We start from the raw sequence: 124421 nt of genomic DNA, 5'->3' as shown, positions 1-124421 counted from the left end.
TAGATACTGAGCCGGCCTTGAAACGAGCCGTCTCGGCGAGGTATCAATTGGAATACTGACCCAGTTGCAGGTATTGTTGCATTGGTTCGGTCCCTGAAGCATGACGCCTGACAGCAAAGAGATGCTTTTACATTCAGCGTCACTTTGAACGTGATCGTGTGGCGCTGGTTTTATGTAACGGCACACCACCACCTGAATCACATCTGCAGCAGCTGTACACACCACCACCTGATCCACATCTGCAGCAGCTGTACACACCACCACTTGATCCACATCTGCAGCAGCTGTGCACACCACCACCTGATCCACATCTGCAGCAGCTGTACACACCACCACCTGATCCACATCTGCAGCAGCTGTACAAACCACCACTTGATCCACATCTGCAGCAGCTATACACACCACCACCTGATCCACATCTGCAGCAGCTGTACAAACCACCACTTGATCCACATCTGCAGCAGCTATACACACCACCACTTGATCCACATCTGCAGCAGCTGTACACACCACCACTTGATCCACGTCTGCAGCAGCTGTACACACCACCACCTGATCCACGTCTGCAGCAGCTGTACACACCACCACTTGATCCACGTCTGCAGCAGCTGTACACACCACCACCTGATCCACATCTGCAGCAGCTGTACACACCACCACCTGATCCACATCTGCAGCAGCTGTACACACCACCACCTGATCCACATCTGCAGCAGCTATACAGAGCAGTGGGTCTGTTTTCGTCCACTAACCCAGATAGGCAATTCTCTATTTAGGACACTCTTAATTTTTACTATCACGGGATAAAAGTAGTTTTCACAGGGCAGAATGGGACTGACAAAGGCCACACCCAGAATAGAAAAGGTAGGGCGCTAGAAAAGAAGGGCGTTGGACTCCCTGATGTACTTCCACCCAAATGCGAACTCAAGGAAGGTCGGAGAGCTTTTTCTCTGCACTTTGGCACATTCCTACGACGTCCATTAAACAGCGTTACCCGTTCAGCTTGTGTTCAAGAGGCTGAATCGACGCAATCAACACATCCAGGGCCTCGACAGTCAAGCTTGACTGAGGTTGACCAAAGAGCGGCTGCCAAAGTGGAGATAAGCAAACAGACAGCGCTGTTTTGAAGGCCTCAGGGCCCCTTGTCCCCACAGAAGAGGTCCTTAGTTTTGGCGGTGTGTGTTTAATGACTGATCGGAGCCAGCACGTATACAATGCTGAGATGCGGCATGAACATCCTTCCTCTAGTCAAGTCAAGTCAGTTTTATTTGTGTAGCCCAATATCCCAAATGTGTCTCAGGAGGCTTTACAGCAACACAACATGCTGTCCTTAGACCCTCTCATCGGGCGAGGAAGAACTCCCCTAAAACCCCTTCAACAGGGAGGATAAACAGGAAGAAAGCTCGGGGAGAGCGACAGAGGAGGCTCTCTCTCCCAAGACGCACAACGTGACATGATGTTGTGTTTACGCAATACAACACTGAAAGAGGATAACACAATTATGAGATATACGTACACATGCACACACACGAATACATACATGCATGCACACGTCACACCATAGTGTGAAGGGTAAATGAATTACTTTGTGCAAAAAACTTAAAGAGTTCTTGCACAATAAGAGGCAGCAGATGTGGGGTCTCCCCTCAGGACCCCCCTCACAGTCCTCATTTCCCTTGTTTTTGTTTACACTCAGCGAGCGGCCCACCAAGTCATGTTCTGTGTACACGCAAATGCACTTGGCCAATAAACGGATTCCCATTCGCTCATTATTCATGTAGCGCTGATGTCAGGTGCTCATGGACCACCTAATACAAACCAGGAGGTAGACCCAGACTCGGCTGTCCACGTCCAGCTGGGACACACTGCTTTTCATTGTGGATTTCGATGAGTTTGGTAAACAGAAAGCTTCCTGCATTCAGGCAAATGTGATACGCAGCCCAACAAAAGCGCGCTTCATAAAACACGAGTGCCTCCTCTCACACACTCCCTCACAAGCTCCTGAATGTTTGACCCAGAGAGAGAGAGAGAGTGAGATGCTGTTTGTTGTTTGTTTCTCAGCCCATTCCACGACCCAAAGGAGGTACGGGTCAACTTTGGACCTCCAAGCCTGAAGCAATAAGCAGAAGGCAACATGTATGAACTCACGCCACGGCAGGGCCAACCTGAGACGGAAACAGCCCCACTGTGGGAGAGAGGGGGGAGGAGATGGAGAGGATGTCACCGCGACGAGAATCAGGGAACTGTCTGGATCAGCCATCTCTGCCGTCGCATTCACGGAAATGTAGGATGTGCACGCACACTAGGGGCTCTTAGAGAAACACCTGGTGACGGGGAAGACAGACGGCTGTTTCAGACGGGGACATGCTGGGAACACCAACGCAGGGCTTCTGGGAACGAGCTCACGGCAGTTGTAGAGCATCTCTGTTATCCGCGGCTGCACTCGTCGCTGCTGCTGATCCCCATAAAGAGCCAGGCGGCAGGTCTCGTCCCCGCACCCCTCACACGGCTCAGCACGCCCACCTTTCCATTCTGCCTCACCCCACCCCCCACACACACACTCTCCCATCTCTCCCGCTCTCTCTTTCCGTCTCCCTCCCCTCCCTCTCCTCTTCTCCCTCCTGGCCTTCGTGGAAATGGCTGCTGCTGCTGAACCGAATGATAACCGAGAGGCCGGGGCATCACAGCGGATCTGTTTTACATTCAGTCTCCAGGTTCTGTCCTCTTCTGGGCTGCGTGAACTCACACCAGCACTCCAGTGCAGCATACTAAATGGTGTGTGTGTGTGTGTGTGTGTGTGTGTGTGTACATAGTATACGCACTGTATGTGTGTATGCACAAGTTAACTTATATTGCTCTGCACTGCCATCGTTTGGTATATTGGTGTATTGCAGCCATAAACACACGAAAGGTGGCCCTATGGACCACTTTATTCGTACAAATCAAAGAAGTGGATATATGTGTGTGTGTGTGTGTGTGTGTGCGTGCGTGCGTGTATAAACAATACAGAACACTGCAAAGCACTGTTCTGTAGTGGCTCTTGACTTGAGCCGGCCTTAAGTGTCTCTGGTAAAATACATATTCTGAAGACTTTTTGGGAGTAGATACCAAAAGCATCACATGGTGCTGGTACAAAGGGTTATTGTCGAGGCAGCGTTATTACAAAACACGGACTGCAATGGTTACATGATTTGACTTTAGTTGCCAAAATAGCAACATCACAAGAGGAAATCCATGCAAGGATTTGTTTTTCTTTTTCTTTGGCAACCAGGATTTTGCCTAAATCTCGACCCTGTTTCACCAGGACGTGGCTGTATGTCAGAAAGGACAACTGTCCTCCAGTTGGAGCTGTGTGGTTTTGACCTCTCACCTCCTCCTTCAGAAAACAAAAGTAAAGCCCCATTGCTGTGACCTTCACGACGGAGACGGCGGCGCTAAACGGGGCCGTCAAAACAAAGCCACCGTTCAAAATAAGGAGATCACAGTGCAGACCTTATCAGAAAACCGGGGGCCGAGAATAAAACAAAGGACCGGCACTGTCACAGGGTTAATGCCCTGGAATAGTAGAGGCTCCCAGAATACAAATAGTAGGCAACCTCATGACCCGAGAGATAAGCTAATTACAAGCATGTCTCTTTCCCTTTAATCAGTCATGAGTCAGTCGAGCTTTGCATTAGTTCCACTGTGAGCCATCAGATAAGCTGTTCTGGCAGTGATGCAGATCTTTGTTTGGGTGGGGGTGGGGGTGGGGGTGGGGGGTCCAACGCTTCTGTAGCAAAGGAAGATGCGATAATTCAATGAGCGATATTCACGAGAATGCATCACGTGGAGTTGATATATAGTACTTGGAGCTGCAGACTGCACACTCCTCATCCATCCAGCCTGTCGCTGCAAAGCTTCCAGTTGCAACAGCAGAGTGTTGCACCAAGCTGCTGGTTTCTATGGAAACACCACCTACACAGCCAGCGGTGGAGGCAATGGAGCCGTGATGATCGCTGCCAGTCTTTCCTCTCTCTTTCTCCCCTTGTCTTTAACTCCTTGTGTTTTAAATGCCGTTGCTGACCAGCTGTCCTCTTGTTCGCTAGCCTGCACCCCGTCCGTCAGTCAGTCAGTCAGTCAGTCAGTCAGTCAGCCAGCGGATGGTTATCACTTGTGCATGACACACCGCTGTGGTTCCGGTCCGACATATTCACAGTAGTCGGCAGTGTGTTAGATGTGTGTGTACCTGTGTGATGAGGGCTTTCAGGTTTGCTTGCACAGCCCCATTTACAGGCTGGCGGGGCCGTACATTACCAACACTGTGAGCGTAAAGCCAACAGATGACATCCGCCATCCTTACACGCTCGACTCAGGACGAGGAAAAAGTCCACAGAAAAAACTTTCAGGAAAAAAAGGAGGAAGCTGGGAACAGCATCAGTCTCGTCCGTCGGTCAGTGCCGTGGCCTGAGGTTGTGACTGGTGACAATCATTACCCCGCCTTTCATTACTTAACACCGTCAGGGGTGGGGTTATGTAAGAAACCTTATTTTAACAAGCCTAAGAGTTCCTGGAATATCCTCCTCCTCCTCCTCCAAAACGAGAAACTTTCCTCTGGGTTAGTCGAAAGTGAGCGAGAGCGCAGGTCGACTGAGGTCAGGCAGCCAGTCGGACGTATAGCTTATTTCGTTCTGACTGTATGTGTTCTTACCCTTTGACCCCTGCTCAAGGCGAGGTGGGACCCCGAGGCTCAGCTGACAGACTGAGGAGGCCGTTAACTGTCGTTCACACGCTCACGTGTCGGAGGAATGTATTTCTGTTAGCCTCCGGCATTCTTACTCTGCGTAGCCTCGAGTATTTGTACCGTGTAAAGGCTCGAGTATTTGTACCGTGTAAAGGCTCGAGTATCTGTACCGTGTAAAGGCTCAAGTATTTGTACCGTGTAAAGGCTCGGGCATTTGTACCGTGTAAAGGCTCGAGTATTTGTACCGTGTAAAGGCTCGAGTATTTGTACCGTGTAAAGGCCCGGGTATTTGTACGGTGTAAAGGCTCGGGTATTTGTACCGTGTAAAGGCTCGGGTATTTGTACCGTGTAAAGGCTCGAGTATTTGTACGGTGTAAAGGCTCGAGTATTTGTACCGTGTAAAGGCTCGGGCATTTGTACCGTGTAAAGGCTCGAGTATTTGTACGGTGTAAAGGCTCGAGTATTTGTACGGTGTAAAGGCTCGAGTATTTGTACGGTGTAAAGGCTCGAGTATTTGTACGGTGTAAAGGCTCGAGTATTTGTACCGTGTAAAGGCTCGAGTATTTGTACCGTGTAAAGGCTCGGGCATTTGTACCGTGTAAAGGCTCGAGTATTTGTACGGTGTAAAGGCTCGAGTATTTGTACGGTGTAAAGGCTCGAGTATTTGTACCGTGTAAAGGCTCGGGTATTTGTACGGTGTAAAGGCTCGAGTATTTGTACGGTGTAAAGGCTCGAGTATTTGTACCGTGTAAAGGCTCGAGTATTTGTACGGTGTAAAGGCTCGAGTATTTGTACCGTGTAAAGGCTCGAGTATTTGTACCGTGTAAAGGCTCGAGTATTTGTACGGTGTAAAGGCTCGAGTATTTGTACCGTGTAAAGGCTCGGGCATTTGTACCGTGTAAAGGCTCGAGTATTTGTACGGTGTAAAGGCTCGAGTATTTGTACCGTGTAAAGGCTCGAGTATTTGTACCGTGTAAAGGCTCGGGTATTTGTACGGTGTAAAGGCTCGAGTATTTGTACCGTGTAAAGGCTCGGGTATTTGTACCGTGTAAAGGCTGGAGTATTTGTACCGTGTAAAGGCTGGAGTATTTGTACCGTGTAAAGGCTCGAGTATTTGTACCGTGTAAAGGCTCGGGTATTTGTACGTTGTAAAGGCTCGAGTATTTGTACGGTGTAAAGGCTCGAGTATTTGTACGGTGTAAAGGCTCGAGTATTTGTACGGTGTAAAGGCTCGAGTATTTTTACCGTGTAAAGGCTCGAGTATTTGTACCGTGTAAAGGCTCGAGTATTTGTACCGTGTAAAGGCTCGAGTATTTGTACCGTGTAAAGGCTCGAGTATTTGTACGGTGTAAAGGCTCGAGTATTTGTACGGTGTAAAGGCTCGAGTATTTGTACTGTGTAAAGGCTCGAGTATTTGTACGGTGTAAAGGCTCGAGTATTTGTACGGTGTAAAGGCTCGAGTATTTGTACTGCGTAAAGGCTCGAGTATTTGTACGGTGTAAAGGCTCGAGTATTTGTACTGTGTAAAGGCTCGAGTATTTGTACGGTGTAAAGACTCGAGTATTTGTACCGTGTAAAGGCTCGAGTATTTGTACTGTGTAAAGGCTCGAGTATTTGTACCGTGTAAAGGCTCGAGTATTTGTACCGTGTAAAGACTCGAGTATTTGTACGGTGTTAAGACTCGTCTCGTCTTACTTTGAGGATAGCAAAACAAAGCAGTACAGGGAAACGTCACAAATGCCGTGTGTACGTAGAGCAAACCAGTGGCTAAAACAGCAGCATGGAGAAGCAGGTAAGGGTCTGAAAATACCCAACGTTAAACATGTAGTCTTAATTAATACACAGTAAATACTTCAAACTATATCTTTAAGCTTCATTAACTGCTGTGCTGATTACGGTGAAAAAGTGTGTGAGGAAATTAATATTAAAAATGACATAATCTGGTCACAGTAATGTGTTTGAGAAAGTTAATTAATCTTGTTTCCCTAAACAAATCACAGCATTAACGTTCCTCTTCTGCCCCCTAGTGGACAACCGTGTAACTACACATTACAGTATTCCATACACTGCATAGACAGGCTGACAGAAAGAAAGGTTTTAAATTAATTTATTAAAAAAAGCATTTCTCCACTTAAGCAGAACAAACATCAATCAGTATTTTTCTTTTCTATCCGATGGAAGGTGTACAATCTGAAAACAGACTTGTCAGGTCGCCGGCACAAGAGTAAAATAGTCAAGCAAAGAAAGGTCTGCCAACACCACTAGCTTAACACAGCCGAGGGAAACAAGGAAAAAGGGGAGGGGGGGGGGAACGAAAACAAACAAAACAACAACAACAGTAAATAAAGGAGGATGAGAAACACAAACATTGAAACAAGTGCAGGTCTTGTTTGGATAAAGCAGGTCTTTTCCTCAATTTACAGTTAACTCAGGTTCTGCTCTCTCGTCTGGTACATGCAAGGTTCAAAGAGACGCCTGGAACTACCACATGGAAATTCATATGTTTATATCATCGGTTATCTGTGCAAGTAGTAAAATATGTAGGTATAACTAAGTGATTCCATACAGTTATGACAGAACACGGATTGGACAGGGAAAATATAAAGTACTCCGTTTTAAGAGTATCGTTAAGAGACTACATTGTGTCAGGAAGGAAGTCCACATAAAAAGAAAATGAGATTTCTAAATTTATCTCGCATCATCTGAAATATCACTGACCTCACCGTTGTGTAGTCTTCCTCTGAATTAAATTATCATCTAGATAAGTGAAAATACGTCAGAAAAACAAATCCTATGCTCCGTGTTATTAACAACAAAATACTGCATGTCTATGTAGAGCTGCAATAAAAGGGAAGGTCAGTTATTATGAAAGGCTAGCTGCCAAAGGTTTCAGGAATATTGGCTCCGAGTGTTTTGATCCCTTTCTGAATGGACTCGACATTGACCGCGTCGTGCTCCCGCGCCCGAAATGCGTGTCGCACAGCTAGTTGGTCGCTTCCTCCAGAGCTGAGCACCCCCTGCGAGGGGTCCGGTGTGAGCCGGTCCAGTGGCTGCCCCAGCCCCCGATCTGCACTGAGGTAGATGAGACAGAAAGGTGGCGTCCAGCCCGGGCTGACGTGCCCCCCCCCTCCCTTCTAGGGTTAACTGCTGTTAAGGCTTCCTGTGGTCTTGGGTTTCGTCACGCTCTCATTTCAGTGGCATTGTCACACAGGGGGACACCTTTCAATTATTCCAAGTTTTTTTTTTCCTTGTCCCATTTCTACTTTATTTCCTTTTATTTCTTTAAATTAAATTCCACTTTCAGCCCACTTCCTTTTTCAGTCTTTTAAAGGGGTGGTCTTATTTTTTATTCTTCCAATGCTTAAGAGAACCCAAACTGGGAAAGGGAAAAAAAATCTTTCCATTTGGCACCTTGGGAGGTTGATGGAAGTAGAGGACAAAAAAAAAAAAAAAAAAAAATGAAATGATGTAGAAGAATGAGGAAAAACAACGTAAAAATTAGAGAACAACCTATAGAGGTGTATGTGAGGACGTGTAAGACTAGTTGGTTTGGCTGACTTGGTCTTGAGCTGCTGACGGGTCAGAGTTTGCGGTGGTTGGGGTCGGGACGGGTACCTCCTCGTCCTCCAACTTCAGGCGCTTGGTTTCGGGCTGATCGGCCACCGTCTGGTCCCCGTTCTGCCGTTTGGTGGGGAGGGAGGCGGAGGCGGAGGCATGGGCCGCCAACAGGTGGAGCGGGCTTGCAACAGCCGTTACTGAACAGGTGAGAGAACAGAATACAGGGAGATTCATAGTTTCAAACCACAAGAATGTTCATGAACAAAGAACTTGGGAAATTATTTATATATCTTATTTTCTATCCTAACACGTTATTTGAACAAACCTAACTCAAACAAGAAATGCAGGTTGGTACGGTCTTAAAGCGATACCACAACATATATGTGCATCGGCTAAAGATCCCCAAGGCTGAAATAAATCCCGTATGTTGGTCTATTCATCACAACATTAAACATCCTGAAACAGGTAAGAACTCGAGAGGAACAATGTCCAGAGAAATGGATGATGTTTACATGACGACGACTGAATATGTCACAGAAATATATAGGCTTCGTGGAAACAGTGCAATCCAGATGTTTTTATGTTTTCTTTGGTGTCTTTATATAATGGGAAAAAAAAAATTGTATAGAAGAAAAAAGCGCCTTGAATAAAAAATTTTTTTTTAGAAATAGAAAAAGTTCTAGGAATCGTCGTCTCACCTGAGTTGACCTGCCCCTGGACGGCAGTGGTGATGCTGTGGGTACCATTCTGTGTGATGGTCTTAATGGGCAGCTGGTGGTGGCCCAGAGGGGCCTGCTGCACTATAGTAACAGTCTGCAGGGGTTGGACTGATTGGGTGGTCTGGATGATGCGATTGGGGCCACCTATAGAGGCGTGGGTGATGGTTGGAACAGGCTCAACTTTCACTGAATCAACAGAAATAGAGAAAACACCAAGAGAATGAGAATGGACAAAAAGATGGAGAGAGCAGAACAATGATGTTATCATAATGCTGGTAAATGCCTATGACCGGTAAGCTTGTCTAGTCAACCACCTGGAAACGGATGAGCCGCTGTGGCGACCCTAACAGAAGCAGCCGAAGGTAGTAGTAGATTGGTAGGTAAAACAACTCAATAGAAGCCAATGAATTTGGGATATATCACGGATTGTATCCAACAGACAAAAAGAGGGTTTCAAGATGCGCACTATGCTACATAGCAAAGCAGCTTTTGGCACCTTTGATTTGCCCCCACCCCCTTTCCTCACCTTTGACCTCTGTGTGCTCTCCATTCTCCTGCAGCTCACTCTTTGGGGCGATGGGGGCTGGCTGGGTGATGACCGCAGTGCCCAGGGAAGCTGCAGGTATCTGCTGCAGCACGTGGAGTGCCTGGACGGCTGTCTGAGAGGTGCTGGTGGTTACTGGTGAGGCCATGGTGTAGGTCACGGGCTTAATGGTTTGAGGTAACTGCCGCTGGACTGCTATGAGTACAGGCTGGTTGTTGACAGGCGTGTCTGGAAGAGATTTACACATTTGCTGGCGTTGTAACAAGACTTAATGATTATTTGTGGGGTTCTCATCTTTAAAAAAGCAACTGAAGAACACCCAACAATCAAACAGGGAGACAACAGTGAAAAAGTGCAGGGATAAAATTCTGAAAATAAAACTGAAATTCATCAATATATATTCATATCACTGCAATTTTGGCAAACTGGTGATATTCAACCATGTGGCATGTAGGTTTACTTTCCAACCCAACACCACACCAGCTAATTTTACCCTGTAGTCCTCCCTTATCTGGTTTAATGTGTTTTAGTCAGTGAAGTCCACCTCAGCCTGGTGTAGTTCTTGGTGGGAAAGAAACCCCACATACACGCAGCCCTCCATGGCACACGACTGAGCATCACTTGCTGTAGACTGTGCTGCGCATTGCCTCTCACCTGGTGTATTCTGTGCAAAACGTGCTTCCTGGATCACGGCCAGTTTGGGCTGGACCACCGTGGCAGAGGGCGGTGCTGGGGCAGGGGCCACCTCTAGCTCCAAGGGAACAGGGGAGCCTTCTCGTGATAGACTGTCAGGGGTCTGTACACCACTGGAGTGGGCCGAGAGCACCCCAGAATGATTGGGAGACGCTGGTGCACTCCTACGTATGGAGAAATACAACATGTTAAAAGGTCTAAGATCAAATGGATACAGCTTCTGGAAAAAAAAGAATCCTAGACAGTATCATCATATAAGCGTCGGACTATGGTGTCCATCTGATTTATGATACGGTTATGTATACTGCTGATACAGTTCACGGAAACCCAACTTAGTTCACATTTCAATTGTGGAAAAATTAAACGTAAACCCCTTTCTTTGTACTCTTGTACAATTTACGGTCAGGCAAAAGAACAATCTGTTCAGACATGGCAAATACCATTAAGAATACAATAATATTTATGCCAATTGACATTTTTTTCATTCATTCATTCATCCATTATCCAAACCGCTTATCCTGCTCTCAGGGTCATGGGGATGCTGGAGCCTATCCCAGCAGTCATTGGGCAGAAGGCGCGGACGACCCGGGATGACCCCCAAGGTTGGACTACCCCGGGGACCTTCTCGCTGTGAGGTGATCGCGCTAACCACTGCGCCACCCAAATTTATAAAGTTGCTTATTTCACTATAGACAAATCCTGGCCAGATGACTTTTCATTCAGCTTCTAAATCTCACAAGAGTGAGCATGAGCGTGAACTATGATGTTATCTTTCAGACAAACATGTACTTCTGAAAAGAAAAACTGTTAATGCTAGGCCAACAAGTAATGAATATTAATAATCAGTTTCAGAGAAGGTGCATTTAATCTTTTTTGGAAGGAGCTGCCAGTGATCCTGGTAGACATCCAGTAACTAAGCCAATCCAGGCCAAACCCAGCACTCAACGCATCCTGAAACTGCAGACACAACAGGGGTCAAACCTGGAGTCAGACCGCAAACTAGCCTTAAAACTGAGATGTTGATCGTGACAAGCTGTTTAACAGGGAGGCACTGCCATCTAACGTCTTCTTTCATTTTCAAACTGTTTTGGGTGCTGAATTGAAGAACTTCAGATGACATTTAATTATCTTGTCCTATCTGCTCCTGGTACTGACACCTACACAGGAATCATTCTTGATAAGAGAAGGGAAAAAAAAGGCTTTCAAATTTCTTTTGCTCAGTCCTCTGCAGTAGAGTACCAGTTAGTTCAAAACACACAACAGATAAAAACCAAACAAACAGACCTGGAGGAGAGGGGTCCGTGGGGGGTCCTGAAGCAGGGCACACCCCGGGGCCTTCGTTTCCTGAAGGCCTGCTCAATGAGCTTGCTTTCTGAGGAGGGGTCTATCCTCCAGAAGGAACCTTTTCCGGGTTCCTCCTGCGACCTGGCCACTTTGATGAAGTAGCGGTTTAAAGACAGATTGTGACGGATTGAGTTCTGCAAAAAACGAAATGGGTTTCATTTTGTGGCCAGTCTTGCAGCAAAATACTGACAACTGAAATATCAATAGAATGAAATATATACATGTATAGTTGATGTGTTTTGCAAATAGGAATCAGAATCGGAAACATTTTCCTTTCACTCCATGCTCCTGCACACATGAAATGAAATGAAACATGGTTCCCCAGCCCACCGCAGTGCAATAAAGACAAAAACACATATCCGAACTACAAAAACACATACATCCAACATATATAAAAAAAAAAAAAAAAAGTCACTGTCCAAGAGAGCAAACGCCAGGATGACAGTCAGAACTGCCGTTCTGCATGGGCTAGCAGTTAGCTTAGCCTGTCCTGCTTCCGTGTCGTGTCAGACCACCCTCGGTGTTTCCTCCTCGGGCACAGCTCCAGGCAGGGCCATGGTCCCTGGGCCCACTGGACACAGCGGACCAGGCTCCTCCAGCTGATCCAACGCCAGCTCTCCCAGCCCGACCCCTTCGACACACCTCACTGCACTCCACACGACAACACCAAAAACACAGTCAACGCTAGGTGAGGCCGCCGCCAGACCGCCCTCGGTGTTATCGGAATTGCAGGTCTGCATGGGCTAGCAGTTAGCTTAGCCCACCCCGCTTCCTGTCAGACTGCCCTCAGTGTTTCCTCTTCAGGCGCAGCTCCAAGCAGGGCCGTAGTCCCGAGGCCCACACGACGCAGCAGACCAAGCTCTCCCAGCCGATCCAGGGCCAGCTCTCCCAGCCATCAAACAAAGACACCAAACTTAGATGCAGACGTGGACAAAGACACTGCATGGACGGTACTGGGTGAGGCCGCCACAAACATAAGTTTGCGCCGCCATCTTCCCACACCGGTACTGGGTGAGGCCGCTGCGAACGTGAATTCACGCCACCATCTTCCCACACCGGAAGTGAAAGAGGTTATTCATCTTCAAAAAAAGAGTTAAAAAAAATCATTCTATCCCTCGTATTACTTTTCCCATTTCTTTGCTGAGTGTTTTCCTGTCACATGAAAATTCTAGGGTCACAGGATTAAGCGATGGTTGAGGGCACGACCCTAATCACTGAACTCCTACAGTCCTGTCACTGGCAGTTTAAAAAATTAATCTTATTCTACTGATGCACTTACTGCAAGTTGCTTTGGAAAAAGCATCAGATTTAAAACTAGAGAATGAATGTAAGTATCAAATGAGGGGGGGGGGAAATCATGTGACCCAAGTTTCTAGTTAACTGCTCTTGCGATTATTTGCAGTTTTTAGGCATTTCCGCAAACAGCTATGCTACCTAGACTACTTGGCAACAGCCGGCCATGTGTTTTGCTGAAAGGGGTGCTCTTAACTGGAGGCCCCAGGGCCCAACTTACCTGCCAGCCCTTGTCTGCAGTCCTGTAGTAGGGGTAGTTCTTTGTTATGTGTGTGTATATTCCGTTTAAGGTGAGTTGCTTGTCTGGAGCCAGGGTGATGGCTTGGACTATCAGCTGTGCATAGGAGTATGGAGGCTTGGAGTCATCCTACCAGGCAGAAAAAAAACGTCAGCTTTCAAATCATGTCTTCATCTCAAAGTAATTACATAGATGAGCCAGACATACGTAGGATGAGTCCCACGTCATTTTGTTGATATTTCTTGTGTGAGCGTAAAATGCTTGTCAGTAAGCGGCACATTACTTGCCGTGACGCATTATGGTGTAAATAAAATCATGCTGCCGGTAAATTATTGATTAATGATCTACCAATTTCTTTCTTTCTTTCTTTTGGATCCCCCCCCCCTTTTTCCTCCCCATTTGTACCCAGCCATTTACCCCACTCTTCCGAGCCGTCCTGGTTGCTGCTCCACCCCCTCTGCCAATCCGGGGAGGGCTGCAGACCACCACATGCCTCCTCCCATACATGTGGAGTCCCCAGCCGCTTCTTTTCACCTGACAGTGAGGAGTTTCACCAGGGGGACGTAGCGCGTGGGAGGATCATGCTATTCCCCCAGTCCCCCCCCTGAACAGGCGCCCCGACGGACCGACCAGAGGAGGCGCTAGTGCAGTGACCAGGACACATACCCACATCCAGCTTCTCACCCGCAGACATGGCCAATTGCGTCTGTAGGGATGCCCAACCAAGCTGGAGGTAACACAGGGATTCAAACTGGTGATCCCCATGTTGGTAGGCAACGGAATAGACTGCTACGCTACCCGGACGCCCCATGATCTGCCCATTTCTATACATGCATTTCTTTATTGTGAATGTGTTTAGGTCTAGATAACAATCAAGTCTTGACTGAAACAAGTATGTCCAGTTAAAGTAGAGCCAAATTAACAGGGCTCTCATGAGACTGACCGATCGACTGGTCGCTCAGACAACGTTCCAATGAGTTGACTTGGAAAAAAACTGACTTTGGCACATCCCTACATTGATTACAAGTTAAAACAGCTTTTATTGTCCATCCATTATCCAAACCGCTTATCCTGCTGTCAGCATAGTGGGGATGCTGGAGCCTATCCCGGCAGTCATTGGGTAGCAGGCGGGGAGACACCCTGGACAGGCCGCCAGGCCATCACAGGGCCGACATATACACACACACACACACACACACACACCCAGTCACACCTAGGGACAATGTAGTACGGCCGATTCACCTGACCTACATGTCTTTGGACTGTGGGAGGAAACCGAAGCACCCGGAGGAAACCCACACAGACACGGGGAGAACATGCAAACTCCACACAGAGGCCGACCCGGGACCACCCCCAAGGTTGGACCACCCCGGGGTTCGAACCCAGGACCTTCTTGCTGTGAGGCGACTGCGCTAACCACTGTGCCACCGTGCCGTTCCTTTTCCAACAGGTAACAGATAATGTGACGTATACGGAGATTTGTTCACTGAGTTTGATGTGTGGATTTGTTGATCACTTCAGATTATTGGCAGTGGCTTATCTGTATGTTTTATCCTGCTTGTAACATGTTGGAAATAAATCATTCATTCATTCATTCATAGATACAGGCTAATCTGTCCAGCTGGCCCTCACCTTGGGACTGTCCCCTTCGGAGGCTTCTTTGTCGTTCTCAGACTGGGAGTTGTCGTTTATCAGCTGCAGCTCTGCTGAGCTGACCATGCGACCGCCCATCCTGTAACCTGAAGAGCCGGCGCCCCTCGGACTGGAAGGGCACGAGTTAGCAGCGCTGCAAGAGACACAACCAAGACTTGTTAGTCACTCAAGTTCGGCTGATATGCAACCAGTATGAAATGCTGCAGCAAATCAAAACAAACATGCAGTCAGTATACGGTGGATTTGTAATAAAAGCTTCAACTGGACAGCTTTCAAAACTAGCTTGGCTCTTCAAGGACGGGACAACATAATACCCTGGATCAGCTCATCTGTAGTCTTTACTGCAGTCACCTAGATCAATGCAAAGAGCCCGGCCCCTGAAATCTTCCAGAAAATACCACCGTCATTTAATGACCCACAATTAGGCCTGAAGCACGAACGCATGAGAACTTGCACTATTTCTAATGAGACAACGGCTGGAATGAACACGTGGTTAAATATCTGAGGGGAAGAGGACTTGCACAAACGCTTCTTTCCCATTCACGGGGGACTCAGGAGACGTTACTTAAACAAATACAGTCATTAGTTTTAAGAGTGCTACAGATTCCACCACACAATGCACTGGCTTGACACACAGTCACATACAATCTACTCGGGTTGCATTCAGTAGGTCTGTCACTTACAAAAAAAGATCCTGTCACTGTTCAGAACACAGATGGAGGCAAGTTCATATTCATGTTTGATTTATGTGTCAAAAATATCTCCAGTTTCAACACTACATACAAAGCCTATCCGGTGGTTGGTAATGAGTGTCTAACAGGTTTTTCATGTTTGCAGAGAATTGTAATTGAGCCATAAGCAGAAAAGCTCCCATCTGAGTTTCAAACTCCGTTGCCAGCCGGGGCCAGTGCACCCCTCCTTAGATGACCTGACGGTCCCGGGCTCCCCCCAGAGCACCATATCGATACCGACACCCAATCGGCACAGTCCACTGCAGCCCAGAGCCCCTGAGCTCAAATGATCCGCCAGCCTCAGTGTCCCGGTGACTTGGATTACAGACGCACACCACCATGCCCGGCTAAGAGACTGGATCCCACTGTATTGCTCAGGCTGCACTACAGCGTCTATTCACAGGCGCGATCCCACTACTGAGCGGCACAGGGACTTTGACCTGCTCCATTGCCGGCCTGTGATGGCCTGGTGGCCTGTCCAGGGTGTCTCCCCGCCTGCCTCCCAGTGACTGCCCGCGACCCTGAGAGCAGGATAACCGGTTTGGATAATGGATGGATGGATGGAGTTTCAAACTTTATTTCCAGTTGCTGACTTAAAAGGCCCAATCTGTGATTTATTTGACCATATAAATTGAGATATGAAATACTATATTAGGTATGACACCCCCCCCCCACTCAGCTTTCACATTAGTAATGTTGTAATGTTGTTCTGGACCCGAGTACACTTGCGTATCTACACACGAGATCGGCATGTGCTGTACGCATACACAGATTTGGGAGGAGATGGGCAGCGTTGAGAAATGCCTTTGTAGGATAGCAATCCACTTCCATGTTTTGGTGCAGTTGTTTTCACACCTGACGCGAACCGTACCCGAGTACATGTGAACCGTACTCCAGACCACCTTTTCAAGTGGATGTTATGCAGTGTTCACACTACTCAAACAACCACACTTTGGGGTCAAGTGTACTGGGATCCGGGCCCAGGTTCCTAGTGTGAAAGCACCCTGAAAATAAACATTTTGCATCTTTCTCAACTGATGGGAATTGAAATATAGACTTGTTTTACAGACATCATCGATGTGAACAAACCTTTTGTAGCATCAGAATACATTACAAACCCAGACTTTATTTCCATTTGGTGTTCGTCCTCACATTAACAGACCTTACAATACACGTGGGAGCGATGGCAGATTCCAGTCCTGGGCTCTGTATTTTGGCAGCAGGGCGACTCATTTGTTTACATTTGAATTACAGATTGTACCTTTAATTGGGCGATTTGGTTCTTTGTAATTCTTTTCACACTTCCAGCTTTACCCCATTATTCATTTATATAATTATGCGTTTATTTTACCTATCAAATTCCTCCATTCATTTTCAAAACACGGGTTGGTATGCAAACTCTAATTATATTAAAGTTTAAAGTATACAGTACTTTAAATTGGTACACATATACCGCCGTCCAACCCGCAAGCCAGACTCTAGCCATGAGTGACATCAACCTGGTTTAACTGTGGCTACACTGGGTCGTTTCTTAGCCATCTGGCCAGGTTAGAAGGTTGAGAGGATCTTAGACAGAGCTCCGCGTTGCACCCAGTCCCCTCTCCCAGTCCTTCATACAGTGCACTAAGCTTAAGCCTTGGGGCCGGGCTGATCCCCAGATATGGTACATGTCAAGGTTAGCTGACGACTCAAGGGCAACTATGGGCTGTTGGAGAGGCACTTGTCTCCTCTCTGCTCATGGTTAACCCAACATATGAACCTCATTTGCAATGCTGAATGGTGACGTGCTGCAGTACTCAATCACTTTGCCCCGTAACGAGTGGTGGAACAAATTAGGGCTGCACAATATATAGTTTCAGCATCGTCATTTCGATGTGCGCGTGCGCAGTAGCCACATCGCAGTATATGCAATGTGAAGGTAAATTAACTCAAAACACCTCATGCTACAACTTTTTGCTGCTTGATACAAAAAGGAAAACTCGCAGTTCTCATTTTCCATGAGTAATCTACAAGTGAAGTCTGTCTGATATAACGAAATTAACTCCAATTTAATACTCATTTTTCGCTTGGTTTGGACAAATTATGTGTACATCTGCATCTGCTGCGGTTAATCCGTGGATCGGGCAGGCCAAATCGCCCCCCCCCCCTTTTCTCCCCAATTGTATCCGGCCAAATACCCCACTCTTCCAAGCCGTCCCAGTCGCTGCTCCACCCCCTCTGTCGATCCGGAGAGGGCTGCAGACTACCACATGCTTCCTCTGATACATGTGGAGTCGCCAGCCGCTTCTTTTCACCTGACAGTGAGGAGTTTCACCAGGGGGATGCCTTTCTTGTTTGCAATGGTGATGGACAGCTTGATGAACGAGATCAAGCAGGAGGCTCCGTCGCCTATGATGTTTGTGGATGACATTGTGATCTATAGCGAGAGTAGGGTGCAGGTGTAAGAGAGCCTGGAGAGGTGGAGGTATGCACTGGAGAGAAGAGGAATGAAAGTCAGTAGGAGCAAGACGGAATACCTATGCGTGAATGAGGGAGGACAGCTGAATGGTGAGGATGCAAGTAGAGGTGATGAAGGCGTATGAGTTTAAATACTTGGGGTCAACTGTCAAAAGTAACAGGGCATGCAGAAGAGAGGTGAAGAAGAGGGTGCAGGTAGGGTGGAGTGGGTGAAGAAGAGTGTCAGGAGTGATTTGTGACAGAAGGGGACCAGCAAGAGTTAAAGGGAAGGTTTACAAGATGGTTGTGAGACCAGCTATGTTATATGATTTGGAGATGGTGGCACTGACAAAAAGACAGGAGGTGGAGCTGGAGGTGGCAGAATTTTAGATGCGAAGATTTTCATTGGGAGTGATGAAGAAGGACAGGATTAGGAATGATTATATTAGATGGACAGCTCAGGTTGGACAGTTTGGAGACAAAGCAAGAGAGGCAAGACTGAGATGGTTTGGACATGTGTGGAGGAGAGATGCTGGGTATATTGGGAGAAGGATGCTGAATATGGAGCTGCCAGGGAAGAGAAGAGGAAGGCCAAAGAGGAGGTGTATGGATGTGGTGAGGGAGGACATGCAGGAATCAAGAACATTTATTTGTCATGTCATTCCATGCACCTGCGCACATGAAATGAAAGGAAACATCGTTTCCCCCAGCCCACAGCAGTGCAACACAGACAAAAACACATATCCAAACTACAAGAACACATATTACCAAACTACTACAAAAACACATATAGCCAGACCCCTTTGATACACCTCCCCACACTCCACACAATGACACCAAAAACACAGTCAACAGTAGCAGAGGCTGCCGCCAGACCGCCCTCGGTGTTATCGGAATGGCCGATGTGCATGGGCTAGCAATTAGCTTAGCCTGCCCCACATCCGTGCCCTGTCAGACCGCCCTTGGTGTTTCTTCTTTGGGCGCAGCTCCAGGCAGGGCCGTGGTGCCTGGGCCCACAGGATGCAGCAGACCAAGCTCTCCCAACCCATCCAGCGCCAGCTCTCCCAGCCATCAAACAAAGAGACAAACTTAGACGCAGATGTGGACAAAGACACTGCATGAACATTACTGGGTGAGGCCGCCGCAAATGTAAGTTCGCGCCACCATCTTCCCAAACCGGTACTGGGTGAAGCCGCCACAACTGTGAATTCGCGCTGCCACCTTCCTACACCGGGAATATATGTAGGTGGTTGGCATGACAGAGGAAGATGCAGAGGGCAGGAAGAAACTGAAACGGATGATCTGCTGTGGCGACCCATAACAGGAGCAGCCAAAAGTAGTAGTAGATATACAATACCCTATGATTAATGGGATAATATTTTCCTTATCGCCCAGCACTACCACCGGTCTACTGCTGGCAAAAAAATTAATAAAAATAAAGCAAATTTCCTGCCCCATCCAAAGATCAGAAAATACGAAGTTTAGATGAGGATTACCTGATGGTGCCAGTGGGTGACGGAAGGGGGCTCATGAGGTGAGCGATGTTGTCTGGAATGTTGATGGTCAGAGGAGAAATCTGAGGCTGAACGGGCTTCACCGGCGACTCTGGAGCTTCACGCTTCACCTTCTTCCCATTGGACAAGGCTGTGAATGTAATCTTGATGTTTGTGCTGGGGAATCTGAAAGTGCACCTGAAAAAAGAAAAAAGGAGAAATGGCAATCAACAACAAGCCAAAGAACTGGCTCTTGGCCAGAAAAACTGGTTCCAGAGTGGCAGCAACGCTTTGCTGTGTTAGAAGAAAGAACCGCTTACATCAGGGGCTGGGGGCGGGATATCATGACCAACAAGACCAATAGGGGGTACACAGACCCATTACGGCAGCAAAAATCAGTTCTGTCGAACAATGCCCGCACATGACACTTCAGAGTTGATAGGAATCAAACAGCTTTATCAGCACACACGTTATGTGATCCACAGAGTGAATTTAAAACCCCACCTTCATTTTTTTCGCATTTAAACATCTAATTTTAGTCTGAAACTCTGTGCTTAAAAACACGTCGGCAAAGAACACTGAAGAGTTCGCCCTAAGAGGTACTGAGAGATTAATCAAGGAAATGTCAGACCGGTCGCCCCAGAACAACAGCCTCTGTTCATTTTATGATGGACATTTGAGTTATGATATTGAACACCAGAACGACCGGGATGTCACTCCTACCTACAACCACCATGGGCGGTCAAAATGACTGCCGGTTTTTAAAATCTATATTCTGTCAAGATAAATACCCAGGTGAGATATTAATGCATTACATATGTTAGTATGTCTGTTAGGAAACGACCGACACCAAAATTAACATTTTAACAACTTTAATACTGTTTTTCAAACAATTTAAAATGGCCGCGCTGTCCAACGGCTGTAAATACTGCAAGGACTCGGTGGTAGTCATGGTGCGTCTGTAACCAGACATGGTGGACATAATCACACATCAAGTTTAGACTATTCCTCCGCACTGGAGGACGCGAGTGTGCTTCTAGGACACAGCAACGAACTTCACCAAGGAAATGATGCGACAACACACACCATAAATAGTCACACGATGACGCGCAAATTACGTGTCGTTTTAGGTAGATCTTTTTATTTTTTGTGCTAATGATCCAAAACTCATTTTAATGCAAATATACGCAATTTTAGGAGTGTTCAGGGAGCGGCAGGCAGGTCTGTACCCCCCCCCCCCACAAAGTTATTAAACTTTGAAAATCCAAAACCACCAAATTGATGGCCTTGGTCATTCTAGTGTTAAACAAATCATCTGTCAACGGGGAAATAAAAGCCTGTTGTCAGTGAGGCAGGTCTCTTGAGAGCTGCAGACAGCTCACAGCGGGGTCTGCGAGAGCGACTGGCCGCCGCTTTGTGGAGCTTCTCTACTCCGGAAATGTTGGAGCAAATTTTCGATTCGCAATCAATTTGGGTAAAGCTGCCATTATTCAGACTGCATACAGTTGATTTCTCAGAGGCGAATGTAATGATGAAGTGGCATATAAAATACTACTACTGCTTTCGGCTGCCCCCGTCAGGGGTCGCCCCAGCGGATCATCCGTTTCCATTTCTTCCTGTAGCATAGAAGTAGCATATAAAATGGTATACGAAAATCGTAAACGTCTCCAAATGTACATTGGGTTTCTCGCCTCGTACAGACGTAGGCCGTGACATCACGGCGTGGCTCTCAGGCCAGGCCTCGCCGGTGCAAAAGAAAACCAGTTCTTCGAAGGTTCACAAGTTGAACCAACTGTGAACTGGCACCAGCACCAGCCCAGAGCTCGAACTAGGTTCACGTTGGTGTAAAGAGGGTAACAGTGAGCTGATGAATGTGTGTGTGTGTGTGTCTGATTCGCTGAGAGAAACTATTTTTTCACCCTTTTGGATTTTCTCCCCATTTGTACTTGGCCAATTACCCCACACCTCCGAGCTGTCCCGGTCTCTGCTCCACCCCCTCTGCTGATCCGGGGAGGGCTGCAGACTACCACATGCCTCCTCCCATACATGTGGAGTCACCAGCCGCTTCTTTACACCTGACAGTGAGGAGTTTCACCAGGGGGACGTAGCGCGTGGGAGGATCACGCTATTCCCCCCAGTTCCCCCTCCCCCCCAAACAGGCACCCTGATCGACCAGAGGAGGCGCTACTGCAGCAACCAAGACACATACCCACATCCAATTTCCCACCCGCAGACACGGCTAATTGTGTCTGTAAGGACGCCTGACCAAGCCAGCGGTAACACAGGGATTCAAACCAGCGATCCCTGTGTTGCTATGCAACAGAATAGACTGCCACACTACCCGGATGCCTGAGAGAAACTGTTATTAACTAACTTTATTCAACACCTCACTCAAGCTACCGTCACAGCACACCCGTGTGTCTCACCAACATGCCGGTAGAATAAGCGGACGAACACAAACGTCACAACAACGCCGGTTGTATTCCTGACACCATTTACATCACTCTCAATAGTGTCAAGGGTTTACTTGCTAGAGCTGTCAACTACTGCACACAAAGAGTCGGTGCACTTTGCTGGAGGCGTTTTCCCGTCATTCTCAAATACAACAACATATGAGCAAATACACACGTCAGGTGTGTTTGTTGTCGCTGGTCTTCAGAGGGGAGCGAGTGCTCCGTGACACATTTTCTCATACTGGGAGAGTGGAGCACGGCCGCCCCTATGGGGACAAAGAGCCTCACTAGGTGACGGGGCTAAATTTAGGCTCAGTGGTAAACACAAACAAATGCTTAGTTGGAGTAAGCTGCCCTCAGCACCATGTGGACAACAGCTCGTACGCCCTGGATGGAAACGCACCCACCTTTCTACACAGTCACCTCAGAGACGTTTCAGTTTTGTCCATAAAAAGGAGGCATAAAATTTGGAAGGAGCAACAGTTGAGGATAATCTAAAAAAAAAAAAAAAAAATCAACATTTCTGAATTACTGTTGCGATCCGACTGCCAAACAGCCCAGAGACACAGAGAGGTGATGGGTTTTCCCAGGGACCGGTCTCTCATCTGGTTAAAAGTGCCAGGCACAGCACTTGGCTGCCGAGCCCTCAAGAGTTGGCATCTGCTGAGAGAACAACGTTCCAGACAACCGCGGCTTAAATCAGCTTTGCCACTGACAGGAAGAGAGAAAACCCTCCATGGAGCCAGGCTGGTAAAGGGGGACCCCTCCATTATGCGGGTGACATCCAGGCCCCCTTTCAGGAAGAGGACAGGCTTCTGTCTCCGCCAACAAAGACCACACACTGTGGACCTGTTAATACAGTGGACATCAGACCAGAAAATACCATCGCTGCATTTCTCAAAGGGACATTTCAACACCCATAACATGCACATGCAGGAAGTACTGGTGGCCTATACTGTCTTTTAAAGCTTGAACCGCTGTGGTGTAACTCACACGTACAGACAAAACAGAGCCGGCCGGTCCTGCACCTACTACATGTACCAGCAAGCACTGCGCGAGGACGCAGGCGCCTCAACACGCCGCCGCGACAGCCGTAATGCTTCTAATACACCTGCACTCTCTCTTTCTTTGAAATGTCTTAGTTGTTTTACTTCCCAAGTATGTGATGTCATGTGATGTGTTATCCCTAGGCGGCGCTAAAAGAGAAAAATGTAGTCAATGTAATAAGAGTAACATTTTTTTCTTTCTTTGGATTTTTCCCTTTTTCTCCCCAATTGTGCCCGGCCAATTACCCCACTCTTCCGAGCCGTCCTGGCTGCTGCTCCACCCCCTCTGCCGATCCGGGGAGGGCTGCAGACTACCACATGCTTCCTCTGATACATGAGGAGTCGCCAGCCGCTTCTTTTCACCTGACAGTGAGGAGTTTCACCAGGGGTACGTAGCGCGTGGGAGGATCACGCTATTCCCCCCAGTCCCCCCCAAACAGGTGCCTCGACTGACCAGAGGAGGTGCTAGTGCAGCGACCAGGACACGGCCAATTGTACAGACACGGCCAATTGTGTCTGTAGGGATGCACCATCAAGGCGGAGGCAACATGGATTCGATCCGGCGATCCCTGTGTTGGTAGGCAACGGAATAGACCGCTACGCTACGCTACCCGATACCCGGACGCTCCTTAATGGAGTAATTTCCGTCAAAAAAAATCACCATTGTGTATTTGATTGTATGGCACTGGTTACTGAGCCTTGTTGTTGGAGTGTAGCAGCTAGTCTCATGCAAAGCGATACCAATGGCTACACCTTCACAGTAAGAATAATTATTACAAGTATTGTAGCCTAATTACTTCCTGTTTCACCATTGTCCCACCGTTGTTGATTGTAGATTTAAGTTTACCCATAATCACTCATTCCAGACATTTTAAAACCCAAGAGCCATTTAAATTTAAAAAAAAAAAAAGTGCCTTCAACTTTGACCTCCTTGCCTTTGATGCAGGATTGCAGTGTTGCCGAGATGTCACATTCCATATGAAGCCCAGCAAGCGTACACTTGCGAAGGGTCCGCACGTTGGTTTTGCGACCCCAAAAATTCAGGCTGTGAGTGTGCAGTCACACACTTGTCATGAGACGCTGTGTGTATTGTTGCTGTGTGTGTGTGTGTGTGTGTGTGGGGGGGGGGGCTCAACCAGATGGTGACATACAAACAGTGATAAATTCCTCCTGAGGAGGAAGCTACGCTTGTTCTGACTGACATGACGAGGCCACAACAAACCAGTCTCACCCACAGAAAGAGCCCACCTACCACAACATCCCCTACAACCACAAAAAACCATCACACTTACATGTTCACTTATGAGAAGCAAAGAGCTCGGGGTAAAACGACGCATTCATCACCAGCGCAATCAATCAGTAGAGAAACGTCCGTGTTGAGCAAACAGAATGACCCCACCACCACCAACACCATGCATTCATACTGAGACTTCTTGAAACACCAAAGGTCATTGGAAATTTGCAATTCGACAAGGACCAAGATATTTCGTTGTTGTCCCATGCCGAATACTTTGAGATTACACTCCCTTATTGCTTACTGGACTCCTACCCCCCCCCCCCCACAAACATCTTGAAGAATGTAAACAGGAGGACGGCAAGATTTACAACTTGGGAGAGATTCTGAGGGTGTAGACGAGGGGGTGGATGGCTTTCTCACTCTGTTCAGTCTGTTTACATCACCATGGAGAAATCCCTGGAATACAACCAACCTGTCCCCTGGGCCAGGACTCACTCAGCTCTCCCATGCCGTCACTCTGTTTACCTTACTTGCACCCATTCTGATGGTGGGCTGGGCTAGAGAGGATAAAATCACGGTGTTATTTATCGTTTAGATTTTGGTTTAAATAGGTGAAAGTAACTACAACCATTCTGCCATTCTGGGCACCGTCTTCTTAATAGCAGGAAATTTAAGTGTTTTAGGACACTTGCTGATTAAATGCTCTGAAGCCAAAGTCAGCTTAATCAATATGGAGACGGGGAAACAGTTTGCTGTACTCTGAATGGTAGTTGAGATCTTATGGATGACAGCCAGCATGTACAGGTGGTAGAATGGAGTTTCAATTTAAATTAGGTCCAAATATATTCACTTTCTCTGGGTGCTCCGGTTTCCTCCCACAGTCCAAAGACACGCAGGTCAGGTGAATCGGCCGTACTAAATTGTCCCTAGGTGTGTGTGTGTGTGTGTGTGTGTGTGTGTGTGTGTGTGTGTGTGGGCCTTGTGATGGCCTGGCGGCCTGTCCAGGGTGTCTCCTCACCTGCCGCCCAATGACTGCTGGGATAGGCTCCAGCATCCCCGCGACCCTGAGAGCAGGATAAGTGGTTTGGATAAGGGATGGATGGATGGGTTATCTACAATTAAAATAAGGTTAAGTGCTACAGGAAAAACAACAATTTTATCAGTCACTTAAAGCTAGAACCCCCTGTGTTACCTCCGGCTTGGTCGGGCGTCCCTACAGACACAATTGGCCGTGTCTGTGGGTGGGAAGCCGGATGTGGGTATGTGTCCTGGTCGCTGCACTGGCGCCTCCTCTGATTGGTCGGGGCGCCTGTTCAGGGGGGAGGGGGAACTGGGGGAATAGCGTGATCCTCCCACGCGCTACGTCCCCCTGGTGAAACTCCTCACTGTCAGGTGAAAAGAAGCGGCTGGTGACTCCACATGTATGGGGGGAGGCATGTGGTAGTCTGCAGCCCTCCCCGGATCAGCAGAGGGGGTGGAGCAGAGACCGGGACGGCTCAGAGAGCAGGGTGATTGGCCAGGTACAATTGGGGAGAAAGCGGGGGGGCTAGAATGCAGGACCTTTATATATAAATGGATGTCCATGACATTCAAGGTCTTGCCGAATGAGTCCACACAATGCTGACTAGCCCATCACCGCCAGCCAGGCAGCGCTCTGTATTCCACAGTATACCCAAGTTTTACATCTGGTGTCTGTGGCGACAGTCCCACACGGGCACACCGCAAGTGATGCGTAGTGATTAGGGCTGCACAATATTGGAAAAAACTCACATTGCAATATCTATAATTCTCTACGATATATATTGCGATATGAAAAAATACACGAATTTTCCCCAGCTGACTTGAATAGCTCGGTTTGGAAAGAATGAATCATTCAAGAATGATTGGGGTGATCTTGTAGGGGAGATGTGAAAAGTGAGCGGTGCCTTTTTTCTCCATTAGTTCGGGAAGAGGAGACGGAGTCAAGACAGATGATGGCTGAGATTAGTGATGCGTAGACCAGCTCTGACGTCATCCGAATCCACATGTACACATAAATCATCCACCCGCTGCCCACCCGAACGAATTCTTTCCTCCGATTTAGAGACCCACACCCAATCACACATTGCCATTTTCTCTCAGTGGGATATAAGCAAGCGTGATGATGAGGTAACATATGACACCATGTTTGAGGTATCAGTTTTGTAGTTATCATATACACACAGCACTTTGCAGCTGTTGGATAGAAATGTTCTGTCCTTACTTCCCCCCCCCCCCCCTCGGCTCTCCTTTGCCTCCATCGCCGCCTAAGACAAATGGACGCTGCAGCTGGCGCAATGGGAGTCTAATCTGCTAATTCGTGTCTGACGAAAAATGAAGCTTAAAATATATTCAAGTAATATTTTCCTCATTGACTGTACTATTTCACCCGCCCGCAACCCATCCACTATTAATCAGAATGATAAGTCTTATGACTCGGCCCGCCCGTTGCATGGTGTAACCGTGGTGCCCGTGGGTATAACTGCGATCCGTGCATCGAGCAGACGGACACCTCGATGTGTCGTTCGTCCAAACGGAGCGAGAAATGACGACGTTGCGAGCATTCTGCCACAGAGCTTCTGGGCTTGGAAGCTATGGCGCAAAACCTAAATAGCGCCCATGAAAAGTCTCAGAGGCTTCAGAGATGAACGTCAGTGCTCAGAGGAAAGATTAAAGTAGAAAAATCAATAAATAAAATAAAGCGATTGACAGCAAGAACACGGATAACCGGCGTAGCTTTTCCTCAGAGTGCAGAAAGAAGAGAAGTCATTACGCTCACTGTCAGAAGGGAGACAAAACGTCTTTACTGCGGGTGTAAATGCTACAACAACTACACGTTAGAACTACAGTTTTTAATACTGCGATGCCAAAACTTCCTAATCTGTCCATTCAGCCATGATCCGAACCGCTTATCCTGCTCTCAGGGTCGTGGGGATGCTGGAGCCTATCCCAGCAGTCATTGGGTGGCAGGCAGGGAGACACCCTGGACAGGCCGCCAGGCTATCACACAGGGCCGACATACATACACACACACACACACACACACACACACACACACACACACACCTAGGGGTAATTTAGTACGGCCGATTCACCTGACCTACATGTCTTTGGACTGTGGGAGAAAACCGGAGCCCCCGGAGGAAACCCACGGTATCACGCATTGACTACTGCAACTCCCGTTGCAGTAGTCAATGCGTGATATGACAAGAGCCTGTACCAGGAGTTGTGCTGTGCGCTCAGACAGGTAGGTCTAATTTTCCTGATGTTGTACAGGGTAAATCGGCATGACCGAGCAGTTGAGGCCACATGAACCTTAAAAGTTAGTTGGTCATCAATCATGACACCCAGGTTTTGGGCAGACTTTGTTGGCATGAGTTGGGTGGATCTGAGCTGGACATTGATCCGTTGTTGTAAGGATGGACTGGCTGGGATGACCAGAAGCTCAGTCTTAGGTTAAGCTAAAGGGGGCTGTCTTTCATCCACGCAGAGATACCAGCAAGGCATGACGATATCTGTGCCGAGACTGTGAGGTCATCTGGTGGGAATGATAGGAAGAGCTGGGTATTGTCAGAATAGCAATGGTATGAGAAATCATGGCAACTTCCTAATCCGATTACACATAATGTAACACTAAACATACCATTACAACTGTTGCATAGTTGTACTGTGTTAACATTTATTTCTAATTTGGCATATGCTTTTATCCGAAGTGACGAACAAGAGTCAGAAATTAGCAGATACATTTTAATGTTAATCATTTAGTAGTAGTAGTAGTAGTATATTTGCTACATAGTATTTACACCATAGCCAGTACTGCATGTCATATTGATTGCAATTAGTGTAGGTGTACATCTTCAGCTAAGTTTTTAACCAAATGGGAAGTGTAATTTAGGAGCGGTGCAAACTCATGAAATGTCAATGATAGGAGGCGAACAGGCGACGGAGAAACTGCGAGCGAGCCTTGTGAAATGGGGGAAATGAGCGTTTACTTGAGTTAAAAAATGTTCAATTTAAGCAAACACTTCAGCTGGCGGAAAGCCAGTCACCTTCAAGAAGGGCGAGAAGCCATGCCCCATTTACAGAAATCTTTTCAGTCAAGACGGAGAGCAAGCGGATCACATCTCCAGTTGATACTATGCACCCACACTGACCGCTGACGCCGGGTCCAATTGGACCTCCAAGCACAGGCTCTCTGACTGACTCTGACACTCCGTCGCTGATCTATGATCACGAGATAAGATCGCAAGATTACTAGTAGTGATGTGTTGGTCGCGAACGAGTCGGCTCTATTTAAGTGAACAAATGAGATCCGCCTCCCACTGGGCCAAATTGTTTTCTTTTTTTGCAAGTTAATACAAGACGTAATAACAGAATGATCCTATGACATACTTGTCAAATACAGTCCAGAACCTCACTTTGGTAATAACATTAGCGGCCAAGCATGGTGAGACTTGTATGTTGCGCCAGTCGCCAACATACAAAACATAGTTTAATATAAATAAAACGTTCAATGAACATGCGGAATAGGATTTAATGTTTTTACATTATTTATCACACATCATTTGGCTTTTATTGCTGAGCCAAATGATGTGGCTCACTAAAAGGAGCCGGAATTCCCATCTCTAAAACCTGGCAGTCTTCTGTTGGGTCCAACAAACGCTGGCAGCGTTGCTGTAGTCAAAAAAAAAGTGATTGCTGTGACGTGCACAAAATTCACTTGCTCATTTTTCAGGTAAGCAATCAAACCCACGTGAAGAAAACAAAGCTGGGTGTTGCTTCGCGTTGGGTTCAAATGCACAGTAGGATCATCAAGCGGCGGCGAGCAAGGGAACCAAAGCACACAGTAGATGCACACTGTCTCATCAGTATAACATCTATATTATCATCATCATCACCCACCCATCCATCCATCCATCCTGCAAACCGCTTATCCTGCTCTCAGGGTGGCTGGTGGGGATGCTGCAGCCCATCCCAGCAGTCACTGGGCGGCAGGCGGGGAGACACCCTGGACAGGCTGCCAGGCCATCACAGGATTGAGACACACACACACACCTAGGGACAATTTAGCACGGCCGGTTCACCTGACCTACATGTGTCTTTGGACTGTGGGAGGAGGCCGGCGTGTGCTGGAGGGAGGTTCCACCAGTCGCCCTAAGCTCACCCACTACAGCATGGAACTATCAAACCGATGATAACAGAAGTTGGGTATGGACCGAGTTCACAGACGTGTTTTTAAAAAGAAAAAGACTTTCTTGTCCGGGATACAAAATGGTACTCAGCGGGGGGGGGGGGGGTGATGGCAGCAAGCCATCAGCACCAGTAGTAAACAATGGGCTGATGCAAGGCGAGCACCGAGCCTTCCATAAGGACCCCGTTAACTTGTGACGCGCCCTCGGCTCGTCCGGGTAGTCCTCTGTAACGCAGCATGTGTGTCAACAGCAATACATATTTCTGGAGCTCATAGCCGCGGCAGCCTCGTGGGTGTCTGAAGGTGTAGCAGGGCCCACGTGTCATGTTTCTGTGACCGGGCGGGGCGGGGGAGGGGAGGCGGTCGGTTTGTTTACGTTTAGAGGTCGCTGTGTACGAGGAAGACGCTTATAGCAAGTTAGCTTGGCAGTGGACTCGAACACACGCTTTTTAACGAGGTGTCCTCGTTATGACGTCAGGTTTGGCTAGGACGGGGTATGTAAGATGTCCATCACTGTGAACGGGGGGGGGGGGTTGTGGGGGGCCCTGCGATGGACCGACGACCTGTGCAGGGTGGTGTCTCCCTGCTCCCCTCTGTTCTACCGGCTTCTGGAATGGACTCCTTTGAATTTGATTACACGGGTGTAGATAATGGATGGGTGGGTGGATGCATCGACCCCGGCGTCGCACTTGGGCGTCCTCACGCCGGCCAGCTAACCGTGACGATGCACGACACTGACATTGGCGAGTGCGGCTACGTTAGCGGCTAACACAACAAGCCAGGCTGCTCCTCCGGAGCCACGCCGTTAACACACACACACACACGCATACTCACGCACACGCCGACAGTAAAACGCTCGTCTGAGCAGGACCGCGCTGTGCCCGCAGAGCCACGAAACACGTGTTCCGTTCGCCCCGGCCGCAGCTAGCTTGGTAGGGACGGCTAGCATTAGCGCCCACATGGTACACCTGGGGGGGGGGGGGGACTCACATTCGCGGGAGCTGCAGAGGAGGGGCGCCCCGTCTGAGGAACACTCCGTCCACAAACACGCCGTTTTTACCCAGACACCTCAGGTAGAAGTCCCCGCTGCCGGCGCCGTCGTCGCTGGCGGTGAAGATCTCCAGATGCCTCCGCGAAATGAAGCTGGAGTGGCCCATGCTGACGTCCACGGAGCCCTGAGACGAGTTCCGGCCAACGGTCACCGAGCGTTTCTTCATCACGTATTCGAACTCGCGGCCCTCCAGCCGGGCCACCGGCCCAGACGATGCGCTCACCACGGCCATTTATTTCGCGGGGCTAAAAGGCTTTAAATGGAAAATGCGATGAAAACTAAAACGTTCACAGGGGGGACAACTAAATTGGCCCTTGAAGAGGCGTCGTGAAAAAGGAACCAGCCTATAACGGGGGGCATTAAATTCAAAACGGGGCTTTTTCAGAGGGGGAACGTGCGAGGACAGGGACAGCGGCTCCGACCCACCGCCGAGAGAAAGGGTAGCACGGAGAGCCAACCAAACCAAGAAAAGGGGCGGCGGCGGAATAAATGACAGCGCCTACACGCCAATGAAAAACGAGCAGGCGGGTGACGTCAGGTCATCCCGACGAATCAAACGCCAGCCCTAAAGTTGAGGGCAGAATCAAGGTCGGTTGGTCGGTAGCATACGCGCATATGCTCGGCGAGCTGCAAAACGCGGCATGCTTTTGTTTTCCCGCACGGGAACGGGCTCGTCGGTTTACACGTGCAAGCGCGAACGCCTCATGATAATACGCTAATACCGCACATCGATAACGCTTGATCGACGGATCAATCACCAAGCCGGGCCAGTGAAACGATCGCAGGGACGTATTTAAGAGGCAATATGTCGTCCACACAAAGCGACCCGGTCACCGCCGCTGTACCGGCAGAACCACAGCGCAACAGCCACACGCCTCGTCCACTACGAAGTCCATGTCTGGCTTCCAAGAGCCCCTCCTTTGCAGCAGCTTTATACCTTACGGTTAAAAGTATGGGAGTCGTGTTTGCTTCGCTTTTACACACAACCCTTGACGCTTTCCACATTCCAAATAAATTAATAATAAAAACAAAACAAATGTCTCGTCTCCTTCGTTTGCTACGCCTGGTTCTGGCAAGCGAACTGTTACGCCGAGCCCAGATATGCATACCTGCCGCTGGCGATGACGTCATCCAGATGGGTGACCCTGCGCTCCACAGGACGCTTGTTTACAAACAGCTGCGAGTTGAGGGAGAGGCCTCCAACACATGACCACGTTTCTTCATATTTACTCGCCAAACCAGTTTAGAGAGTCAGAAAGGAGCAGATAGACTGAGTGTTACCCCCTGGCATCACAGAACATTACACGGTAATCGTGTCGTGGTAGAACTGCATGAAGCAGTACTAGTATGTTCTCTATATAGTGATTGTATCATAGCAGTATTACACGAAATAGTAGTGGCACGTTTGCTACATAGAGATCCTATCACAGTAGCACTATGTGGAACAGCAGTAGTGCATCTACTACATGTGGATCATCATAGTAGTACCATATGATGGTGCATTTGCTCCGCAGTAATCACATCACAGCCATGATGAGTGCATGTCATGTCAGGTGCTTTCCGTGTGTGTCTTAGTGGAGGGCCAGTGAATATGGGAATCAAAGTACCAAGTAGATTCACACAGTCTCGTGCCAGTATGACAGATGTCTCATCGTCAGAAGAAGGTGAAATGTCAAGCACAGGAGGGGTACAGTAGCAGACACTAATAATAGTGGTGCGTACGTACGTGGGGGCACAACAGCGATAGCCGACACCGAGAGTTGCATTAGAGGATTCACATTAGCTGCAAAGAGGCCATTAAATTATTAAGAGTCACACGGAACAGCCAAGAGTCCTTCCCTGTAGTGGAGGATGGCAGCTTGTTCGTATAATAAAACCAGTTGCACCGAACGCAGTTTGAGACTAAAGCTTACGAGCATGCAGCCCACTTCCTTCCATGGGACCCGTTTCATGTTCCAACCAAGTATCCTGGAAAAATGCTGGTGTTGACCACAGAGAATGTCCACAGACCTCAAACTTCACTCGGAGGTATGCAGTGCAAGCAGCAGCACATCCGAGCTTACGTTTCCAACTGTTGCACATCGTAAAGAAAGCTGTTGGCGGGGCATGGGAAGTAAAGACAACTTCTTTTTTCTTCTGTTATTCAGTCATAATACTCAACTACTGGACAGCTTCTTCCACCTACTGACTTACTGGAACTAATTTACAGTGTGACTGAATAATTCCCTTTATTTCCTTTTCCGTTTTTCACCTCTTTTACCCTTTTTCATGATCATTTCTAAACTGAAGCAGACATGAGGTTAACGGACATGACAATAAGTAATGCTGGAAACCAACTTGGGACTCCAGCAGCCACTGGAGGGAGACATGTACCTCCACAAGCTTCTCGAGATGGCATCAGCGGAGGTACACCAGCCATTTTAAGCTTTCACACCCAGCAGTGCTCAACATAGAGTGGCATGGCTCACATACTGGTCTGAAAGAAATAACAGATCACGTTAGCCACAGCCAGCACTGACCAACAACCGACTAGCCGGTAATATTGTGCTTACGGAGAGCAATTCTGGTCGGTGTCGGCTGACTTCCTTAGAATGCCCGGCTCCCTTAAATCACACTGTAAATTGGACTATTAAGCACTTTGATTCAATGGTTTGAATTCTTAGCAATAGCACAAGAAGTCAGATATTAATAATTCAATGATTGATTCAACTGACAATGGGCCTTTTCAGAAATCCATCTCGTGAAACCTAAGGGCTGTTGAAATGCAAGGCCAAACAACATTTAAGGTCTTTGAAGGCAACCCAACTCCTCACTATTGGTGCTTAATTTGATGAACTCCTTCATACCTCTGACTCAGCGTCTATCTGTCTGCATGTACCTTTTTTATTTTTAATTCTCCAAAAGGAAAAAAGCAACACCATGCACACCAGTTTCCATCCTTTCAGATTATTTATTACAACTGCGACACACCTGTCACAGAGACACACACCAGGCATGTGCAGCATCTCGTATTTTCTTCATTTCCCAACTTTGAATTCAGCTTGTAGAAAACAATTCTCAAGTGGTGTCAGTCTTGTAGACTTTCATAAACATGGCTGTTTGTTCCTTGTTTTTGATTATTACCACCGTGTGGTCCGCAGGAAGTCTAGCAAACCACTGTGGCGTAGTTAATGGGTATCCTAGGTAGGATGTTTAAATGAAGCTCTTTCAGACCATGAAGAAAACCCTAAATTGCTCTGGATTCACGACTCAATAGCAGCGTAACATCAGCGAGGCATCGTCTACATAGTGACGGGACGTGCAAGCATTGTATGCAAGATGTGCCATAGACTCTATGGCACAGATGAGCTGTGTGAATATATATGCAGATGGATATTTGTGCCTCTTCTATTCATTGCCCCTAAGGGAAGGCCTGAGATAATCTCCATCTCTCAACAGGAGGTGATAATGTCCAGAGATAAGTACAGTCATGATATTGCAGCATCTCACAATGACACATACCTTTATGGACACTTGGGACTTACTGAATAACAGGGAAGTCAGTGTCTCGCAGGGAGGGTGGGGAGGGACGGCTGAGCTGCAGGGTTTTCAGCTCCATCTTCCTTGCAAAGAGAGCCCCATTACGCCTCCCCTCCATTTCCTCTCTCCAGGGCCATGAACTAAATGGACACATTAATAACATTCTTCATGTCTGAGGGAGCTAATGGTGCCCTGAGTGCTGATTAAGGCAGGGGGAGAAATGGGTGTGGAGGAGCAAGTCTTGGCTTTCACTCTCTCCACCGGCTTTGCTGCATTGAACACACCGAGGTACACAGCGGCGGTGTTTTGGCATTCTCAGAATTACAGCTACTAATGGGCCAAAAGTGAGGTGTTGTGTCTGGTCATGGCGTTGATGCCGGAAACGTTGTCTCGCTCGTCTGGTTTTCAGTGTAGAACAAGTTGGCTGTGTCTGGCTGAATTCCCTGGGTAATTTTCTTTGTGTGGGACTTGATGGGAGGGAGGGATGTTTGCTCTTTCTGTTCTCATTACTGGGTGGATCTCGCTGAAATATCCCCGAGCAAAACCTACACTGCCTGTTTGGCTAGTTTCCAAATGCCACAAAGACTACACACATTCATTTTAAGTGAGTCCTAAAGCTTTAGTTGCTGACAATTCTCACGGCAAGTTGCATTGACACACGTTTGATAAATATTGGCTGACATTTTACAGAGACTGTAATGATATTTAGATAAATTAAGCAAATGATCATTGTTAAAAAAAAAAGGCTTCATCCCACTGAAAGTGCTTAAAAACACAGACACAGTTGCTACTCCACTACAGCCCCACAAAATCACTGCAACACACAAATGAAAAAAGGAATTATTTTGACATAAAAAAGAGACTAAATAAAGTCACTTTTCATCCCCAGAGTCTTCACAGTGGTTTCAGTCCAATGCTTTTCTGCTTATGTGGGCCTGAAGTTTCAGCAAGGCAAAGTCACAAAACAAATCCTTCATTCAGGCAAAAGACGTCAAGGAGTTGGAAGGTCCTTGACTCCACAGTCTGATAAGACGCACATTAAAAGTGCAGTCTACTCCATGTTAAGCCACACATTTCCTCTGTGATGTCTAATAGGCCGGAGGAGTCCAGAGGCCCGGCCAGCGTTTACTCGGTCCAACAACAGCCATCGTCCGGTTTTCACTTTTGGAGGCTCAGCTCCTCGTAGGGCACGGTTAGGCCTCCCATGTACCAGAATATCCAGAAGACCAAGCTGAGGAAAATAAGCAGAGGTCCAGACAGCACGAAAAAGTCCCAGAAACCCAGTGGTGCCAAGATCCCCAGGAAGAAGAGGACCAGGCCAGCGACGTCAAAAATCACAGCCAGCGCCAGGAAGAAGGCACAGCGGCCTTGCGCGGCATCGCTACCATGATCCATCGCCAGGGCCAGATGGACAGTGAGGACTGATGCTGTCTGAGGATCCAAAGCAAGTGACAGCACACCTCTCTGGAGGAAGGCTTTTCAACCCTTGCATGAATTCTTTTGAAGTTTCAGCACGCCTCACATATCTTTCATAGCAAGAAGCAGTGGCATGACTGGTACCTCAAGAACGGGCTGAGCGGCTCCCCTTAGCATTTCATTAACCGCCGCGCGAAGCCTTGCAGTCAGTTCTCATTCCTCTGCAGCGCTGCCTTGTTGAACACATTTCAAGCTAACTTGATGTGATTGATCAATCTGGTGTTTGTATTCTGCGTTACGCAACGATGCACATACCGCATGCTGGTTATGAGCTGCCTCTTAGCCTCTGTTTACACAATGGCAGGCTTGACATGATGAACAGAGATTCCCTGATGCTATTCTGAGGGTGAAAAAACTAGTTTTCAGTTATTTCATCTTCAGTCATAGGGGCACACGTGATTCTTTCTTTTTTTTTATTACCCGAGGCACCCTCTTAATTTTATCACGATTAAAGGCTTTTGCACACCAAGTCTGAAAAAACCTAAACTGTTCTGAAAACGTTTATGATGGATGACTTTTTCAGCGTTCTTGTTTGAATCTTGTTTGAATTTAATGGACAAAATGTGAGGTCGTTTTTTTTTTTTTTAGTAAAAATTTGCAACAGCCTTAAAATGTGCAACGGCTTTAAAGTGAGATATTTCCCATATATCCACCCAATTTGTTTGATTACGAAGCAAGGCCCCCCGAGCGCATACATCGTATTCATACACTTCACGGGTTTCTCAAGGCGGGGTCCTGCATCGCCGTGCTGATGACGCCTGTGTTGTCAAGTGATTGACGTAAAGAGGAAATGCATGCCATGGAAACCTCTCCCCGTGTACCCTGTCTGACCAGACAAGCTGTCACCGCTGAAGCGCTTGGAGTAACCACAGCGCAGCCTGCCACTACAATGGCAGCGGATGGGGCCTGCATTATCGCCTGTGTCAATATGTGGAGTGAAATGCAAGGTTATCGTTTTATCAGTCATGCTCAGTCTTGTGCCTGGGCTGATTGTAACCCCTCCTTTTTTATTACTTTTAATTTAAACGAGTCTACAAAGCTAATGTGTTAAAAAAATGTACACTTAACCAACCTGTGATGTTTACATAAGGTGTGCTGTCGTTGTTATTCTCCCATATCTACAGAGCAGCCTGTTTTGGCTGCTGTACGTTTTCCTGCAGAAGTGCTAAATGTAGTGCAATAGCTGAATTAAAGTGTGAAATGTGTGTAGTTCCCAAATGTCCCATGTTAAAAAGCCACGTGAAGGGCCACACGACATCTTGTTGATGCTTCGGAGCTTGTCTGACCTGCATCACTGCAGATGAACCAGTTTGACCAGCGTCGTTTTTCAGTTTGGCAACAAATAACAGAACAAACAAGTTCCCGTATTACGTTGTCTGGTTCAAGAGCAGAGGAAGGACACGGCTGCGCCCATACAAAATTGGTACACATGTATACCAAGCGTGTACGCGAGGCTATATTCTAACCTTGTGACACGTGACAAGATCTTTCTCTGGAGAATAATAATGAATAATAAATAAGTTGCCATGAAACAGTGGCATACCATGGGAGCAGGGTCCTTTGACCGCATATTTGCCAACAAAACGATCTCTTTCAACAGCCTTGTTGTGATGACATTAACATCCCAAGTGTTCGGAGATCCAGGTGGATCAGGTGGATTTGGGCTGTGGCTGGTGTGGCATCACAGAACTAGGAGCGATCTGGAAAAAAAAAACAAGGAGAGAAAGAAATAATCACAATTTATTCAAAAGGTTGCTAGGGCTGGCTGATAAAGCCGGAGAGAAATATTTGCTGTGAGCAAACAGTGGCTCTCTGTTTGACATACGCAATTCACCAAAAGCAGTGGGGAGTAGTAACAAAGTAAAAGTACTTCGCTGTTGTACTTAAAGGTACTATCGGGTCAACACTGTGGATTTGTTTGGGAAATGGAGACAAGTGAAAGCCTCAAAAGAAACTGGAAGCGATGCGGCGGAGGCTGATTTTGTCATTCACAAGTAATAAAGCAAACGGCGTTCACCAAGTCTGACCAGAACGACGGCGGGAGTGGCGCGGGTTGAGGATTGCACCTTTCAGTACATTTTTAGGCATCTCCCAGACAGCATCCGGATGTGGGCCACTTCAGGCAGCGATGCAGCACTGATGGTCTTCTTCTGGCCCTGACAAAACGGATGTGAGGCTGAAGTGGCCCACATGTATATTTTATTTAAAAAAGAAAAGAAAAGTGGATTTAATCGGTGGGTGGGGCATGTTATAGCAAATATGGTCCAAATATGCCAAATCACATGGGGGCCTTTTTTTAGCAAAGATGCGTTGCTCTGGGCAACATGTGATCCGGATGTGACCCTGAAGTGGCCCGTGTGGTAAATGGTGAATATGGCCCAAATATCACAAGACAAATATGGGCCACCTTTGGCAAACATGTGGCACATGCGGCATTGCTATGGCTTGGTTCTGGCCCAGATCTGGCAAACAGGAGCGGACCGCCCAAGTGCCATCATGTTAAGTGTAAATACCACTTAACATTTTCATGTCAAGGACCCCAAATTGATGCGTATTAGGCCGCAGAGCCCATTTGAAAAGATTGAGTGCCAGGGACCCCCATAAGAGAAGAGGGTCCATTTGTACACTCGCGGAGTTAAATGAACACTCAGGATTTTACTGTGTACATTCTCTTATTGGGCTGTAACTTCTAGCCGGTGAAAATAAACTCATTCCTCATTTTGCTGGAACCCCCTCAAGGACCCCTGGAGGACCCCGGACCCCACTTTGAGAACCACCAGTTTAGAGAAATACCTTCGTTTGTATGATTTGCAGGCATGAGGAGAGTCGCGCCAGCAGCAGGACGAGGAATACGCCCGTTCTCTAGAAATTGATGGAGCAAGGGTAAGAACATGAAGTTACTTGTCAGGAATCATAGTAAACATTTACATTTTTAGTTACTAACAAATGTAATGAAACTTAATATTTTTCAATTACAAGAGGAGACTGAGACAAACTGGGGATCGGGCACGGCGCTGGAGAAGGGTACAAACTGTGCATGATGAGTTACAAACATGTAGTAGTTTATGTTGAAAGTCATTCATTACATTGTAATTTTAACATTTCATCACCATGTTAAGGCGATACTAGAGAGAGAAAGTCATCAGTGGTGTGGAGGAGCCTGATGAAGGTGTCGCCATTCAACCTAAGTACCCAGATGGGAGAACAACTCGGAGGAGATTTAATGTGTCTCAGTCATTCCTGGTCTTTTTTATTTGTCGTCATCCTATAATCATTAACTTTTCTTTCATTGTGAAGGAAAAATGATCATATTTTCCTGCAGCATCTTGTTGCTTTCGCTGGGCCAGATGAGATGGCAGCCGAGGTCTTGTCTGTGCAGCCGGCGATGGCACCTAATGCCCTCTACAGCAGCTGCACAGGCGCTACAAAAGAGCATGGCATTGATGGGCCCTGTACATGGTATGTGCTGTGGCTGTCAAGGGACCAGGTCCAGGAAAGGCAACGCCCTGACGTTTAAGTGTTCATAATCAGTATACAGCTACATGTGTGTGATGAATATGCACACGTACACAAGTTCTGGAGTCTATTTGGTTGGAAAGAGACTTTTAACCAGTGTTGTGCTCAAGTCAGAAGATCTCTTGAACTCCAATGTCTGAGTCACCGTGTTTGAACCCGAGTGCAGAACTTGATGATCGTTGTCTTTGTTAATGAGTGTTACCACTGACTGTAGAGTTGTGAGAAAGCTTGCTTGCTAGCGTCCCCATACAAAATGGAGTCACAAAAATCAGAACTTGAGTCAGACTGAAGTACTACAACACTTTGAGCTGCACTGCACATCTAAGTAAAGAATACTGATTGATCATTTCAGGAGTTGCTGGCACCTCCTCCTGCCAGTCTGTCACCTCCTGCCAGTCTGTCACCACCTCCCAGACCGTCTCCTCCTGCCAGTCCGTGGGTAATGAATATTGGCTTTACGTAGCTATTTAAGAAAAATTGAGAGGGCTGTTGTGGCTTTAATAAGTAATATGCCAAGAACAGTTACTGTGATTGATAAGAACTAAATACACTGAACACCCTTGAACTGAAACAGAAGAGCTGAGCTTCATTATCTACCATTAGCACAACAGTTTACCACCAGATCTTGCTAATCAATTATTCCTTTGTAAGACATGACATGCAAGACTGTCCCTGTTCTTTTTATTTATTTATTTATTTATTTACCCCCCCCCAGAGATGGGGATGTTGGCATCATTCTTCGAGGTCTCGGAGGGAAACTCAGACGCCCATTAGAGCCAACCAGATAAATGCTCTACGCGGGGAGGAGTCTGACTGTGCTTCACGAGCCTTCAGCAGGGCTCATTTTGACCCAGAGTCAAAATTAAATGTTTTTGTTGAAGGAGTAGGAGAGGGGGCTATTGGTGAAGGGGGTCCCACAAGGGAGTTCTGCCGCCTTCTGGTGAGACAACTGCAGAGCCACCAAATGTTTGAAGGTCCACTGGAGACGCACCTTGGCCCTGGATAGTGTTGGTAAGCTTACATGTAATGCATTAGAATTTGTATATTTTAACATGCGTTCTAAATTCTCAGCATTTCTACAGCACTCCCAAATTATATCTGAAAAGCTTTCAGCTTCTTTTTTTTTTTTACTTTTGGAAAATAATTTATGCAATATTTTCCTCTTCAGCTTTGCACAATGGGGTCTGCAAAATGCCTGTCGTTTGCCTTCTGCAAGGAGGAGTTTCTCCCAATTTCTTTTCAGAGCGTCTCTATAGACAGATTTGTGGTTCATCACCTCTTCCTGGAAGTATGGAAGAGGTGATGGACCACACTCTAGAAGAAAAGCTCCAAAAGGCAAGTAAATTAGGCAACACTTTACAATAAGGTCACATGAATTGGCGTTAACTAATGTAGTTGTTAACTTGAATTAATGATGTACAAATACATTAACAAAGCATCAGATTAAATTTTCATTAGTTAGCAGTTCACAAATACATGAACTGATGTATTAGTTACATGATTATGTATTAAAACAGGCTAATCTTGCAGATTAACGGTAACAAATATGTGAGTTTTTTTATTCTAATATGAATTGGCATGAGCTAATGTAGTTAACTTGAATTAATGATGCAAAAATACATTAACAAAGCATCAGATAAACATTTCATTAGTTAGTACTTTTATTAACTAATGTATTAGTTACATTATTAACTAATGAAAAGTTAATCTGATGCTTTATGTATTTGTACGTCATTAATTCATGTTAACTACATTAGTTCATGCCAATTCATGTGACCTTATTGTGAAGTGTGACCTAATTATGTACGTTTAAATTCATCCATTTAGCAGCTCGTTTTATACAAATCTACGGTCTGGTGTGTACTTATAAATACATAGATTCTGTACTCGTAATTCATCTGTAATGTTGCTCACTTACTCTGTAGTTACGTTGTATTTTAATGGGTGATTTATATGTAATTACTGAGGTATTACTTCATTTAAAGTGGGACCCATAGGTGTTAAACTCAGAATTATGATTTTTTTACAAAATGTATTTCTGATTTTTCCCTTTTCCCAATTTAGTGGCCAATCGCTCCCTATTCTAGTTCAGACACCCACCCTCGTACTGCATCTCTCCAGCTGACAGTCTGGAAGGAGACACCTCGCCACTTCGGTGACGCGGCGACTCCAGGCCGAACCACTGCTTTTTCCCCACACACCCAGAGACACATTCATGTGATGAACACAAGCCGACTCCGCCCCCCTCCCGAAGACAGCGCTGCCAATTATCGCTGCCTCATCGAGTCCGGCCATAGCCGGATCTGACGAGACCGAGGTGCGAACCCCGGTCCCCAGGGGGCAACTGCATCGACACAAAGCCGATGCTTAGACCGCTACACCACCGCGGACCCTCAGAATTATGATTATTGAAGCAGAATACAATCAAACATTTTTTTTTCAGAACTTATGACTCGGATTGCCTCTGCAAAATCCCTGGAAGAGGCCAGAGAAGCAGGGAATGACACCTCGGAGGAGCGGTCTCTCAGGGGCTCCCTGCGTTACCTCCGAACGTTGGAGCAGAGATGAACTGGGGACTGCTGCCTGTTCTGGATTTTTACACAGAGGGACGCATCCCTGCAGCCCTCCAGCGGTAAGCATAGCATGGTACTGTTCATCATTTCAACTACTACTGGTGGACTGAGACGGGACGCTTGGTGAAATGAGACATTTCTGTTTTAAACAGTTAAGATAAAAAAAAAGCCTTTCAAATCATAATTGATTTAATAATAATTATCTGCACAAAATATTCATAAAGTTCACACGCTGTACAATGGCAGCAGTCGGTAGGGTGTTGGTGCTTATTTCAGAGCAGCTGCCACATTTAGGTTTATCTCCTTTACTTCTCCACACATGGACAGATTCAGAGAGGGCCTGAGCATCTTTGGTGCCTCGGGGGCGATAAAGACCCACTACAAGGCCTTGGCACCAATTCTCCCGGAGGACCAAACAACCTTGTTTGCGGCAGATGTAGTGGCAGTGTTTAAGCTGTCAAGCCTATCACTGGCTGGGTCCAACAGGGGGAAGAGTGAGACCAGGACCACTGCCTACTGGAGGGACTGGCTCCTGCAGGTGGAGGGTCAAGTGCCAAATATAAACGCCTCGTATTGTTTATGTGAAGTGTTTGTAAGAAAAGGGGACACCTACACCGTTTTCTTGTACCGTGGCTGAGCTCCACTGTTAATTGTTTACTGTTTATTGTTTCTTGGTTAATCATTCCTCAAGCCAGCATGTATTTACAGTCACACAGAGCAGCAGAGGGCGCTCTTAATACTGTACAATGTACGTATTGAGACACAATTGGCTACCGACAGCTAACTGTGGCAGAGAGCAAGTGGAGTGTTGTAGGTGCACATGAAGCTACCATGTGCTGGAGTTGTTCGGACCAACACCAAAACACACATCAGTAGTCTAGTCTATTCAAGTGTGCAATATTAACACAATCCCCTCTTTTAATTGTTATAATTTAAACCGTAAAATGTTCTTTACATTATTTAGTCCTCAGGTTCACTGATTACACATTTTTTTTTGACAGATGGAGAGACCCCGCTGAGCCTGGGCAACATCCTCACCTTTGCCACTGGGCTGGAGAAGATCCCAGCTATGGGGTTTCCCTCACAACCTGAGCTGGACTTAGTTCACCCAGAGGATGGACCAGCCCCTTATCCCACAGCAGCAAATAGCTGTACGCTGATACTTCGCCTTCCAGTACATCAGATGTACAATACATTCAAGAGTGCCATGGAAACAGGAACCGGCTGTGCTGTTCATTTTGGGGTGCAGTAAGACCCTGAAAAGTGGAACCAATTCCTGTTTCCATGGCAAGTAAATTGGTCTTTTGATCAGATCTACCAAAGACTGGCCCAGGAGACGGATCTGTGTTTTGGATTGTCAGTCCTGACCTAAGTTAAATAGAGATGCTGAGGCAGGACCTGACATGAGCAGCCCATACCAGACACTCTTCCATTCTCACCGGAGTGGCTCAGGAGTGGGTAAAATCCCTCAAAGGATGTGGATACAGGAGGTGTTTACTCCAGTAGCCACAAATCAGGATTCCACATCTGTTTTGAGGGATTTCTGTACAGTCCTGAGCTAATTCAGTGAGATGGGAAGTGTCTTTTAGGTCCTGCTGCAGTATCTCTTTCATTTGTCAGCACTTTGACTTGTCCATCCAAACTGCAAATCTTCCTCCCGAGCCTTTCTTTAGTGGATCTGATTGATTTGGATTATGGTCTTGTTGGAAGTTAAAAGGGATTCACACACAAGTCCTTTTTTGGGGAAAATTTGCTTTTTCTGTTTTGTTCTGTTTGTGTTTACTTGTTCTGATAAGCATATGACTGCAGGCCTGATCTCAGACACCCCTGTACAGCTGTATACCCCTATATATATATATATATATATATATATTGCATGCTCTCTTCCAAAATGGATCGAACCAACAGAAGTATTACTCTGTTTACATTGGGAAAAGGCTCAAAGAAGCACAATGCAAGCGCTGGATTTGGGTACACCCCATTCTCCAAACCCGCAGACGGTACAGTGAGCCGGGGCCTCCGATGGTGTAGTGGGCTAAACTGCTGTTCTGCAGACCCCTGCGTCATGCAGCTGGGCATTCGAATCCCAGCTGAGGCATTAATTGGCTAGCCGCGGCGGGGTTATAGGGGTTTAGGTTGGATACAGTCCCCTCTAGTCCGTCCAGGTGCCTGCAGCTGAGCGAACAGAGCACACCGCAGCTAAACGATGTGTCTCCGCGAGGCTCCTGTGTGTTCAATGGCGAGGGCCTGTCATGTGACTTGGAGGGGGCGTGCGCCAACGGCTTCCGCCTTCCTGTGATGGCAAACAGGAGGGATTTTATTTAAAAAAGAAAAGAAAAGTGGATTTCATCGGTGAGATGTCATAATTGTGGGTGGGGCATACTCGATAACGAGGTATATACCTTGAAAAACACATTTTCAGTGACATAACACACTTGCTTAGTCAATGCTAAGGTAATACATATTCTACCTGGATTGAGTCCAATTATGTCTTTATGGAACTGTTATGGTTGTGCATCAAAATCACAAAATGGGTTTCATATGTTCAGAATTCTTTTTGTTTAACCATATTTGCTCTGTCCCACTTTACCTAAGTCAGGTAAAGTGGGACATTTTCAAGGTAAAGTGGAACAGTAGTTTAGACCATTATTAATATAGTAAAATGAGCCCATGCACAATAAAAACTATGTAATCGTGTTGAATAAAGGGTTAAGATGTTACAGTGCTTAATTTCCTTGGCTATGCTGAAATATCCCTGTTTTTTCATAAATAGCACGTCATCATAGGTGCGCCATATATGTTGTGCAAGTGTATCATATCTCAACCGCTACAATAAACACAAGTGCACTTAGTCTTGGTAAAAGAACGATACAGGTAATTACATCATGAAAATGAATCATTACTTATCAGTTCAAATGTATTTCTAGTTTTTCCCTTTATCTCTCCCGAATCCCCCAAGTAGCATATGGCCGGATGCACGTCATGTCTCTAGCTCGCAGTCGACGGCAAGCACAGGTAGTCATGACACGTGTCTCCAAGTCACACGACAAGCCCTGGCTTTTTAACACACTGCCACCTTGCGGAGAGATCACTGAGAGGGGACGCTGGACAGCGGCGAGAACCCAGAACTTAGTCCAATCTAAACCCCTATATCCCCGGGTGAGGCTGGCGAATTTATGCCCCACCCACGTGGACCTCCGGCCGTGGTTGGAAACGGCGCGGCTGGGATTCGAACATCCCAGCTGCCAGCAGTGGCGCCCCCAAGGGGTGGCCACGGCCACCCTGATACTATCCCTGGCCCCCCCGCTGGCCCCCCCAGCCACGAGTCGCATATGCAGAATATGCTTCTGATTATGCATAATATGCTTCTATCTGATATTTTACATTAGGTGCTGTTCATTTAAATCAATAATGTATATTTTTCTTAACTCTCATATTGACAGTTTTCCACTAACCTATACAGTATACTACAACAGCAGCATAGAATTCCTGAAATTCAGTCACGGCTTTTGGTTTCGGTGTGCCACCCCAAGATTTTCAGTGGCCCCATTTGGCCACCCCGATGAAACATGTCTGGGGGCGCCACTGGCTGCATGACGCAAAAACGCGCAGAACAGCACCTTAGCCCCCTTGTAGGGGATTCGGGGGACAGCTCGGGAACCGCCGCAGCCCGGACGCGAACCCGGATCTCCCGCACCACGGGCGACAACGTTAACCAGTGGACTACAGGGTCCGACCCGTTAGCCAAGGGCTAGCGAGCCTATTTATCCGTGATCGTTACAATTTGTTAATATATATATATATATATATATATATATATATATATATATATATATATATATATATATATATATGTGGAAGGATAAAATAGAGGTCACAATCTTTACAGTTAAAAGGTAAGAGTTTATGCAAACCAGCATAGTTTGCTTGATATGTACTGGAACAAGCTCGTGTAGTCAGTCTAACAGCCTAACTTGATTAGCCGCATGATGTCAAGTTATGTTTTCTTTTGTTTTTATTGGCATGTTCCGAAACGATAGCCAATCCAGATCCCATTCTCGGGTAGAGGGGCGGGGCTTGGTTGCAAGCGGTTATGTCTGGTGCGTTGGCGAATGGTCGCCGTCAGGGAACGGTGCAGATTGTTCAGAGCAGACAGTGTTCCTAACCTCATGGCTGACGAACGGTTACCCAAATGGTTTGGATTTGTTGTGATCTGCAAGAGGTAAATATGAGATTGTGTATAGCTTTTTATACTGTGACTACATGTTATGCTTTAAAAAACAATGGCGTCGCTAATCGCGAGTAGCCGTTAGCATAACAGCCGCTAGCTTTGCATTGTGTTGCTAATTAGCCATTAGTATTCACGTAATAGCAGTTAGGTCAGCTTTGAAGAACTGGTGAAGACAAGCTATGGCTAGCTCGCCACGAAACAGTGTGTGGACTTGCTGCTTAGCTGATTTATTTGATTCAGGAGACGGTGATTTGCGACTGCAAGAGAGGACTGCTCCGTTGGACCACTTTGGAGAACTGGTTTTCTGCACTGTACCAAGCGCCCATCACCAAGTTTCCCCTGGTCTTTCCCCCTCTAAATGTCCCCTGGATCTGTGAGTACTCAGCACGTTTTTAAATTTGGCCTGTGTGACCAAGTGAAGCGGCCACTACAGTTTCTAGGCCTCTGCACTCCCAAGCCACGACTCAGGCCTGCAACGGGGGTTTGGTTTACAAATGGGTTGACCAGAGGTTGCCGAGTGAGTGAGTGAGTGTAGGCCCATGATTGATGTTATTTGATATCATTTTTGTGTTTATTCATATTTGGGATTTAGTCCAATTTTTCTTTATTCATGAATGTGATTTTGATAAGTTCTGTTTTATGTAAATACATAGCCTACCATAATTTGGCATTACATTTAAAGAAACCTGGTTGTGTCATAGCTAATAGGCAATTCATGTTTAATAACTGTAAAAGGCTAGATAACATTAGGACAAGAAACAAAACCAAAATCTAAGTGATATCTTTATTATATATCATACATTTATTTGGAGGCACCGCTGGGATTTTAGTTTAAAAGAGAGTAGCGCCATTTATTTTGAAACCGTACCCAGGCCCCGCCCACAGTACTACGACACATAGCAGATTTTTACATAGCTATGTGGGACGGGTGTTACACAAGGAATACCTGAGAGAGTTATCAGTGATAATGGCCCTTGTTACAGCTCCAGGGAGTTCAAGAGCTTTGCAGAAGCGTGGCAGTTTAACCACATCACTTCTAGCCCCCACTATGCACAGAGTAACGGCCTTACAGAGAGAACTGTCCAGACATCCAAGATGATACTGGATAAAGCCAGAGCAGAAAGACAGGATCCCTACCTCAGCTTGCTGGAGTACCGCAACACTCCAGTTGACGGCCTGAAGTCACCAGCCCAGCTGCTAATGAGTCGACAACTGAGGTCAGTACTTCCCACCATAGGTGAAAACTCCAGCCACAAGTTGTCTGTCAAAAGGCTGTGCATGCCAGGAGAGTTCAGTGTCAGCACAGACAAGCAATACTATGACCTCAGTGCAAGACCACTGTCAACACTAAAGTGTGGTGACACAGTCCACATCCAACAGTCAAACGGACACTGGAAACCTGCCACTGTGACAGAGCCTGCAGACACAGAGAGATCCTACAATGTCCACACTGATGAGGGTCAAGCCTATCGTCGCAATCATTGCCACATGCTACAGCCAAAGGACAACAGTACACACACAAGCTGTGAAGTACAGTAAATGTAAAGGGTGTAGGCGGATCGCTGCCCTATGGACATTTGTTAAAAATGTATAATCATTATGTTGAACGTTACACTTTCTGAATTGCACTGAACATACCAAGTGCAAGAGTTAAAGTTTACTATTACCTGTTTATCTTATGTTGTATTTTGAATTGCACTGACCATACTGAATGCAAGATTTGAATATGATACTTAGCTCTTTATCTCTTTACCTTGTTCAGATGTTTCGTTTATCAAATGCTAAAAAAAAAATAGCATTGTTATGTTTTCACTGTTGCCGTGAAATATTTACAGTGTTTTAAAAAAATGTGCACGTTTAGAATAATGCACTTATGTCCTAACATGGTTTACTTACTGGGCAGTAGAAATGTGATTGATGCCAAATGTGTTGTATGTTATGAAGGCATTTTATTTTAACGAGGGAGATGTAGTATTCCTGTACCCTATCACGTTACAGTTGATAGGACAGGATATGACATATGATGTACGGGAGTACTTGAGGTCAGAGATGTCATGGGGATGCCCCGATGGAGTTATTAAAGACAAACAATTTGCGTAAACTGTCTCATTATTTATACCGTATCAATGAATATGACGTACCCTGGTAAGGACTGTAATTTAAAGGTGTGCCGGTTTCAGGGGCCTCTGAATGCCTCTTAAGTGCACCGGTTCACATACCAACAAAACTCCTATTTGATGGACCCATAAGTTTGGACCCGTTAACATGCAGAGTTTGGACGCATTAACGTAGATTTGGTGTAGCGTAAAAATAATACGTGTCAACATGGCCAAACTCTTCATGTTAACGCGCATTTTAATGCCTAGTAAACAAACATTTCTAAGGTTATTTGCTGAAATGGCAAATTCCATAAGTTTGGACGCGTTAACGCGTCTAAATTTAACGCGTTAATAACGCGTCCATTTTGGGTGCGTTGTCGCGTCATTTGATGCGGTGACGTGTCATTTGACGCACTAACGCCCAAAATGGACGCGTTAACGCGTAAATTGGTGTAGCGTAAAAATATTACGTGTTAACGTGGCCAAACTCTACATGCTAACACGCATTTTAATGCCTAGTAAACAAACATTTCTGAGGTTATTTGCTGAAATGGCAAATTCCATAAGTTTGGACGCGTTAACGTGTCGAAATTTGACGCGCGTTATTAACGCGTCACTTGATGCGGTGACGCGTCATTTGACGCGCTAACACGCCCAAAATGGACGCGTTAACACGTAAATTGGTGTAGCGTAAAAATATTACGTGTCAACGTGGCCAAACTCTACATGCTAACACGCATTTTAATACCTAGTAAACAAACATTTCTAAGGTTATTTGCTGAAATGGTAAATTTCATAAGTTTGGATGCGTTAACGCGTTAATAACGCGTTCATTTGGGGCGCGTTATTAACGCGTCACTTGATGCGGTGACGCGTCATTTGACGTGCTAACACGCCCAAAATGGACGCGTTAACAAGTAAATTGGTGTAGCGTAAAAATATTACGTGTCAACGTGGCCAAACTCTACATGCTAACATGCATTTTAATGCCTAGTAAACAAACATTTCTGAGGTTATTTGCTGAAATGGCAAATTCCATAAGTTTAGACGCGTTAACGTGTCGAAATTTGACGCGTTAATAACGCGTTCATTTGGGGCGCGTTACTAACGCGTCACTTGATGCGGTGACGCGTCAATTGACGCGCTAACACGCCCAAAATGGACGCGTTAACAAGTAAATTGGTGTAGCGTAAAAATATTACGTGTCAACCTGGCCAAACTCTACATGCTAACACGCATTTTAATACCTAGTAAACAAACATTTCTAGGGTTATTTGCTGAAATGGCAAATTCCATAAGTTTGGACGCGTTAACGCGTCGAAATTTGACGCGTTAATAACGCGTCCATTTTGGGTGCGTTGTCGCGTCATTTGACGCGCTAACAAGCCCAAACTAGACGCGTTAACACGCAAATTGGTGTAGCGTAAAAATATTACGTGTTAACGTGGCCAAACTCTACATGCTAACACGCATTTTAATACATAGTAAACAAACATTTCTAAGGTTATTTGCTGAAATGGCAAATTCCATAAGTTTGGACAAAAGCTACGTGTTAACGCGTCCATTTTAACGCGGCAACGCGTCATTTGACGCACCAACACGTCCAACAGCGACGTATTAGCTCGTCAAATGACGCGTTAAACGTCGTTAAATATGTTTTTGTTTTTTGTTGTTATTGAACGATTCTCGTGGTTGTCAATCATGTTCACACCCACCACCCTCCTTGTCTCGACTGTCAATCATCCACCGTCTACGAGCCCTGATCCCATCTATAGGCCAGCGTTTCTCAAACCTCTCCTGGCGGACCACTTGTCCTGCATGTTTTAGATCTCTCCCTGCTCCAACACAGCTGATTCAAATGATCAACTCGTTATGAGCTCCCGAAGCTGCCTAATAACAAAACTGATCATTTAAATCAGCTGTGTTGGAGCAGGGAGAGATCTAAAACATGCAGGACAAGTGGTCCGCCAGGAGAGGTTTGAGAAACGCTGCTATAGGCTACACGGTCCTTCTTAATAACTCCGTGACTGTGTGGACGTTAAAGCAGGTGTCAGGTGTGCTGCGCCAAGGTAAACTGCCCCCCCCCCAAATATGTAGCACCGCCTCCACTGGTACCGTTTACTGCGGCCTTGCAACGGATATGCTGGTTCCACTCTGGCTTTTATAGCAACACAAAATGTCTCAACGCCCAATATGTCTCATCTTCATGTCAGTCGATAACGTGCACAGTATTCCTTCAGAACAGAACACATCCTGAAGAGCTGCTTCTGACCAGGAGCAGCTCTTCCATCAGCAATCACAAGTGGGAGTACCCAAAATAAAGCATGAGACGTCTTGGCGTGCACTACCTGTGGTGGGTGGGCTCATCGAGTCCCTCTGCGGGATGGCAGGCCTCTTCTTCGTCTCGTCATACGGAGCAAAGGAGTCCAAGCCGTCACCGTCGTAACCTCCATTGACATAGGCGGTGGACTTGCCCCATGTCACTTTGCTGGCTTTGCGGAGCGACACGTCCACCCGCCCCGAGTCCGCCTCCTCCACACTCCTGGCCCGAGGGGCCTCGCCCCTCCGCGTCCCGTTCAGCCTCTCGGACAGCTTCCGGGCCAGCTGCACCAGGCTGCCGGTCTTCTTCAGGTGCCCGCTGTCGACGGCGTCGTCGGAGCCCTGGATGTTCCCGATGTACCACACGACCCAGAAGGCCAGGCTGCTGAAGATGCCCAGCGAGCCGCTGTACACCAAGAAGTCGCCGTAAAACTCGCCGTCCACGCGGAGATCGGCGAATATCCCCACGAAGAGGACGACCAGACCCAGCACGTCGAGGACGACGGCGGCGAGGAAGGCGGACACACACCGGCCGACGCGTCCAGCCCTCATTCCGGCGACCGCGCGCTCCTCCCGGCGCGTCTCGAGTAACGGGGGAACGCCTCGCCCTCCTCACCTGAGTGGAACGCGCGCACACCTGAGGAGAGCCACCCTTTGACGTCATCCCCGTGCGCGTCCCTCCACGCGCACCGCCTAAAGATTTCTATATACTTCATTTGGCAAACGCGAAGGCAGATAGCGGAGCAATTCCTACATAGTAATATCATGATATCGTAGTAGTTCTGAAGAAGTATTGCTATCGTATCATACGAGTACTACATGACCCAGTAATCCTGCATATGCTCGTATAATAGTAGTCCTATACACCAACCAGTACTCCTGCATATGCTCGTATCATAGTAGTACTATACATGAACCAGTAATCCTGCATAATGCTCGTATCATAGTAGTACTATACATGAACCAGTAATCCTGCATAATGCTCGTATCATACTAGTACTATACACGAACCAGTAATCCTGCATATGCTCGTATCATACTAGTACTATACATGAACCAGTACTCCTGCATATGCTCGTATCATAGTAGTACTATACATGAACCAGTACTCCTGCATATGCTCGTATCATAGTACTACTATACATGAACGAGTACTGCATATGCTCGTATCATAGTAGTACTATACATGACCCAGTACTCCTGCATATGCTCGTATCATAGTAGTACTATACATGAGCCAGTACTCCTGCATATGCTCGTATCATACTAGTACTATACATGAACCAGTACTCCTGCATATGCTCGTATCATAGTAGTACTATACATGAACCAGTACTCCTGCATATGCTCGTATCATAGTACTACTATACATGAACGAGTACTGCATATGCTCGTATCATAGTAGTACTATACATGAACCAGTACTCCTGCATATGCTCGTATCATAGTAGTACTATACATGAACCAGTACTCCTGCATATGCTCGTATCATAGTAGTGCAATACATGAACCAGTAATCCTGCATATGCTCGTATCATAGTAGTACTATACATGAACCAGTACTCCTGCATATGTTACATAGTAACCATATGGCAGCAATATATAAAGTAATGTAGTAGTAGCGGTAGAAGTAGATTTGTTAAATAGTAATTTTATCATAGAGTACTGTATGAAGTGGTAGTAGTGCATTTGCTACATAGCAATCGTATCTAGGACTACATGAAGTAGTAGTATTAATAGTCTACATAATCATATGGTAGTACTTTTTAATGTAGTAATAGTAGTAGCTGTAGTAGTACATTTGTTAAATGGTAATTATATCAAAGAGCACTATATGAAGTTGGAATTGTAGTGCATTTGCTATATAGCAATTGTATCATAGTAGTTCTATACGAAAAAGTATTTGTAGTACATTTGCTACATTGTCGTTGTATCATAGTAGTACAACATGAACCAGTAATCCTATATATGCTACACAGTAATCATATGGCAGTAACATAGTAGTAGTAGCAGCACATTTGTTAAATAGTAATTATATCATAGTAGTACTATATGAAGTAGTAGTTGTAGTGCATTTGCTACATAGGAATCGTATCATAGTAATACTACATGAACGAGTAGCCTCCTTCAGCTACATCTGGTTTTCATAGCTTACACCACCTAACTAACAAATACCATCGCTGTTTTGTTTTGATGTTGTTTTTTGTTTTTTCTTGAAAGGCGTCTACCCCGATCATGTATCGTTTCCGCTGGTGGCGTCAGACTACGGGCCGGGTTCATCTCTGGGTCGGTGCCGCTGGCCCAGTGTGGGCCAGGACGGCTCGCTGCGACAGACAGACAGACCGACCCCTGTCCAAACGTCCGCCAGGTGCGAGCTGTGCAGGGCACCAACACGGATGTTTGCGTGTGTGCCTGCACACCCGCAGGTCCGCCTTACAGGGCTGTGGCGGTTCACAAACCAAATAACGGAGGAGCACCCGAGAGCAAACATGAAGAACCAAACAGAGCACGAAAACCCCACCTTTATTGCTGCCCCGGGCTGCATCGGCGTGTGTCTACTTAAATCAGCCGCTTTCACTGTCTGGTGTTGTGCAGACGTCACACTGCCAGACGCAGCAGGGCTGCATGACGCATGCATCATGCAGCCCTGCGTCATGCAGCCCTGCTGCGTCATGCAGCCCTGCGGACGGGGTCGATGCGCTGTTGGGGTGCGAGGCGGCGTCTCTGCAAGCCACGGTCACCCAGAAACCCTCAACCTTCACAGAAACGTCCACGTGTACCCAGGAGGAGCACGTCCTGGTCTTGGCAGGTCACATTTGCTCGCGTTGCGAGATGCAAATGAGGCAAGCTTTGCAGAGGCAACGTTTGATCAAGCATGTTTTAAAACTGAATTTGACAGTCAAATTACTTTTGTCCCATTATGGGTAGACTTTAAATTTGTATCCCATTCTGCAGGGTTCAACTCGTCTCTACGGCCGGTAGCTCCGGTGCAACATATTTTTTTGCAGAATTTGTGCCAAATGTTCTTAATCCCACCTTTATAGACCGTTGCAGCAGGATCTATATTTTTGCAAAAAGAAAAAGAAATTCAAATTCTGTGGAAATGGCATGTCGTCTGAATTGGTAGATCAAATTCTCCATTCGAGACGAGTCGGACTAGTCAAACTCTCGCTCTTCACAGAATAAAGGGTCCTGGTCAAATTCAATGTATTGCCGGTGCAGGCACCTGTTCGGCCCCTTGCCTTTGCTCAGCTGAGTTGTAGTGGTCGAAGCAGTAGATGGAAACAGAAAAAGTAAACTGAGCATTGACAAGTATAAGCTCACAGGTACTTTTAATTATTCAGGAGTCAGCATACACCACAAAACAGTAAGGCCTTCACACCAGGTGGTATTCACCGGGATGGCTCGCATTCGGATATCCTTGTCACCCAATTGGTGGTAGGTGCGAGTAACAGCATTTTACATAGCATATCAGAGTCCTCGTACGCCCACATACTTTTGACAAAGTTCGACAGCCGCGGTTATTAAGGTACAATGTAAATCTTGCCATGCACATTTGGCTGAGTTAGGTGCATACTGATGGGCAATGCTGTTAGTCTTGCAGAGCTGAGCAAACCTAAGCAAATTCAAATACGACCTCACAGCATCCTCCAACAAACATCCAAAGCCAAGGCCAATATTCAGTTGTGCTTTTTGTAGGACTTCCTCATTCTGAATATTGTGTAGCATAAATCTTTCTCACCCAAAGCCATGTGAGAAAATGACACCGGCCACCTCGTCATCACAGATTGAACGCCGGAGGTTTGTAGTAGCTAAGCGCCTTCTTCATGGCAGGCTGCTTCCTGTTCTCCTTTGTGATAGGAATGAGGACCACACCCACCACAAACACCATCAGGCCGATGGACAGCAACGCCGGACCCAGGATGTTGGTCACCTTCCTGCAGTGGCCGGCAAAGTACAGGCCGCTGATGATGGAGCCGCATGCCAGGAAGCTTCCCCCAGTGGACATGAGGTGAATGGGGAACCAGTAGATCTCACAGTTGCTGCGGGTGGGCTCGGTGGTCCAGAAGGACTCGCTGTGCGACAGGCTGAGCACGGTGCTGTCAGTCCTGCTTGGGGGAGTCAGCTGGTCCCGGGACTGGGACAGGGTGCACTCACCAAGAGGGAGATTTTCAGGGCAGTCTGGCATGGCCTCCTCCTATATATATGTAGATATATATCTACATATATATCTACATATATATATATAAACTCCCTCTGTGTAGATTAGTACCTCTGTGGAGGAAGGTGGAAGAGGAAGGACTTCTGTGAGGGACAGGTGGCCTCGAGTCTCTAGTCTTGATTGATATGACTGAAGATTAAAGTAGTTATCTACGTACTATCAGCATAAGCAGTATATCCATGCACGATCAGGATACACAACATTGAGTAAAACAGTCTTTACACACAACGATCTATATAGTACGTCTGACCAAGAAGGTGGTGCTGATGAATTCTGAGAGTATTTTAGCTGCGTATATTGATGTTAACAGCACAAAACAATTTGTCACATGAGAAAAATGCACTTTTCACATACTGTACATGTGCACAGATTTTTAGTACTTTTGAATAATATCAAAGATAGATAGATATTGGTAGTTATGGGTATGCATGGATATTCTCACAAACCACCAATTGCAAACAAATAAAGATAAAACCTTTCCACAGAATTGCTTTCAGTAAATTTGCTACTGTTCAAATCAGGTTCCAAAAAGGAGATGACCACCTACCTTTTACAGTAAGGAGTAAGTTGCTCTAGCTGGGTGTTTGAGGAGTCGACAGTGACTTTAAATCACTTTACCATCAGAAAATATTACTTTCTTTTTTTTAATAGAAATCTGAACGATGAGCTGATGGTGCTCCCGAGACTCTTTTGACCAAGCGAGACCAGCAAATGCAACACTACAAACAGACAGACAGACAGACAGACAGATAGAAACCCTCTGAACCAACATCTACCCACCCTCCTGATGCTTTCTCCACCTCCTAAAGAGGATCCTCTGACCAGCATCCCTTACCATCATTCACCACCGGCAGCACTCAGTCACAGCATCCAGGGCGAGCAGCCTGCCTTCCGGTCCCTGAAGGAAAGCCATAGGAGCTCCGCTGCAGCCAGCTCACACCTCAAAAACACCCAGGCAAGCAAAAATACTCCTCTGTCCACCGTAGAAAAAAGAAACAATACCTCAAACTTTCACACTTCCTCCTTCGGACAGTTTAGATGATGTTGCCTTTTGTTTGAAATTCCTCTTTTTCTTCTTCTTCTTCTTCTTCTTTCTGTCTCTCCACGACTGGACAATGACTGGAAATAACTCTCAAATGACTTTCGGGCAGGGCAGTGGCTGGGAAATGGCTCCCTGTTGTAGCTTAGATTGATGCAGCAAGCAATCACCCGCCCAGAGACTTTCCAACACAGCCTGATATGTTGGTATTGTATTGATCGCAAAAGTACCCCGCAGCAATTATATGCAAGTTGTAGGATGGTTCCACAAACATGAGATCGATGTGAATCCATGCAGCATCAGCAGGCCTCAGAAAAAAAAAGAAAGAAGGAAGGGTAGCATAAAGAATTTTGCATTCCTGGCCAAACTTGACGGTTTTTGCCCAGCTAACGTATGATCCAAGCTCCGTATTTGAACCTTGGCAGCTTGAGAAGGGACACACACTGTGAATATTGTGCAAAATATGCTACACATGTTCACATCAGAATCTTGTTATATTGCATTTCTGACTCTGTTGCATCATGTGTTCCTTCTGACTCTGCGGTTACTGACCCCGAAGGCCTTACCTCAGTACATTTACCTCACAGGATAAACCCCTTCAGCTGCAAGAGAGACGGCTAGTTATGATTGTTACCTAGCTAGCAAACACTTGTGTCAATAGTAGCCTGTCACTATTGCCGTCCTATGTCAGACATGCACTATGAAACCCGCCTTTGTAACACAGATTTGATGGGAGTTGTCAGTAGCTGCAATAGATGAATAAATCCAGCAGAGGACAGTACCAGCCAGTGCTTCGCTGTGTGGGCAAGTTGTCCAAGTTGTATCATCAACTTGAGCTACGTTAATAGCGAGATTATTGATCGCTGTTTGTTCTCCATCCAGGTAATTAGCCGTAATGAACTGAAAGCTTGTGTTCATATTGCGAATGCAAGCCTTTGTGCAGTAGTGAATCAGGGTCTTTTGTCTTGCAGACACATGTGAGGAATTAATTACCCATTGCAATGTGCCATCTTGTGATTAGGGTGTGCTTAATTCCTCCTAATGGTCCATTTAAGTTGGCCGTATCTATCTTCCTGGATAGTCATTTCAAGTCATTTTTGTTAAAGAATGAATGAACTAAATGAGGAATAAGGCCGCGCCGTAGACCTGCATGCGGCAGATTGTGGATCAAACTGCGTTACAAGATAATTAGAAGGTGAGAGTTGTAACACGGGTTCATGCACGTCTTTCGGGCCTACGCCTCTTTCTCGACTCTATTCCTTTGTAAACACAGCATCCCATTATTATTAGTCCTGTTTAGTGTTTCTTTTCTCCACATCAGCTACACATACAGCGTGACCATGACGCACCAAGGGTCACCTCGCTGCCATGACGTCACACCTCACTGTGTCTGGTGCTTTCTGGGTAGCCTTACACACCTTTAAACGTGTAATTCATCGGGGGGGGGGTATGCCTGGGGAGTAGCAATGTTTTCGTTCTATTTGTCTGTTGTTTTCTTTTTCTTTTATTATTACCATCTTTACGTTTGTTTTTGTTTTGCACCCCCCCCCCCCCCGTTCTTGGATCAAAATTTGACAGGGTGACCTTGGGCTAACCGTAACCCCGACCCTGACCCTATTTCCCTGGCGTATTTCCATTTCTTAATCTGACTGGATAAAGGACAGCCTGACCCTTTTCTAACATGAACCTGATGGTATAAATGATGCAACAGCCCAGGGTACGTCACGTGGAGTCGCCAGCCGCTTCTTTTCACCTGACAGTGAGGAGTTTCACCAGGGGGACATAGTGCGCAGGAGGATCACGCTATTCCCCCCCTCCTTCCCCCTCAACCCCGAACAGGCGCCCTGACCGACCAGAGGAGGCGCTAGTGCAGCGATCAGGACACATACCCACATCCAGTTTCCCACCCACAGACACGGCCAATTGTGTCTGTAGAGACACCCAACCAAGCCGGAGGTTACACAGGGATTTGATCTGGCGATCCCCGTGTTGGTAGGCAACAGAACAGACCGCTACACTACCCAGACACCATCTTTTCATTTGTGCATGTTGACATATTGTGAAGCGAACTGCATTTTACTGCATGAAATGTGCTGCGTACATAAGGTTTGATTGGCCGATTGATATTGTGTCACATAAAGACGGGCCTGAATTAGAAGCAGAAGCTCTGCATGACAGGAAATCGTTCTCCGGAATTCAGTCCAGCCCGTTTTCAGCCACCATGTTGAGCCTTTTGCTTCCATGCATTAGTGGTGCCCTTGTCAGTTTTGAGCATTTTGCCGTGGAGGTCTGTTTGAATCACTGGGATCACAGAAGCTGATTTCCCAGCTGATCCCATTTATTATACACCGATGAATATGGATGGGGTGTTTATTTAGAGGGGCTGCACGTTACAGACGGGAGGTTGACAACAACACATTTTAGAGAGAGGGCCCAGGGATTAGAGCCATTAAGTCTGGGCTTGAGTCCGCAGCACGCCGGGGTTTGTCGGCTTGTGAAGGGGGTTGGAAAACAAAATTAGGACAGGATTCAAATGAACTGTGGACTTTGAGGTGCAGTGCACACACACACCCTGCAGTTAAAGCCACCAGAACTAAGATGCTCTAAACGGCATCATACTCTCGCTGTTTCTCTGGGTTAAGGATTAAAGAGCAATACCGTCAGCCAAATTAAGTCACACGCGGAGCTTTGTTAATTCCTTAATAAATATCAATAAAACCTCTGCAGTCATTCATCTGCAGATAGCCATTCATCCGCAGACAGATCATACTTGAGGTGCTGCAGGTCTTTACCGATTTAAATGTTTGCTGCTCAGAGAGGCATGCTATGCCGTACAGGTGACCTTGGGACACTAATTAATCTCTTTTGCATATTTGCATATTTTTTTTTGCATGCACACAAAAAGCACTGCTTGCAAACCACCATAGTATTTAGATCCTTTCAGATCCCCCTATCCACCCCAATGCAGACAGAGATTTGTGTAAAATAACAGCCATGTAAATACCATTCACTCCTCGCTACAGAGCTTTTTTTTGGGGGGGGGTAATTGCCTGTAAATGTGTTATTGGCATCGGGACAGATATCAAAATATGTCACACTAATATGATGATGCGCTGATATGTGGCGAGGACAAGCATTGATGGAAAGACGAAAGAAACGTCTGCAGTGTGCGCTGTTTCTGTCTCAAAGTGACAACTGCCAACCTATTTTGAATAGATGGATAAAGCTACTAGACAACTTTATGTGCACATCTGCAGAACTTTTTGTGATGACTGAAGGGGGCAGATTTTCCCCCCTTTTGATATTTGCAAAAAAAAAACAAAAACCCAGTTTTCACTTGAGATGACAGTTTGGTAGCTGCATTGCACAGAGAAGCTTTCAAGTGTCGACGTGTCGCAGAACAAATGCATGAGTAAAGATATCCGACAGTGTAACGCCAAAATAAATGTCGTGTTTTCCATTTGTGTGCGTCTCCTTCAGCGAATGCAGATACCTGGAAACAAAGCAGTGTGTGATCAGTGTAGTGTTTGGTAAACCAGCGGTAGTGTAGGTAACAGGTAAACTGTGGCGGAGACTAGGACACATGGTGGTATTGCAACGAAATTAAAAAAATATGTCAGTGTCAGTATTGGCCAAAATGACTGTGGAATTTATCAGTTATTGGAAAAAATGCAACCTCGTGCATCCTTAGGCTTTTTGGAAGCAGAGGAGCATAACAGGACAGAAGCAAAAGGCGAGGTTTGTTTCCCCCACCCTTATGTCCTTGCTTGAAGGACCTCGCTCTGTTCCTACACAGAACAGCCTGATTTATTCACTGGTACTGACGTACAATACGGCGTATTATGCATGTTTGAACCGCTCAAATGAAAGGTGGCCATGGTCCCCTGATGCGGCCGGCCCCTGTATAACTTGGGTGACGTCAATGGTCCTCGCTGTTCCACCCCTGCTGTGGTGTGTCAGAGGATGGCGAGAGACGAGGCAAGACGCTAACAGATGCTGAAGGAAAGCGAGAGGTGTGGATGGGATAAACAGATCAATAGCTCGCCCAGCTCTCGTTTCTGACAGATCTGTTTTCCCAGGCTGGTAATTGGGCAAAAACAGAGCATGCCACATTCATGTTGATCTGATGACTCTCTGACTGACTGTGCTGGGCTAACTGCTGTCTTTTTTTTCTTCTTTTTTTTTTCCCCCCTCTTTATCCAGTGAGGGGGCATGGGGAGCTGCTGACAGGTTCCTGCTGAGTTGAGACCGGTACACTAAATCGACTGCTCTGGCTTGAGCTCGTCACTTAAGAAGCTCTTACAGAATAAAACAGGAGACCTTTCCCTATATCACAGCATTTTATGAAATGTAATGCATCTGTTGAGTGATATGGAACATATGACTATCATGATAATCACAATTACACGGTATCAACGTGCACCACGATATCTGCTTACGCACAAAAACTCCATGTTTAACAATCCAACTGAGGTTCACGACTTTGAACATTTGGTAATATAAAGCATATTATCAAACCAACACTAGTTTTCAAATAATACTCAATTTGAACCTTTCAGACCCCATGCACTGTGGCTTCACGCTTTGTGGTAAACGGAGATTCAGCCGTCTATGGGAGGATCCCTGGAATTTATCAGCACTTTATTCAGCAGCATCAGTCAGATTAAGCTTTGCATTTAAAGGGAGATTTTGCCTATTTTCAACCTTACATCCACATATCACTCATAATGGTTGCATCTCTATAACGTACACAGTATTTACCAATGTTGTCTATAGCTTGGTAGCCATAGCAAACTGGCTTACTTCCACCATCCGTCTACTTCAGTAGATGGTGGAAGAACCGTAAGGCTGATTGGCACCATGTAGGCAATGTAGGACAGGCTGTCTTGGCAGGAGTACGTCAATTTCTCTGTCAAAACAAATTGCCCCGAAGCTGACATAGTTTTAAAAGACTAGCTAGACCACCAGCACTTACTGGATGTGCAGATTATTAGCAGTGAAAACTTCCCCCTTTAAGGCAGCTGGAAGAGCGTAGGGATGTGGTGATACAGCTTTGTATTTGGGGCAGAAAATGGTTTTGAGCTGCAGGGTTGTATAATGGCTTGTTTGCTGAACGCACCTCGCTCGGTCGAGGGTAGCGTGCCCTGCAGGTGTCGGCTCACTTCCAGCACTGTCACTGCTGCTCTGTCTGAACAGGAGTGAGATGCATTCAGCCGGAGTGGATAGACACTATCTTCTTTATGTCTGCGGCTGTGTGTCCACATGTCACCATCGGTCTCGCTAGATGAAGCGCAGTGGGCACACGAGTACACTCACAAAGCAACTTAAACTAGCCAGCTCTTTTCAGATGCAACTTTAGTGGTTCAGATTTCCAATTATGTCATATATATGAATTATAAAATATATTTCTGCTTTTAAGTGGCTTCCCAACTTCTTTTTGTTTGATATATTTTTGGACTTATGGGAGCCCTCTTGGTTGCATGTGGTGGATACCAAATGTTTTAGCCTGCCGAGATGTTAGCAAAGTTTATTTCCAAATGTGTGGCTCTCTCTGCTACCAATAGACTGCAGATTGTGAACTACTCGCTGTATGAATAATGCATATGTTTCTGTCCGGGCTGTTAGATGGACAGTCACGGAGCATATATTTAACACAACTAGGGGTATATTGCTATGTATGAGGCAATCTAATACAGCTGACGTTTGTATTTCTAATGTGCTTCTACTGGCACGACGTTAAAGCAAATGTAAAAGTGTCCTTTTGCATGCATGCTGACACACAATAGGGCAGTATGGCTCAGGAGGATGAGTGGGCCGTCTAGTCACTGGTTTGATCCCCGGCTGCTGCAGAGAGCGTGTCAAAGTGTCCTCGAGCAAGACACGGAACCCCTAACTGCTCCTGATGAGCAGGTTGGCACCCTGCATGGCAGCCTCCTCCATCAGTGATGAATGTGTGTGAATGGGTGGCGTATGCTGTAAAGTGCTTAGAGTGGTCAGTAGACTAGAAAAGTGCTGTATAAATGTTGTCCATTTAACAAATGCAGTCCAAGTTATGTAAGCTTGTCTATATAGAACAGGGTGTGTATGAAAGTCTTCAGGCTACAGGAATATTCTCAAAGAAATATTTTCATACTCCATGTACACAGACTAAACAGGCTACGTGTGTCTTTCTATACTTTTAGTGATCGATCTGAAGAAGAAATTCCCTTTTTACTCTCTGGTTCGGCTGCAAGGTCAGCTAGCTAGTGCAGTGCTACCCATCCAGGTAGGAATGTACTGTATTTTGACATTTACATAGTTTTGTATAAATTACTAAACTGTACTTTAACCAATAGGAAAGTATCTCCTTGCTCTTTTATACCCAACCTGAGTCAGAGCACATGAAGAATGCATTGGATGCCTTGTACATATTATTTCTTCCACTGCGATAAACCTCTTGACAGTCTCAGATACACGATAAAGGTCTGTATTGAGATTTTTCTTTTGTTTATGCAGGAGTAGGAACGATAGCAAACTGGCTATTCCCCCAGATAAGCTGCCCCGATCTGTAGAGGATGTCAGGGTGAGAGCTAACCTTTGCTGTGAATATCATATTGTCAAGATGTCATCCGAGGTCTCGTCAGGTTTGAGAGACGTGGCAGCGCTTCTTCTGCAGACCGGCGCTGGCTCCGTCTGGCATGGGCTTCGTATAAACAGGCCTACCGTAAAATATGAAAGAAAGAGGAGAGTTATTACTTAAGATACGCAAGACGAGTAAAACCATTTGTCACTGCCTAAAACCGATGTTTTAAACCGGAATGTTGTTTATTGTGAGCCTGCTGATTTGATATTCACAGTTATCTTGCTAACAAGAAATTTTGTTATCATACTGATATTAGAAAGTGTAATTTTGTTTTTTCGTGTGGGCCACTTTGATTCCTTGTCTTTACGCGTTGTTATATATGACATTCTTGGCCACATCTACTTTAAAACGGACATTACTGCTGGCAATAATGATAAGTTAGCAAGTGAAGGCAAAAAAAAAGAAGCAAGTCCAGTTTCGGGTGTGGACGCACACTCAAAGTCATACACGTGCATGCACACACATGCGCACAAATATGCACAGACACAAATATAGAGAAGAGAAAGGCAAACAAATTCTGACATGCAAAAATGCTGAGCCTAAAAAACCAAGAGTCAAGGTTCAGAAACCCTGGAGCCATTCAATACCCGGCAGCGCTTAAAAAAGCATATTGTGTGCCATCTCCTGCTCTGTATGATCCACTTACAAGCAATAAAGATCTAATGGTGTCAGGCCCGAAATGCTGTTGAGAGGGCTTCATCAAGGTCAAACCAAGTAAGGCAATATACAGCAAGTTAGGATTGTGCTTCACAAGAGAGACTCTGACATCTAATTTCAGATATCAAGAGAGGCATCACAGGGTCTGAGCGCTGGGAGCCATGGGAAATAAGAACAATCTAAAAGGGGTCAAAAGGGATAAAAAGAGGTGTTGCCATACCACTTGCCTTCCCTGCAAACATGACTGAGCTTTGACAACCAGGCGTTCACTTCACTAGCCGGGCATCTGCTGGGTGACGGGGACGATGGGACAGGTGCACGCTACTGGAAGGGCCTGCCTTCGCCAGTGCAGAGCATTCACTGGTCATGGCATCGATGACGGGCGCTGGGGACGCACGTCTCAATATTGTGAGGCTGTTGCGAGGAGTTGTGTCTCTCCTGCCTCGTCGGAGAAGACCTACCTCCCCAAGCAGGCGCAGTATTACAGCTGTGACTTTGGAGCCTTTTGAAATGCTAACCCCCCTCTGAGCGGCGGGTCTGGTCGATGCATTGATCCGGTCAGCAGTCAGCAGAAGGACCTGTGGTCGTACGGTGAACCATTTTACTGTGACTTGCCCCCCTTTTTTCCTTAAAAACCTCGATATTTTGTGTGCGTTATACACGGCGGGGGTTCAGAGTGCTCAGCAAGCTGACCTTAAACGACATGTTGATGGTTAAGGCTGTGCAGCTGTTGAGGCCTAATCAAGATTAATGAGGGCTATTTTGCTGCATGCTGAAAATCCAATATGGCGGTTGTACCGCGCAACCCAGAATCTCTCCCTGTGGAGCAGGTTGCCCTGCAGACTTTTAGATTACTGAGAGGAAACCGTTTTAGCGTTCTCACAACAATTCCTCTAAAACGGCAGTATCCAGGTTTTACTTCTGCTGTTCCAGCGTGCATTGATTCTTCATCTTGCTTTAGTGCCACAACCTCAGCGAGGGCTGCTTCTGGATTAAAGCAGAATAAAAACCTGGAAATCATTGAACGGTGGCAATGTTCCACGGTTGAAAACTGTTTATCTCTCAAGAAACAGTTTTTTTTATTTTTATTTTATTGTCTCTGTGCGATCGCCTACAGCATCTTTTACAGTGTTGTTTTCATTAATATTCCAGTGGATGGGATAATGTTTTGTTTCCTACGACACCTATCCGAATGCCTGCCTGAGGCAAAGCTCCATCTCTTATGTCAGGGGGTGAATTCTGCTCCATTTAAATGTGCATGGTAAAACTGCACTTTGATGTAATGACTATAGAAACTGCCTCTCACGAGCAGTGAGGATGACTGGCTGTTTTCGCCACTCTCCCCGGCTCGTGCCCTCACGACGTGCTTCCATTATTTGTCTAACGGTGCTGTTTTAGACAGCCTTGTGTTAGATGATGTTAAGCCGACACCTTTTCAAAACAGTCAACTTATGTCAAGAGTCTCTGGGGTGGGGTGGGGGGTGTCAGTGCCATTTTAAGGAATTGCTTGTTATTTTTGGCTTTTGTTGTGTTGCAACCATTGCTGCAGAATAACATTTGGACAATCCAACAAGTGTCACCATTACATTAAGTGGGTTTGTGGTACTGATGTTTTCAGCCTTGCTGCAACCCATTTGTCTGTAATTAAGGCTGTAGAACTTTTCTTTCTAAACCAAAATGGCCGACCGTATCGACACTCCCAAACTGTTGACAGAAGGTTCAATGCTGTTCTGATCATAAAATTAGTTTTGCTAGGGCGTCCGGGTAGCGTAGCGGTCTATTCCGTTGCCTACCAACACGGAGATTGTCTGTTCAAATCCCTTTGTTACCTCCGGCTTGGTCGGCGTCCCTACAGACCCAATTGGCCGTGTCTGCGGTTGGGAAGCCGGATGTGGGTACGTGTCCTGGTCGCTGTACTAGCGCCTCCTCTGGTTGTTCGAGGCACCTGTTTGAGGGGGAGGGGAACTGGGGGGAATAGCATGATCCTCGTCCCCTTGGTGAAACTCCTCACTGTCTGGTGAAAAGAAGTGGCTGACGACTCCGCATGTATCAGAGGAGGCATGTGGTAGTCTGCAGCCCTCCCTGGATCGGCAGAGGGGCTGGAGCAGAGATCGGGACGGCTCGGAAGAGTGGAAAAGGCGGACCCCCCCCCCCCCCCAAAAAAAGAAAAATGGAATCCAGCTTGGCGGTATCCAGTGGCGTCATGAGGCCTGGGCGTCTGAGGCTACAGGCCCAAATGTTTGATGAATAGCCCCACAGCTCAAAATAATTTTTCTTTTTTTACAAAAATAAAAATAAACAAATAGCCCAGATCAATTCGTCTGTCATTCCGACCACGCATTAAAGCCCTCCAAAATAATGTGTCGATCAGAAATGCAAGTATGTTTTGGGTCCTCTGTGTGTTATTACAGCAGCAGCTCTACTTCACACTACTTGGCACGCATGCATTTTTTGTGAGTATGAGAGCAAGAGCGAGAGAGCGAGAGAGCAGGAGGGGCACCGGTGACAGGGCTTGTCATTGTTGGCATCTGGTGGTAGCTAGCTAGCTAATTCACTGAGGCAAGACTTGAAAGCTGTGGATATAAGAAACTCTGTCAAAAAGAAAACGGATGAAGGCAACGAGGCGCAGGCGAGGCTAGAGGAGGTGGAGGAACAGTTCTCTCCCGTTGCTGTAGCAGCAGATGAGTCATGACGTGAGAGTGTCACAATGTTAACGGATACATGAGAGAGCGAGAGAGAGAGAAAGAGAGAACTTGAAAGAGCAACAAGCACAAGAGAGGTAGGGATGAGGCGGTGAAGAGAGATGTTAGTAGATGGAGTGAGAATCCACTGATGACACTGCAGTAAGTAATAAAGAGCAATAGGATGCTGACTGATGAGTGTCTGGTGCTGCAAGAGTACCGCCCTGCAGCTGGCATCTAACAGGGTTGTTATGTTGTGGGACTGCCAGCCCTTATGGAATAATGGCTGACGGTCCCACAACAGGGTTGCTGTGTTGTGGGACTGTCAGCCCTGATGGAACCCATCCCACCCAGGACACCATCTGTTTGAACTGCTGCCCTCGGGCAGACGTTACAGGACAATAAGAGCTCGGACAAACAGACTAAAGAACAGCTTCTATCCCCGAGCCATAACCGCACTAAATGCTGCCACGTCTTGATTCCTGACTTTTTGTGCAATATGTTAGTGTCCAGTAGAATGTAGGAATGAATGTGTGTGTTTTATGTTTTCTATTATTTTTATATTGATCTTTGCACTGATAAGACCTGCACTTTCAAATTTCATTGTACTTGTACAATGACAAATAAAGTTTTATTCTATTCTATTCTATGACGACTATGGGAGGAAATAGTGCATTAATGGTTTGAGCAAAGGGTCTCACATCTTATTTTCATTTTACTCTGAAATAACTTGAAAATGGCGTAATTATCGGGTGAACGTCTAAAGTTTTCTGAGCTGGGCTAAGCCCCCGATCTTTCAGGGTCCTAACAGCGCCTCTGGTGGTATCCAACAATCAGCAGTCAAATTAACCTGCACTTTGCTGCCCACTAAGCCACATGAATGTAGGCTTTTTTTGTTTTGTTTGGGAAGAACGCTGTCCTCAGCTAGTACAAACTGATTATTTACATCCAAATTGAGATTATCTGAATATGAATTATACAAAACAGCCTTTGACGACCTTAGGGAAGACTAACTGTTCCTAATGTTTGGAGGGAAATTACCATAGACTGAAACCGTGCATTTTACTTACACCCATTTTACTGAAAACTACAAGTTGCTTTCAGATGTCAATACCAAGCAGTAAAGACCCACTCCAGTCACTTTCACTCCTTCAAGGATCATTTGGAAAACATCTCAATGCAACAAATCAATAGGACTGGTGTTTCCACCAAATAATTAGATTTTATGTGCCATTGATTTTATTCACATCTAGCCGGGCCCTGGAGATGGGTGGACGTTTGAACAACAGACTTTTGACAGACAAGAGACCGTCAAAGTGATGTGGCACTTGGAGCATGTCCGGATCCATTAGACTGTCTATGGAAACATGAATAGGACTTCAGAATCCCTTTTGTGACTGGCTCTGTCCTTTGAATTTGTTGAACTTGGTAAATACAGTATGACACATGGTGCTGCCAGTACATATTTAAACAACTTGCGATATATTTTACCAGACAAACCCTCAGCTCTGGTAAAGATGTTGCATCATCTGTCCCGTCCTATTAAAGCTGGACCTGCACTAGCCTCTAATGAGGACCGCTAAAAAAAGCACATGCATTTCTATGTGCCAGATACATAATGGTTTTCACTGCGCTCCATGCTTCTGTTTACATCTTTAAAAATAGATATAAGCACATATGACACTGCTATGATGGCAGACGATGTAAATGGAAGATGGAGGGCCACTCATGAAGCACCCATCCATCCATCATTATCTGAACCGCTTATCCTGCTCTCAGGGATGCTGGAGCCTATCCCAGCAGTCATTGGGCGGCAGGCGGGGAGACACCCTGGACAGGCCACCAGGCCACCACAGGGTCGCCAGGCCATCACAGGGCCGACACACACACACACACACACACACACACACACACACACACACACACACACACACACACACACACACACACACACACACACACAGGGGCAATTTAGTACGGCTGATTCATCTGACCTACATGTCTTTGGACTGTGGGAGGAAACCGGAGCACCCGGAGGAAACCCACACAGGCACGGGGAGAACATGCAAACTCCACACAGAGGACGACTCGGGACGACCCCCAAGGTTGGACAACCCCGGGGCTCAAACCCAGGACCTTCTTGCTGTGAGGTGACTGTGCTAACCACTGCGCCACCGTGCCGCCACTCATAAAGCAGATCCACTAAATTATGCTTAACAAGGTAATGTTTTCCTTGCAACTTCAAAGCCCACTAAAATAAATCTCAACAGATAAAACTGCATACTGGTGGCATAATCACGAATAAAAGTCCAATAAGGGGATCGAGTTGAAGTTGGATCCAGAATACCATGTTTAGGTTGGCTAAAAAGATATTCACAATGAACATGCCAGAGACTCGCAAACAGTGGAAAACCTGACAGCACAGGGAGGCACAAGCTGGGCAACATTTGGACAGGTTTGAACAAAATGGAAGGATTTCCATCAAAATTCCTTATGTGTAAATCACACATTTTTACTCAATTCACAAACAACACTGACCTGCTTCTGTTTGGTGGAGATTTTGACGGTAGTTTTGATTGTTGGTCACAACAATATACACACCAAATGCTCCCAAATGACCCAAATAGCTGAGAAATTATCATGTTTTTACTGAGGTGGACCTCAGAAAGAATAAAGAAAGAGAAAAATAGCACTGTTATTTAACTGTCATTGTTTTTTGTATGCAACGGAATATGAGAGGGAGTGTTTTATTGTCTTGCCAAAGATCACAGCAGAATGTTATTTACGATTACACATGACCTTGAATACTTGTCACAGGGGTGGAGAACGACTAAAGGAAAATCCAATAATTTCTACTGGGGAGCTGTGCTGACCCAAAACAGCACGCAGACAGAAATTGAGGTTGAAAACAATTTAATTTATGATGAGCTACAACACGAGTTAGGAACAGATTTCGAGATAAAATATCACTAAAGGAAATGAAATGTCCTGTTTGCAGCACGCGGGTGATCTCCAATTCTTAGATGCCTCGTGGCGTCTCCAACTGGTGAATACAGAGGGTGAAAACAAATCAGCAGACTCATCTGTCTCCATCTCCTGCTGCATCAAGAGTTCACAGGTTGTAAGGTGGAATATTAATTAGCTCATAGGGGTGAGCCAAAATAATCTGTTAACTAAACACACTGCAACCAAAACAAACCAAAACAACCAAACGTATCAACACAAAAAGCCAAAAGAAACAAGCACACAGGAAGGGCTCTTTCCTATCCAGCTCCAATTCATTTCTCCACCGCCTTTGAAGTTACTGTATGGACTCATACCACCGCCTCACGTTCAACAGTTCAAAAAGCAAATATGAAAGCAGGACAAAACTGAAGGAGGGGTGAAGCATACATTCACTCCTCCGCTTTCCCTCTTTCTTGCAGTGGCCTGCGGGTGCAGTGTGCTCTGTACATTGAGCTATGTCTCCTTCCCTCTGCCTCACTAGTGGCTCTTGCAGGACATCAGCTATTCTCCCAGCTTCTACACTCTCCTCATTCAGGCCCAGGCCATAGGCTGGCGTCTTCCCTTTGTTTTTGCACTCTGTGCACAACAAGTCTCTTCTACACTGCTCTGTCACGGCATCCGTGAGCTTTCCTTCTCTCCCGACCGGCATGCTGCACACCTGCCCTGCACCTCTGTTCATCAGCTGTCGGGACACAGGTGTGAAATCCCCTACAGAGCCAAGTGCACCAATCACAACACGCTGAACCCTAGTGTCTTTCCAGGTTAATGTAAAACCCCATGCAAGCCCAGAGTTCCCACCCAAACAACGCCACCACCAGGACCAGTAGTCACATATATCCTCTCACACATACCAACACACACCGTCAACCTATGACAATCCCACCCAACTCAAAGCATTCTATTTCCTAGAACTACTCACTCCCTTTACCTTAGCGGTCTACCCGTTTTTCCTTTGGGAACATCTCAATTCAGGGGCCTGGGCTTCTCTAGCAGCGTCCCTGAGATTGAAGGGAGTGCAAAACCCCAAACTAACAAACCCTCTGGTCTCACTGGCCCCAAGTTCCGTGGTCTTGACTGCTCTTGGGGCTAGACAAGGGAGGCACGTGCATAAACTATTGCGATAGAGGACACATCCTGGGCTGTCTTTGCCTTCAGATCTAACTTTGTACACTGGGCGGTCTGGATAGGACCAGGCTACCACCACATGGGGCTGGTTTTCCCACCTATTACTCAAGTTTCCCTTCCCTTGTCTCCTCTGATCTAAAACCAGCACACGTTTCCCTGGAAGCAGTGGGGCATATTGGGTTGTCCTGTCATAGATTGTTCTGTTCTTCTCTGCTGCTTTGTTTAGGTGAGCTGTTGCCTTACTGTAAGCATAGCTTGGCTGCCTATGATTTTTCCCAACCTACTCAGTTGTAGTAGCAGTGACTTCTGGGCCTACTGCTCCAGTTAACATGTCTATAGGGGTCCTAAGGTGGCAGCCAAATATCGGAAAGGCAGGCGCATAACTGGTGGAGCTATGGATGGAATTATTGTAGGACTGGACTATCCCTGGTAAATATCCCACCCAGTTACTGTGCTGCTCTACCTCTAATGTTCCTAGCAGGTTTAAGAGCACCTGATTAAATCTTTCGCAAGAGCCATTATTACCCTGTGGATGGTAGAGAGTCGTGTGAGACTTTTGTGACAACCATACTTGGCATAGTTCTTTTATCAACTTTGCCTCAAAATTTGGACCTTGGTCTGAATGGAGAACGTCTGGACAACCGAAAGGCTGTATGACATGGGTACACAATGCACAAGCTGTAACTGAAGCTGTTTGATCTGGGGTAGGGATTGCTCATTAATACTTAGTAAACAGATCTGTTATCCCAAGAATGTTCTGGTGTTGTTGTTGGTGTATGTTCTGGTCTGTTGGATGACTGAGCATCAGAAAGTCCATGGCTACAATGTGCATGAGGGCCTTGGGAGTTAGCGGGACAAGGGAGGCGCTAGCATTAGTTTTAGCCTTGTGCAGTACACAGCGAGGACACTTGTGTGTAAACCTGCAAAACCTATTCCATTTGTGGCCAGCAGAAGTTCCTCCGCAGCAGGGATGGCATTCGTTCTGTCCCTGGATGTCCTACCTGTTTATGGCACAATTCAAGCAGGGCCTGGACTTTGGATTCAGGGACTATTACATGCATCAAATTCTCAAGAGTCAACAAATCTTGTATTTTTCTGCACACAAAACCCTCTAAGAGCTCTAGTCGTCGCCACTGGTTTAACAGTTTCTTTACTGGTTGTGGAAGCAACAGTCTCTGAGCGGCACCAGGTAGTTCACCTTGCTCCAAGTACCCCCAAATGTGGCAGAGGACAGGGTCTTCCCCTTGTACCAGTCTCCAACACCTCCTGTCTTTTCATCAGTGCCACTGTCTCCAAACCATATAACATAGCTGGTCTCACTACCATCTTATAAACCTTCCCTTTAACTCTTGCTGGTACCCTTCTGTCACAAATCACTCCTGACCATCTTCTCCCACTGGACATGTCTGTGAATGTTCTCATTCATCCAGGTCATGGTTATCCAAAAGAGTTGAATCAAGTGCAACTGGACTTGGTATATATCCGTGATGACGTTTTGCCTCTCATCCAAGAGGCTTCCTCAGTTCGTGCCTTTCTGACTAGACCAAGCTAGTCTGTCAGATTAGTTTGTCAGACTAGCTTGGTCCAGTCAGAAAGGCACGAACTGAGGAAGCCTCTTGGATGAGAGGCGAAACGTCTTCATGGATATATACCAAGTCCAGTTGCATTTGATTCAACTCCTTTGGATCTTCTCCCACTGCAAAATCTTGTGTGCTTGACAAGATTTAAAATCTTAGATCAGGAAATATGAGATTAATTATCTTGTTTTAAAAGTTATTTACTAGTTTCTACCTTTGAATTAATGGAAAATTCTTAAATTGATCATGAATATGCCTTTTATGCCTCAATTAGTCAGGAAATCTTACAATTGAGTAATTTATTGTTAAAACAAGCTACATTAGCTAGAGTAGCAATTTGTAACATTCTCTTTCACAAAAAATAACTTGTTTCAAGATTCAGTGACACAAACTCAAGTTCAACTGCTTGATTTAGAATGACACAAGGCTTTTTTTATATATATATATATATAAATAAATTTTTATTCAATGGCCCAACATGCTTCACCTATCACAAAATGAAAGGACACTTTGATTTTCACTGCTCAAACTTGGAAAGAGTTGTCAGTAAATGTTGACAGAAATTTCACTTGTGCTGGTTCTGATTTCAGTAAAATCCGTGTTTATTTCTTGTATTTAAGCTCATGTTTTTTGCAGTGCACCCACTCCACCCTGCCTGCACTCTCTTCTTCACTCCCCGTTACTTTGGACAGTTGATCCTAAGTATTTAAACTCATACGCCTTCGTCATCTCTACTCCTTGCATCCTCACCATTCCACCGTCCTCCCTCTCATTCACACATATGTATTCCATCTTGCTGCTACTGACTTTCATTCCTCTTCTCTCCAGTACATACCTCCTCCTCTCCAGGCTCTCCTCAACCTGCACCCTACAGATCAATGTCATCTGCAAACATCACAGCCCACAGAGACTCCTGCCTGATCTCATCCGTCAACCTGTCCATCACCATTGCAAACAAGAAAGGGCTCAGAGCCGATCCTTGATGTAATCCCACCTCCACCTTGAACCCATCTGTCATTCCAACTGCAAACGTTAACACTGTTACACTTCCCTCATACATATCCTGCACCACTCCTACATACTTCTCTGCAACTCCCGACTACCTCATACAATACCACACCTACAATGGCAAAATAAAGTGGCTTTCTTTCTTTTTTAACCTGGAAAACAGTTCTCGCAACCGGAGAGAAAAGGACCTGAGAGACTGCTGTGGTCCTTGTCTGCAGGTAAAAAACTGAGTCTGGAGGGTGAAGACATGAGTGTTATCACCATACAATACAAAGCAGTGCACCAAATATTTTCTTGGGAGATTATTCCTGCTTGCCCTCTCCAAAGTCAACATCTCCCTCTTGGCCTCCCCCTCTACCAAGCCTAACACAAAGCCTGCCTTCTGGGAGTCACTCAGTGGCTGAAAGCTCAACATAGTCTCTATTTGAAGTTTCCATTCTCCCAACTTGGCTTCTGAACCCCTGCCACTCAATTTTTGCATCCATGGGCCCCAAAATACAAATGGCATCATTACTGACAGTCCTGCAGCCTGTGCTTCTTCCCCCTGCATGCTGAAAGGGCCAGTTACCTAACCCAGTTGAAATCCTGCCAACAACGCCAAAACTTGTCACAGGGGTTCAGCGCGACTTTAAAGAAAAAGCCAATCATTTCTGCTGGGGAGTTGTGCTGACCCAAAACAGCATGCAGACAGAAATTGAGGTTGCTGGCAAATACAAAGGGTAAAAACAAATCAGCAAACTTATCTGTCTCTGTCTCCTACTGGATCAAAAGTTCAAAGGTTGTAAGGGGGAATATGTTAGTTCATAGAGAATCTGTTCACTAAATACACCGCAACCAAAACAAGCCATTGAAATCATCTGTTGGAAGAGCATACAGGGGAAGTGATGGAGCTCCCGTGATGTTATATTAGATAGACTGTTATATGATAATTTTGTCATTCTGAGATCAACTGATTGGCTGTTCGAACCATCACAGCTGATTCTGAAACTTAAGCTCCTATTCAGTTCTTTTAATGGCCGGTACTGGCTGCAAAAAAAAAAACAAACCCAACTCTAATTTTATGGAATTCAATGAGAGAAACCCCAACTTTTCTCATGAAATACAAAGTCAATATTTTATTTCCATAAGGGTCTCAGCTAACATCATTCCCTCTAATCTGTGTTTTGGTGAGTATTTTGAAAATTATTATTCAATTAAAAGTATATCCATCCATCCATCCATCCATCCATCCATCCATTAACCAAACCACTTATCCTGCTGTCTGGGTCACGGTGATGCTGGAGCCTATCCCAGCAGTCATTGGGCGGCAGGCAGGGAGACACCCTGGACAGGCCACCAATCCATCACACAGGGCCCAAACACACACACACACACACACACACACACACACACACACACACACACACACACACACACACACACACATTTACACCTAGGGGCAATTTAGTACGGCCGATTCACCTGACCTACATGTCTTTGGACTGTGGGAGGAAACTGGAGCACCCGCAGGAAACCCACGCAGACACGGGGACAACATGCAAACTCGACCCAGGATGAACCCCAAGGTTGGACTACCCCGGAGCTTGACCCCAGGACCTTCTTGCTGTGAGTTGACCGCGCTAACCACTGCGACACCGTGCCGCCCTTTAAAAGTATATAAAAGCTTGAATATTGGTGTGCTCAGGGATGTGGTTTCCTTAATTGACAGGTCTCTCTCTCTGGAGTGACTGACAGGTTGTTGCTCCACCAAGGCTCCACCTTGTCGCCCAAATTTACATGTTCTGGGTCCAAAAATTGACAAGATGGCGGTGAGCGTAAATGCAAATTTGTGGCTTCAAAAATGGCTCTTTAGAAACAGTCCATCAGACACTTATTGACAGACACAATTCTAGTTGGACGGTTGGAAGTGTAACTTCCTCTGTGTCTCTGTAGGCCTAAAGACTTTGAGCTTTGAGGCTTCGATCTCATTCAGCCCCGTCTGAACAACCAAAGGAACTCACTCCCTGAGGCTGTCAATAGAATTGATTTTGTGTCTTCAGTTTCATCCTTCTTTTGAGACAAAGATTGATTTCTTTTTTTCCTGCTTCATTACAAAAGAACATGAATTTAATTACACCAGTATCTTGAAATACAGGAATTCAAACAATTTTCTTTTTCTTAAAAAAAAAATAAAAAATTGAACAGTAGTTGCAGTTTATTTATCATGTCAACCTTTCAGGAGAATACTCCGTGTTTAATAGCATTTATGAAGTGGATTTCTACACATAACAGATTTCCTCTAAGAGAAACCACTCACGCTTGTGTTTGCAGTAGGTGTGCACATTGTTAGTATCATCATATTCTGGGAAGCTTTAATTTTCTCATACTCACAGTTAATTATAAAGTGGTGTTTGCTTGGAATAACACAATAAATAATTCATGAGTGCGCTCTTTTTCCTCTGCATCTGTTTTTGCTTGCTCCGAACTGTCTTCCTGCATTTTAATTATTGCTCAATGTCTCAAAACTTAGGGGACTAACAGAAGGGTTTGACCTTATCTGGGCAATCTTTTTGCCATTTGAGATCAATGTTTAGGATCTTCTCGGTTTCAAGACAATTTAAAGGTCAGCATAAAAATGTGTTTTTAAGAGATGCTGCTGTAATGTCTGCAGCATGCAGTGGTTTGGCTTCCCTGCTCTCTCTCTTACTAGGCTCAAAAAGAAGGAGTTAGCTCACATTTGCATTGATTCACACTGCTAAGAGCTACAATTTCAACATGCAAATATAACACTGGATGGCGTAACAATCAATAGAAGCTGTCTCCCCTGCCTCCCTGTTCCTGTACTTGAGTATCAAGGTTTCAATCTTGTTTTCTCAGGCCATGAAGTGTTTTATTTATGTTGCACTTGAAGGATGAAAAACACGAGACTGGAAGAGTTTGTTGTGTTACTCTAATGGTCTTTTAAAATTGAATAAACGTTTGCAACCACCAGCAACTCTATCCTTCACTTGAAACCACCAGCAACTCTGTTCTTCACTAGAAACCACCAGCAACTCTGTCCTTCACTAGAAACCACCAGCAACTCTGTTCTTCACTAGAAACCACCAGCAACTCTGTCCTTCACTAGAAACCATCACCAACTCTGTCCTTCACTAGAAACCATCCAGCAACTCTGTCCTTCACTAGAAACCTCCAGCAACTCTGTCCTTCACTAGAAACCACCAGCGACTCTATCCTTCACTAGAAACCACCAGCAACTCTGTTCTTCACTAGAAACCATCAGCAACTCTGTCCTTCACTAGAAACCATCAGCCACTCTGTCCTTCACTAGAAACCATCAGCAACTCTGTCCTTCACTAGAAACCATCAGCAACTCTGTCCTTCACTAGAAACCATCAGCAACTCTGTCCTTCACTAGAAATCACCAGCAACTCTGTCCTTCACTAGAAACCACCAGCAACTCTGTCCATCAATAGAAACCACCAGCAACTCTGTCCTTCACTAGAAACCAAACTGAAACCTCAAAGAAGGTTGAATCAGTTCATCTGGACATAACGTTTATTGACAGAAACATTTCATCACTCATCTAATGCCTCTTTTCCACTGCATGGTACCGGCTCGACTCGACTCAACTCTACTCGCTTTGTTTGGTTTTCTATTGAGCAAAAGTTAGGGATAGTACCTGGTACCAGGTACTTTTTTGGTACCACCTCCGTCGAGGTTCCAAGTGAGTTGAGCCGATACTAAAAGGTGACATGAAAATACCACTATAAATAAATAAACAAAATAAATATAAAATATAGATAAATCTAAATATATTTATTTAAATATAAATAAAATTGTATTAAATAAATAAAATACTTAAATATAAATAAAATATAAAAATAAATGAATAAAATATAACAAAAATATAAGTAACATGTATTTATATTTATTTAAATATAAATAAAATCTGACCACTGACTGGTCAGAGAGAAATTGAGCAGCTCTGTTTATAACCAGGAAATGCCAAAGCGAGTCTTATGAAACTTGTATCGTTGATAATCTATCTATGTAAAAAACTATTTGTTGTCAGTGAATCTCTTAGTTACACTAATATGGCTCATGTGAGGCACACATTTAGAGTTGGCCTTGTTGACTTTTTTTTTTAAATAAAACACTCGTGTCGAGCTGGTAGACAAGGGAGGAAAAACTAGTCAACATGCCCACAAATGACCAGCGGGACTTTGCCGTGAGGGGATACTATCTGCAGTGGAAAACCAAATCCAAAAAAGTAAAGCAAGTAGAGTCGAACAGAGTAGAGTCGAGTTGCGCCAGTACCATGCAGTGGAAAAGGGGTAAATTGACCTCTTCAGTCTCAACTGACTGCAAGTGCCCCCACACTTATAAACAATACAGTGGCATAATGACCCAAACCAACGACCAGTTTCATATGCAAATTGCCGTGAGCATTAACTAGAGTTTCAATGGCCATGTGTACTATTCACAGAGGATATGGGAATGCTTGCAATCACAGCATTGTAAAATGGTGACAGATGTACTCTTAGGCTGGACTGCGGATGAAAAGAAACAAGTGTGCTTTCCTGAAAACAGAAGTGCATTACAGGACACATTGTGGATGCATGGGGCTTGTGCCCTATGGAGACCAACGTTAAAGCCATCGAGGAGGCACCTGCTCCAAAAAACATCACTGAATTAAAGGTGTACTTGGGCTTACTTAACTATTATAGCAGGTTGTGACCTAATCTGGCCACACTGTTAGCTCCGCTATATCAGCTCCTGAGAAAGGATTGAAAAGTGGGGTTGGAATGAACCACAAGAGAAAGCCTTCCAAAATCAAAAGCCCTTTTGAGATCTGCTTTTTGTTTTTGTTCACTACTGAGCAAATCGAGAGCTCATTCTTTCATGTGATGCTTCCCCCTACGGGATAGGAGTAGTCTTATCACACAAGACGGAGGACGGGAGTGAAAGACCATTGAGGTTCATGTCACGCAACCTGATGCCGGCAGAAAGATGTTATTACTAACTTGACAAAGAGGCACTGGCAATGATTTTTGGGATCCAAAGATTCCACAAATATTTGTATGGATGGATCTTTACAATAGTCACTGACCAAAAACCCCTGATAACCTTGTTCAATGAGAGGAAATAGGTACCACAAATGGTATCACCCCAAGTAAAGCGCTGGTCTGTGTGGCTGAGGGCCTATGAGTACAACATTGTGTACAAACTGGGAAAGCAGCACCCAAATGTGGATGTGTTAAGCAGACTGCCAGTGCCTGAGCCTGGGAGTGAGGAGGATAAGGTGTTGACGCTTGAGTTGTTAGACACCACTCCCCTGAATGCAGAACATATTAGGAAATGGATAGCTGAAGATGTGATCTTGTCACAGGTCTGTGAATATGCTCTGAAAGGATGGCCAGTAGTAACAGATTCCAGCTTATAACCATACTACTAAAGAAGACTTGCTTTGAGTGTCAGAGATGGCTGTGTCTTGTGGGGTGCAAGAGTGATCAAACGCCACTTGGTCAAACAATTCCGTTGAAACAGCTACATTGCACATATGCAGGAATGTCTAAGATGAAGGGATTGGCAAGATCATATGTATGGTGGCCAGGAATGGACAGAATGCAGAGTTTGAGGGATTCTTGAAACTAAATGGTGTTCGTCATGTCACATCTGCTCCATTTCATCCCTCATCAAATGGACTGCCGGAGAGGGCCATGCAAATCTTAAAGGATAGATTAAAGAAAAAGCAAGGTAAGACAATTGAAGCAAAGTTCTTCCGATTCCTGTTCGATTACCGAATTACCCCTCATTCCATCCATCCATCCATTATCTGAACCGCTTATCCTGCTCTCAGGGTCGCGGAGATGCTGGAGCCTATTCCAGCAGTCATTGGGCGGCAGGCAGGGAGACACCCTGGACAGGCTGCCAGGCCATCACAGGGCCCACACACACACACACACACCACACACACACACACACCCAGTCACACCTAGGGACAATTTAGTACGGCCAGTTCACCTGACTTACATGTCTTTGGACTGTGGGAGGAAACCGGAGCACCCGGAGGAAACCCACAGACACGGTGAGAACATGCAAACTCCACACAGAGGACGGCCCAGGATGACCCACCAAGGTTGGACTACCCCGGTGCTCGAACCCAAGACCTTCTTGCTGTGAGGTGACCGCGCTAACCACTGCGCCACCATGCCACCCACCCCTCATTCCACCACTGGAAATTCTCCAACAGAGATGCTCATGTCCAGAAGACTAAGATCAACATTTAACTTTTGGATACCTGACCTGAAAGCCAAGATTCAAGAAAAGCAATTGCAGCAGAAACAAATCCATGATCAGGGCACCAAAGTGAGAAATTTCCAACCAGGTGATGAAGGATTCATCCCAAACTACAGTTATGGTCCAAAGTGGATTCCTGCAGCCATTAGCAGTTGTACAGGTCCAGTGTCACACAGCGCAGTAGTGGGCAGTGGTCAAAGCCTGTGCAGACATGTGGATCGGGTAAGAGCAAGGTACACAAGGGAACCTCTGCACCTGGAATCAGAAGGGGTCCCAGAAGCAGAGTCAAACAATCCTGAGGGTTTAGTGGCCCTGTCTCCTCCAGCAACCAAGGGCTGTTCCATGGAGGCCGAGTCAATAGCAACTGAATAGACTGTTCCTGGAAAGGCTGTGAGTTCAGGGCAACACCAAAAGCATGAGACTACAACCTTGAAACGATCTGAGAGACATTCTCCTGCTCACCTGAGAGACTTTGTTGAGGTAAGTGCACCACCACACACACTGAACAAAATCTAAAAACCAAAAATGTTGAGTAATGTTGAATAACACTGAGTTGTAATGTTGAGTTTGTGAAGGCAAGATTTGTCATACTACACCTTTATTTTGGTGAATGGTGTTTTGCAAAGATGGCAGGTTTGTTTGGTACTTCTTGAAAGATGGAAGTGTTCTTGTTAATTAACAAATTGTTAGATTTGAGGATTGTTGTTGTTTCATTATCATTTGAGACTGCAAAAGTTATGTTGGAAATCTTGTAGCCCAAAGAGGGCTAATATTGTGAACATGGATATATGAAACACCTTACTTGGGAGTATCAAAGAAGGATCAATCAGTTCATCTGGACATGGTCACACCCATATTTGCATATGAAACTGTTCACTGGTTTCGGTCATAATGCACCTGTATTGTTTATGAGGGTGGGGATGCCTGTAGTCAGTTGAGACGGAAGAGGTCACTTAGATGAGCGATGACACGTTTCTCTCAATAAACATTGTATCCAGATGAACTGATACAACCTTCTTTCATTTTCTTACCTGGATTATTGAGCATGCATCAAGACTTCCTTGAAGTAGTTATGGGGTGGCAGTGCTGATCATGGTCCTGCGTTGATGTCAATGTAATGCTAAGAGAAGAAGAAAGAATTGGGTCAAATAGTAAAATGGATGCACATGTTCCGTCTGTCTTGTTATTCCCTGTTGCAAAAGAAATTAAACTTCAGAGCGGCACAGTGGCCCAATGGTTAGCACTATTGCCTCACAGCAAGAAGGTCCTGGGTTCGAACCTCAGGTCCTTTCTGTGTGGCATTTGCATGTTCTTTTTGTGTTTGTGTGGGTTTCCTCCCACCATCAAAAAGACATGCATGTTAGGGTTAATACTCCTGTCTGTGCCCCTGAGCAAGGCAATGGAAAGAGGAACTGGAGTTGGCCCCCGTACGCTGCACCTGCCCACTGCTGCTATACAATAGGATGGGTTAAATGCAGAGAACACGTTTCACTGTAACCTATACAATGACAAAAATAAAGTGGCTTTCTTTCTTTCTTCTATAAAAAGGCCACCTGACTTGGTCATCACTCCTAAGATACCACAAAACCAACCTAAACTCAGCTCAATGAGGACAACTCATTTATTTTAAGTTTATTGCATTAAAGAAGCAATTAAAGGGCTGATAAATGGATCATCTGTATGAAAGATTGCACCTAGGGAGCACTATCATGCTCAGTAAGATGGAGCATAAACATCTATATGGTATTCAGAGCAGGACGGCGACAGCAAAGGCAAATGTAAAGAGCGCAACTGGTGTGGAAAAGTGGACCAGTGTGTCCTGAGTTCATCTAATAAACTCAGGACAGATAAATTGGTTACACACTCCAAATGAAGATGAGCTGAAAGCTGGGGGACATACCCGCAGAGCACTCTCTCCACCGAAAGACTTTTAATGAATTTGTTTCTAGTCTTTGAAATGGGTTTTAACTCTGGTGTTTTTAGTCTTTGATTTAATAGGTGGGCTGTTGGGCCCCCCTTGACCATCTGTGTCCGTGTCTCTGTGCCGGGGAAACCTGGCTGTGCAGCAGATTTGTTATAGGAGAGTTACAGACTTTTTGAAGTCTATTCCTACTTTATGCTCCGCTCATGTAGTAAATAAAGGCAGGGTGTCAAGTCAAGTCAATTTTATTTGTACAGCCCAGTATAAAGAATTACAAATGTGCCTCAGGGGGCTTTACAGCAACACAACATCTGGTCCTTAGACCCTAACATTGGATAAGGAACAACTCCCTAAAAAAAAAAACCAAAAAAAAAACCCCCCTTTAACAGGGAGAACGAATAGGAAGAAACCTCAGGGAGAGCAACAGAGGAGGATGTCTCTCCCAAGACAGACAGATGAGCAATGGATGTTGTGTGGACAGTACAAAACACAATTTACAGAGTACAACATTGTAAGAGGATAAGATATATTAAGAATATGATGAGGAGGATGCCAAGCGGTGTCCAGATGCCACCAGAACAGCTCAGAACCCAAGCCACATGACCACCACCACCATGGAGACCTGACAGGAGGACAGACTACACGTGCACATAGGGGAAACTCACATCAAACCATTCACATATATGAAAGGAGAGGACATCATTCAGAGAGACAGGAAAGACATGTGAGAGAACAGTTTGCAATAGTCAATACGCTATAATCTCGTCGGCGGAACAGTGGTTGGTAAACCAAAGAGATAGAAACCGACCCACCATGCAGTACAGGCTGTGAAACACAACTTAAAGGCAACTAATTGTAGGCTAAAGCATAAAGATGAGTTTTAAGTTTGGATTTAAAGGACTCAACAGACTCTGACTGTCTGATGGCCGCAGGCAAGTTATTCCACAAGAACGGGGCCCGATAAGAAAAGGCATACAAAGGAAAAGTAGGAAAAATAATCAATCACCCTTCTTTCCCTTACTACCTTACTCCTGTTATTTTAATTCCATTAGTAACATCCACACCCTGAACTTCTGTAACGTCTCTGTATTTGTTTCTAACCGTTTTAAAACTGCACTATTATTCCACAAATTAACAACACTTTTTAGCTCTAATTCATTGACAGCATGGTGGCCCAGTGGTTAGCACTGTTGCCTCACAGCAAGAAGGTCTGGGGTTTGAACCCCAGGCCGTCCCAGGTCCTTTCTGTGTGGACTTTGCATGTGCTCCCCGTGTCTGTGTGGGTTTCCTCTGGGTGCTGCGGTTTCCTCCCACCATCAAAAGACATGCGTGTTAGGGTTAATACTCCCGCCTGTGCCCCTGAACAAGGCAATGGCAAGAAGAACTGGAGCTGGTCCCCGGGTGCTGCAGCTGCCCACCGCTCCTATACTACAATAGGATGGGTTAAATGCAGAGAACACATTCATTGTAGAATACAACTCGTTGTAAGAATGCAATGTCAAATAAAGTGGCTTTCATTGAACAGGCATGTAGATGAACTTCAATCTATCACACTGACAGCCTCAAACAAACGTCCTCCGTGTGTGAACTGGATGTCTGTTTTTTCTTAAGATGAAGTAAAAATAAGACTTTCCCCAGTTCTTTATGGAAAGAGGAGCCAGATCCCCTCTCCCTCTTTCTCTCTCTCTGTTTCTTGCCCTCTCTCTCCGTCTTCCCCCTCCCATTGTGCACCTTGTACTCGTGACCTGGATTTCATCTTCTTCCTCCTCTTCCTCGTCCCCGGTCTGCTCTCCCTCACCCTAGGCATTGCGCAGTGCAATGTAAGTTAACGGAGCCTGCAGCATGTGCACACAGTAGTAATTTGGCACATCATCAGACATTTAATAATGCTTTTTCTGGGCTTTGAATAGCACTCACAGTTCTGAGTAAAATTAGCACTCTCTGGTGTGACAAATCAAATGGAGGATGTCATATTAATTAGGTTAAATGCTCAAAAGTTTGCTCCATCACCTTCCCCATTTTTCATTTAACAGTTTGACACATGCTTACAAAAAGTGCACGTGCACCACATAGTAGATTTGAATTCTATTCGTTAATAATGTACAATATAAGCAGACTAGTGCCACATGCGTGTAGTTTACACAGAAAAATGAATGAATGAGATAAATTTAAACAAATATTTACACAGTTCTTTTCTGTACTGTCTATACAAACATATTCTGCAGTCCCCCTTTTCTCAGCTCATAAGTGAATTTTCACCAGATCAAACAGGATGTTCCACCAACTGAACATATTAAAACAGGTGCTGCTTAATACAGTTGGCATAGTCTTTTGAACAGGTACAGGTTTTACTCCTGCAGAATCAAGGTCATGGGTGTCTTTAAAAACTAGGACGGCTCACCTCATGAGACATGCTGTTCATCTACCTCCTGTAATGATGGTGGCACAACGAGTGGCTCGACTCGTATGCACATGGCAAAGCGCAGATGCCCACAGTCGGATGGAGAGATTTTGTTCAAATGCCTGAGTAAAGTGTTGCTCTTAATTTCACCTTTATTTAGGGCTGCAATAAAACACATTCATTTGTCGCTCTGCATGGTTATGCATGCATGCATGAACGTAACAAACGACACCGTGTATGTGTGCAAGTGAGGTCCTAGTAGTGACCTCAGAGAATGAGTTTGGGTTTCCTGTTGTGGCATCTTCTTTATTGGCATTTTTTTTCCCCTGTTGTGCTTACTTTGTGCTCCTGCAGTGAATTCCACTGAGAGAGTTCAGCCTAGTTGCCCAGATTAAATACCTCTGCCTTAAAGAAGTGATGCTGAACAGGAACACAACTTTTAGTTGAGTGGAAAGTACACTGGCCTTCTTTGTCTGCATCTTAAAACATGAGCTCTCAGGTGTGCAGATCACCGAAAAAAAAAAAGAAAAAAAAGAACTTTTAAGTGTGCTGTCCCATCCAGAAGTGGAACAATGCTGAACAATGTTATGAATAATATGTATATGATTTTAAGTCAAAGTCAAATTATTTGTATAGACCTTAATTACTAATTAGCAATGGAGGACTTTATAATCACATCTCATTCAGTGCAACTAACATCACTTATATCCTTAATCACCATGCATTTTATACTATTGCTCTACTGAAAAATAAGAGTAAATTATAATAACATTTTGCACTTATACAAGTGCCTTCTCAGAGCTCAAGGTCGCTTAACAACCATCATCATAATATAACAGTAAAAGGTAGAATATAGTTTTTCTATTTTTATCTTTTTAAAAGAGTTGTTTCTCCTAGCTCAGTTTCTCTCAGCAGATCTTTCGTTCCTGAAATTCCTGTCATCACACATTTACATACAGCCAGTCAGATCACATCCTCAAGCTATAAAACCCCGCCCACCTTTATACAAACCCTTGCTCGCGAATATTAATGTAGATTAGACCACTCCTTCGCAGTTCTTAGGACCATTTGGAATGAAAGTATAACAAATACAGATTTGTCATTTACAAATAAAAGAAAAAGATGTTGCAGGGGTTTTATTAGGGCTGATTTTGGTGTGGTTTTCAACCCTCAATAATCATATCATGTGTAATATTCTTCTTTCGGCTTGTTCCCTGTTTCGCAGGGGTCGCTACAGCGGATTAGTTTCCATCCGTACCATGTGTGGGCACAGCACTGATGGCGGTTTTGTCAATCCGCATAATGATTTGGCAAATTGTTATGTTGGATGCCCTTCCTGACACAACCACTAACCCTATGGATGGGGGCGCCGGTAAAGCTCTGGATGCCATCCCAGTATTCATGGACTTCTGCCCATTCCTGTCGCCATCATGTGTAATATTATGTAATATCATGTGTAATAGTATGCATCCCAAAACAACTATTTGATAGACACACACACACACACACCTGCATGTACATTACATACATGCCTCTATGCAAACAAGCACACACCTCCATTGATGGGGGGGACAGCAGTTCTCTGCAGGAACCAGTCAGAACAGCAGCATCTTGTTGACGGATGAATGGAGGTGCACGGAGCTCCATCATGTTCAATCAGCAGGAGATGTAACACCTCACCTCGGCCCTCTTCCCTGCATGGAGGAAACAGGTTGTTCCTACATCACATGCTCACATGTTACACCAGAAGACAGTTTTGTCAGTCGTGTATTCATTTATCACAAGCTTACACTGCATGAAAGAAGGGGTCTTGCAGAAAGCTGAGGTCATCCTCTCAGAAAGCGTCATCATCCACTGTACACTGCGTTAGCTGCTCTCCCCTCTAGTTTACGTCCTAAAATGTCAAGATATAAACGTTATCGATCCACTTGTTTATTCCTACCGCAATCAAATTAATTAACAGATCTTTGGGGAACTTGTGCACTTTTCATCTCACTATAGTGACGTTTTCTTTATTTATGTCCTTGTGTTGCCGAAATGTCCAGTGTCATGGTTTTATGCTGCAACCAGATTGCCAAACTGGATTAGAATAAAGAACTGAACTGAACAGTAAACTTGGCTAATAATAAATAAATAAATAATCAAATTTGGGTGCAACAGGCTGACAATTTGTTACATGAATATAACAATAAATGAACAGCAATCCATGTAAAACAGTGAATGTATGTGCCATAGGCAATTCAATACACCCCTAGTCAAGGGCGTAGGAAAGAGTCTTATATTGGGGAGTTTGTCCCCCCTAGGTATGGATATGTGTGTGTGTGTGTGTCAGCCCTGTGTGATAGTCTGGCAGCCTGTCCAGGGTGTCTCCCCGCCTGCTGCCCAGTGACTGCTGGGATAGGCTCCAGCATCCCTGTGACCCTGAGAGCAGGATAAGTGGTTCGGAAAATGGATGGAATGGAAACCCCTGTAGGGGGGTCCGGGGGGGGGGGTCGGGTTTAAACTGCCATTTTACAAGTTTTCAGCCAAGAAAAACATGTTTCATGGCCATATGATAAGGCCTCGCCCGAAGATTATTATTGTTATTTTTAATTTCAGCAACTAAATTAACCACTTTAAGCTATTTGAGACAAAAACGTAAAGCCTAGACATCTGCACATCATTGAGGCAAATCATGGAAGTTGGTTAACCCATTATGAAGTTACCAAAATACTGCAACGATCACTGTGTATGTGTGCACACTACTAACCCTAACCCCTAATTCGCTACATGGGTGTTGGGGGGCAGGCCGACCGGACCGTCCCAGCTGGGACGCCAACTCGTGTAGTCCGCACCGCGGGCGACAGCGTTAACCAGTCGACTAGAGGGTCCAACCCGTTAGCCACGGGCTGCCGAGCCTATTCATCCGTGATCGTTAAATATTAAGACAGTACTGTGACATGAATGTACATGCAATATAAAACACAGTACTGGGACATGAATGTAAATGCTACATAAAACACAGTACTGGGACATGAATGTAAATACTATATAAAACACAGTACTGGGACATGAATGTAAATGCTATATAAAACACAGTACTGGGACATGAATGTAAATACTATATAAAACACAGTACTGGGACATGAATGTAAATACTATATAAAACACAGTACTGGGACATGAATGTAAATGCTATATAAAACACAGTACTGGGACATGAATGTAAATGCTATATAAAACACAGTACTGGGACATGAATGTAAATGCCATATAAAACACAGTATTGTGACATGAATGTAAATGCTATATAAAACACAGTACTGTGAAATGAATGTAAATGCTATATAAAACACAGTACTGGGACATGAATGTAAATGCTATATAAAACACAGTACTGTGACATGAATGTAAATGCTATATAAAACACAGTACTGTGAAATGAATGTAAATACTATATAAAACACAGTACTGGGACATGAATGTAAATGCTATATAAAACACAGTACTGGGAGATGAATGTAAATGCTATATAAAACACAGTACTGGGACATGAATGTAAGTACTACATAAAACACAGTACTGGGACATGAATGTAAATACTATATAAAACACAGTACTGTGACATGAATGTAAATGCTATATAAGACACAGTACTGGGACATGAATGTAAGTGCTATATAAAACACAGTACTGGGACATGAATGTAAATACTATATAAAACACAGTACTGTGACATGACTGTAAATACTATATAAAACACAGTACTGTGAAATGAATGTAAATGCTATATAAAACACAGTACTGTGAAATGAATGTAAATACTATATAAAACACAGTACTGTGACATAAATGTAAATGCTATATAAAACACATTACTGTGAAATGAATGTAAATGCTATATAAAACACAGTACTGGGACATGAATGTAAATACTATATAAAACAGTACTGTGACATGAATGTAAATACTATATAAAACACAGTACTGTGACATGAATGTAAAGACTATATAAAACACAGTACTGTGACATGAATGTAAATACTATATAAAACACGGTACTGTGACATGAATGTAAATGCTATATAAAACACAGTACTGTGACATGAATGTAAATGCTATATAAAACACAGTACTGGGACATGAACCTGAATACTATATAAAACACAGCACTGGGACATAAATGTAAATGCTATATAAAACACACTACTGGGACATAAATGTAAATGCTATATAAAACACAGTACTGTGAAATGAATGTAAATACTATATAAAACACAGTACTGTGACATAAATGTAAATGCTATATAAAACACAGTACTGTGACATGAATGTAAATATAAAACACAGTACTGTGACATGAATGTAAATACTATATAAAACACAGTACTGTGACATGAATGTAGTAAATACTATATAAAACATTGTTTTCACAACAAGGTTAAAGTAACCCGTTCCGTATTAAAGTTATAACCTTTAGAGTTTATTTGCGTGTGACTATCACAACATCTCCGCTAGCTAAAGTTAGCCTTTCCGCTCATTACTAGCATTGACAGGAGTTAGCAAAAATACATTTATCTAATTAAATACAATACATATTTTTCAACCTCAGGTTTCATCATAACGACATGTTTATCTTTTAAAAACACACTTTGTGAAGGAATTTACAAACTGTCCTGTGAGTGATGATGAATAGAGGACGATTCATCGTTGCTGCCTTCAAAAGTTCTTCTTCTTCTTCTTCTTCTTCTTCCTCCTCGACGCGAACCCATATCTCCTGCGCCACAGGAGACAACGTTAACCACTGAACTAAAGGGTCCGGCCCGTCAGCCAAGCGGGTCTGCTTATTCGTGTGCGCTGCAGGAGTGAATCGTACCGTTACCAGCAGGTGGCGCTCGTGTGTGATTCTACGTTTCTGTTAGGCTGCCGTGGGCTTGAGTTTTGGGCAGAGCGCTTTACGACTGAAAACCCCGAAGTTTAAACCACCAGGATGGCTTTCCGAGTTAGAACCTTGTCGGGCGGCTCGCCTGGCCCAAGTGTGGTTATGGGCAGCACGGAACCAGTTTTGTAACTGTAACGTGGGAACGAAGTTTTTGCTGACGGCTGCTTGCGTAGCGTGGGCGAGCTAGCTAGCTAGCTAACCTGGGCAGCGCTTACAAGGCTTAGGAACCTGCGTGCCGTGGCCGGCTAACGTGTCGGTAGAGGCGGCGGACGCTTGTTTTAGTTGATGTTTCATTCATGAGCCAATAACGCCGCTGCAAACGGATCGGTTTGGTTCGTCTAAGCGCCCCTGTGATGGCCCGGCGACCTGTCCAGCGCGTCTCCCCGCCGCCTGCCGACATGAATGTAAATACTATATAAAACACAGTACTGGGACATGAATGTAAATACTATATAAAACACAGTACTGGGACATGAATGTAAATGCTATATAAAACACAGTACTGGGACATGAATGTAAATGCTATATAAAACACAGTACTGGGACATGAATGTAAATGCCATATAAAACACAGTATTGTGACATGAATGTAAATGCTATATAAAACACAGTACTGTGAAATGAATGTAAATGCTATATAAAACACAGTACTGGGACATGAATGTAAATGCTATATAAAACACAGTACTGTGACATGAATGTAAATGCTATATAAAACACAGTACTGTGACATGAATGTAAATACTATATAAAACACAGTACTGGGACATGAATGTAAATGCTATATAAAACACAGTACTGGGAGATGAATGTAAATGCTATATAAAACACAGTACTGGGACATGAATGTAAGTACTACATAAAACACAGTACTGGGACATGAATGTAAATACTATATAAAACACAGTACTGTGACATGAATGTAAATGCTATATAAGACACAGTACTGGGACATGAATGTAAGTGCTATATAAAACACAGTACTGGGACATGAATGTAAATACTATATAAAACACAGTACTGTGACATGACTGTAAATACTATATAAAACACAGTACTGTGAAATGAATGTAAATGCTATATAAAACACAGTACTGTGAAATGAATGTAAATACTATATAAAACACAGTACTGTGACATAAATGTAAATGCTATATAAAACAGTACTGTGACATGAATGTAAATACTATATAAAACACAGTACTGTGACATGAATGTAAAGACTATATAAAACACAGTACTGTGACATGAATGTAAATACTATATAAAACACGGTACTGTGACATGAATGTAAATGCTATATAAAACACAGTACTGGGACATGAATGTAAATGCTATATAAAACACAGTACTGGGACATGAACCTGAATACTATATAAAACACAGCACTGGGACATAAATGTAAATGCTATATAAAACACACTACTGGGACATAAATGTAAATGCTATATAAAACACAGTACTGTGAAATGAATGTAAATACTATATAAAACACAGTACTGTGACATAAATGTAAATGCTATATAAAACACAGTACTGTGACATGAATGTAAATATAAAACACAGTACTGTGACATGAATGTAAATACTATATAAAACACAGTACTGTGACATGAATGTAGTAAATACTATATAAAACATTGTTTTCACAACAAGGTTAAAGTAACCCGTTCCGTATTAAAGTTATAACCTTTAGAGTTTATTTGCGTGTGACTATCACAACATCTCCGCTAGCTAAAGTTAGCCTTTCCGCTCATTACTAGCATTGACAGGAGTTAGCAAAAATACATTTATCTAATTAAATACAATACATATTTTTCAACCTCAGGTTTCATCATAACGACATGTTTATCTTTTAAAAACACACTTTGTGAAGGAATTTACAAACTGTCCTGTGAGTGATGATGAATAGAGGACGATTCATCGTTGCTGCCTTCAAAAGTTCTTCTTCTTCTTCTTCTTCTTCTTCTTCTTCTTCTTCTTCTTCTTCTTCTTCTTCTTCTTCTTCTTCTTCTTCCTCCTCGACGCGAACCCATATCTCCTGCGCCACAGGAGACAACGTTAACCACTGAACTAAAGGGTCCGGCCCGTCAGCCAAGCGGGTCTGCTTATTCGTGTGCGCTGCAGGAGTGAATCGTACCGTTACCAGCAGGTGGCGCTCGTGTGTGATTCTACGTTTCTGTTAGGCTGCCGTGGGCTTGAGTTTTGGGCAGAGCGCTCTACGACTGAAAACCCCGAAGTTTAAACCACCAGGATGGCTTTCCGAGTTAGAACCTTGTCGGGCGGCTCGCCTGGCCCAAGTGTGGTTATGGGCAGCACGGAACCAGTTTTGTAACTGTAACGTGGGAACGACGTTTTTGCTGACGGCTGCTTGCGTAGCGTGGGCGAGCTAGCTAGCTAGCTAACCTGGGCAGCGCTTACAAGGCTTAGGAACCTGCGTGCCGTGGCCGGCTAACGTGTCGGTAGAGGCGGCGGACGCTTGTTTTAGTTGATGTTTCATTCATGAGCCAATAACGCCGCTGCAAACGGATCGGTTTGGTTCGTCTAAGCGCCCCTGTGATGGCCCGGCGACCTGTCCAGCGCGTCTCCCCGCCGCCTGCCGACATGAATGTAAATACTATATAAAACATAGTACTGTGACATGAATGTAAATACTATATAAAACACAGTACTGGGACATAAATGTAAATGCTATACAAAACACAGTACTGGGACATAAATGTAAATGCTATATAAAACACAGTACTGGGACATGAATGTAAATAATATATATAAAACACAGTACTGGGACATGAATGTAAATACTATATAAAACACAGTACTGGGACATGAATGTAAATGCTATATAAAACACAGTACTGGGACATGAATGTAAATGCTATATAAAACACAGTACTGGGACATGAATGTAAATGCCATATAAAACACAGTATTGTGACATGAATGTAAATGCTATATAAAACACAGTACTGTGAAATGAATGTAAATGCTATATAAAACACAGTACTGGGACATGAATGTAAATGCTATATAAAACACAGTACTGTGACATGAATGTAAATGCTATATAAAACACAGTACTGTGACATGAATGTAAATACTATATAAAACACAGTACTGGGACATGAATGTAAATGCTATATAAAACACAGTACTGGGAGATGAATGTAAATGCTATATAAAACACAGTACTGGGACATGAATGTAAGTACTACATAAAACACAGTACTGGGACATGAATGTAAATACTATATAAAACACAGTACTGTGACATGAATGTAAATGCTATATAAGACACAGTACTGGGACATGAATGTAAGTGCTATATAAAACACAGTACTGGGACATGAATGTAAATACTATATAAAACACAGTACTGTGACATGACTGTAAATACTATATAAAACACAGTACTGTGAAATGAATGTAAATGCTATATAAAACACAGTACTGTGAAATGAATGTAAATACTATATAAAACACAGTACTGTGACATAAATGTAAATGCTATATAAAACACATTACTGTGAAATGAATGTAAATGCTATATAAAACACAGTACTGGGACATGAATGTAAATACTATATAAAACAGTACTGTGACATGAATGTAAATACTATATAAAACACAGTACTGTGACATGAATGTAAATACTATATAAAACACAGTACTGTGACATGAATGTAAATACTATATAAAACACGGTACTGTGACATGAATGTAAATGCTATATAAAACACAGTACTGGGACATGAATGTAAATGCTATATAAAACACAGTACTGGGACATGAACCTGAATACTATATAAAACACAGCACTGGGACATAAATGTAAATGCTATATAAAACACACTACTGGGACATAAATGTAAATGCTATATAAAACACAGTACTGTGAAATGAATGTAAATACTATATAAAACACAGTACTGTGACATAAATGTAAATGCTATATAAAACACAGTACTGTGACATGAATGTAAATATAAAACACAGTACTGTGACATGAATGTAAATACTATATAAAACACAGTACTGTGACATGAATGTAGTAAATACTATATAAAACATTGTTTTCACAACAAGGTTAAAGTAACCCGTTCCGTATTAAAGTTATAACCTTTAGAGTTTATTTGCGTGTGACTATCACAACATCTCCGCTAGCTAAAGTTAGCCTTTCCGCTCATTACTAGCATTGACAGGAGTTAGCAAAAATACATTTATCTAATTAAATACAATACATATTTTTCAACCTCAGGTTTCATCATAACGACATGTTTATCTTTTAAAAACACACTTTGTGAAGGAATTTACAAACTGTCCTGTGAGTGATGATGAATAGAGGACGATTCATCGTTGCTGCCTTCAAAAGTTCTTCTTCTTCTTCTTCTTCTTCTTCTTCTTCTTCTTCTTCTTCTTCTTCTTCTTCTTCTTCTTCTTCCTCCTCGACGCGAACCCATATCTCCTGCGCCACAGGAGACAACGTTAACCACTGAACTAAAGGGTCCGGCCCGTCAGCCAAGCGGGTCTGCTTATTCGTGTGCGCTGCAGGAGTGAATCGTACCGTTACCAGCAGGTGGCGCTCGTGTGTGATTCTACGTTTCTGTTAGGCTGCCGTGGGCTTGAGTTTTGGGCAGAGCGCTCTACGACTGAAAACCCCGAAGTTTAAACCACCAGGATGGCTTTCCGAGTTAGAACCTTGTCGGGCGGCTCGCCTGGCCCAAGTGTGGTTATGGGCAGCACGGAACCAGTTTTGTAACTGTAACGTGGGAACGACGTTTTTGCTGACGGCTGCTTGCGTAGCGTGGGCGAGCTAGCTAGCTAGCTAACCTGGGCAGCGCTTACAAGGCTTAGGAACCTGCGTGCCGTGGCCGGCTAACGTGTCGGTAGAGGCGGCGGACGCTTGTTTTAGTTGATGTTTCATTCATGAGCCAATAACGCCGCTGCAAACGGATCGGTTTGGTTCGTCTAAGCGCCCCTGTGATGGCCCGGCGACCTGTCCAGCGCGTCTCCCCGCCGCCTGCCGACATGAATGTAAATACTATATAAAACATAGTACTGTGACATGAATGTAAATACTATATAAAACACAGTACTGGGACATAAATGTAAATGCTATACAAAACACAGTACTGGGACATAAATGTAAATGCTATATAAAACACAGTACTGGGACATGAATGTAAATAATATATATAAAACACAGTACTGGGACATGAATGTAAATACTATATAAAACACAGTACTGGGACATGAATGTAAATGCTATATAAAACACAGTACTGGGACATGAATGTAAATGCTATATAAAACACAGTACTGGGACATGAATGTAAATGCCATATAAAACACAGTATTGTGACATGAATGTAAATGCTATATAAAACACAGTACTGTGAAATGAATGTAAATGCTATATAAAACACAGTACTGGGACATGAATGTAAATGCTATATAAAACACAGTACTGTGACATGAATGTAAATGCTATATAAAACACAGTACTGTGACATGAATGTAAATACTATATAAAACACAGTACTGGGACATGAATGTAAATGCTATATAAAACACAGTACTGGGAGATGAATGTAAATGCTATATAAAACACAGTACTGGGACATGAATGTAAGTACTACATAAAACACAGTACTGGGACATGAATGTAAATACTATATAAAACACAGTACTGTGACATGAATGTAAATGCTATATAAGACACAGTACTGGGACATGAATGTAAGTGCTATATAAAACACAGTACTGGGACATGAATGTAAATACTATATAAAACACAGTACTGTGACATGACTGTAAATACTATATAAAACACAGTACTGTGAAATGAATGTAAATGCTATATAAAACACAGTACTGTGAAATGAATGTAAATACTATATAAAACACAGTACTGTGACATAAATGTAAATGCTATATAAAACACATTACTGTGAAATGAATGTAAATGCTATATAAAACACAGTACTGGGACATGAATGTAAATACTATATAAAACAGTACTGTGACATGAATGTAAATACTATATAAAACACAGTACTGTGACATGAATGTAAATACTATATAAAACACAGTACTGTGACATGAATGTAAATACTATATAAAACACGGTACTGTGACATGAATGTAAATGCTATATAAAACACAGTACTGGGACATGAATGTAAATGCTATATAAAACACAGTACTGGGACATGAACCTGAATACTATATAAAACACAGCACTGGGACATAAATGTAAATGCTATATAAAACACACTACTGGGACATAAATGTAAATGCTATATAAAACACAGTACTGTGAAATGAATGTAAATACTATATAAAACACAGTACTGTGACATAAATGTAAATGCTATATAAAACACAGTACTGTGACATGAATGTAAATATAAAACACAGTACTGTGACATGAATGTAAATACTATATAAAACACAGTACTGTGACATGAATGTAGTAAATACTATATAAAACATTGTTTTCACAACAAGGTTAAAGTAACCCGTTCCGTATTAAAGTTATAACCTTTAGAGTTTATTTGCGTGTGACTATCACAACATCTCCGCTAGCTAAAGTTAGCCTTTCCGCTCATTACTAGCATTGACAGGAGTTAGCAAAAATACATTTATCTAATTAAATACAATACATATTTTTCAACCTCAGGTTTCATCATAACGACATGTTTATCTTTTAAAAACACACTTTGTGAAGGAATTTACAAACTGTCCTGTGAGTGATGATGAATAGAGGACGATTCATCGTTGCTGCCTTCAAAAGTTCTTCTTCTTCTTCTTCTTCTTCTTCTTCTTCTTCTTCTTCTTCTTCTTCTTCTTCTTCTTCTTCTTCTTCTTCTTCTTCTTCTTCTTCTTCTTCCTCCTCGACGCGAACCCATATCTCCTGCGCCACAGGAGACAACGTTAACCACTGAACTAAAGGGTCCGGCCCGTCAGCCAAGCGGGTCTGCTTATTCGTGTGCGCTGCAGGAGTGAATCGTACCGTTACCAGCAGGTGGCGCTCGTGTGTGATTCTACGTTTCTGTTAGGCTGCCGTGGGCTTGAGTTTTGGGCAGAGCGCTTTACGACTGAAAACCCCGAAGTTTAAACCACCAGGATGGCTTTCCGAGTTAGAACCTTGTCGGGCGGCTCGCCTGGCCCAAGTGTGGTTATGGGCAGCACGGAACCAGTTTTGTAACTGTAACGTGGGAACGACGTTTTTGCTGACGGCTGCTTGCGTAGCGTGGGCGAGCTAGCTAGCTAGCTAACCTGGGCAGCGCTTACAAGGCTTAGGAACCTGCGTGCCGTGGCCGGCTAACGTGTCGGTAGAGGCGGCGGACGCTTGTTTTAGTTGATGTTTCATTCATGAGCCAATAACGCCGCTGCAAACGGATCGGTTTGGTTCGTCTAAGCGCCCCTGTGATGGCCCGGCGACCTGTCCAGCGCGTCTCCCCGCCGCCTGCCGACATGAATGTAAATACTATATAAAACATAGTACTGTGACATGAATGTAAATACTATATAAAACACAGTACTGGGACATAAATGTAAATGCTATACAAAACACAGTACTGGGACATAAATGTAAATGCTATATAAAACACAGTACTGGGACATGAATGTAAATACTATATAAAACACAGTACTGGGACATGAATGTAAATACTATATAAAACACAGTACTGGGACATGAATGTAAATGCTATATAAAACACAGTACTGGGACATGAATGTAAATGCTATATAAAACACAGTACTGGGACATGAATGTAAATGCCATATAAAACACAGTATTGTGACATGAATGTAAATGCTATATAAAACACAGTACTGTGAAATGAATGTAAATGCTATATAAAACACAGTACTGGGACATGAATGTAAATGCTATATAAAACACAGTACTGTGACATGAATGTAAATGCTATATAAAACACAGTACTGTGACATGAATGTAAATACTATATAAAACACAGTACTGGGACATGAATGTAAATGCTATATAAAACACAGTACTGGGAGATGAATGTAAATGCTATATAAAACACAGTACTGGGACATGAATGTAAGTACTACATAAAACACAGTACTGGGACATGAATGTAAATACTATATAAAACACAGTACTGTGACATGAATGTAAATGCTATATAAGACACAGTACTGGGACATGAATGTAAGTGCTATATAAAACACAGTACTGGGACATGAATGTAAATACTATATAAAACACAGTACTGTGACATGACTGTAAATACTATATAAAACACAGTACTGTGAAATGAATGTAAATGCTATATAAAACACAGTACTGTGAAATGAATGTAAATACTATATAAAACACAGTACTGTGACATAAATGTAAATGCTATATAAAACACATTACTGTGAAATGAATGTAAATGCTATATAAAACACAGTACTGGGACATGAATGTAAATACTATATAAAACAGTACTGTGACATGAATGTAAATACTATATAAAACACAGTACTGTGACATGAATGTAAATACTATATAAAACACAGTACTGTGACATGAATGTAAATACTATATAAAACACGGTACTGTGACATGAATGTAAATGCTATATAAAACACAGTACTGGGACATGAATGTAAATGCTATATAAAACACAGTACTGGGACATGAACCTGAATACTATATAAAACACAGCACTGGGACATAAATGTAAATGCTATATAAAACACACTACTGGGACATAAATGTAAATGCTATATAAAACACAGTACTGTGAAATGAATGTAAATACTATATAAAACACAGTACTGTGACATAAATGTAAATGCTATATAAAACACAGTACTGTGACATGAATGTAAATATAAAACACAGTACTGTGACATGAATGTAAATACTATATAAAACACAGTACTGTGACATGAATGTAGTAAATACTATATAAAACATTGTTTTCACAACAAGGTTAAAGTAACCCGTTCCGTATTAAAGTTATAACCTTTAGAGTTTATTTGCGTGTGACTATCACAACATCTCCGCTAGCTAAAGTTAGCCTTTCCGCTCATTACTAGCATTGACAGGAGTTAGCAAAAATACATTTATCTAATTAAATACAATACATATTTTTCAACCTCAGGTTTCATCATAACGACATGTTTATCTTTTAAAAACACACTTTGTGAAGGAATTTACAAACTGTCCTGTGAGTGATGATGAATAGAGGACGATTCATCGTTGCTGCCTTCAAAAGTTCTTCTTCTTCTTCTTCTTCTTCTTCTTCTTCTTCTTCTTCTTCTTCTTCTTCTTCTTCTTCTTCTTCTTCTTCTTCTTCTTCTTCTTCTTCTTCTTCTTCCTCCTCGACGCGAACCCATATCTCCTGCGCCACAGGAGACAACGTTAACCACTGAACTAAAGGGTCCGGCCCGTCAGCCAAGCGGGTCTGCTTATTCGTGTGCGCTGCAGGAGTGAATCGTACCGTTACCAGCAGGTGGCGCTCGTGTGTGATTCTACGTTTCTGTTAGGCTGCCGTGGGCTTGAGTTTTGGGCAGAGCGCTTTACGACTGAAAACCCCGAAGTTTAAACCACCAGGATGGCTTTCCGAGTTAGAACCTTGTCGGGCGGCTCGCCTGGCCCAAGTGTGGTTATGGGCAGCACGGAACCAGTTTTGTAACTGTAACGTGGGAACGACGTTTTTGCTGACGGCTGCTTGCGTAGCGTGGGCGAGCTAGCTAGCTAGCTAACCTGGGCAGCGCTTACAAGGCTTAGGAACCTGCGTGCCGTGGCCGGCTAACGTGTCGGTAGAGGCGGCGGACGCTTGTTTTAGTTGATGTTTCATTCATGAGCCAATAACGCCGCTGCAAACGGATCGGTTTGGTTCGTCTAAGCGCCCCTGTGATGGCCCGGCGACCTGTCCAGCGCGTCTCCCCGCCGCCTGCCGACATGAATGTAAATACTATATAAAACACAGTACTGTGACATGAATGTAAATACTATATAAAACACAGTACTGGGACATAAATGTAAATGCTATACAAAACACAGTACTGGGACATAAATGTAAATGCTATATAAAACACAGTACTGGGACATGAATGTAAATACTATATAAAACACAGTACTGGGACATGAATGTAAATACTATATAAAACACAGTACTGGGACATGAATGTAAATGCTATATAAAACACAGTACTGGGACATGAATGTAAATGCTATATAAAACACAGTACTGGGACATGAATGTAAATGCCATATAAAACACAGTATTGTGACATGAATGTAAATGCTATATAAAACACAGTACTGTGAAATGAATGTAAATGCTATATAAAACACAGTACTGGGACATGAATGTAAATGCTATATAAAACACAGTACTGTGACATGAATGTAAATGCTATATAAAACACAGTACTGTGAAATGAATGTAAATACTATATAAAACACAGTACTGGGACATGAATGTAAATGCTATATAAAACACAGTACTGGGAGATGAATGTAAATGCTATATAAAACACAGTACTGGGACATGAATGTAAGTACTACATAAAACACAGTACTGGGACATGAATGTAAATACTATATAAAACACAGTACTGTGACATGAATGTAAATGCTATATAAGACACAGTACTGGGACATGAATGTAAGTGCTATATAAAACACAGTACTGGGACATGAATGTAAATACTATATAAAACACAGTACTGTGACATGACTGTAAATACTATATAAAACACAGTACTGTGAAATGAATGTAAATGCTATATAAAACACAGTACTGTGAAATGAATGTAAATACTATATAAAACACAGTACTGTGACATAAATGTAAATGCTATATAAAACACATTACTGTGAAATGAATGTAAATGCTATATAAAACACAGTACTGGCACATGAATGTAAATACTATATAAAACAGTACTGTGACATGAATGTAAATACTATATAAAACACAGTACTGTGACATGAATGTAAATACTATATAAAACACAGTACTGTGACATGAATGTAAATACTATATAAAACACGGTACTGTGACATGAATGTAAATGCTATATAAAACACAGTACTGGGACATGAATGTAAATGCTATATAAAACACAGTACTGGGACATGAACCTGAATACTATATAAAACACAGCACTGGGACATAAATGTAAATGCTATATAAAACACACTACTGGGACATAAATGTAAATGCTATATAAAACACAGTACTGTGAAATGAATGTAAATACTATATAAAACACAGTACTGTGACATAAATGTAAATGCTATATAAAACACAGTACTGTGACATGAATGTAAATATAAAACACAGTACTGTGACATGAATGTAAATACTATATAAAACACAGTACTGTGACATGAATGTAGTAAATACTATATAAAACATTGTTTTCACAACAAGGTTAAAGTAACCCGTTCCGTATTAAAGTTATAACCTTTAGAGTTTATTTGCGTGTGACTATCACAACATCTCCGCTAGCTAAAGTTAGCCTTTCCGCTCATTACTAGCATTGACAGGAGTTAGCAAAAATACATTTATCTAATTAAATACAATACATATTTTTCAACCTCAGGTTTCATCATAACGACATGTTTATCTTTTAAAAACACACTTTGTGAAGGAATTTACAAACTGTCCTGTGAGTGATGATGAATAGAGGACGATTCATCGTTGCTGCCTTCAAAAGTTCTTCTTCTTCTTCTTCTTCTTCTTCTTCCTCCTCCTCGACGCGAACCCATATCTCCTGCGCCACAGGAGACAACGTTAACCACTGAACTAAAGGGTCCGGCCCGTCAGCCAAGCGGGTCTGCTTATTCGTGTGCGCTGCAGGAGTGAATCGTACCGTTACCAGCAGGTGGCGCTCGTGTGTGATTCTACGTTTCTGTTAGGCTGCCGTGGGCTTGAGTTTTGGGCAGAGCGCTTTACGACTGAAAACCCCGAAGTTTAAACCACCAGGATGGCTTTCCGAGTTAGAACCTTGTCGGGCGGCTCGCCTGGCCCAAGTGTGGTTATGGGCAGCACGGAACCAGTTTTGTAACTGTAACGTGGGAACGACGTTTTTGCTGACGGCTGCTTGCGTAGCGTGGGCGAGCTAGCTAGCTAGCTAACCTGGGCAGCGCTTACAAGGCTTAGGAACCTGCGTGCCGTGGCCGGCTAACGTGTCGGTAGAGGCGGCGGACGCTTGTTTTAGTTGATGTTTCATTCATGAGCCAATAACGCCGCTGCAAACGGATCGGTTTGGTTCGTCTAAGCGCCCCTGTGATGGCCCGGCGACCTGTCCAGCGCGTCTCCCCGCCGCCTGCCGACATGAATGTAAATACTATATAAAACACAGTACTGTGACATGAATGTAAATACTATATAAAACACAGTACTGTGACATGAATGTAAATACTATATAAAACACAGTACTGTGACATGAATGTAAATACTATATAAAACACGGTACTGTGACATGAATGTAAATGCTATATAAAACACAGTACTGGGACATGAATGTAAATGCTATATAAAACACAGTACTGGGACATGAACCTGAATACTATATAAAACACAGCACTGGGACATAAATGTAAATGCTATATAAAACACACTACTGGGACATAAATGTAAATGCTATATAAAACACAGTACTGGGACATGAATGTAAATACTATATAAAACAGTACTGTGACATGAATGTAAATACTATATAAAACACAGTACTGTGACATGAATGTAAATACTATATAAAACACAGTACTGTGACATGAATGTAAATACTATATAAAACACGGTACTGTGACATGAATGTAAATGCTATATAAAACACAGTACTGGGACATGAATGTAAATGCTATATAAAACACAGTACTGGGGCATGAACCTGAATACTATATAAAACACAGCACTGGGACATAAATGTAAATGCTATATAAAACACACTACTGGGACATAAATGTAAATGCTATATAAAACACAGTACTGTGAAATGAATGTAAATACTATATAAAACACAGTACTGTGACATAAATGTAAATGCTATATAAAACACAGTACTGTGACATGAATGTAAATATAAAACACAGTACTGTGACATGAATGTAAATACTATATAAAACACAGTACTGTGACATGAATGTAGTAAATACTATATAAAACATTGTTTTCACAACAAGGTTAAAGTAACCCGTTCCGTATTAAAGTTATAACCTTTAGAGTTTATTTGCGTGTGACTATCACAACATCTCCGCTAGCTAAAGTTAGCCTTTCCGCTCATTACTAGCATTGACAGGAGTTAGCAAAAATACATTTATCTAATTAAATACAATACATATTTTTCAACCTCAGGTTTCATCATAACGACATGTTTATCTTTTAAAAACACACTTTGTGAAGGAATTTACAAACTGTCCTGTGAGTGATGATGAATAGAGGACGATTCATCGTTGCTGCCTTCAAAAGTTCTTCTTCTTCTTCTTCTTCTTCTTCTTCTTCTTCTTCTTCTTCTTCTTCTTCTTCTTCTTCTTCTTCTTCTTCTTCTTCTTCTTCCTCCTCGACGCGAACCCATATCTCCTGCGCCACAGGAGACAACGTTAACCACTGAACTAAAGGGTCCGGCCCGTCAGCCAAGCGGGTCTGCTTATTCGTGTGCGCTGCAGGAGTGAATCGTACCGTTACCAGCAGGTGGCGCTCATGTGTGATTCTACGTTTCTGTTAGGCTGCCGTGGGCTTGAGTTTTGGGCAGAGCGCTTTACGACTGAAAACCCCGAAGTTTAAACCACCAGGATGGCTTTCCGAGTTAGAACCTTGTCGGGCGGCTCGCCTGGCCCAGGTGTGGTTATGGGCAGCACGGAACCAGTTTTGTAACTGTAACGTGGGAACGACGTTTTTGCTGACGGCTGCTTGCGTAGCGTGGGCGAGCTAGCTAGCTAGCTAACCTGGGCAGCGCTTACAAGGCTTAGGAACCTGCGTGCCGTGGCCGGCTAACGTGTCGGTAGAGGCGGCGGACGCTTGTTTTAGTTGATGTTTCATTCATGAGCCAATAACGCCGCTGCAAACGGATCGGTTTGGTTCGTCTAAGCGCCCCTGTGATGGCCCGGCGACCTGTCCAGCGCGTCTCCCCGCCGCCTGCCGACATGAATGTAAATACTATATAAAACACAGTACTGTGACATGAATGTAAATACTATATAAAACACAGTACTGTGACATGAATGTAAATACTATATAAAACACAGTACTGTGACATGAATGTAAATACTATATAAAACACGGTACTGTGACATGAATGTAAATGCTATATAAAACACAGTACTGGGACATGAATGTAAATGCTATATAAAACACAGTACTGGGACATGAACCTGAATACTATATAAAACACAGCACTGGGACATAAATGTAAATGCTATATAAAACACACTACTGGGACATAAATGTAAATGCTATATAAAACACAGTACTGGGACATGAATGTAAATACTATATAAAACAGTACTGTGACATGAATGTAAATACTATATAAAACACAGTACTGTGACATGAATGTAAATACTATATAAAACACAGTACTGTGACATGAATGTAAATACTATATAAAACACGGTACTGTGACATGAATGTAAATGCTATATAAAAAACAGTACTGGGACATGAATGTAAATGCTATATAAAACACAGTACTGGGACATGAACCTGAATACTATATAAAACACAGCACTGGGACATAAATGTAAATGCTATATAAAACACACTACTGGGACATAAATGTAAATGCTATATAAAACACAGTACTGTGAAATGAATGTAAATACTATATAAAACACAGTACTGTGACATAAATGTAAATGCTATATAAAACACAGTACTGTGACATGAATGTAAATATAAAACACAGTACTGTGACATGAATGTAAATACTATATAAAACACAGTACTGTGACATGAATGTAGTAAATACTATATAAAACATTGTTTTCACAACAAGGTTAAAGTAACCCGTTCCGTATTAAAGTTATAACCTTTAGAGTTTATTTGCGTGTGACTATCACAACATCTCCGCTAGCTAAAGTTAGCCTTTCCGCTCATTACTAGCATTGACAGGAGTTAGCAAAAATACATTTATCTAATTAAATACAATACATATTTTTCAACCTCAGGTTTCATCATAACGACATGTTTATCTTTTAAAAACACACTTTGTGAAGGAATTTACAAACTGTCCTGTGAGTGATGATGAATAGAGGACGATTCATCGTTGCTGCCTTCAAAAGTTCTTCTTCTTCTTCTTCTTCTTCTTCTTCCTCCTCGACGCGAACCCATATCTCCTGCGCCACAGGAGACAACGTTAACCACTGAACTAAAGGGTCCGGCCCGTCAGCCAAGCGGGTCTGCTTATTCGTGTGCGCTGCAGGAGTGAATCGTACCGTTACCAGCAGGTGGCGCTCGTGTGTGATTCTACGTTTCTGTTAGGCTGCCGTGGGCTTGAGTTTTGGGCAGAGCGCTTTACGACTGAAAACCCCGAAGTTTAAACCACCAGGATGGCTTTCCGAGTTAGAACCTTGTCGGGCGGCTCGCCTGGCCCAGGTGTGGTTATGGGCAGCACGGAACCAGTTTTGTAACTGTAACGTGGGAACGACGTTTTTGCTGACGGCTGCTTGCGTAGCGTGGGCGAGCTAGCTAGCTAGCTAACCTGGGCAGCGCTTACAAGGCTTAGGAACCTGCGTGCCGTGGCCGGCTAACGTGTCGGTAGAGGCGGCGGACGCTTGTTTTAGTTGATGTTTCATTCATGAGCCAATAACGCCGCTGCAAACGGATCGGTTTGGTTCGTCTAAGCGCCCCTGTGATGGCCCGGCGACCTGTCCAGCGCGTCTCCCCGCCGCCTGCCGACATGAATGTAAATACTATATAAAACACAGTACTGTGACATGAATGTAAATACTATATAAAACACAGTACTGGGACATAAATGTAAATGCTATACAAAACACAGTACTGGGACATAAATGTAAATGCTATATAAAACACAGTACTGGGACATGAACCTGAATACTATATAAAACACAGCACTGGGACATAAATGTAAATGCTATATAAAACACACTACTGGGACATAAATGTAAATGCTATATAAAACACAGTACTGTGAAATGAATGTAAATACTATATAAAACACAGTACTGTGACATAAATGTAAATGCTATATAAAACACAGTACTGTGACATGAATGTAAATATAAAACACAGTACTGTGACATGAATGTAAATACTATATAAAACACAGTACTGTGACATGAATGTAGTAAATACTATATAAAACATTGTTTTCACAACAAGGTTAAAGTAACCCGTTCCGTATTAAAGTTATAACCTTTAGAGTTTATTTGCGTGTGACTATCACAACATCTCCGCTAGCTAAAGTTAGCCTTTCCGCTCATTACTAGCATTGACAGGAGTTAGCAAAAATACATTTATCTAATTAAATACAGTACATATTTTTCAACCTCAGGTTTCATCATAACGACATGTTTATCTTTTAAAAACACACTTTGTGAAGGAATTTACAAACTGTCCTGTGAGTGATGATGAATAGAGGACGATTCATCGTTGCTGCCTTCAAAAGTTCTTCTTCTTCTTCTTCTTCTTCTTCTTCTTCTTCTTCTTCTTCTTCTTCTTCTTCTTCTTCTTCTTCTTCTTCTTCTTCTTCTTCTTCCTCCTCGACGCGAACCCATATCTCCTGCGCCACAGGAGACAACGTTAACCACTGAACTAAAGGGTCCGGCCCGTCAGCCAAGCGGGTCTGCTTATTCGTGTGCGCTGCAGGAGTGAATCGTACCGTTACCAACAGGTGGCGCTCGTGTGTGATTCTACGTTTCTGTTAGGCTGCCGTGGGCTTGAGTTTTGGGCAGAGCGCTTTACGACTGAAAACCCCGAAGTTTAAACCACCAGGATGGCTTTCCGAGTTAGAACCTTGTCGGGCGGCTCGCCTGGCCCAGGTGTGGTTATGGGCAGCACGGAACCAGTTTTGTAACTGTAACGTGGGAACGACGTTTTTGCTGACGGCTGCTTGCGTAGCGTGGGCGAGCTAGCTAGCTAGCTAACCTGGGCAGCGCTTACAAGGCTTAGGAACCTGCGTGCCGTGGCCGGCTAACGTGTCGGTAGAGGCGGCGGACGCTTGTTTTAGTTGATGTTTCATTCATGAGCCAATAACGCCGCTGCAAACGGATCGGTTTGGTTCGTCTAAGCGCCCCTGTGATGGCCCGGCGACCTGTCCAGCGCGTCTCCCCGCCGCCTGCCGACATGAATGTAAATACTATATAAAACACAGTACTGTGACATGAATGTAAATACTATATAAAACACAGTACTGGGACATAAATGTAAATGCTATACAAAACACAGTACTGGGACATAAATGTAAATGCTATATAAAACACAGTACTGGGACATGAACCTGAATACTATATAAAACACAGCACTGGGACATAAATGTAAATGCTATATAAAACACACTACTGGGACATAAATGTAAATGCTATATAAAACACAGTACTGTGAAATGAATGTAAATACTATATAAAACACAGTACTGTGACATAAATGTAAATGCTATATAAAACACAGTACTGTGACATGAATGTAAATATAAAACACAGTACTGTGACATGAATGTAAATACTATATAAAACACAGTACTGTGACATGAATGTAGTAAATACTATATAAAACATTGTTTTCACAACAAGGTTAAAGTAACCCGTTCCGTATTAAAGTTATAACCTTTAGAGTTTATTTGCATGTGACTATCACAACATCTCCGCTAGCTAAAGTTAGCCTTTCCGCTCATTACTAGCATTGACAGGAGTTAGCAAAAATACATTTATCTAATTAAATACAGTACATATTTTTCAACCTCAGGTTTCATCATAACGACATGTTTATCTTTTAAAAACACACTTTGTGAAGGAATTTACAAACTGTCCTGTGAGTGATGATGAATAGAGGACGATTCATCGTTGCTGCCTTCAAAAGTTCTTCTTCTTCTTCTTCTTCTTCTTCTTCTTCTTCTTCCTCCTCGACGCGAACCCATATCTCCTGCGCCACAGGAGACAACGTTAACCACTGAACTAAAGGGTCCGGCCCGTCAGCCAAGCGGGTCTGCTTATTCGTGTGCGCTGCAGGAGTGAATCGTACCGTTACCAGCAGGTGGCGCTCGTGTGTGATTCTACGTTTCTGTTAGGCTGCCGTGGGCTTGAGTTTTGGGCAGAGCGCTTTACGACTGAAAACCCCGAAGTTTAAACCACCAGGATGGCTTTCCGAGTTAGAACCTTGTCGGGCGGCTCGCCTGGCCCAGGTGTGGTTATGGGCAGCACGGAACCAGTTTTGTAACTGTAACGTGGGAACGACGTTTTTGCTGACGGCTGCTTGCGTAGCGTGGGCGAGCTAGCTAGCTAGCTAACCTGGGCAGCGCTTACAAGGCTTAGGAACCTGCGTGCCGTGGCCGGCTAACGTGTCGGTAGAGGCGGCGGACGCTTGTTTTAGTTGATGTTTCATTCATGAGCCAATAACGCCGCTGCAAACGGATCGGTTTGGTTCGTCTAAGCGCCCCTGTGATGGCCCGGCGACCTGTCCAGCGCGTCTCCCCGCCGCCTGCCGACATGAATGTAAATACTATATAAAACACAGTACTGTGACATGAATGTAAATACTATATAAAACACAGTACTGGGACATAAATGTAAATGCTATACAAAACACAGTACTGGGACATAAATGTAAATGCTATATAAAACACAGTACTGGGACATGAACCTGAATACTATATAAAACACAGCACTGGGACATAAATGTAAATGCTATATAAAACACACTACTGGGACATAAATGTAAATGCTATATAAAACACAGTACTGTGAAATGAATGTAAATACTATATAAAACACAGTACTGTGACATAAATGTAAATGCTATATAAAACACAGTACTGTGACATGAATGTAAATATAAAACACAGTACTGTGACATGAATGTAAATACTATATAAAACACAGTACTGTGACATGAATGTAGTAAATACTATATAAAACATTGTTTTCACAACAAGGTTAAAGTAACCCGTTCCGTATTAAAGTTATAACCTTTAGAGTTTATTTGCGTGTGACTATCACAACATCTCCGCTAGCTAAAGTTAGCCTTTCCGCTCATTACTAGCATTGACAGGAGTTAGCAAAAATACATTTATCTAATTAAATACAGTACATATTTTTCAACCTCAGGTTTCATCATAACGACATGTTTATCTTTTAAAAACACACTTTGTGAAGGAATTTACAAACTGTCCTGTGAGTGATGATGAATAGAGGACGATTCATCGTTGCTGCCTTCAAAAGTTCTTCTTCTTCTTCTTCTTCTTCTTCTTCTTCTTCTTCTTCTTCTTCTTCTTCTTCTTCTTCTTCTTCTTCTTCTTCCTCCTCGACGCGAACCCATATCTCCTGCGCCACAGGAGACAACGTTAACCACTGAACTAAAGGGTCCGGCCCGTCAGCCAAGCGGGTCTGCTTATTCGTGTGCGCTGCAGGAGTGAATCGTACCGTTACCAGCAGGTGGCGCTCGTGTGTGATTCTACGTTTCTGTTAGGCTGCCGTGGGCTTGAGTTTTGGGCAGAGCGCTTTACGACTGAAAACCCCGAAGTTTAAACCACCAGGATGGCTTTCCGAGTTAGAACCTTGTCGGGCGGCTCGCCTGGCCCAGGTGTGGTTATGGGCAGCACGGAACCAGTTTTGTAACTGTAACGTGGGAACGACGTTTTTGCTGACGGCTGCTTGCGTAGCGTGGGCGAGCTAGCTAGCTAGCTAACCTGGGCAGCGCTTACAAGGCTTAGGAACCTGCGTGCCGTGGCCGGCTAACGTGTCGGTAGAGGCGGCGGACGCTTGTTTTAGTTGATGTTTCATTCATGAGCCAATAACGCCGCTGCAAACGGATCGGTTTGGTTCGTCTAAGCGCCCCTGTGATGGCCCGGCGACCTGTCCAGCGCGTCTCCCCGCCGCCTGCCGACATGAATGTAAATACTATATAAAACACAGTACTGTGACATGAATGTAAATACTATATAAAACACAGTACTGGGACATAAATGTAAATGCTATACAAAACACAGTACTGGGACATAAATGTAAATGCTATATAAAACACAGTACTGGGACATGAACCTGAATACTATATAAAACACAGCACTGGGACATAAATGTAAATGCTATATAAAACACACTACTGGGACATAAATGTAAATGCTATATAAAACACAGTACTGTGAAATGAATGTAAATACTATATAAAACACAGTACTGTGACATAAATGTAAATGCTATATAAAACACAGTACTGTGACATGAATGTAAATATAAAACACAGTACTGTGACATGAATGTAAATACTATATAAAACACAGTACTGTGACATGAATGTAGTAAATACTATATAAAACATTGTTTTCACAACAAGGTTAAAGTAACCCGTTCCGTATTAAAGTTATAACCTTTAGAGTTTATTTGCGTGTGACTATCACAACATCTCCGCTAGCTAAAGTTAGCCTTTCCGCTCATTACTAGCATTGACAGGAGTTAGCAAAAATACATTTATCTAATTAAATACAGTACATATTTTTCAACCTCAGGTTTCATCATAACGACATGTTTATCTTTTAAAAACACACTTTGTGAAGGAATTTACAAACTGTCCTGTGAGTGATGATGAATAGAGGACGATTCATCGTTGCTGCCTTCAAAAGTTCTTCTTCTTCTTCTTCTTCTTCTTCCTCCTCGACGCGAACCCATATCTCCTGCGCCACAGGAGACAACGTTAACCACTGAACTAAAGGGTCCGGCCCGTCAGCCAAGCGGGTCTGCTTATTCGTGTGCGCTGCAGGAGTGAATCGTACCGTTACCAGCAGGTGGCGCTCGTGTGTGATTCTACGTTTCTGTTAGGCTGCCGTGGGCTTGAGTTTTGGGCAGAGCGCTTTACGACTGAAAACCCCGAAGTTTAAACCACCAGGATGGCTTTCCGAGTTAGAACCTTGTCGGGCGGCTCGCCTGGCCCAGGTGTGGTTATGGGCAGCACGGAACCAGTTTTGTAACTGTAACGTGGGAACGACGTTTTTGCTGACGGCTGCTTGCGTAGCGTGGGCGAGCTAGCTAGCTAGCTAACCTGGGCAGCGCTTACAAGGCTTAGGAACCTGCGTGCCGTGGCCGGCTAACGTGTCGGTAGAGGCGGCGGACGCTTGTTTTAGTTGATGTTTCATTCATGAGCCAATAACGCCGCTGCAAACGGATCGGTTTGGTTCGTCTAAGCGCCCCTGTGATGGCCCGGCGACCTGTCCAGCGCGTCTCCCCGCCGCCTGCCGACATGAATGTAAATACTATATAAAACACAGTACTGGGACATAAATGTAAATGCTATACAAAACACAGTACTGGGACATAAATGTAAAAGCTATATAAAACACAGTACTGTGACATGAATGTGAATGCTATATAAGACACAGTACTGGGACATGAATGTAAGTGCTATATAAAACACAGTACTGGGACATGAATGTAAATACTATATAAAACACAGTACTGTGACATGACTGTAAATACTATATAAAACACAGTACTGTCACATAAATGTAAATGCTATATAAAACACATTACTGTGAAATGAATGTAAATGCTATATAAAACACAGTACTGGGACATGAATGTAAATACTATATAAAACAGTACTGTGACATGAATGTAAATACTATATAAAACACAGTACTGTGACATGAATGTAAATACTATATAAAACACAGTACTGGGAGATGAATGTAAATGCTATATAAAACACAGTACTGGGACATGAATGTAAGTACTACATAAAACACAGTACTGGGACATGAATGTAAATACTATATAAAACACAGTACTGTGACATGAATGTAAATGCTATATAAGACACAGTACTGGGACATGAATGTAAGTGCTATATAAAACACAGTACTGGGACATGAATGTAAATAATATATAAAACACAGTACTGTGACATGACTGTAAATACTATATAAAACACAGTACTGTGACATAAATGTAAATGCTATATAAAACACATTACTGTGAAATGAATGTAAATGCTATATAAAACACAGTACTGGGACATGAATGTAAATACTATATAAAACAGTACTGTGACATGAATGTAAATACTATATAAAACAGTACTGTGGCATGAATGTAAATACTATATAAAACAGTACTGTGACATGAATGTAAATACTATATAAAACACGGTACTGTGACATGAATGTAAATGCTATATAAAACACAGTACTGGGACATGAATGTAAATGCTATATAAAACACAGTACTGGGACATGAACCTGAATACTATATAAAACACAGCACTGGGACATAAATGTAAATGCTATATAAAACACACTACTGGGACATAAATGTAAATGCTATATAAAACACAGTACTGTGAAATGAATGTAAATACTATATAAAACACAGTACTGTGACATAAATGTAAATGCTATATAAAACACAGTACTGTGACATGAATGTAAATATAAAACACAGTACTGTGACATGAATGTAAATACTATATAAAACACAGTACTGTGACATGAATGTAGTAAATACTATATAAAACATTGTTTTCACAACAAGGTTAAAGTAACCCGTTCCGTATTAAAGTTATAACCTTTAGAGTTTATTTGCGTGTGACTATCACAACATCTCCGCTAGCTAAAGTTAGCCTTTCCGCTCATTACTAGCATTGACAGGAGTTAGCAAAAATACATTTATCTAATTAAATACAATACATATTTTTCAACCTCAGGTTTCATCATAACGACATGTTTATCTTTTAAAAACACACTTTGTGAAGGAATTTACAAACTGTCCTGTGAGTGATGATGAATAGAGGACGATTCATCGTTGCTGCCTTCAAAAGTTCTTCTTCTTCTTCTTCTTCTTCCTCCTCGACGCGAACCCATATCTCCTGCGCCACAGGAGACAACGTTAACCACTGAACTAAAGGGTCCGGCCCGTCAGCCAAGCGGGTCTGCTTATTCGTGTGCGCTGCAGGAGTGAATCGTACCGTTACCAGCAGGTGGCGCTCGTGTGTGATTCTACGTTTCTGTTAGGCTGCCGTGGGCTTGAGTTTTGGGCAGAGCGCTTTACGACTGAAAACCCCGAAATTTAAACCACCAGGATGGCTTTCTGAGTTAGAACCTTGTCGGGCGGCTCGCCTGGCCCAGGTGTGGTTATGGGCAGCACGGAACCAGTTTTGTAACTGTAACGTGGGAACGACGTTTTTGCTGACGGCTGCTTGCGTAGCGTGGGCGAGCTAGCTAGCTAGCTAACCTGGGCAGCGCTTACAAGGCTTAGGAACCTGCGTGCCGTGGCCGGCTAACGTGTCGGTAGAGGCGGCGGACGCTTGTTTTAGTTGATGTTTCATTCATGAGCCAATAACGCCGCTGCAAACGGATCGGTTTGGTTCGTCTAAGCGCCCCTGTGATGGCCCGGCGACCTGTCCAGCGCGTCTCCCCGCCGCCTGCCGACATGAATGTAAATACTATATAAAACACAGTACTGTGACATGAATGTAAATACTATATAAAACACAGTACTGGGACATAAATGTAAATGCTATACAAAACACAGTACTGGGACATAAATGTAAATGCTATATAAAACACAGTACTGGGACATGAATGTAAATGCTATATAAGACACAGTACTGGGACATGAATGTAAGTGCTATATAAAACACAGTACTGGGACATGAATGTAAATGCTATATAAAACACAGTACTGTGACATGAATGTAAATGCTATATAAAACACAGTACTGTGACATGAATGTAAATGCTATATAAGACACAGTACTGGGACATGAATGTAAGTGCTATATAAAACACAGTACTGGGACATGAATGTAAATACTATATAAAACACAGTACTGTGACATGACTGTAAATACTATATAAAACACAGTACTGTGACATAAATGTAAATGCTATATAAAACACATTACTGTGAAATGAATGTAAATGCTATATAAAACACAGTACTGGGACATGAATGTAAATACTATATAAAACAGTACTGTGACATGAATGTAAATGCTATATAAAACACAGTACTGTGACATGAATGTAAATGCTATATAAAACACAGTACTGGGACATGAATGTAAATGCTATATAAAACACAGTACTGAGACATGAATGTAAATGCTATATAAAACACAGTACTGGGACATGAACCTGAATACTATATAAAACACAGTACTGTGACATGAATGTAAATGCTATATAAAACACAGTACTGTGACATGAATGTAAATACTATATAAAACACAGTACTGTGACATGAATGTAGTAAATACTATATAAAACATTGTTTTCACAACAAGGTTAAAGTAACCCGTTCCGTATTAAAGTTATAACCTTTAGAGTTTATTTGCGTGTGACTATCACAACATCTCCGCTAGCTAAAGTTAGCCTTTCCGCTCATTACTAGCATTGACAGGAGTTAGCAAAAATACATTTATCTAATTAAATACAATACATATTTTTCAACCTCAGGTTTCATCATAACGACATGTTTATCTTTTAAAAACACACTTTGTGAAGGAATTTACAAACTGTCCTGTGAGTGATGATGAATAGAGGACGATTCATCGTTGCTGCCTTCAAAAGTTCTTCTTCTTCTTCTTCTTCTTCTTCTTCTTCTTCTTCTTCTTCTTCTTCTTCTTCTTCTTCTTCTTCTTCTTCTTCTTCCTCGACGCGAACCCATATCTCCTGCGCCACAGGAGACAACGTTAACCACTGAACTAAAGGGTCCGGCCCGTCAGCCAAGCGGGTCTGCTTATTCGTGTGCGCTGCAGGAGTGAATCGTACCGTTACCAGCAGGTGGCGCTCGTGTGTGATTCTACGTTTCTGTTAGGCTGCCGTGGGCTTGAGTTTTGGGCAGAGCGCTTTACGACTGAAAACCCCGAAGTTTAAACCACCAGGATGGCTTTCCGAGTTAGAACCTTGTCGGGCGGCTCGCCTGGCCCAGGTGTGGTTATGGGCAGCACGGAACAAGTTTTGTAACTGTAACGTGGGAACGACGTTTTTGCTGACGGCTGCTTGCGTAGCGTGGGCGAGCTAGCTAGCTAGCTAACCTGGGCAGCGCTTACAAGGCTTAGGAACCTGCGTGCCGTGGCCGGCTAACGTGTCGGTAGAGGCGGCGGACGCTTGTTTTAGTTGATGTTTCATTCATGAGCCAATAACGCCGCTGCAAACGGATCGGTTTGGTTCGTCTAAGCGCCCCTGTGATGGCCCGGCGACCTGTCCAGCGCGTCTCCCCGCCGCCTGCCGACATGAATGTAAATACTATATAAAACACAGTACCGTGACATGAATGTAAATACTATATAAAACACAGTACTGGGACATAAATGTAAATGCTATACAAAACACAGTACTGGGACATAAATGTAAATACTATATAAAACACAGTACTGTGACATGAATGTAAATGCTATATAAGACACAGTACTGGGACATGAATGTAAGTGCTATATAAAACACAGTACTGGGACATGAATGTAAATACTATATAAAACACAGTACTGTGACATGACTGTAAATACTATATAAAACACAGTACTGTGACATAAATGTAAATACTATATAAAACACAGTACTGTGAAATGAATGTAAATTCTATATAAAACACAGTACTGGGACATGAATGTAAATGCTATATAAAACACAGTACTGGGAGATGAATGTAAATGCTATATAAAACACAGTACTGGGACATGAATGGAAGTACTACATAAAACACAGTACTGGGACATGAATGTAAATACTATATAAAACACAGTACTGTGACATGAATGTAAATGCCTTATAAGACACAGTACTGGGACATGAATGTAAGTGCTATATAAAACACAGTACTGGGACATGAATGTAAATAATATATAAAACACAGTACTGTGACATGACTGTAAATACTATATAAAACACAGTACTGTGAAATGAATGTAAATGCTATATAAAACACAGTACTGTGAAATGAATGTAAATACTATATAAAACACAGTACTGTGACATAAATGTAAATGCTATATAAAACACATTACTGTGAAATGAATGTAAATGCTATATAAAACACAGTACTGGGACATGAATGTAAATACTATATAAAACAGTACTGTGACATGAATGTAAATACTATATAAAACAGTACTGTGACATGAATGTAAATACTATATAAAACAGTACTGTGACATGAATGTAAATACTATATAAAACACGGTACTGTGACATGAATGTAAATGCTATATAAAACACAGTACTGGGACATGAATGTAAATGCTATATAAAACACAGTACTGGGACATGAACCTGAATACTATATAAAACACAGCACTGGGACATAAATGTAAATGCTATATAAAACACACTACTGGGACATAAATGTAAATGCTATATAAAACACAGTACTGTGAAATGAATGTAAATACTATATAAAACACAGTACTGTGACATAAATGGAAATGCTATATAAAACACAGTACTGTGACATGAATGTAAATATAAAACACAGTACTGTGACATGAATGTAAATACTATATAAAACACAGTACTGTGACATGAATGTAGTAAATACTATATAAAACATTGTTTTCACAACAAGGTTAAAGTAACCCGTTCCGTATTAAAGTTATAACCTTTAGAGTTTATTTGCGTGTGACTATCACAACATCTCCGCTAGCTAAAGTTAGCCTTTCCGCTCATTACTAGCATTGACAGGAGTTAGCAAAAATACATTTATCTAATTAAATACAATACATATTTTTCAACCTCAGGTTTCATCATAACGACATGTTTATCTTTTAAAAACACACTTTGTGAAGGAATTTACAAACTGTCCTGTGAGTGATGATGAATAGAGGACGATTCATCGTTGCTGCCTTCAAAAGTTCTTCTTCTTCTTCTTCTTCTTCTTCCTCGACGCGAACCCATATCTCCTGCGCCACAGGAGACAACGTTAACCACTGAACTAAAGGGTCCGGCCCGTCAGCCAAGCGGGTCTGCTTATTCGTGTGCGCTGCAGGAGTGAATCGTACCGTTACCAGCAGGTGGCGCTCGTGTGTGATTCTACGTTTCTGTTAGGCTGCCGTGGGCTTGAGTTTTGGGCAGAGCGCTTTACGACTGAAAACCTCGAAGTTTAAACCACCAGGATGGCTTTCCGAGTTAGAACCTTGTCGGGCGGCTCGCCTGGCCCAGGTGTGGTTATGGGCAGCACGGAACCAATTTTGTAACTGTAACGTGGGAACGACGTTTTTGCTGACGGCTGCTTGCGTAGCGTGGGCGAGCTAGCTAGCTAGCTAACCTGGGCAGCGCTTACAAGGCTTAGGAACCTGCGTGCCGTGGCCGGCTAACGTGTCGGTAGAGGCGGCGGACGCTTGTTTTAGTTGATGTTTCATTCATGAGCCAATAACGCCGCTGCAAACGGATCGGTTTGGTTCGTCTAAGCGCCCCTGTGATGGCCCGGCGACCTGTCCAGCGCGTCTCCCCGCCGCCTGCCGACATGAATGTAAATACTATATAAAACACAGTACTGTGACATGAATGTAAATACTATATAAAACACAGTACTGGGACATAAATGTAAATGCTATACAAAACACAGTACTGGGACATAAATGTAAATGCTATATAAAACACAGTACTGTGACATGAATGTAAATGCTATATAAGACACAGTACTGGGACATGAATGTAAGTGCTATATAAAACACAGTACTGGGACATGAATGTAAATACTATATAAAACACAGTACTGTGACATGACTGTAAATACTATATAAAACACAGTACTGTGACATAAATGTAAATGCTATATAAAACACATTACTGTGAAATGAATGTAAATGCTATATAAAACACAGTACTGGGACATGAATGTAAATACTATATAAAACAGTACTGTGACATGAATGTAAATGCTATATAAAACACAGTACTGTGACATGAATGTAAATGCTATATAAAACACAGTACTGGGACATGAATGTAAATGCTATATAAAACACAGTACTGGGACATGAATGTAAATGCTATATAAAACACAGTACTGGGACATGAACCTGAATACTATATAAAACACAGTACTGTGACATGAATGTAAATGCTATATAAAACACAGTACTGTGACATGAATGTAAATACTATATAAAACACAGTACTGTGACATGAATGTAGTAAATACTATATAAAACATTGTTTTCACAACAAGGTTAAAGTAACCCGTTCCGTATTAAAGTTATAACCTTTAGAGTTTATTTGCGTGTGACTATCACAACATCTCCGCTAGCTAAAGTTAGCCTTTCCGCTCATTACTAGCATTGACAGGAGTTAGCAAAAATACATTTATCTAATTAAATACAATACATATTTTTCAACCTCAGGTTTCATCATAACGACATGTTTATCTTTTAAAAACACACTTTGTGAAGGAATTTACAAACTGTCCTGTGAGTGATGATGAATAGAGGACGATTCATCGTTGCTGCCTTCAAAAGTTCTTCTTCTTCTTCTTCTTCTTCTTCTTCTTCTTCTTCTTCTTCTTCTTCTTCTTCTTCTTCTTCTTCTTCTTCTTCTTCTTCTTCTTCTTCGACGCGAACCCATATCTCCTGCGCCACAGGAGACAACGTTAACCACTGAACTAAAGGGTCCGGCCCGTCAGCCAAGCGGGTCTGCTTATTCGTGTGCGCTGCAGGAGTGAATCGTACCGTTACCAGCAGGTGGCGCTCGTGTGTGATTCTACGTTTCTGTTAGGCTGCCGTGGGCTTGAGTTTTGGGCAGAGCGCTTTACGACTGAAAACCCCGAAGTTTAAACCACCAGGATGGCTTTCCGAGTTAGAACCTTGTCGGGCGGCTCGCCTGGCCCAGGTGTGGTTATGGGCAGCACGGAACCAGTTTTGTAACTGTAACGTGGGAACGACGTTTTTGCTGACGGCTGCTTGCGTAGCGTGGGCGAGCTAGCTAGCTAGCTAACCTGGGCAGCGCTTACAAGGCTTAGGAACCTGCGTGCCGTGGCCGGCTAACGTGTCGGTAGAGGCGGCGGACGCTTGTTTTAGTTGATGTTTCATTCATGAGCCAATAACGCCGCTGCAAACGGATCGGTTTGGTTCGTCTAAGCGCCCCTGTGATGGCCCGGCGACCTGTCCAGCGCGTCTCCCCGCCGCCTGCCGACATGAATGTAAATACTATATAAAACACAGTACTGTGACAAGAATGTAAATACTATATAAAACAGTACTGTGACATGAATGTAAATACTATATAAAACAGTACTGTGACATGAATGTAAATACTATATAAAACAGTACTGTGACATGAATGTAAATACTATATAAAACACGGTACTGTGACATGAATGTAAATGCTATATAAAACACAGTACTGGGACATGAATGTAAATGCTATATAAAACACAGTACTGGGACATGAACCTGAATACTATATAAAACACAGCACTGGGACATAAATGTAAATGCTATATAAAACACACTACTGGGACATAAATGTAAATGCTATATAAAACACAGTACTGTGAAATGAATGTAAATACTATATAAAACACAGTACTGTGACATAAATGGAAATGCTATATAAAACACAGTACTGTGACATGAATGTAAATATAAAACACAGTACTGTGACATGAATGTAAATACTATATAAAACACAGTACTGTGACATGAATGTAGTAAATACTATATAAAACATTGTTTTCACAACAAGGTTAAAGTAACCCGTTCCGTATTAAAGTTATAACCTTTAGAGTTTATTTGCGTGTGACTATCACAACATCTCCGCTAGCTAAAGTTAGCCTTTCCGCTCATTACTAGCATTGACAGGAGTTAGCAAAAATACATTTATCTAATTAAATACAATACATATTTTTCAACCTCAGGTTTCATCATAACGACATGTTTATCTTTTAAAAACACACTTTGTGAAGGAATTTACAAACTGTCCTGTGAGTGATGATGAATAGAGGACGATTCATCGTTGCTGCCTTCAAAAGTTCTTCTTCTTCTTCTTCTTCTTCCTCCTCGACGCGAACCCATATCTCCTGCGCCACAGGAGACAACGTTAACCACTGAACTAAAGGGTCCGGCCCGTCAGCCAAGCGGGTCTGCTTATTCGTGTGCGCTGCAGGAGTGAATCGTACCGTTACCAGCAGGTGGCGCTCGTGTGTGATTCTACGTTTCTGTTAGGCTGCCGTGGGCTTGAGTTTTGGGCAGAGCGCTTTACGACTGAAAACCCCGAAGTTTAAACCACCAGGATGGCTTTCCGAGTTAGAACCTTGTCGGGCGGCTCGCCTGGCCCAGGTGTGGTTATGGGCAGCACGGAACCAGTTTTGTAACTGTAACGTGGGAACGACGTTTTTGCTGACGGCTGCTTGCGTAGCGTGGGCGAGCTAGCTAGCTAGCTAACCTGGGCAGCGCTTACAAGGCTTAGGAACCTGCGTGCCGTGGCCGGCTAACGTGTCGGTAGAGGCGGCGGACGCTTGTTTTAGTTGATGTTTCATTCATGAGCCAATAACGCCGCTGCAAACGGATCGGTTTGGTTCGTCTAAGCGCCCCTGTGATGGCCCGGCGGCCTGTCCAGCGCGTCTCCCCGCCGCCTGACGACATGAATGTAAATACTATATAAAACACATTACTGTGACATGAATGTAAATACTATATAAAACACAGTACTGGGACATAAATGTAAATGCTATACAAAACACAGTACTGGGACATAAATGTAAATGCTATATAAAACACAGTACTGTGACATGAATGTAAATGCTATATAAGACACAGTACTGGGACATGAATGTAAGTGCTATATAAAACACAGTACTGGGACATGAATGTAAATACTATATAAAACACAGTACTGTGACATGACTGTAAATACTATATAAAACACAGTACTGTGACATGAATGTAAATGCTATATAAAACACAGTACTGGGACATGAATGTAAATGCTATATAAAACACAGTACTGGGACATGAATGTAAATACTATATAAAACAGTACTGTGACATGAATGTAAATGCTATATAAAACACAGTACTGTGACATGAATGTAAATACTATATAAAACACAGTACTGTGACATGAATGTAAATGCTATATAAAACACAGTACTGGGACATGAATGTAAATGCTATATAAAACACAGTACTGGGACATGAATGTAAATGCTATATAAAACACAGTACTGGGACATGAACCTGAATACTATATAAAACACAGTACTGTGACATGAATGTAAATGCTATATAAAACACAGTACTGTGACATGAATGTAAATACTATATAAAACACAGTACTGTGACATGAATGTAGTAAATACTATATAAAACATTGTTTTCACAACAAGGTTAAAGTAACCCGTTCCGTATTAAAGTTATAACCTTTAGAGTTTATTTGCGTGTGACTATCACAACATCTCCGCTAGCTAAAGTTAGCCTTTCCGCTCATTACTAGCATTGACAGGAGTTAGCAAAAATACATTTATCTAATTAAATACAATACATATTTTTCAACCTCAGGTTTCATCATAACGACATGTTTATCTTTTAAAAACACACTTTGTGAAGGAATTTACAAACTGTCCTGTGAGTGATGATGAATAGAGGACGATTCATCGTTGCTGCCATCAAAAGTCCTTCTTCTTCTTCTTCTTCTTCTTCTTCTTCTTCTTCTTCTTCTTCTTCCTCCTCCTCCTCCTCCTCCTCGACGCGAACCCATATCTCCTGCGCCACAGGAGACAACGTTAACCACTGAACTAAAGGGTCCGGCCCGTCAGCCAAGCGGGTCTGCTTATTCGTGTGCGCTGCAGGAGTGAATCGTACCGTTACCAGCAGGTGGCGCTCGTGTGTGATTCTACGTTTCTGTTAGGCTGCCGTGGGCTTGAGTTTTGGGCAGAGCGCTTTACGACTGAAAACCCCGAAGTTTAAACCACCAGGATCGCTTTCCGAGTTAGAACCTTGTCGGGCGGCTCGCCTGGCCCAGGTGTGGTTATGGGCAGCACGGAACCAGTTTTGTAACTGTAACGTGGGAACGACGTTTTTGCTGACGGCTGCTTGCGTAGCGTGGGCGAGCTAGCTAGCTAGCTAACCTGGGCAGCGCTTACAAGGCTTAGGAACCTGCGTGCCGTGGCCGGCTAACGTGTCGGTAGAGGCGGCGGACGCTTGTTTTAGTTGATGTTTCATTCATGAGCCAATAACGCCGCTGCAAACGGATCGGTTTGGTTCGTCTAAGCGCCCCTGTGATGGCCCGGCGGCCTGTCCAGCGCGTCTCCCCGCCGCCTGACGACATGAATGTAAATACTATATAAAACACATTACTGTGACATGAATGTAAATACTATATAAAACACATTACTGTGACATGAATGTAAATACTATGTAAAACACATTACTGTGACATGAATGTAAATACTATATAAAACACATTACTGTGACATGAATGTAAATACTATATAAAACACAGTACTGTGACATGAATGTAAATGCTATATAAAACACAGTACTGGGAAATGAATGTAAATGCTATATAAAACAGTGCTGTGACATGAATGTAAATACTATATAAAACAGCACTGGGACATGAATGTAAATACTATATAAAACACAGTACTGTGACATGAATGTAAATGCTATATAAAACACAGTACTGGGACATGAATGTAAATTCTATATAAAACACAGTACTGTGACATGAATGTAAATACTATATAAAACAGTACTGTGACATGAATGTAAATACTATATAAAACAGTACTGGGACATGAATGTAAATGCTATATAAAACACAGTACTGTGACATGAATGTAAATGCTATATAAAACACAGTACTGGGACATGAATGTAAATGCTATATAAAACACAGTACTGTGACATGAATGTAAATGCTATATAAAACACACTACTGGGACATGAATGTAAATGCTATATAAAACACAGTACTGGGACATGAATGTAAATACTATATAAAACACAGTACTGTGACATGAATGTAAATGCTATATAAAACAGTACTGTGACATGAATGTAAATACTATATAAAACACAGTACTGTGACATGAATGTAAATGCTATATAAAACACAGTACTGGGACATGAATGTAAATGCTATATAAAACACAGTACTGGGACATGAATGTAAATACTATATAAAACACAGTACTGTGACATGAATGTAAATGCTACATAAAACACAGTACTGTGACATGAATGTAAATACTATATAAAACACAGTACTGTGACATAAATATAAATGCTATATAAAAAACAGTACCTAGACATGAATGTAAATACTATATAAAACACAGTACTGTGACATGAACGTAAATACTATATAAAACATTGCTTTCACAACAAGGTTAAAGTAACCCGTTCCGTATTAAAGTTATAACCTTTAGAGTTTATTTGCGTGTGACTATCACAACATCTCCGCTAGCTAAAGTTAGCCTTCCCACTCATTACTAGCATTGACAGGAGTTAGCAAAAATACATTTATCTAATTAAATACAATACATGTTTCAACCTCAGGTTTCATCATAACGACATGTTTATCTTTTAAAAACACACTTTGTGAAGGAATTTACAAACTGTCCTGTGAGTGATGATGAATAGAGGACGATTCATCGTTGCTGCCATCAAAAGTTCTTCTTCTTCTTCTTCCTCCTCGACGCGAACCCATATCTCCTGCGCCACAGGAGACAACGTTAACCACTGAACTAAAGGGTCCGGCCCGTCAGCCAAGCGGGTCTGCTTATTCGTGTGCGCTGCAGGAGTGAATCGTACCGTTACCAGCAGGTGGCGCTCGTGTGTGATTCTACGTTTCTGTTAGGCTGCCGTGGGCTTGAGTTTTGGGCAGAGCGCTTTACGACTGAAAACCCCGAAGTTTAAACCACCAGGATCGCTTTCCCGAGTTAGAACCTTGTCGGGCGGCTCGCCTGGCCCAAGTGTGGTTATGGGCAGCACGGAACCAGTTTTGTAACTGTAACGTGGGAACGACGTTTTTGCTGACGGCTGCTTGCGTAGCGTGGGCGAGCTAGCTAGCTAGCTAACCTGGGCAGCGCTTACAAGGCTTAGGAACCTGCGTGCCGTGGCCGGCTAACGTGTCGGTAGAGGCGGCGGACGCTTGTTTTAGTTGATGTTTCATTCATGAGCCAATAACGCCGCTGCAAACGGATCGGTTTGGTTCGTCTAAGCGCCCCTGTGATGGCCCGGCGGCCTGTCCAGCGCGTCTCCCCGCCGCCTGCCGACATGAATGTAAATACTATATAAAACACAGTACTGTGACAAGAATGTAAATACTATATAAAACACAGTACTGTGACATGAATGTAAATACTATATAAAACACAGTACTGTGACATGAATGTAAATGCTATATAAAACAGTACTGGGAAATGAATGTAAATGCTATATAAAACACAGTGCTGTGACATGAATGTAAATACTATATAAAACAGCACTGGGACATGAATGTAAATACTATATAAAACACAGTACTGTGACATGAATGTAAATGCTATATAAAACACAGTACTGGGACATGAATGTAAATTCTATATAAAACACAGTACTGTGACATGAATGTAAATACTATATAAAACAGTACTGTGACATGAATGTAAATACTATATAAAACAGTACTGGGACATGAATGTAAATGCTATATAAAACACAGTACTGTGACATGAATGTAAATGCAAAATAAAACAGTACTGTGACATGAATGTAAATACTATATAAAACACAGTACTGTGACATGAATGTAAATGCTATATAAAACACAGTACTGTGACATGAATGTAAATGCTATATAAAACACAGTACTGGGACATGAATGTAAATACTATATAAAACACAGTACTGGGACATGAATGTAAATGCTATATAAAACACAGTACTGTGACATGAATGTAAATGCTATATAAAACACAGTACTGGGACAGGAATGTAAATACTATATAAAACACAGTACTGTGACATGAATGTAAATGCTATATAAAACACAGCACTGGGACATGAATGTAAATGCTATATAAAACACAGTACTGGGACATGAATGTAAATGCTATATAAAACACAGTACTGTGACATGAATGTAAATGCTATATAAAACACACTACTGGGACATGAATGTAAATGCTATATAAAACACACTACTGGGACATGAATGTAAATACTATATAAAACACAGTACTGTGACATGAATGTAAATGCTATATAAAACAGTACTGTGACATGAATGTAAATACTATATAAAACACAGTACTGTGACATGAATGTAAATGCTATATAAAACACAGTACTGGGACATGAATGTAAATGCTATATAAAACACAGTACTGGGACATGAATGTAAATACTATATAAAACACAGTACTGTGACATGAATGTAAATGCTACATAAAACACAGTACTGTGACATGAATGTAAATACTATATAAAACACAGCACTGTGACATAAATATAAATGCTATATAAAAAACAGTACCTAGACATGAATGTAAATACTATATAAAACACAGTACTGTGACATGAATGTAAATACTATATAAAACATTGCTTTCACAACAAGGTTAAAGTAACCCGTTCCGTATTAAAGTTATAACCTTTAGAGTTTATTTGCGTGTGACTATCACAACATCTCCGCTAGCTAAAGTTAGCCTTCCCACTCATTACTAGCATTGACAGGAGTTAGCAAAAATACATTTATCTAATTAAATACAATACATGTTTCAACCTCAGGTTTCATCATAACGACATGTTTATCTTTTAAAAACACACTTTGTGAAGGAATTTACAAACTGTCCTGTGAGTGATGATGAATAGAGGACGATTCATCGTTGCTGCCTTCAAAAGTTCTTCTTCTTCTCCTTCTTCTTCTTCTTCTTCTTCCTCCTCGACGCGAACCCATATCTCCTGCGCCACAGGAGACAACGTTAACCACTGAACTAAAGGATCCGGCCCGTCAGCCAAGCGGGTCTGCTTATTCGTGTGCGCTGCAGGAGTGAATCGTACCGTTACCAGCAGGTGGCGCTCGTGTGTGATTCTACGTTTCTGTTAGGCTGCCGTGGGCTTGAGTTTTGGGCAGAGCGCTTTACGACTGAAAACCCCGAAGTTTAAACCACCAGGATCGCTTTCCGAGTTAGAACCTTGTCGGGCGGCTCGCCTGGCCCAGGTGTGGTTATGGGCAGCACGGAACCAGTTTTGTAACTGTAACGTGGGAACGACGTTTTTGCTGACGGCTGCTTGCGTAGCGTGGGCGAGCTAGCTAGCTAGCTAACCTGGGCAGCGCTTACAAGGCTTAGGAACCTGCGTGCCGTGGCCGGCTAACGTGTCGGTAGAGGCGGCGGACGCTTGTTTTAGTTGATGTTTCATTCATGAGCCAATAACGCCGCTGCAAACGGATCGGTTTGGTTCGTCTAAGCGCCCCTGTGATGGCCCGGCGGCCTGTCCAGCGCGTCTCCCCGCCGCCTGCCGACATGAATGTAAATACTATATAAAACACATTACTGTGACATGAATGTAAATACTATATAAAACACAGTACTGTGACATGAATGTAAATGCTATATAAAACACAGTACTGGGAAATGAATGTAAATGCTATATAAAACACAGTGCTGTGACATGAATGTAAATACTATATAAAACAGCTCTGGGACATGAATGTAAATACTATATAAAAC

The 124421-nt window shown here is 43.6% G+C and overlaps 3 protein-coding genes and 1 long non-coding RNA gene across 5 annotated transcripts; all 4 read right to left on the bottom strand.

Annotated features, from left to right (window-relative positions):
• Positions 1-6820: 6820 nt before the first annotated feature.
• Positions 6821-30834, bottom strand: foxk2b (forkhead box K2b). Its single transcript, XM_056287689.1, has 9 exons — positions 30358-30834; positions 19426-19620; positions 14742-14895; positions 13092-13238; positions 11519-11712; positions 10196-10398; positions 9524-9769; positions 8977-9183; positions 6821-8475 (listed from the first exon to the last, which is right to left on the bottom strand). The coding sequence occupies exons 1-9, from the start codon at positions 30648-30650 to the stop codon at positions 8261-8263; spliced, it is 1854 nt and encodes a 617-aa protein (XP_056143664.1). The 5' UTR covers positions 30651-30834; the 3' UTR covers positions 6821-8260.
• A 6074-nt stretch (positions 30835-36908) lies between these two features.
• On the bottom strand, positions 36909-50712 carry LOC130120065 (transmembrane protein 238-like). 2 transcript variants are annotated; one of them, XM_056288681.1, is made up of 3 exons: positions 50181-50712; positions 38207-38275; positions 36909-37113 (listed from the first exon to the last, which is right to left on the bottom strand). In XM_056288681.1, exons 1-3 carry the CDS (start codon positions 50701-50703, stop codon positions 37103-37105), a joined length of 603 nt encoding a protein of 200 aa, XP_056144656.1. In that variant the 5' UTR covers positions 50704-50712; the 3' UTR covers positions 36909-37102. The 2 variants fall into 2 exon arrangements, with proteins under 2 accessions (XP_056144656.1, XP_056144657.1); XM_056288682.1 differs by lacking the exon at positions 38207-38275.
• Positions 50713-53476: 2764 nt separating this feature from the next.
• Positions 53477-55307, bottom strand: LOC130120066 (phosphoinositide-interacting protein-like). Its single transcript, XM_056288683.1, has 2 exons — positions 55209-55307; positions 53477-54426 (listed from the first exon to the last, which is right to left on the bottom strand). The coding sequence occupies exon 2, from the start codon at positions 54338-54340 to the stop codon at positions 53933-53935; it is 408 nt and encodes a 135-aa protein (XP_056144658.1). The 5' UTR covers positions 54341-54426; positions 55209-55307; the 3' UTR covers positions 53477-53932.
• A 29019-nt stretch (positions 55308-84326) lies between these two features.
• On the bottom strand, positions 84327-87383 carry LOC130119066 (uncharacterized). Its single transcript, XR_008810820.1, has 3 exons — positions 87323-87383; positions 84483-84586; positions 84327-84386 (listed from the first exon to the last, which is right to left on the bottom strand). It is a non-coding gene; the product is annotated as an uncharacterized LOC130119066 (long non-coding RNA).
• Between the last annotated feature and the right edge of the window lie 37038 nt (positions 87384-124421).

The sequence above is a fragment of the Lampris incognitus genome, chromosome 10 (assembly GCF_029633865.1).
Source record: "Lampris incognitus isolate fLamInc1 chromosome 10, fLamInc1.hap2, whole genome shotgun sequence".
NCBI lineage: Eukaryota > Metazoa > Chordata > Actinopteri > Lampriformes > Lampridae > Lampris > Lampris incognitus.
The sequence above is the reverse complement of the archived record's forward strand: the minus strand, read 5'-3'. Positions and strand labels throughout refer to the sequence as shown.

What these genes read in the sequence shown, in the direction of transcription:
- foxk2b (XM_056287689.1), bottom strand. Translation starts at nt 30,650, where the DNA reads ATGGCCGTGGTGAGCGCATCGTCTGGGCCGGTGGCCCGGCTGGAGGGC. An exon ending in CCTCTGCAGCTCCCGCGAAT is followed by an intron (nt 19,621 to 30,357) that starts GTGAGTCCCCCC and finishes TTCTTTTTTCAG; the next exon opens with GTGCACTTTCAGATTCCCCA. An exon ending in CTGCAGACAAGGGCTGGCAG is followed by an intron (nt 11,713 to 13,091) that starts GTAAGTTGGGCC and finishes CGTTTTTTGCAG; the next exon opens with AACTCAATCCGTCACAATCT.
- LOC130120065 (XM_056288681.1), bottom strand. Translation starts at nt 50,703, where the DNA reads ATGAGGGCTGGACGCGTCGGCCGGTGTGTGTCCGCCTTCCTCGCCGCC. An exon ending in GATGAGCCCACCCACCACAG is followed by an intron (nt 38,276 to 50,180) that starts GTAGTGCACGCC and finishes ATCAATTTCTAG; the next exon opens with AGAACGGGCGTATTCCTCGT.
- LOC130120066 (XM_056288683.1), bottom strand. Translation starts at nt 54,340, where the DNA reads ATGCCAGACTGCCCTGAAAATCTCCCTCTTGGTGAGTGCACCCTGTCC.